The sequence below is a fragment of the Trichosurus vulpecula genome, chromosome 1 (assembly GCF_011100635.1).
Source record: "Trichosurus vulpecula isolate mTriVul1 chromosome 1, mTriVul1.pri, whole genome shotgun sequence".
NCBI classification, from domain to species: Eukaryota; Metazoa; Chordata; class Mammalia; order Diprotodontia; family Phalangeridae; genus Trichosurus; species Trichosurus vulpecula.
Window position 1 is genome coordinate 76,953,066 of NC_050573.1, and position 143,426 is coordinate 77,096,491.

At 43.0% G+C, this 143,426-nt stretch overlaps 4 protein-coding genes across 14 annotated transcripts; 2 read left to right on the top strand and 2 right to left on the bottom strand.

Annotated features, from left to right (window-relative positions):
* Window positions 1-1,180: 1,180 nt before the first annotated feature.
* On the bottom strand, window positions 1,181-13,376 carry C1H19orf38 (chromosome 1 C19orf38 homolog). Its single transcript, XM_036740781.1, has 9 exons — window positions 13,310-13,376; window positions 10,252-10,329; window positions 9,298-9,600; window positions 8,917-8,982; window positions 8,376-8,468; window positions 7,986-8,007; window positions 7,166-7,209; window positions 6,197-6,234; window positions 1,181-1,627 (listed from the first exon to the last, which is right to left on the bottom strand). The coding sequence occupies exons 1-9, from the start codon at window positions 13,374-13,376 to the stop codon at window positions 1,481-1,483; spliced, it is 858 nt and encodes a 285-aa protein (XP_036596676.1). The 3' UTR covers window positions 1,181-1,480.
* A 49-nt stretch (window positions 13,377-13,425) lies between these two features.
* Window positions 13,426-16,940, top strand: TMED1 (transmembrane p24 trafficking protein 1). Its single transcript, XM_036760798.1, has 4 exons — window positions 13,426-13,904; window positions 14,387-14,484; window positions 14,724-14,913; window positions 15,504-16,940. Exons 1-4 carry the CDS (start codon window positions 13,698-13,700, stop codon window positions 15,720-15,722), a joined length of 714 nt encoding a protein of 237 aa, XP_036616693.1. The 5' UTR covers window positions 13,426-13,697; the 3' UTR covers window positions 15,723-16,940.
* On the bottom strand, window positions 16,600-92,507 carry DNM2 (dynamin 2). 11 transcript variants are annotated; one of them, XM_036760781.1, is made up of 21 exons: window positions 92,145-92,416; window positions 60,034-60,107; window positions 45,942-46,091; window positions 45,312-45,515; window positions 44,418-44,516; window positions 43,603-43,763; window positions 42,643-42,785; window positions 41,265-41,400; window positions 40,838-40,905; window positions 38,399-38,537; window positions 37,639-37,725; window positions 37,183-37,253; window positions 34,833-34,884; window positions 34,037-34,048; window positions 29,167-29,280; window positions 23,882-23,991; window positions 22,282-22,393; window positions 21,879-22,043; window positions 21,253-21,488; window positions 20,387-20,638; window positions 16,600-17,258 (listed from the first exon to the last, which is right to left on the bottom strand). In XM_036760781.1, the coding sequence occupies exons 1-21, from the start codon at window positions 92,303-92,305 to the stop codon at window positions 17,219-17,221; spliced, it is 2,586 nt and encodes an 861-aa protein (XP_036616676.1). In that variant the 5' UTR covers window positions 92,306-92,416; the 3' UTR covers window positions 16,600-17,218. The 11 variants fall into 11 exon arrangements, with proteins under 11 accessions (XP_036616676.1, XP_036616670.1, XP_036616682.1 ...); XM_036760775.1 differs by lacking the exon at window positions 38,399-38,537 and adding an exon at window positions 39,968-40,106 and having other exon boundaries at window positions 92,145-92,414; XM_036760758.1 differs by lacking the exon at window positions 16,600-17,258 and adding an exon at window positions 18,158-19,782 and having other exon boundaries at window positions 92,145-92,415.
* A 1,652-nt stretch (window positions 92,508-94,159) lies between these two features.
* Window positions 94,160-101,574, top strand: QTRT1 (queuine tRNA-ribosyltransferase catalytic subunit 1). Its single transcript, XM_036760807.1, has 10 exons — window positions 94,160-94,486; window positions 95,906-95,974; window positions 96,463-96,601; window positions 97,559-97,637; window positions 99,006-99,121; window positions 99,316-99,454; window positions 99,772-99,847; window positions 99,942-100,051; window positions 100,126-100,213; window positions 101,178-101,574. The coding sequence occupies exons 1-10, from the start codon at window positions 94,187-94,189 to the stop codon at window positions 101,328-101,330; spliced, it is 1,269 nt and encodes a 422-aa protein (XP_036616702.1). The 5' UTR covers window positions 94,160-94,186; the 3' UTR covers window positions 101,331-101,574.
* The last annotated feature ends 41,852 nt before the right edge of the window (window positions 101,575-143,426 follow it).

Here is a 143,426-nt window from a genome sequence, read left to right on the forward strand (position 1 = left end):
CCCCCCCCCACTCCCTGCGGTTGGCCTGAGTCACTAAGTTGTAGAATAACGAAAACTGACCCCTGAACAAACAGGGGCCACCTATTTTATCATCGCTACCTGCCCCCAACCCCCATGCCCCCAACCTTCTTTTCCAACTCTAGCTGAGGTGAAAGACTCCCTCCTGCCAAGTACAGGGGGGTAAGAAAACCGGAGATGGTGAATCCAGACCTCTGCAGAAAGAGATTCTTATTGCTTTCCATACAGAAAACAACCTCCCCATCTCAGCTGGTTCTATTTTCCTGAGTAGCGATGGGGGCAGAGGAGATATCCTGTTTGCCACGTGTGTCCCAAGCAGTCATTTAAAACTCAATCACCTAGAATGTTTTGTCACATGGAATAATAAGCCCAAAGGGTTAATAACAGAAATCCAGCTACCTTTAATAACAAGACTCCACACTTTGTTCCTTACAAAAGTCTCAGTGCTAGTTGTAATTAATAACTTAGACAATCTTGCCCCCTCAATTCTGTAGTTTTCAAAGAAAAGGAATGACACACAGAACAGAAACTTAGGGTTCTAGGACCAAGCACTCTTAGACCATAGTCTGGTTCCTGTCACCAACTAGGGCTGGCTGCAAATAAGTCTCCAGAAGGCAGGAAAGCATTGGTGTTGGCTGAAGTAATTCCAAAACTGTTTTTAGTGGAGACAAGAGATGCTGTAAATCCAGATAGGAACTTTTGGTTCAGTATCTTGTCTGTGCTCTTGCATCATGTTACTCTGCTCAGAATAGGCCACTTGGATAGGGGCAGAAGAATTAACAGCTGATACTATCCCCCGAGAGAAAGAGCTTCACCTAGACTATTTTCTGCTTCCATAAATGTCAGATAGCTGTCCTCGAGGTCCTGGTTTCTGTGTATTTTCTGTTCAACGGGGCCTTATTGGGGCCCTAATACAAATGATAACTTTTAGTGGCTAAAGCTTACAACTTATGTTGCTTTGGACAAGTCACTTAACCTCTTTGGGACTCAGTTTCCTTATATGAAAAATTAAGTGCAGGGGTTCAACTAGAAGATGTCTGAGGGCTCTTTCTAGGATATCATCTATGAACCTGAGATACATAACAGGCTACTGCCAACTACTGAGCCACAGAAAAAGTGTTTCAGTTGGAATAATGAAAATCTGATTCAGGACATGAGGGTATCTCTTGGGAGGCTGTAGTTGTATTCCCCCATAGGGGCCCTGGATGAAAGATGAAGGGGTGGTGAGTCAGACATACAGGAGCCAGGCCTTCCCAGACTTCTTCAGAACCCAGCCTGGAAACTGACAAGTCTGGGGAAGAATGCAAAAGAAGGGGAAGGAAAAATGCAACCTCTTAGTCTCACAGCAGGGGACAGGTTCAATAAAAAGAACTGAAGGTGCTGAATTCAGGGAGTCCAGGAATGGAATAAGTAGCTGAGGGCTTCTTCCCGGATACAAGGGTTCTGGAGCCAGGGGATAGGTTCATTCGAAGGACCTGAAGGTGCTGAATTCGGGTAGCTCAGGAATGGAAGAAGTAGATGTGGGTCTCTTTCTGGGTACAAAGGATTCTGGAGCCACAGTTGAGCTGGTAAATGTGCCATGAGTATCCATGTCTTCTGGGGTCATTTTCTTTTTTAATAAAAGAAAATAATCAAGTAACTTCTAGGATATAGAATTGGGGCTACTCCCCTACTTTTTCTCCTCCATCCATACTAAATACTATTGTACATCATTCTTCCACTAGTCTTCAGCTCCAAACCTCTTATTTTACCCCACACTTTATATACTCTGCCCAAATTATGCTCATTTCCCCTTCTTTTCCAAGGCCGTGTAGTAGAACGAGCATGAGATTTAGATTCAGGAGATGTAGATTCAAATTAGTAGCTAGGTGGCACAATGCATAGAGTGGTAGACTTGGAACCAGGAAGACCTGAGTGAGAATCTTGTCTCAGACACTAGGTGTGTGACCCTGAGCAAGTCACTTAACTTCTCTCAGCCTTAGTTTCCTCATCTGCGAAATGGGGATAACGATAGCCCCTACCTCCCAGGCACTTTGCTGAAACAAATGCTAGATGTTATTATTGTTCAATCCCTGCCACTAGGTGATTATGAGCAAGTGACTTAACTCTTGTGAACCTTAGTTTCTTTATCTGGAACACAAAAAGCCTGCACTAACTGATTTCTAAATGCCATTATGAGTTGGCATCTCGTGAACCTTTCTCGATCTGGGCTTTTCTCATCCACTTTTGTCATCCCTAGGTTATCACGTGTACTTCCCAGGGTGGTCAAGGGATCTTAGAAGTTATCTAGTCCATTCTACATCAACAGGAATCCCCTTTATAATATTCCTGACAAGCGCTCAACAAATATCTACTTGAAGTGATGGGGAATCATGACTTCCTGGGGCAGCCTATTTAATTTTGGGGGGATAGTTCTAATTGTTTGCAAGTATTTCCTTACAATGAGCCAAAAGTCTCTGAAATTTCTACAAAGTGCTACCAAGTCTGCACCCCAAAGGCCAAATAGAACAAGCCTAATCCTCCTTCCCCGTAACAGCCCTTTAACTCCTCGAAGTCAACAACTCTCTTCTTCCTAAATCTTGTCATCTTTAGGCTAAATATTGTTTTTTTCCAATAATCACAATTTGCAGATATAGTACACTCCTACAACAACCTTGTGTTAGTATCTCCATTTTAACGATGAGGAAACAGGTTCTGGGAGGTTGTGCTCCATCCACATTGAATAATACATCTAATGTGTCTCTGGTGGGATCAAAACTCAAGTCTCTTGACTCCCTATCTACCATACCATGTTGCTTGTCTTATGGCATGGATTCTAGTCCTCTGCCTTTTTCTTTCTCCTGAAAACCCACTTCATCACCATAGCCGCCCTATCCTTTTCTTGCCAAGCTGAATCTGAGGAGGTATTAGGAACCATACTGAAGCAGTCATGACCACTATCATCTCAGTTTCTCTTCTGTGGTATAGCATTCGCTGACAGAACTCAAAAAATGCCCACTGGGACGGGTGCTAGATTTATCTTGCCCCAAATAACTTGTGTTTGGGGAAGAAGTTCTACTTGCTAAGGAGTAAAAAAAAAAATTCAACCTAAAAAAATTTCAATTTCAGCTCTAACTTTCAACCAATTACAACTTATTAAATTTCATGAAGATAGTAGTCTAGTTTCCTGATGATAGGTTCACAAAATGTCTGCCCAGATATATTTTCCAACAGCAGCCTTTTTTCTGAACTTCAGACACATTTTAAACCACTATCAGGCCCTTTTCACCTAGATTTCCAAATGGCACTTCAAAGGCAGTATGTTCAAAAGTAAACTAATTCTCTCTCCTCTGAAGTTTGTTTTCCCTCCTTTCTTCTCTTTTTATGCTAATGGAAATACCATTCTCCCAGTAATTCTTGCTCATCCTTGACTCTTTTACCTCCCTCACTCCCCCACATTTAGTAAGTCAAGAAATCTTGTTTATACTTTGTCCCTGAGCAGATGGATTTCAGAAAAACCTTGAAAGACTTACATGAACTGACACCCAATGAAGTGAGCAGAACCAGGAGAACACTGTACACAGTCAGAGCAACATTATGTGATGATCAACTATGATAGACTTAGCTCTTCTCTGCAATACAATGATCCAAGCCAAATCCAAAAGACTCATGATGAAAGATGCTATCCACATCCAGAAAATGTGAATGCAGACCGAAGCAGACTATTTCACCTTTTTTGTTTTTGGTCTGATTCTTCTTTCACAACATGAGTAATGTGGAAATATGTTTAACACGACTGCACATGTATAACCAATATGAGATTGCTTGCCATCTTAGGGAGGGATGATAGAAGGGAGGGAGGGAGAAAAATTTGTAGCTCAAAGTCTGACAAAAATGAATGTTGAAAACTATCTTTACATGTAATTGGAAAAAATAAAATACTATTAAGTGCAAAAAAAAAACTCTTTGTCTCTGATCTCTCATCTTCATTCGCATACTCACTAATCCACTCTCTATCTCCATTACTTCTTGGCTGGACTACTGCGATATCCACCTAACCAGTCCCCTTTGGACACCTAGGTGGCGAAGGGGACCTGACCTGGATTCAAGAAGACCTGAATTCAAATCCAGCCTCAGATCCTTCCTAGTTGTATGTCCTTGGGCAAGTCACTTAACCTCTGTTTGCCTCAGTTCCCTTGTCTATAAAATGGGAATAATAACAGTAGCTACCTCTTAGGGTTATTGTGATGATCAAGTGAGACAATATTTGTAAAAGCACTTAGCACAGTGCCTGGCACATCGTAGGGACCATGTAAATGTTAGCTATTATTCTTATTATTAGCCTAATACTTGTGATCCTATTGGTCCAGTGCTCCCACATCTTTGGGGCCTTGCCCACTGCTTATGGGATCAAGTCCAAACTTTCTTGTCCCTGCATTCAAGGCCCTGAACTCCTGGCTCCAGCCTCCTTCTGCAGCTTCCTCTCACCTTCCTCTCTCACCAGAACCATGTGTATCTCACATTGTCTTGTTTCTTTGCCCTGGCTAATGCCATTTCCTATCTCACAATCCCACTGCAATGATACTCCTCCTTAATGACCAGCTCCAATGCTAGCTTCTCTGTCACATCTTTCTTGACCCTCCCCAAAGCCAACCTTAAGTGATCTTTCCCTCCAGTGAATTCTCTTATCACTTTGTGTCTACTTCTCTTATTAATTGACCTCGTTCTATTTTGTATTATCATCGTCAACATCCTACATGCCTGATTACCCCCATTAGATTATAAAATAAGCCCCTTGAGGGCAGAGACCCAGGCTTGTCTTCCTATTCTTTCTTGGTCCAAATCACATATTCTTGTCTTAAAATAGGTGCTTAATGAATGCACGTTGAGTTAATGAACCTCTCCCTTGATAACTTTTCATCCTATGAGCTGATTTTAACCACATTTTAAAAGGGCATATGACTTGAAATAAGGTTTCCATGTATTTTATTAGTAGCAGGTAGTGAGATAGGTTTTCATTGAAACAATCGCCTGTCTTCTAAATTCTCTGTCTTACTTGGTTGGCCCATGTCTTTTGTCCTCACTTTCATAATGCTGCTTAGGAATAGATTATGCCACGGAAGCTAGGCAATAACGCCTTCCAGAAGCCACCAGAGACTGGATCTCCAGGGAGCTGTTCAAGTACAGCATCTGTGTTCGGGCCTGAGGACAGGTGGACACTTCTCAGTATCTCAGGACTGGTCGTTCTTTTGCAGAGGTGAAAGGGAGATGAGTGTAAAGGGGCTTAGAAATACCAAGCCAAGTGCAAGAAGGGATTCAGCATCTTTCACCCAACCAATTTAAGATCACCTCAAGGCACAACGCAGAAGTAATCAGGCTTCATGATTCTGGGTACTTATCTTGGAGCAAGAGTAACTGCTTGAATCCTTGCCTTTAGTCCTGCCAAAACACTACTCAACGTAGGCTCTTTTTAAGGTCCCAGAGATGGCAAGAGTTATGTGCGACCCTATTACCATGGTGGCTGCCTCATTAAAAGATATCTCATTCTTTTGTCTGGGACCTAGATAACAGAGTGGTTACATATCATCCAAAAAGACTGCTATCATTTCTTATGGTTAGATTTGGCTGGTCAGGTCACAGATACCAACTAGAATGACTACTAAATGCTCTTTGACATAGAAGGCTAGAAAAATTAAGGGAAAATTTGACTCTCTTCCACATTGTCAGAACTCAGGTCCTTTTTGCAGATTTATTTCTCTTCTTTGGTTCTAGGACATTTTTCCCTCCTGGACACTAGAAAAATAAGGAATTTGCTGCTTATAACCCACAATGTCCAACTTAATAGGCAAAGGACAATACAAATATACCTCAAGATATATTAATTCCCTAGAATCTGGTTGCCTAATGCTTGTTGAGTCATATCTGACTCTTTGTGACCCAATTTGCAGTTTCCTTGGCAGATACTGAGTAGTTTGCCATTTCCTTCTCCAGCCCATTTTACAGATTCAAAAACTAAGGCAAACAGAGTTAAGTGACTTGCCCAGGGTCACACAGCTAATAAGTGTCTGAGGCCAGCTTTGAACTTGGGAAGATGAATCTTCCTGACTCCAAGCCTGGCATTCCATTTAGTGAGCCGCCTCACTGGCCCAAGAATCTGGTAGGCACCTATAAGTTGTATGTTAAGAATTGAATCACTCACCATTGAAATGGAGAACAGGGAGTTATCAAAAGACATATCTGTAATGGAAGAAGAGCAAAAGACAGGCCTATAGCATTATTTAAAAAAATTCTCACCTCCCACACCTCTATAGACTCTAGGATGAGTCACATGCCTAAGTTGCTTCCTCTATCTCACAACAGGAAAGGGCAAACTCTCCTCTAGAAGGAAAAGGGAAACCTAGGAAAAGAATTTTCTCAAATATAAGGACCTAAATGTCAATTTGTCTCCTTATACCTTCATGGTAAAGTCTTCCATAATCTCCTCTTGTCATTAGCAACCTTTTCCCATATGACCTCATGTAATATTTTGTTTTATACATCTCTAATGTTAATGCATATTGAATATTATCATTTTTATTTGTGTGTCATCCTCTAAATAGCTCCATGAAGGAAGAAACTCTTTTATCTAAACTTTGTATCTCCCCTAGCACCTAGCAGTGGTTTGCATAGAGCAGGTATTTAATAAATATTTGATGAATAAATAAATATATCAAGTCAAAAACTTGACCTCTGCTTCCTATGACAAAGTCAGTATGGGCAGCTGGACAGCTCCCTTCCATCCCCTTCACTCTTAGGGCGAGCTAGGACCAAGATACAGGGGAAGAGAGGAGAAAAGAAGTGAATCCTAGATGACTGAGGGCAGTTACTTTGCCATTAGCATCTCTTCTTATAAGAATATTGTGTATATAAGTGAATATATTGTGAATATAAGATTGTGTAGCCACTGCAGCGAAGTTGGCTATAAATAAAGACTTCAGACTTGAAAAGTGAGGGTGAGATAAAGCCTTACAGTCAGCACATTCCTGAGAACCAGAACTCCAATGCTCCTAATGGGCAGTTCAAGAAGTGGGCTGAGGGGTCACTAGACCCCTCTGATCTCAGAAGAGGCTGGTTGTCTCAGACAAATGGTACAGGAAGAGACAGCCTGGAGCTAGGTAGGGATACACACCTGAAGTAGTATAGTTTATCTTGGTCCAGCAGGATTCTTGCTCTCTGCAAATGAAATAAACAAAGAATAAAAACTATTCCTCTGGTCTAAATGTTAGGCCTTTCCTATGTACTCTTCTTGTCCTATTTTTCATTATCATTATATGTGCAGATTTTAAGTGCTACAGGGCGTCCCAAAAGTCTTGATGCAGTTTGAAGCTATTAAATAGTATAAGGGTAGAAATTGTATCTTATTGATCTTTCCATATCCCTCAGCATGCAGTATACCCCCTTAAGCCCATAATTGGTGCTTAAATGTTTGTTGAACTGAATTTGTAGAATCAATTTAGCTAACAAATAAATATAAGTTGTGACGATTCTAAAGGAATGATAATGATTCTACAAGCCACAAATGAATATATTTACTTTGAATAGTTAAGTGTCACCTCACATGTAAAAAGAGCTTGAACTGAGCCAGGAAAGGAAAATGCCATATAGCCCAACACTAAGAGGGACTTTATTTTCCAGATGGGAAAATAATGGGAGACCCAGAGAAAGGCTTAAATCTTAAGTTCTCCAGAAACTCTTAGAACCCACTTCTCACTTTGAATCTGAGTGCTATAACCAAGGATTGCCTCCATGACACAGGTACCTTCCAGCCCAAAGTGGGAGATCTCATGCGCTCAGAAGGAAGCCACTCCTACTTTCTTCATCCATAATCCCTGAACCAGTTATTTTCTAAAAATGCTCTGAATCTACTCCGTTCATCCCAGGACAAAAGGTATGGAGACTGATGTTTCCTCTACCACATGCCCTCTGAAGTTCTCCTGGATCCACCTTACCTTTTTTTCTGAAGTTTGGTGACTTTAACCGGCAAAAACAAAAACAACAAACAATAAAGCAGGATCAGATTGTTCCACCAATATGTTTATGTTGCAAAGAATAATTCTCTATAGTCTTGACAATTCTAGAGTCAAACCTGGCACTTTCTGTGCCTAATCTGACTTTCTTGTTTCACTGAGGGAAACACAATCAGACAGAGATTTTATATAATCTAAGGGGGCTTGTGATCCTCACAAGAAACAATATTCTCTAAGAAATTGAGGCTTTGGGAGGGCCCCAGGTAGGATAGAATCTCCCCCTCCCCCTGGATAGCTTAAAGCACTTGGGAATACTGGTCTCCCTAAGCATAAGGTAATTTTTTTTTCCCTGGGAAAGATATATCCATGTACCTCGTCTAATCATTAGAATGCCCACAACCAGCACCACAATGAGGATGAATGCTCCAGCCAGGCCCAGGGAGAGTGGTGTGATCCAAGAAGCCACTAGAAAATAGGAAACATGAGATTGGACAGGTGAGGGAGAAAGAAGCAATAGAAAGGAAAGGGAAGGAGGTGCTCAAGCCTTTGCCTCACCACAAGGGGTAGGCTTGTTGGGCTGGGAGCACCAGAGGACTAGCTGAGGTTCCCGTTCTACTGTACTGCAAAGGCAGAGGACCTTGCTTCTGGGAGACTGCAGAGATGAGCAACTGACCAAAGGCATATTAGAATCTGATTTCCAGAAGTGGTTTCTACAAAGGATTTATTCAGTGTTCTCTACTTAAGTGGAAGTCGCTGTTTCTAGAGAGGAGCAACATTTCTTGAACTCACTTCTGTGCTGGGTCCCCTGTGACACCAAAGACATTCCCACAACAGACCTGCCTGCTTCTGAGAAATTAGTCCTGGGGATGTGAGAAGGGCAGTAGAGCCATTCAGTCCCTCCCTCCCTCCTTGCCTTTCTTTCCCCGTGGATCCACTCTACTTGGAGGAGTTGGTAGGGTTGTGGTTGGCAGCCCGTTAACTGGAAAAGAAAAATCAGAATGAGAGAGAAATTTCCCTGGGACATGGCACTGACTTCTTCCATGGCCTTTCTCCTCAGCTCTGCTATATGTTCACAGGACACAGGATACTTTGTGACAGTTTGTAGCTAGCTACTGTTATACCTTCTCACCTTGGAAGATCACTATGTAAATTCTCCAGGAGGTAAACAGCAAACAAAAGATAGTGTAGGACAGGTGACTTGGGACTAGCTCACTAAAAGCTGGAGGAGTGAGCAAGTAGAAGGGGCTGCACCTGTCCAACTTGACACAGTGTCAAAAAGCAAACAGGCCCTTACCTGGAAAGGTCACATTCACCGGCTTGCTCAAGTCTGAGAACTGCTTGGCAACCTCACCCATCACACTGTACTGACATCGGTACTGTGCTATAAGGCCTTCGCTCACGTTGGTCACTGTGAAAACCACTCCCTGCTGGGCTGCTTGTGCCTGCAGTGTCTGTACCACCTCATCTCCATGGAAGAGTGAGAACTCAGCCTCCTGGAAGCCAGGGGGGGCCACACATTGAAGGTGGATGGGATCCCCGGGGTTGCTAGGGTACGGAGGGGTCTGGGAAATGGAAGGAGCTGGTATTGCCAAAGAGCCTGAAAAACAAAGTACACAAAGAAGGGGTTTTGAATGTGGATTGAACTCTGTGGAGATAATTCATGGGGAGGCTACGTGGCAGTGTTGATGTGTGTTGGACTTGGGTTCAAATATCAGCTCTCCTACTTGCTCTAGGGCAAGTCACCAAACTTCTGGACCTCAGTCTCCTTATCTATAAAATGAAGGTGTTGGATTAGATGGCTTCTAACCTCTCTTTTATCTCTAAATCTATGACTTGATGACCAGCAAGGCAAGTCTGCCCTGGAAAGGAAGGGTTCTTCCCATGAATGTCAATGTATTCCCTCCCCCAGCAAAGAGTGCCCTGGAGCCTCCACCCTCCACACATGAATCTTTCAGGGAACATTCAGAGGCTCATGGGTTTTGGGGTAACACTCATCCTCTCAAAGGCAAAGCCAAAGGCCTGGACCTCTCTGGACCACCATTCTATGTCTTTGAAAGCAGAGTACAAAGCACATATTCCTGGGTTTAGGATCCTGAAATTGGTACAACACACACACTGAGAAATCAGTATAAAGAAGCCTCCTTTTCCTCAGGTCTAGCAAATATTGTCAAACGTTCTCAGATATTATGTTCAGCAAATTAGGAAGTAATTTCTGATGCCCAAGGTGTCATCAGATAAAGAAACTTACCGGTTACAAAAAAGAGGACTTTCCAGGGCATCTCTTCACAGAGTTCAGTTATGATTCTGACTGAAGAGAGAAACAACACTCACAACCAATTCCTTGTGAGGCAAGAAGAAAAGAGTTTACGAGGGCAGTTTCCTCACCCAGGGAGGAAGTTGCACACTCTTGAACTGAAAGGGAATCGCTGTTCTACCCTCCCCTTTTACAAATAGTATGTCAAACCAAGGAAGCTAAGTTCCATGTTTTCAGTTGAATTCTACAGATTTTATGAACTTGAGAAACAATGTTTTTGCTTTCCCCTTTTTCTTTAAAGGCAGTGGAAAAGGGGAAGGGTCACTTGGCTTCTTGAAAACCCATGCCCTCAGGTACAAACCACAACATTAAAGTTGGAATAAACATGGGCCATTTTCTTGAACTAGGACTGGCTGTTTCAACTTGAGAAGCCCTCCCATAAGGAGAACTTTATTAAAAAGAAAAAAATAACCCCAGTCCTTTACTCTTCTGCAACAGACACCTGCTCCTTGCCACAGCAATAGTTCATGATTGCTTGAGTCTCTTTGTATCTCTTCTTGAATCCATAGGTCTGGTTTGGGATCACATTTTGGGAAAAATGTGGATGGATGTGTCAGGGAGAATGCACATAGGAAGAGTGATAAGTATAAAGTACCTCCCCCTTCTCCCATTCATTCATTTTTTTTTCATACGTGCATTAAATATAAATAGCTGCTATATCAAGGACCGTGGGACTCTGCTCTCAAAAACAAGATATCACCCCTGCTTTCAAGGACCTTTTAGTCTAGTTAAATATGACTAATGCTAAGAGTAAAAACAATGGGGTTGTTTAGGTAAAGGAGAGACTGAGGGATCCATCCTGCCCATATGAGCATAACGTTGGAGGAGGGGTGATAGCTACTTAGTTCTCAAAGCTACTTTGGAAGCAATGGACTCAATTAACAACAAAGAACTTGTGAATTAATACTAAGAGCAGTATATACTCATATAAGGTTACTGGTATAGCTTCTCAGGGTGGAAACTGCCCAGAGTAGGTGTTTTAAAATAATCACTTATATTGATAGCTTTGGTTGTCCCTAGACTGCAGCACCAGATATCCAGGTGATTACTTAGAGCTCTCTTTCTGATACCTGCTTCTCTGTTCTGTCTGTACTGCATCTTTATGCAGGGATGATTTTTTTAACCTTCTAAATGAGAGCTTTTCTTGCCTCCTCCAACTGCACCCTTGTATCCAAATCCCTTAGCAAAATGACTAGCCCAAAGGTATTTAATAAATGCTAGTTGACTGAGAATTCTTTAGAGGGTGACATTAGACACCATCTGTCAGTTCCAGGCCTTTATTCAAATTGTTCTCCTAGCCTGAACACCCTCTTTTCTCTCTCAAGCCCCACCACTTTGCTTCCAGACTTCTATAAATTCCTTTTGCTAATTATAGTCTGTGTCTGACACTCTAATTCTTTTTCTAATTGTTTATTGGGCATTAGTTCATTTTCCCGACTAGATTGTAAACTCCTTGAGTCAAAGGGTATTTGTTATTCTTTATCTCACAGCACAGGACTGGGAATACAGGTATTCATTGAAGTTGGGTTTATGGATCTTGGTCCTCATCTTCAACACACCAGAATTTTCCAAGGCTGAGGGGCAGGAAAGTGGGTATCCCATGTTTAACCTGGCAATTAAGGCCCTTATTAATCTGACCCAAACTTCTCCTTTCAGCTTTATACTAAATGATATATAGTGGGAAGAACACATTGGATTTTAAGTGTCAGGAGATCTGAGTTTTAATCTTGTTTCCAGTACTTACTGTGTAACAACCTCTGTGATTTTGTTTCCTCATTTCTAAGATAGGGATACTCTTTGCACTACCTTAGTCACAGGGTTATTTTAGAAATTCGTTGCCATATCAGGATACGAACAGTGTGGTAAGCTGGTCCTCCATGCCTGTAATTCGCACCCATCTCATCTCAACCTGCTGAAACCCTCCTATCTTCAAGTCCCATCTCAGGAGTTATTACCTCAAGGAAATCTCAGATTTTCCCATCTGAAGGTGATTTCTCCCTCTGCAATATTTCCCAGAGTCCTCAACGTGTAAGCTATCATTATTTGTCCGAACTGCTCCCTTTACATACTACTTTGTTTTACACTAATGTGGATAGTCACTCCCCCTTAGATTGTAAAGGCCTTTAATCAATAACTCATTTAGGTAAGTGTTTTATCAGGTGCAAAGTACTTTTATCACAACCACCCTGTTAGAGAGCTGGTGCAATTATTAGTAAGTCATTTTATAGATGAAGAAGCGGAGGTGAAGTAACTAACCATCATCCCACAGATATTGTCTTTGATGCAGGAGGCAAAACTGGCCTCCAAGTGCTTTCCACTAAGTTATGCTTCTGGAAAGTGGAAAGAAAACAAGCCCCGGATTCAAATGCTCCACCCTCCCCCAAGAATTCAGAGAAACCTGGAAAGAACTGTGTGAACTGATGGCAAAGTGAACAGAACCAGGAGAGCGATCTCCACAGTCAGGCAAGATCGCAAAGAGAGCCAGCTTTGAAAGACTTTGATCAACACGGTGACCTGGCACAGTTCCAAAGGTTTCACGATGCTAGCTAGCCCCTTCTGTTTGGAGAACCAATTGGCGTAGCTCGAAGTCACTTTTTTCCTTTCTTTTTCTTGCTTTTTTTCCGGGGAGGAGGGAGGGACGGGACGTGACTAATGCAGAGTTTTGTTTTGCACGAGTATACATACGTGTAATAGATTTTGTTTTTCTTGCTCTCTCAATGGCTAGGGGAGAAGGGGAAGAAGAGAATTTGGAACTGAAAAAATAAATCAAATTCTTCCCCCTCCGTCCTCCCCCACCACGGCCTGCAGTCCTTTTACCCCCCAGTTTCCTCAACTGTGGAAGGGTGTGTGTGTGGGGGGGGGGGGCGGGGAACTTCGGGCTGGGGGCCACCCAAAAACCCAGGCAGTAGGAAGGAAAAGAGGTCACGGGGGAAGGGTGAGGCCAGGCCCCTCCCTGGAGAGGGCGGGCCGCGAGACCCCGACACCACCCCACGCTCAGCCGGACCACGCGAAGAGGCGGGGAAGCCGAGTAACGGCCGACGGCTCCCCGCTCGGGGCATTCTGGGAAACGGTCGCGGGGGCTCCTCCGTAAGGCCCCCTCAGCCCCTCCTACCGGCCTGGGCTTAGCTGTCTGTGCAGTTGCCTGCGGGGGACGGACCAGCCTAAGCGTTGGTTTCGTCCCACCGAGTCCCCGCGGAGGGGCTGTTTCCAGAAAGCAAGAAAACGAAGGGAAGAGCAGGGCCTCCCTCCAATCCCTGCGATGGGCAGAAGGGGTGGGACTCCTCGCCCGACAGGCAAGAGTGGGAACCAACGGTGCGGAGAGGCAGCTGGAGAGCGAAGCCAAGCCTTAAAGGGGCCGTGTCCCTGCCTCACACTGCCGGATGACCCGGATGATGGCGGCAAGGGCGGCCCTGGCCCTGGTCCTGGCGGGATGGCTGTCGCCGCTGGTGACTGGGACAGCGGCCGAGCCTGGCTCCCGGGCTCCCCCACCTCAAGACGGCGAGTTCACATTTTTGCTCCCCGCTGGCCGTAGGCAGTGTTTCTACCAGCCGGCACCGGCCAACGCCAGCCTGGAGGCTGAGTACCAGGTGGGGGCGGGGGTGAGGGTGAGGGTGGTGAAGCTGGAGGAGGGGGGGAGGGGAGCCCGAGTCAGACCGGGAATCCTGTGTGGGTGGGGCCAGAATCTTAGGTCCGCTAGGGGCGGTTCCATAGTTTGAGGACCTGACAAGGGGGCGGGGCCAGAATCAGGCATTTCGAGAAGGGGTGGGGCTAGGTCAGACGGTGGGGTTTTAGAAATTGGGTCCAACGGCAGTAGGGGTGGAGTTAGAAAAAAAGTGCCTTGGAGGGGCGGGGCCAGAGCCCTGGAGCGAGGGGAGGGGAGGGAGTGGGGGGACTATCTAGGGAATGGGAGCGAGGATGGGGTCCTGCCTTTCCCCTGCCAGTACTGTGGGCCCCTGGCTGCTGGATAGCCAGGACCCATTCGGTCCTCCTGGTAACATCCCCCGAGGCTGGTGGGGATAACCCTCCTACCTGCATTCAAGGGAGGCCCCTGTTTTGCCTCTGCCTCCAGGTCATCGGAGGTGCGGGGCTAGACGTCGACTTCTCCTTGGAGAGCCCTCGGGGTGTGCTGCTGGTTAGTGAGTACCGCAAGTCCGATGGGGTGCACACGTGAGTATACCTTCCCCTGGCCCCACGCTGTCTCCCAGTGTTCCCTCCCCTCTTTTGCCCCCCAGCCTGGCTGCCCTACTTTCGAAGGGTTTGGTTACATCTGCTAAGCCTGACCTGGCCTCAGGTTACCCACTGTTATCTGCCAGGGCTGCAGGGGCATCTCCTTGGCAGAATGGGGTGATCGGACAGGTCACCCTATCCAGCTTGAGGAGCTGCTCATTCTCTTCTCTCATCTCCAGGGTGGAGCCCACAGAACTGGGAGACTACAAGCTGTGTTTTGACAACTCCTTCAGCACCATTTCAGAGAAGCTAGTGTTCTTTGAGCTCATATTTGACAGTCTACAAGATGAGGAGGATAGTGATGGTGATGGCTGGGCTGATGTGGTGGAGCCTGAAGAAATGCTTGACATTAAGATTGAGGACATTAAGGTGGGAACTGCATTCCTACCTCCAGCCCAGCCCAGCATCTGTTCTGTTCTCCCCGACCTGGCTTGGCTCCTCAGACCTCTTTCAGTCCCTGAAGAGCAGCTCTCTAGTAAAAGGGAAATGCTAGTAAGGGTTTATATTTACATAGTAGTTTGAAGTTTGCAAAGCACTTCCCTTGTGACTCATTGAAATGCGTAGCACAAATATTATTAGTGTATTTTTAAATGAGAAAAAATGAGACTCAGGTATAGCAACTTGCCCAAGGTCATTCCCCTAGTAAGTAGGATTTAAATTTTGACCTATTCGGATTCCACTGCACCACTACCATGTACTCAGTCCTCACTGCCTACGACTGCTTTGGTCTCATTGAAAAATCTGAGTCTAACTGTGCTAAGAGGGCACCTTTGCCTGGCCACATTCCCTTACTGGGTCTTCCTTTAGAATAGTGGGAGGAATTCCTCTGCCCAGCCTATGAGGCTTGTAGAGATATTAAACCTGGGTGGGCTGTGCTTCAGGCTAAGGGGAGAGGGTTTCAGGAACCATTATGTCTAGGGCTTGTCTGAGGAGCCTGCCTTTTCCCTTCTTCCCCACAGGAGTCCATTGAGATGATGAAGACGAGGCTGGAGCGAAGTATCCAGGTGCTGACTCTGTTGAGGGCTTTTGAGGCTCGAGACCGAAACTTGCAGGAGGGCAATCTGGAGAGGGTTAACTTCTGGTCTGCTGTTAACGTGGGGCTGCTGCTATTAGTGGCTGTGCTCCAAGTGTGCACGCTCAAAGGACTCTTCCAGGACAAGCGGGCTGTCCGCACATAGCCCTCCCTAGAGAGGGGTAACTTTGGGAGGGAATTTGGGGGGTGGGTGGAAGGAGTATCTCTCCTGCCCAGGGTCTATTCATAGCCCTGTGTTTAGGAACAACTGAACTTCCTTGGGGGAAGCAGTTTAAAACTGACCAAGAAAGGGTCAGGAGAAGCCTGGGGTGCCGGCCCCGCCCCTGTCAAGGACGTAAGAAGTTAGAGGGTCTCTTGATTTTTTTTTTCTGCATAGAAAGAATGGGGCAGGTACTTAAATCAGAGGCTTCTTAGGAGGTCCTTTTATAATCTGGAGATCAGGGTATCCTCGGGATACCCCAAATCCTAAGTTGAGACAGAAATGAAGGCCTGAGCAGTGAGCTGCTGGGATGATGTGGGGACGAATTATGGGACTTGCTGCCCGGGAAGGGCTGTGCCTTATCAGAGGTGCAGATAAGGGGCTGCACGCTCCATAAGTGAAGAAGGAGGGAGAAAAGGGGTAAAATCTTTTGTTTCAAAGCTGCCCAGAGAGTAAAGGTTATTCCCTTCCCCTTGCCCCCCAGGTGCCTTAAGTATTATCCATCCTGGGGCAAACTCCCCTTTCCATCTCACCATCTTCCCTCTCTCTTGCCAGTCTAGGTGTCCCCTAGGTCAGGCTGTGGCCTCATTCTTTAGACTCCAGGCTGAATCTACTCCCAGAATGGCCACATGATCTTTCTCTTCTCCCTCCACTCCGTTATTTCAGTCCCCCAAATGCCAGCTGCTCAGAGACAAAATTAGCCCTGTGTGGGGCAGGTGCCCAGTCCCCAACAGAAACAAACTAAGAGATGGAATGGGAACAGGTTGGGACGGCCCCCTTGTACCTCACCAAGAACTTTTAATGAAACTCAGACGCTGTCACATGCTTGCCCAGGACTGTCAGTTTATTGGAGACAGGATGGGTTGTTCTCCAGCCTGGCACTGCATGCAGGATGGGGCAGATGGAGGCTTTGGCTCATGGCCTAATAAAGTTCTAAACAGCACCAGTGTGGCTGCATCACCAACCAGAGGATTTGACCCTCTCAAGTCTGTGTTCACTGAGATTATAAACTAAATGAAGGTCCTTGGGAACCAGTTGGCCAAGGGAACAAGGGCAATAGCCTTATTAGGCAGAGAGCTGTTAGCCAAGGGTAGAAAAAGGTGACTCCTGAGCCACACGGAACAAAGTACCAGCTCTGGTTCAATAAATTACTTTTGGAATTGTGGAGTGTGTGGTAACTGGGGCCTAGGCTTGGGGCACAAGTTGATTGCACCTAGGGCCTGTGCCCCTAAAAACCAGGCTATCTGGAACCAGGTTATCAAGTTTGGGCCTACAGCAACATGACCAGCAGGAGTGAAAGCCTCCATGGTGCCACTGTAGGGAGCTCAGGCCTAGCCTGAATGGGAAAATGCCCCCTCAGCTCCCAAGGCCCACAGGGCAGTGCCCTGGGCAAAGGCAGCAGGCTGGCACCTATAGAGATGGATCTCTCAACCAGACGAAACTCAGAAGAAGGGCCGGGAAGGAGCAGAAGGAGGTGGTCGCCTGAGCACAAGAGAGAAATAGAAACAATAAGTTTAATATCGTTGTGGAGAGAAGGCCATGGAGTGGTTGGATGCCTATGACATTGCCAAGTATAGGGGTCAGTCCCCTGTTAAGAGTGGGACAATTCTACCTCTCCCAAGGAATTGGATCTTGGGGTGATGTAGGCAGATTCTTCCAGGCAGAGGGTTAAACAATTTTGACCAGCTGAAAAGCCTGGGCTTCTGCTGGATTCAATCTCGCCAGGGCTACTACCTCTACAATTCTAGGAACCTTACTCTATATTTGGTGGAATCTCTGGCCTTGGTAACAGAAGGAATCCTGCAGGCAGCAGCACCTAACCCCTCTCCAGCTGGTTTATTTGCCTGTTTTTGGACCCACAGGATGAGAGCTATTACTAGAAGCCAAATTAAGGCAAGAGGAAGTGAATGCAGAACTCGCTAAGAGCATCTTGCTATCCTATTCACTTCTTTGGTGGGTGGGAAATTGTAGCACCAGTTTAAAGACCCCTGTCTCCAGGGAGTAGCTTCTCCGTATTCTAAATCTCTGACCAGATTCCCTATCCAAGCAGCTCCACATTCTTGAAGAGAGGGATAGGCTCCCACCTGGAGACTTAATAGGGCTGGGCAAGGTCTGAGGGTGGGGATGGATAGAGGAAGTTGAGGACTAGAGGCTTGGTAACTGCTTGGCTAGCTGTCCTAGGGGAACAGCAGGCATCTAAAAATGGCAGCTGATTCTGATGTGCCCAGTACCTCCACACAACTCAGACGGGACTCTCAATAGGGAGCAGGAGCAGCAGTCAGGGCTGAGCAGGGTTCTGGGGCAGCAAGGGAACCACCGAGAAGCAGATTCCCATCCCCTTTACTCCCAAGCAAAGACAGGAGGAGACAGACACCAGCCGCCAGTAGCTTCTTCCCTTTATTTTAGTTTATTAATAGGGTACAGAGCAGAGGCACTTACACTGGTCAAATTGAGTGAAGGAACAAGTTAAGTCCCACATAGAGGTGCCAGCATGACCAGAGCTGGAGCCCATTTTCCACAAAGGGTCCTAGACATGCTAGGTCTGGCAGATGGTCTGCCAGCCAGGCCAACATCAGCTCTGAGCCCTGGGCAGTCCCTCAGGCAGACATGGTCCCTGATCCAAGTGCTCCCTGGCCTGGGGTTGGGGGTGAAGGGAAGACCACTTTCCCAAGAGTCAGTTCTGCACCCCAATGGGTCCCCATCCCCACAGCAGGGGCTTAAGGCAGCTCCAGGTTTTAGGGTGGGTTTAAGGGCTGGAGATAGGTTACATCTCTGGAGGCTTAACACAGAGGCTCCAATGCAGCAGTGTCTGGGCTTGGGCTTGACATTTTAGTTAAGCCTCACTTCCAGAAGGAGTATATACAGCTGGAGGTGTGCAAATACACCAGTGGCTGGGAGTGTAGAAGGAGCAGTCCACATCAGTGGAGAGATGAGGAAGACCACCAAAACTCTGGCCACCATACCCCTCCTCCCCTTTCCATACTGGGCTAGCTACTTTCTGACTGGGCACATCTGATAACCCCAGGCCAGGCCCTGGTGCTTGCTGCTTCACCCCTGTCCATGCCATGTCCTGATTCACTGTCACTCTGAGGCTCCTGGGGTGATGAACATAAGACCCATGGTGAGAAGAGCAGTAATCCCCATTCTGGCTCAGGGATGGGGGTGGGAGGCCAAGACTCAGTAATAACTGGCCAGCAAGACTCCTCAAACAAGGTGACTTACAGAAGAGAAGCCCTGACCCCACTGAGCTCATCTAGTAGCAGCACATCCTTTAACTTGAGCACGAAGGATGTGGTAGCTCACCTGGTCTCCAGTTTACATTTGGTTTAATCACAAGTCACTCAAAGGGCCACAGACATAGAAACACAGGCTCTTGCTGTGCCCAAAGCCCAAGACTCAGCGGTCCCCCCCTCCCCCATTCGTATATTATTTATACATAAACAGTGCCTAGGGTTGATGGGCTGATCTGATAGGCCACAACATCAGTCCCATCCCTCTGCCCTAATTCAGGTCCCAGACCTCATTCACAAAGTGCAAGAACCCGACCCCACTCCAGGCTCCCCAGGACTGCTCAGTTCAGGGGTAAGTGCAAGTGTCTTGGGAGCCTGCAGAGCTGCGTCGCCAACCTGTCAGCGTGTCCCTGGGTGCTGCCTACATCTGCGTTGGGATGGGCAAGGAGGGCAGGTGTGCCACCAGGCCCACTGGTTACAAGTTCAGATGATCCCTGCCTGGCAAACATGGCCTCAGGCCTGGCTATCAGGGACTACGGGAGAAAAGGGGGAAGGGAAGGAGGCCTCAGGGCCCAGAGCCACATTTGCTTTCTACAACCTTGTGTGTCCCTCAGAGCCAACAGTGTATAGAAACCCCACCCACAATGGTACCCTGATGGTCTGGTTGCCACACCCCACTGAGTACATGGGCTTTTTCTAGAACCCAGGGTTAATCTAGCAATGATGGTTCGGCCGGGCGAATAATGGTTGGCCGGTTCGGTGCGGCAGGGGGTCTTCTGCTGTAAAGAAAATAGACACAGATGGGAAGAGAACCCAGTGAGGATGGGGAAGAGCAGCATGGGCTACAGGGCTGCTAGCCTAGCCAAGATTCTTCAGTCTCCCCTCAACCCCCTTAGACCATGGTAGAATCCAAATGCCAATGGAAGCTGGTTCAATGGGGAGGGTCTGAAGCTCAATCACTTGGCTGGGAGCCCTAGCCCATACTTTCATGGACAAAATAGCCACCTCTAAGCCAGACCCTCTCTGCCCTGACCCTGGGAATTGGATGAGCATTCTTCCTTAAGAAGCAGCAACTGACTGAAAGAGAATGTTGGCTCCCATGGCCAACAAATCCCCTGCTGCGAGTAAAGAGATAAACGTCTGTGCGCAGTAGGTCCTGAGAGGACACGGTTAGGGAGGCTGGCAGCCACGGCCATGGGTTCTACTGGGATGCAGCTGAGCCTTCCCACGGTTGATTTTCTCATGCTTAAGTGCTGTGTGAGTGAGGGATCCTCTACCTCAAAAAACTACTAAAGACAACAAGGCTGCTAAGAGATTCAGTGCTGTCCCTGACAGGGAGAAGAGGGAAAGGAACAAACAGGGGTTTAGGATGAATCTTACCTGGGCACACCAGGGGGGATGCCAGGCGGAATGCGTGCTGGCCGAGACGGGATCTGAGGTGGGGCTGAAAAGGGATCGTTGTTAGTGAAGACATTCTGAGGTCCAGGCCGAGAGGGAATGGGGGGAGCCACAAAGGAGGCAGCGATTCCTATAGGCACAGGGATCAGAGGTGGCCCCGGGGTAGGGCCCCTGACTGCAGGGGGCCTGCCTGGGGGAGGCACGCTGGCAGGAGGCCGATGCTGAGGTGTGGGACTGCAAGAGAACACAGAGAACAGAGGCTGGGACCTAGAGTTGTGGAGAGGTCAAGGATCAGGCAGGAAGCAGTAGGATGAACTAGTATGGGACCCAACTCAGCCTCACTAGAAGGGAAATCCGTTTCTTGGATTCTTGAGCTGGATCCACCTGCCAATTAATTACAGCTTCCTTTCAGCACATGGGGTTGAGGCAGCTTAACTGTTGGGCAATGGCTGTCTGCCCTCGAGTCCCTCAGGGCTGGTTATCTTAGACACTCCCTCCCTAGCCTTCGTAAGCTATCACGTCCTCCCTAGAATCATAAAATTGAAGCCTCAGAAGGGCATACAGAGATCTAGTCCAGCCTTCTACAACCTCCCCCCCAAAATGGTCCGCCAGCCTGAAACAAGCCTGATAAGAACACATTACATACATAATGATATAATATGATATACTCCCTTATACTGAACCAACCCTGCCCCATTTCTATCCACCAGTCTAATTCTGCATCTGGGACCAAGCGAAGTGAAAAATGAGGCACAAGGCTTCTTCCTTCCCCCTAAAGCTGCACTCGCTGCCTCTGTTCCAGGTCCAGACCCTTCTCCCCAGGCAGACTTGCAAACATCTGGCCAGACCTGTGCCTACTGCTAGAACTCTGGAGCCATGTGTCATCTACGGGTGGAGGCACAGGGGTGGACACAGTGCTGGTGCTGATGTCCCCAATAATGTTGAGCGCTTCCTTTAGGGCATGGTACATGCGCAGCATGTCTTCTCGACGTTGGGCCTGGTCCGCAGATTCCTCCATCAGGCTACTCTGGTCCGCAGAAGAGTAGAGATAGGCCAGTAGCTCTGAGTGGATGAAGGCCTTGGTCTGTGGTATAAGGGGAAAAGCCCTGAGATCAAATTGGGGGGAGCGGAAGGGGGTTATGCCTCTTCTCCACTGATAAGACAGTACAGGAGGCTCTTCCTCTTGACTGCAGTGGATAAAATATGGAGACCTGACTTGACCCAAAGAGACTCAAAGGAAGCCCTTCATGATGAACTTAAGCCCAGTTCCTCAGACTTTGGGGACATAGACCAACATCTCAAGGGTGACCTATTAAAAATCTAAGGCTCTTGGGTAAATATTCACATCCCAGACTTCCCAGGTCCTTAGGGATGGGGGGTGGGGAGGGGGCGTGCTAAATCACATGGGAGGTCTCTCCTCGGTCCAGCTATCCAAGTTTGAGTCGCTTCACATCCTGGGCCCTGGAATACGCACATTGTTGATCATGAGATGCATGATTGTCTTTGGCATGAGGTCACGGATAGACTTGTTGATAATCCTCACGTAGGAATCAACAAGGTTTCGGATGGTTTCCACCTGGCGTTCCAGTTGAGGGTCCATGGAGAAGGTGTTTTCTTGGGCCCCATCCTCATTCTCAGCCTGGTTCAGGTGCAAAAGAAAGCTGTGAGTGTTTCTCAAAGTCACGTCTACCCTCTCACACGATGAAGCACAAGAGAACTGATTCTGTAGGACCTGTTATTCTGCTCTAATTCCACCACTGACACTACATTGTGAATAGCCTCTGTCCACGTGGCGGTGCCTCAGGTCTGGCCCCCTCCAAAGTTCCATTCTACTCCTTTTCCTCCCCCATCCCCAGATACTTAAGACAGGTACCCACCTGGTCTTTCTCAGGATAGACCCCTGCTCGGAGGAAAGAGGCTTTCCAACTATCCACATCTTCCTGGGAGTCGCAGGCTAGCTCAATCTGCCGTAGGTCCTTATAGACATTCCTGTATGAAGTAAAGTACAAATAAGAGCTTTGCTGAGGTACTAGCCCATTCACAGACTTGTCCTTCCACCTCACTCATGGCACCTGGCAGGACGGCCCACAGTCCAGCGATTGTGGCAAGTTGTTCCTTTAAAAAATGAAGGCAGTCAATGAAGAAAACAGAACCAGAAGAACACTACATACTGCGACTACAACCATGTAGTTAAACATAACAATAGCAAACACTCCCATCATATACACAGTAAAAGTCAAAAGGAGATATAAAACGATGATATGGATACTATGTAAAACTAGACAAATCCAGCTTGTAGGGGTGGAGTCAGAATGGTAAAGGATGGTGGTCACACACTGCTGCAGTCACTTAGAATCTTTGTTGCTGCTTGTCTGTTTGTTTCTATTTTCTAATATTTTGTGTTTGTCCTTCGTTTCTGAAGAGAGGATCATGACATCAGGGAAATGACATGACTTGCAGGTGACTTGGATTTGAGTGAGGGAGGGTCACCAGCCTCACTTTCTCCTCCAGAACCACCTGAGTCCAGTGACCTGATATTCATCAGGACAACAGGAGATGACCCAGGATGCAATGGCAGACCCTGGCCCTTTTAGGCTTAGGCCTTTTATGAGTACCTGTATTTGTCAACTTGAGTCAAAATGTAGCATGAAAAAATAAAAAGGCAGCTGGTGTTTACAGTAGAATAATCTGTAGTCCGCTAGAGGCCGGTTAAAGTCCAGAGCAAATTAATAAAATAACTGTAAAACTTCTGATCGGAAAAAAGGACTATCTTAGGGCTTCCATGAAGGCCAGCATATTAACACTCATGACTTTTTCCCAGGCTGAGGAAGAAAAATAAGAGAGCACAGGGAACCTGAAAGGGCAAAGTTCAGTACTCATCTGCTTTCTTTTTCACAACTAGGAAAGTTTGGGGGGGGGGGGGGCGTGGTGCATAAGTTGCTGCTGCCACCACCTCTACACTACTGTATGAGAAAGGGCCTGAGCCCTGCTCTGCCTCAAGCCTTCTGAACAAGCCAAGAAAGATTCAGTCTCCTGGGGAGGGGTGGGGAGAAAAACACAATGTTCACCATTTGCAGTTGTTATCAAGGTATGAAAATGTATTTTCAAAATCTTGCTCTAAATTATGTCATTCTATGACTAGTAAAATGGTAATGCTTAAATAATTTAAAATTATAATTTAAAAATTAGCATGTTTTGACGTTGGTTAAGACACAAAGGCCACACTTGTCCCAAGAGGCACAACAAAATGAAACTTTGGTGCCCCAAATTCTGAACTTCAGTCCCCCTGAAACTGGCTCAAGAATCTTAAGAGGATCTAAAGCTTTTAGAGGAGGCCATCCATGGTACAGTGCAGAGCTCTATCCGAGCTCAGGCAAACACAATCAGACTGGCCAGGCCATGCTTTGGCATCAAGTCACTCAAATGGGAGCTAGCGTTCGGGGGGTGGGGGTGGGGGCACAGTAGGGATGTCCTCACCTCTGCTCTGTGTTGAAGATAGCAAAGATGTGCTTGGTGGACATGAAGCCCTTTTCCACATCTCGGATTTTGAGGTTATCCAATGGCAGCATGTACTTCTTTTCTTTTTCCTAAAATGTATAAGAGATAAAATGTATAAGATGTTAAAATTGATACAAATAACTCCATCAAGCAGGGCCACACATCTACATCTTTAGGAAATGTTGCCATTTTCATTAAGGTTACCTGACTTGCCTAACGCTGCTGCCACCACCACCATTACTACATGTTACTATATGAGAAAGGCCCTGAGCCCTGCTCTGCCTCAAGCTCTCTGGGACAGTTCCATTTTTGTATCCCCATCCTACTATGGTGCCTGTCACAAGTGTTTAATAAGAGCTGGTTGCCTAACTGCCAGCTTCTCTGTTACATGCAGGAAACACTGATTCAATTAGCTGGCTGGCAGTTTCTGGACCACAGATAGGGCAACTCAGAGCAAAAGATTCTATGGGACTCCTGCATAGGGCAGAAGGTATTGTACCCTGCTTGTCCCTGTGGCCCTCAAAGCACCCAAGCATACAGAAGACCCGGCACACAGAAGGCGCTCAATATTACCTGTTGTACATACGACAGGTAAGTGGAGGGCAAGTCTCTAGCTTCCAGATTCACACTTAAGAAAGTCTTAAGTTTGCTGGAGCTCCTGCTGACATATATGGGCAAGGAAGAAGGAAGCCAGAGAATAGAATGGGTCATGTGTGCCTCTCAAACCAAACTTTGAGAATGGTGGGGAAAAGGGAACGCAAAAGAAACTGAGGTGGAAAAAACATGTGGTCTTTTGGTGGGTCAAGGGTTTAGTCATGCCAGCTGGCCAGTTTGAACACTGACAGATGAAGAGAGCTGGAGGGCAATGATGTGTGTGATAGGCCCAGCAAAGCTGCTCCACCCAGCTGTGTACCATTTTCCAGCCCAGGTTTTCTGTCACGGGCAGATGGATGAATGGCCAAGGCTAAAGATGGTTCTTGGAAGATCTTGCAGAGTTCCTAAGCAAGCACACTGCAAAGGCTCTCTCAACTCCTTTTACTTCAGGAGAGTATAGATAGGGCTCCCCTATTCTTAGTATTGCCCGTCTGCCCGCCTCCCCCAAAGCAGCAGAAAGCTCTGCAGTTGGTGTGGATGAGCACAACTCTGCTGCTTTTGGAGGGGCCACCTCCTGAGTCATGGGCTACAGCAGCCTCAGTGAAATGCAACATCTGGAATTGTTTATAACTATGTTCCACCCAGAAAATATCTCCAGATGCTACAGGCACACACTCATCCCCACCCCCCCACCCCATGTCCCAAAAGTGACGTCCTCCTTTGTACAGAGGCCATGAACCTAAACCCTCCCTCTCCCACCCCCACCCGCCTTGCCTGCCTTAGGATTTCCTGAAAAACCACAACTTTCTCCAGACTGGGTCCTGCTGAAGACTTGCCACGTCAGAAGAGACAAAGCAGATTCTTTGAGGGAACAGCAGTTCTCTTCTCCTTGTAAAATAGGCTTTAAGAACACATCCCTTCTCAAAAGGAATGGCTTCGAAGGGGAGGAGTAGAAGAATCCCCCCGGATTCCAGCCCCACCAGCCCAGTGTTCAGACTACCTGTCCAGGAGATTGCAAATGTGTACAGTAGTCTGCACATTGGTTAGGCTGGGCTTGGAAAAGCATCGCCTCAGGAGCCAGGACCCCTGCCCCACAGCAAAGTGAAAGCCAAGGCAGTATCAGCTCCAGGTAAGTCCTTCAAGATTTGTATTTTCCTCCTTATATGCCATACACAAAGTACAGGCCCAATAAATGCTTGCTGAATTGAAATTGCCCAGCCTGTGTAGGCCAGAGATTAAAGGGAGAGGCTTAGGAGTAAAACGGGCTTTGTGCAAGGGAAGAAGGGCCCGGAGTCGAGTTCAAGACGAAAAAGCCCAACAGCCTGTGGGGCTCCCTCAGCGAATCTTCCCTTCAGTCCTGAGACAAAGGGCACATGCCTTTTGTGTTACTGAAATTTTTTTTAAGAAATATTCATATCTTTCCTCTCTTTGTTACGTTACCAAAATAAATGTATTTCAACTCTTCTTTGTTCATTCTTTTCCTTCTTTCCAGAATTATAACTGGTCCTGAGGGACGTGGGTAAGAAGGCACTGGAAGGGCTGCCATGTCTAACGGGCATATGTTAAGAGAAAGGCTGTACATTAGCAGAGCAGACCTTCTGCTTTTTGAGAAACAATGTTTTATTTCCCCCTCCTCACCTCTAGGATTCCTGCTGGCTTTGTGTCTGTAGAACACAGAGCCTTATTCACAGCGCCTGCTGGTTCTCATTACTCAACAGCAAAGGGCCAGACAGTGCTCCCACTGAGAGCCCTGCCAACAGGAAACTGCTGGCGGGGGACAGGCAAGGTTTACGGGGCGAGCTGGGGATGGCGTTCCCTAGCTCTCATCTTAGTCTAATTGGAAGGCCAAAGCTGGCAAGATCAGCTTGTCCCCCCTCTCTGATTAGGAAAAAAGACCTCATTTCTAGGTTTACTAAAAGAAGGGGGAAAAGGAACTAAAAATGTATAACCCTTAATTCAAGATCGAACTACCATCTTCTATACAGTCCTATCCCTCTCGACTGGCCAGTCCAAGTTTGCAAAGGGAATCCAATAATGGGGTTCATACTAGTCCCCATCCAACCTCAATGAATTTGCTGATGTGTCTGTGTTCTCACCAAGATGGAAGCTTGGAAACCACCAGAATATACTTGCTTAAAAGCTGACGCACCACAAAGCAGACTAGCTTCTAGACTGCGGGGGTGGAAAGTAAAAGAAAAAATAAGGGCAAAAGCCTTTTCCAAGGTACTTGGATGAGTGGTTCTGAGCCATACTGTCTCCCCGAGGAGTCTGCAGCTTGGAAAAGATGAAAGGAGCAGGCGTCTGAGAGGAAGCAGACTGGTGTTTGCCTAAATCCTTTCTCTGCATGACTGGGTCTAAGGGAGAAAAGAATGCCCCTTTGCTACCTGTTTTGCTCTAAAATCAATTCAGAGGGGGTATGGGGGAAGCCTGGCAAGGGAGACTGAAAAGAGGATCCATTTGAAGATATCTAGGTCTGGCCAATCAGGAAGCTGCTCCCTCCCTATTTCCAGGCAGCTTTGGCCCTATATCCCATTTCCCTCAGACGCTTCTACTCTTGTCTCACTATACACACAGCCCACCATTCAGGAGGCAAGTACATACAGCTGCATTTGAGCAGGAGCTATTTCAGCATATGAAACAGATATATGGACATACACCATGAGGTTCTACAGCTCCTTCTCCAACTTAGGCAGAAAAGGATTTTCTTTGGGGGAGAGGTACACCAAAATACAATACTTTCCTGCTCATAAATAAAGGGCCCTTTGGGACACCATACCTGGTCCTGTGATTCCTGAAGATCAACAAAAGAAACTAGAGGTGGCAGAACTGGGGGAGGGGACTCCAGGGTCAAAAGAAGGTTGAAAGGGCTCTCTCAGTGTAGACAGAGGCCAAACTTAGTGGGGCCCAGGCTAGGAGGCATCACAGGGAAATTGTGGGCAGCCAGTAGTCAAGACTTTCCTTTTTCAAATGAAGAATCAGGCCAGTCCAGGGCCCACAACTAATGTACACATTTCCAAAGGTCCCTTCATAGAACTTCTTTCCAGATTGCCATCCTCATAGTTTCTCTTTTGCAGGACTATGGGGAAACCAGCTAGGGCTACCTTGCATTTCCAGGGAAACTGGCAGGCCTTGATCCTAAAAAACACTTGGGACCAGAGTTAAAGACTCTGAGGAATGTGAAGACAGAATACCAGTCATAACCAGAAGTCTAAACAAGCTGTGAGGATGGAACAGAAAAAGAGGGAAGGGGTTAGAACCTGGGGCTCTCAGACAGAAATCACCACTTTGGCACAAGTGAGACAAGTGTGGCAGTGGGGAGGCCTTGTAGAGAGAATCAAGGTTATATATGGACTTGTATTTCTACCAACCAAGTTGTACAGGCCATTTTTAAGGACTATTCCTAAGAATTCTGTAAACAGGGCCTGAGCAGCTTTTCAGGGTCTCTTGACTTATTGGTAGGGAAGGAGGCCTATCAGTTTCCTTATTTAAGAAAGCCAAAGTTCTTCAGGATGACTTGGCTCTGATAAGTGCTCTGATCTCACTGTTCTTTTATCTAATAAAACCAAGGTGATAGTATCAAATACTGGAAGTAACAGAGGTTATCCTATCCAGTCTCTAATTTTATAGGAGAAAACAGATTCAGAGAGGTCACACAGAGTGACAAAGTCACACAGAAAGAGTAAAGAGCAGAGCCTGGAACCCAATCCAGGTCCACTAACTCTGAATTCAGGGCTTCCCACTCTCTATCATAGCTGCTTCTTCTATGTTCTTCAGGCTTGGTTCCAAGAAAAAGCAGAAGTGAATTCTCTAGTATTCTTCTACTATGACCTAAAGTGCTCAGGGTCGCAAGGATGGGAAGCCAAGACTCAATCTAATGCAATAATCATTGATCTAACGTTCATTCTGCATAAGGCAGTACCTGTGCTCAGTAGTAAGGAGAAAAAAAATGGCCACAGCCTACAAGGACCTTGCCTTCTACTGAGAGGATATAGCCTGTACGCAGAGTTAACATCTGAATAAAAGTATGTCCCTGAGACAGCTGGTAGCACAGTGCATAGAGCACTGGGTCTGGAGCCCTAATGCCAAACCCCAGGGGAAAAAGGGAAGTCACAGGCCCAAGGACACCCACAACTCTATAGTAATAACAACGTTTATGAGGACCTCTAATCTACTTTATGAATCCTATCCAACCTCAGCCTCCCAAGTCCTCATTCCATACATGCTCACTGGGCAAGAGAGCCTAAAGGAAGGGAATGATAAATATCAGTACACTGGGGTTGATATCTAAAGGCTGAGTGATGGCTGGTGCCTGGGGGTATCTTGCATAGCTTCCAGGTCACATATAGGCCAAATGGTCCACATGGTCTTCACCAGGTTGGCTTTCTACTTGCCTGATGCATTTTGGTCCCTCTAACTACAACAGAGATGTGATGCTTAGTCTGTATAGCTTGAGCACTTGTGTCCTCAACGTCCCTATCATCCCTGACAATAGGCTGTGGCCATAATTTTCACTGAGAGTTATAATTTACACATTACAGCTTCCCAGAAGGAACTGGATGACCAATCATAATTGGCCAGCCCAGTCTGTCTCCTTTTAACCAGCTCTCACCAGCCCACATCAGGGTAGTGTCTTTTGCCAGATTAAGCAGTCAGGTTTCCTGGATACTCACCTCCTCATCCTTGTACCACGACAAGGACTCTGCAGTGAGCACAAACCAATACTCCTTGGAACCACCTTTCATCAGGCTGATATTGTTGATGGTCAACCAGCCCTTTCGAATCACCTGGAGGAAAAAGCATGGATCAGCATGAAACCTGGGCCTTGATGAAGGTGTATAACCTAGTCAATTGCCACACACCAAGAAATTAGAGAGGCCAAACCCAGACAGAGCAGACTTTTAAAATGATTGGCAAACTCCCAGTAGAGTAGCAATCTAGCAAAGGCTGGGTCAAAACCCCAGACCCCTAGAGGCTTCTTGCCCAAACCATGCTCCTAATCCAAGCGAAAATGGGAGTGGAGTGGGGTGGACTGCTCCAGGGTTTTAGGATGCATATTAGTGCTCACTAAAGCCGAACACGACCTATCAGGTAGGTGTAAAGGAAGGCCAGTGATTCAGCCCATGGCTTAAGCTGATCCAGGACAGCCAAGAAGGGAAGAAATCCAATCCAGTCTAACTAATGGGCCATGTTGATGCTCCTCTGCATGGCCAACCATGGAGGAACCACTTGGTGAAGTATATAGCACAGTGAAATCCTGTCCTGAGGTTGCACAGGTCATTAAAGACAGAACAATGAGTTAGAAAAGTTCTGAAACTACTTAGTTCCAACATTCATTGTTCCAGGACAACCAGCAAAACTCACTCAAAATCTAAGATGGACTTCTGTCAAACAGGACATGAAAACTGCTAGTCACCAAGCTTCCCTGTCAGGTATGTTTGTGGTGACACAGTAGAGCAGCAGTTTCTTTTAGAAGAGTGGCATGGGCCTCTCTCTGGCTCCCCTAGACCACTGGCAGCCCTCCCCAAACCCCACCCTGACAATGTCACTGTGCCTGCTTTGTGGCACTCACCTGGCAGCTGAGTCAGCCTCCATGGAGGTACTAGGCTGTACCCCCTGGGAGGTAAGAAGGGTGGAGACAGGGAGAAAGGAGTCATGCATGGGAGTCCAGGGCCTGGGGGAAAGCCCCTTAACATTCCAAGCTGGGGACACAAGGGTGGGGCCAACATGAAGCAAACAGAGACTAGAACAGGACTCGAATGGATTTGGAGGCAGTGACAAACTGAAGCTGAACTGTTACCAGCAAGGACAGCAGGACGCAAGTAAGTGCTGACCCTGCCAAGGCACTTATGGGGCAGAGCTGTGGGCACTGAAAGCCAGGAAAAACAGTAGAGATCCTTTTGGATTTCTAGGCCCGACTTTCCACAGAGATCTTTATCTTCATAGCCAAAGAACCAACTCCTAGGCCAAGCTTATTAAACATTTCATCATCTTGCCAAAATGCTTTCACCAAGATGTCACCAAACCAGTGGACATGGTCTCATTCATCTCCCTAACAGAAGGAGGAGGTAAAATGACCGGCCTGGCCTTCCCATACCCCTCCAACCAACTAGCAGATGGAAGGAATCACTAGCCTGGCTCCTAGGGAAACTGGAGACACATATATTCTTCTCTCTCTGTACCAAAGGGTCAGTCAACATAACATACAGCCAACTGCTTTGGTGACTTCACTAGGACCCTAGCCCAGGGTTTAGGTCCCTGACACACAGATGACATCAATGTAGAAAGCCAAGGGGAAAGAAAGCTCTGTTAGTCATGCCATAAGGGTCCTTAAAGAAGCCAAGACTCCCAGCCAGGAGCCAGAAAACTCGTCTCTGTTGGGAGTCCAGGGGGAAGTGAGTCTAAGAGACAGCACCCAGACCTCTCCCTGTTGGCAGCAATACTGGTCCAGAGGCATGAAGTACTTTAGGGACAAAATCATCTGATGCTCTGCTAACATTTCATTACAAGCAACAGCACAGAAGCTGTGTGGCTGTGTTCTTTCTTGTTAGCTCTAATGGGCCTTGAATGAGGTCACTGCTTTGGTCACCTATTCCTACAGCATGAGGTTAAACTTCACAGGTCCCATGGGAGCCGGTGCTAACTTCCTCCTTTCCCGGGGACTGTCCGACAGAGGTAAGGCAGGAGATAATCAATACGCTGACATGATTTCCTGCAAAAGCCTGGGAGAGGTGGGGCTGGATCAGGCATCGACTGCACCTATCTCTATTCCCCTCCCAGTGGTCATAGACAGCTTTGTCTGGGGAAGGAAGAGACCTCTGAGCCTATTCTGTCTGATTTCTGCACATACCATTCATGTGGAAGAATAATTTGGAAACTTTCCAATGGGCAGTTATGCCCCCCAAATAAGAAATTCCAATACATTTATGGACTCATATACTTGGGCTTCAGAAACACATAGAAGAATTGAGAAGAGCACCCACAGTCACCCTACATAAGTGCCCTGTGGCCACTACTCTCAAGACACAGGTTAGTAATACACAGGAGTCAACAGGACAGCAAGTGGCACATTTCTCAATATCCAGGCTGGGACAGACTCAGGGTCTTCAAGAAGGTGGGTAGTCCTGGTGAGAAATGTGGGTGCCTGGGAGCTAAGGATACATGAAAAATGCTGGATCTGCCTCTGGAAAAATCAGATTGTCCTAGGGCTCAGAATAGTTTAACACTCTGCTCTGGTGGAAACAACCAAATGTTGCAGGCCTGGTCATTCAACCTCAAATCTAAACATCTAGGTGACAGGCTGGAACACAATGTTTTTGCCCACAGGACTTGAGGATGCTGGTCAGGACCACAGCCAGATGTATTCCCTTCCCAATCACAGACCAGAGCTTCCCATCCCACCCAGGAATTTTCAAGCTATCCAGGCAGCTGCCCACGTAGGAGACAACACTGAGTTAAAGACAAAAATCACTTGGCTGTACAAGCTATGGGTGATTGCAGGCTGTTACATTTAGAAGATCTTAACTCTGATAGTCTGCCTGCCAGAGGGAAGCAAGAGCCCTGACCAATAAGATGGCAAAAGGCCAATCGAGAACTGAGTAACTTCCTTTGAGGCTGGATATGCAATTTGAGGGCATATAGTAGCTCTTTAGTCCAGTTCATTTTAAAGCCAAATTTATATAGGAAAATTCATTCTCAACAAGGGGAAGCAAGAAGCTGGAGATAGGACAGGAATAGCAGCAAAACCAGAATGCAGCTGGATAAGTGTCCCAGGGTCTAGGTACAGAGGAGACAGGCATGACAGGATCCTCTGGAAATTCAGTCCCAGGTTGTAGCTTACTCAACCTAATGACCAAAAGCGGAAAGAGTCTGTTGTGCAGTTAGGGGACCAAGGAGAGCTGCCATAGGCCCATTTAGCTAGTGTGGAGCCCCCAAAGCCATGTCATAAGGGACAGAATGGCAACATGATATTTAACGAGGGAACAAGACATGGCAAAGAAGCAAAAAATTTTGATGTGCCAACGCCTTACCTGCAAAAAGGTGCCTTCAGGGGAGAGCTGGTCAACTGGTAGGGACAGGGGAATCAAGGAAGGGGGCCTAAATCTTGGAACACTCTTCCTGAATGCTGATTTTGTCTTCCTGGCCTGGAATAGCCCAGCTCATACCAATCTTAGTACAACTGTCAGGGCTCAGCAGCTTCCCATCACCGAAAAGCAGAACTTCCACATCCTAAGCCTCCCAAACAGTGATGGAGACCTTACTCAAGCAAAGCCAAGGTACTCTGGGAAACAGAGATGAGAAGTATTTCCCTCTTCCCCCAAAGAAACAGGGTCTTTGGGGAGTGAAAGGAAGCCTATTTAAACTGACAGGAAAATGGAAATCACTTACAATCTCTGTAGTATAAGGGAAACTAGCAACTGGTGCTTTAAAGCAGGGAAAATGTTGTTCCAACAGTGGCCTGACTTCCTGCTGCTTAAGGAGAGATGAGGCAGGAAGGACAAGGGACTGGTGGTGTGAAGCAGGCAAACCAGGACCAGAGTCCTTTAAGGAGAGTGCTTCTTCCTGCCCAGCCCCTTGTTCTAGGATTATACTTCAGCTGTTTCCATTTTCTTGCTCAGTCAAAGAAGACTTTTTGCCCTTGTTTCTGCACACTTGTTAGCCTCCCCATGGGGAAGATGTAACAGTTTCCAGAGCTCACCCTATTCATCATTAAGAGAGAAACTGGTACCTGGAGTTTTCAGAACTGAGTACACTTAGCAGGAAGGTCTGTGGGGCCCTGGCCAAAGAGCCCAGCAGGTCAGAATTACACCGTCATCCTAGCTAAGGGGCAGGGAAAACTGAAGATGTACGAGCACACGAGTGACAGCAAGATGAAACAAACTGAGTGCTGTGGACACAAGTGACAGGAAGCCTCCTTAGAGACTTGATTGTGTTTTAATTCTACTCTCCACTGCTTTTTCCTGCTTATATGAACGGAAAAGGGAAAAGGGGTCAGGCACCCACAGGGTGGTAGAGGGAAAAGCTCATCTTCAAGGCTTTGGGAAGGACTCCAAGAATGGGTCTAGGAGGCTGCTTGGGCAATGACCATCTAACTAAGATGAGCCCCACCAGGGAGCTGGCTTTTCTAAAGAATATGGAACACATTGTCCCAAATGAAGCCAAGAAGCTATGCCAGGCACACTACTGGGATAAGGAAGGCAGGCTCAGGTATCAAACACAGCCTTGCATTTTTACAGCCTTCAATAGGATTTCTGGTCTCACTCACCCGAGTCACATCCTTTCTTCTAGAGAGATTATAAAGCAACTTGAGGACAGAGCCAAGCCTGATACAACTTTGCATGCCCCATGCTATAACAAGGCTCCATAAATCTGTTGGATGAATCTGCACCTCGCCTGGAACAGGACAGGCTCTCACCTTAAATGTACTAAGTGTACTCAACCCCAAGTCAATGAAAACCCAGTTTCTTCGGTGTCATATTTTGGGAGTAGGTCTCCATCACTGGATCTGTCTAAAGTTTACTAACACACTATATAGGTACTTACCAGAATCTCACCCTTTAGGATCACAAAGTTAGGGTTGTAGGGTAAATAAAGGAAAAGCAGAAAGAGGGAAGCAAGGTAATAGAGAAAGGACAGGAAGCACAAAAAAAATGGTAGAAAAAGAAGAGCAGAAAAACAGCAAAAGAAAAAAAATTACATGCTATTAATTATGTTCACAGTGTTAATGTTTAATTCATTATAATCTTTCAAACAAAAAAGCAATAACATATGTATTACCTAAAGCAAGCATAAAATTCATGCAAAGGTTACATTTTTCAATCCGGGGCTTTGGTCATGCAAGCTAAATAGAGAGTAGTCCCCTTGGCCCCTCCCATGAGAGATGGGACCTCTGCAAAGACTATGTGAAGGCAGGGTTTTTTCCTAAAAACCACCAGGACTCTAGGTCTAATTTCCCCGGGGAATGCCTTCCTTCCATTTCCCAAAGGCTGGGTTGGAACACTAGTACAGCATTGCTTTCTTTATTCTCAGGACAGTTGATGGATCTCACAGAAAATGTGCCTTCCAAGGCAAAGAGAAAGCAGCTGTGGTAAGACAGCCCTGTAGTGACTACTGTCAGATTTAGATTCAACCACTTGAAAATGTTTTGAATAATGTCAAAATACGTGTAGAACTTAGGATCAAAAGGGTGGAGAATCACAATTAGACAGCAGCTCCTGAGAGAGGCATGTAAAACAGTGAGGGTTTGAGGAAACCATTTACACCAAAGCTGGTGCGCCTCCCCCGGGCACCTAAGGCAGCTCTCCCCATCTGCCCCACAAACAAAGGCATGCACACGCACCTGATTTGGAACGGCCCTTTTCTTGTTCAGCTGAGTGCTTCTCTGCTGGGCACTGAAACCAAAGCATAACACAAGGCTTATGCAGCTAGGCAGTGAGGGAGGAGCTGCACAGAGAGAAGGCAAATCAATGTTGGCTGAATGGAAATGGGCAGAAAAGAGAAGAAACAGTTATCAGAACTAGAGATGCTGGCATTAAGGTTTTTCTTTTGGAGAGTAACTATTCATCCCAGGAGAGCCATAGCAGGCTACAAACAAATGCATTGTATATAAAAACAGGAAAGCAGCTCTAGCACTCTGGAGGCTGTGGCTGAACTAGACGAATGTAAAAACCTCCAAAATGAGGGATTCTTAACCTGGGGTCCATGACATTATAAGAATATACATTTTAAAAATCATATTTCAATGTAATAGGTTTTCCTTGTAATGATATGTATTTTATTTCATTTGTTTAGAAACATGATTTTTGAGAAGAGATTCCTAGGCTTCTTCCTTAAACGACCCATCAAAAGGTTCCAGGACACAGAAAAGGTGAGAAAGCCTGCTTTAACTCCACTCCTAGACAAAGTCATTTACTCCCTGAGGGGCTCAGAGAAAGTTTGTGCAAGTCCTATTCTGCCTCATTGGCAGCATGAGCAAACCAGCCTACAGCTCCATCCTCAGGCAAAGCATCTCTTTAGATGCCCTCCTCCTGATAGCTTGAGTTGCCAAGCCCAGAATCCGAGTGGGAGGAGCCCTGGGGCTGTCCTTTCTAAGGTGATGATGGGACACCCTGACATAAAATTTCAGATGCCAGACCAGGATGGTGACAACAGTGATTAGTACCAATAAAAGTTCTATTTACCTGAGATAGGAGAGTAATAGCTATTTCAAGGTAAAAGAAGAAAAGCCACCAACTTTGTTTTCAGACTCAAATTCAGAGGGAGGGGAAGAGAGCTGAGCATAGGGCTCTGTTTGAATACCTGTCTCCATGTAGGGGCTGGCTGTTTCAAATGGCAAATTCTTAAGAGGGCAGGGGGCCATGTCGATGTAACCATAATGGTCATAATACCTGAGGGAGCCTGATAAATGGAGAAGTCTTGGGTCACAGAGTGCAAACCTGTACCACAGCACTGATGACCAGGCTTCACAACAGCAGGGCCTGGGAACATTTTTTACGACTTCTTCAGTCTGAAAATCAGAGTCAGGATTGGACTAGCTCCCTAAGCAAGTCTTACTGGTCTGGGACTTCCCACTACCTTTGTCAAAAACAGATCCAGCCCGAGGTCCCTCTAACACACTACTGAAGCAGCACTCACAGCAGGCAGATACCCACCCTGTCACAAGCTGCTCAGTATAGTAACAGCTGGGGTTATTGGGAGGGAGGCCAAGGAGTCCAGAGGGAAGAGTGAAGCGATCAAAGGAAAAACAGGAGAGATGGTGAGAAGGAGGAACTGCGAATGAAGTGTGAAAAGCAGAAACAAAATGAGGAAAAGAGCAGCCATCAAGAGGGGAAAGGGAGCCAGGGCTTTCAGCTCCACAACAGGGGCACCAAGGTGGAGACCCAGGGAGCCTCCACAGGAGGTGGCCATCCTAAATGACAGGGCACAGCAGGGAATTGAGCTCCCTGTGACCCAGCACTGTCATGGCTCACTTGTGGCCCAAGGCAGGGGAAGATCTGAAGAAGCCGTTGCTCTCTTCTCACCACCTACTGACAAGACTCTTGGGCAGACCATAAAGACTTCTCCTAAGATCATCTCCTTCTGAAGTTTGAGAAAACACCAGGCTGTGCAGGGGACACTGATTGTTCTAGTTCTCTTAAATTAAAAGGAACCAAACTTTCTTGGGAAACTAAGCACGGGCTGCTTAGGCCCATTTAATAGGGAGGGGTCAATGAGGCCCCAATGATCTGCAAGAAGGTCTAGTCTCAATTTCTTTTGATTCTTTGCACGTGACAGTCACCACTATCACACATGTGCTAAGAGGGAATGCTGATGTCATTTCAATTAGGGTAAAGGGGACAGAAGGGATGAATTTTGAAGTATTATCATCCATTGCTACATTCAGCTGAAACATTATGTCACTGTCTTAATCCACTGTCATTAAAGAAACTTGCCTGATTTTTCATAACATCCTATTTAAAGCAAGATATGCAGAGAAACCTCATTTGTTCCTTTCAAAGCATCTCTAATAGAAGAATACCTCAAAACTCAGAATGTGTCTTCTTCCGGAAATTATCCCCACCACTGCCTCCTGTTCTGAGCTAGCATCACCTGGAGCCTTGAAGCCCTTTAGGAGGGCCAGCTCTAAGACCGAAGCCCTATCTGGTGGCAGGGCTCCCATATCCAAGAAGCTGCAGGTAGAATATACATACTTTGCAAAGCCAATGAAGTCCTCGTGATTTGTGTTGATGTATGATAGCTCAATGTCGATCAGAAGAAGGATCTGAAAAGATAAGAGTATGTTTGCTACTTAAAAAGCCTTACTATTTGGTCTGCCCATCAAAGGTCCAAATACACATTTACGGCACTTGAGCACACTCCCCAAGTCCACCAGTAGAGGGGGATCTATAACTATTTTCCAACTCAGGCAAAGGGCCAGCAGGGCAGGCTACATCTGCCTGGTACCTCCAGGCTCTCAGCGCATCTATTTCACTGAATACACACGATAACGGGCACCCTAGGGCTGGATACTGCCCTTGCACATTAGAAGTTCATGTACAGAATCAATCATACGAAGTCCAGTCATTAAGGTAGCCTGGTCCTTAAGTTAGCAGTACCCAGTAAGTGTTTGCAGAATGAACACATTGTCAAAGACCCTTCAAACACACCTGGTCCTTTGTTCTCCCTTCTCGCTCCCTGATGTAAGTGGTGACAATTCTTTCTGTTTCTTCTCGTAACCTGGGATAGGAGCCAAGCTGTGGGGGAGGAAAGGGGCATGTCAGATGGCTCTACATAGCACAAAACCCACAACAATTTACATGAAGAAAGCAGAAAGCCAGGGAGAGCCAAGAAGACATGAAAGGACTTCATTGATCCCCAATTTTGTCACCACAAACACTCATTAAAGAGACAAATATGGGCAGCTTGAGTTGGCAAGACAATTAAAGAGATCAAAAAAAATTTTTTAAAAGAGAATCAAAGATGAAAAGATTTCATTCAAAGCAAGTGAAGTGTGTTTACCAGTCAAATGTCACTGATGTTCCCTCTCCCACCTCCACCCCCATGGCTGGATGACAGCATGAACTAATATATACTAAGCAACAGTAATGTAAGCCAATGAGATGGACAGCCTTCCCCATGCCCTGAAGCAGCCATTTCATAGGCATTTTGGTCTCCTGGGCAGTGGTTCAAGATAGCACCTATGGCATATGTCTCAGCAGGACCTCCAAATTTATTTCTGGGGACTGTCCACGGATGACAGGTTAACAGAATGTGGCATAGGCCAGAAATAATGCCACCAAACTTGTTTCATTTTTGGAAAGAACATGAATTAAGCCCAAGGCATTAAGTTAGGCAGGTCCTGTGGAGCCAGTATTTTTCAGATGCTCAGGTTAGACTAACAGATGGAAAAAAAATTTAGCCCATTACCTTCTCAGCACACTTTTTAATGACGGTGGCCAGCTCTGAGACCACCAGATCAACACACTTCAAACTCGGCTCTTTGAGCTTTACAATCTGTTTTTTCACAATGGCTTCAAAGGCCATGTCGGGGGTGAAGAGACCCGTCCTGCGTCATGCAGAGCACGAGAGGGAGGCAGAAAGACGAGACCCCAAAAGGCATTGCAGACCAAACACACACAGTAACAAAAAGACAGAGAGAGGGAAGAAAAGGAGAGAGGCAACCAGTTAGTAAGAGGCATAGTAAAAGCCTTGGCATTTGCCCTGGGAAGCTGCTTCGGAAGGAGAGCCATTTCAAGGGGCTTTTGGCTAGACTTGTCAATAGTGCAAGGTCATTGCTTTAGTCACCTTACACCCAATGCATCTGGTGCCCTGAATTTTCAAATACATGTTGTAGCCTCTGGAAATCTACTTCCAACCCTGCTGGGTTTGACTGAAGAAGCTTGGAAAGCAAATGCAGGCTTTTAAAAATGACACAGATCAGGAACTGCAGCACAAGCAAAAATCCCCTGACTCTTAAAGATAGCTCCAGGATGCCTATCCACACACACACACACACACACACACACACACACACACACACACACACACGCACGCACGCACACGCGCACACACACACACACACACACACACGCACACACGCACACACGCGTGCGTGCGTGCGCATACACACACGCAACCCTGGGAAAGCATTTACAAGGCTCAGCTGAAGCAGGTCACTCTGGGAAGCAGGCACTGTCAGGGTGGGGGAGCTAGGCATTTCCTGCCAAGTGTAGGAACTGACTGTGCCAATCACAATGACTGTTGAAGATGTATTTCAACTTCTGCTTGTTTAGGGGAGTCAAGTTCCCTCTGCAGAGTGCTGCCCCTCCCTGAAGGAGAACAGCAGGAGGCATGCTGCAGATGGGGGATCTCTGGCAAAGCTGCCCTGGGCTAGGTGTGGCAATGCCAGGTCTGACACGCCAGTTACCTGCCACTCTGTCACTCTTGGGGCTTCTGGCACCTGGCTTTGCAGCAGTGGGTTCATGCAAAACATAGGACCATGGGGTTATTTTTTTTTTAAAGAAGAAAAACATGATAAATGGAGGATTGGGGGTCCCAGGCTCAAGAAGGGGTACATTTCAATTTTCTGCTTCCCAGGGTGTAGCAAAGCAGCATTTTAAATCAGTCAAGACACATGCTCTGTTGGGCATCAGGATCCCAGAGTAAGCTGCCCACTCGGCTGGCCAACTCCCGAGGCCTGTTGGGCATTCTTCCCATTCTACCTCTTCCTTCCCTTACTCACTCGATTGTCTCTAGAAAGACACTGGTGACCTCACTGAAGAGTGGTGGGAAGATGATGTAAACAATTTCAATATAGTCTTACATTCCATAGTCCAGAGTCCCTTACCTGGCCTCTGGTTAGGAAGAAAACATCCTCTTGGAAGGAAAAGCAATCTGGGGAGAATGACCAGCCAGAGCAGGCAGGGCACTGCGATCCTGATACCACCCATCCCCCCGTGGCTCCCTTTTCCACAACCCTCAGGGAGGGCTCAATACCTTACTGGTACACTGCCTAACTGTATTGATTAACTCCTGAATAACCAGGTCGACACATTTCAGACAAGGCTCTTTCAGCTTCACCACCTGCTTTTTCACAATGGCCTCGAATGCCAAGTCGGGGGTGAAGAGCCCCGTCCTATGCACGTCCAACCACAAGAGCAAGGGTGAGGGAAATAATCAAAGAAAAACACAAAAAAAATCAACAATATTAATGGCAACTATTTGGTTAACTGAAGAAATAGCAATAATCACACATCTGAGGCCCAGGCCCACTCCCACTAATTAGGAATTCCAAAAACAAGCCTCATTTCTGCAACACAAGGTCTACTCTTTCCTGGCAACATTCAGTTTGACCAACATGAAATTCATCTCTCTCTCATGCTGGTTGGCCTTAGATCTGGGCCCATTCTTACCCCCTATCATAGTCTTTGTTTTAAAGGCCCTTACCAGGGCAGGTGGCTGATATAGAGCCTCATATTACATCATGACCATAACAAGACAGGGGTGGGAGTAGGGGTAGCATTTGTGGTCACAACTACAAACAGTGTAGCAATTTATATCATGTCCTACCTTACAGGCCTCAAATTAGACAGATGTAAATTTTTGCCCTCAAGTGTCAAAATATTGAAGGGCAACTGACTTGTCCTGGGAGACACCAGGGAAGAGCACACCAGACTGACTGCCTCTTTTCACCCCACCATCCAAGGCACCGGGCTCTATCCCTGAGAGTGTCAGTCCCTGGCCAACATGGTCTCCTCCCAACCTAGATATCAGAGGCCGGGAGCACAGACATTCCAGAGGCCTGGCTGAGACAATAACATGTTGACAGAAGGAAGTTAACCCTCCTCCCCCACCCTTAATACTTGCCTGACTCCATGGATGTTTTTAATTGCATAACTAATTTCTCGTCTCAAATCCTTCTCATCAAATTCCATCTAAAAAAACCAAAATATACAGAGGTAGGTATTAAGGAAGTGAGTTACAATTAAGTATCTCCCTGATAATATGTACCTTTATAAGAAAGCCTCAAGTTAATAGTTGGCTATCTGAATCCTATTAGCTCTGAAGAATGACCATCTATGTGATGCCTGCTTCAACTCCCAAGCTAGAGTATGTGATTCCCTTCAAAAACAAGCAGGGTCAATGTATGAGTTTCTTTATGAGTATGAAGGCATGCCTCACTGTCTTTATCAGTTCAAAAAGCATTTGGTAAGTGCCTGTTCTCCACGGACCCTTAGAGGGGAAGGCTAACTATCCTTTGGTAGAAGATGAGGAGAAGCATAGAATGTGTCACCTTCACAAGCTCAAATGGAAACCTCTCGTGAAAGATGCGATTAATCCTTGCACCACCAGAAAGTTCCAATGTGTCCACCTGGTCTCCTGAGCCTTCAATTCTCTTTTCAAAGTCCACACCAAACTGCTGGACCATCCTAAAATAGCGAGAGCAAAGAAGGTGCTTCAATATCTTAACATCAGTTCTGCAATCACAGATTAGCAAACAAGCTGTCTATGTAATGAGGTGAACTATTCCCTCAATAAAGCGGTTCATGATGCGCACAATTTTTCTTTCAAGAAAAACACAAAAGCTAATATGAATCCAGCACTCTGAACAGAGCTCTCAAAACAGTTCTAACTTAGAGGAATAAGAAACAAAAGAGACAAGGAATAATATCACTGAAAAGCATATCCCTGTGATATAATTATGCTTAGAAACCAAATGGAAAATGGAGGTGATTCAGAAAATGTGAATAGTCAACATGCGCAAGACCAGTTCTCCCAGGCCTACCAGAAAGACTAAAGCTTAACTTGCACCTCCCATCAATTATAAAGCCCAGACCTATTTTCCACTGTTTGTAATAGTATTATCAAGATAAAAACGCATTTCCTTTGGACTAACAATTAGAAAAGATTCACAGTTGGGAGTCCATCAACTTCTTGAAGCAAATTCCAAGCGCACAGGAAAACCTGAGGGCTTGACTCAAAAGGTTCCCATTTCACTCTTATCTAGAGGCACAAAAATCCACCTGCCAAATGATATCTAACCACACAATCTCAGTACCAGTCCAAACTGGGAAAGGAGAGGCAGCCAGCACACAATTGGGATTTTGATGCTTCCTATGTGAAATTCTCCTTTTAAATGTCCAGAGCAATTCAATGTCACCCCCCCAAAGCTTCCTCTCTGGCCAGAAGCTTAGGTAACCTCCTGTAGGGGGCTGTGTAATACGTGTACTCGCCAAGGCAGGAGGCCAGAGTTTTTACTCTGTGCCCCATCCCCTTCCCCAGGCTCAATAAGCCAGTGGCTAGTCTAGTACCTAAATAGAAGGAAAGCAAGTTATGTTGTTGTTCAGTGGTTTCAGTCGTGTCTGATTCTTTGTGACCCCATTTGGGATTTTCTTGGCAAAGAAAACGGAGTGGTTTGCCATTTCCTTCTTCAGCTCAATTTTACGATGAGACTGAGGCAAACAGTGTTAAGTGACTTGTCCAGGGTCACACAGCTAGTTAGTGTCTGAGGCCAGATTTGAACTTGAAGATGAGTCTTCCTGACTTCGGGCCTCGAACTCTATCCACTGTATCACCTAGATGCCCAAATTATCTTTAGTCAGGGAACAAAGAGAAGAGCTCCACCCTGAGACACCAGGCCATGCATCAGGCCAGAGAGCAAACACACTTACTGCAGCAGGGCTTTGGTTTTCCGGGTGGGATCATCAGGCCGGAAGTTCTTATATTCTTCCACCTCCTTTTCCAAGGACAGCAGCTGGCTCTGGAGCTTGCTGCGCAGTGCAGGCAGAGACTCTCGGATGTGATTGGTCAGTTGCTACAATGAAAAGGTCAGAGGTAAGACCAGCATCGGTCGCCAACAGGATTAGAGGCTCTTCCTAAAGGTTACAAAGACTGCGCATTGCTTCAAATTCCTGCTTCAGGTGAGCCAGTTGAAGAGCTGAGCCAGGGCACATTGCAATGGAGGAAGAGCAAAGGGATTCTGCTACTTTGGACGGCAACAGGAACCACTTAAACCCATAAGACTTAGTAGGGTTCTGGGATTCCCAATGCCCCAGGGCTCCCCAACTCCTGGCCAGCTCTTGCTGCAGCAACTCAAGGGAATGGGCACTTCTTGGGCCTAACAACCCTTCTAGGTCTTCATGGCACCCAAAGTCTCTGAATTCATGCAGTCTCGCTAACTCGTCCTGAAACCTTTCATCCCCCTCTCCTCCATAGAGCAGTTCTTCATTTCCTGGGCTGGAAGTCACTTCCACTGAATCTTTGCTCTCTTCCTCTCCCATCTTCTCTGAGAAGCAGGGCTGTTTCTGTTCTAATTCTAGCCTGTGCCAGTCCTGAAACCTGTTGCCCTCTCCACAGCCCACAATATGACCATTTGCAGATGCAAGTGCACACCCATCTACCCACTCACACACACACACACACACAAACAGGAGTAACTCAGGGTTTCCAGACCTATGGAACCAGCTTCTTGACTCTCCAAGCACTGGTAGACTGATATTCAAGTGACCACAGAACACCAACATTAACAAAAGTCCAACAATCCCTCTAATAAGCCTTCAGGAAGTCCTACCCTACACTTCACAGGGGTGTGTGTGGGGGGACCCTAAAACTCTTTATGGGCTATCTTATACCTGGTTCAGGGTCTTCTGTAAGTGGGGCGTGCCCATTCGATCTGCCATGTGTCGATATGCTGGGTGAGAGAGGAAGAACTTCCTCTCCGCCCCGAGCGCTGCACGGATATCCTTCTTCCCATCGATGTCTTTTTGGCTCCGATTGACCACACCAATATAACCTGAGGGAGATCACTCACTTGAGCCTGTGGCACTTTTTAACCAATAAGGTAATTCAGAAGAGACTCAAACCTTTTATTCTGATGCTAAGAAGGTGCTACTTTAAGTTGGGGGAAGCCTTTGCAGAAAGATGCCAACTAAATCCCACTTACTGAATATGACTCAGCTTCTGAGCTTTTTGGAGGAATTGTTTTAAAAAATGATCTTCAGACTTCAAATCACAAGTGATCAAGTCTCATCTAACAGATGTGGAAATGGGAGCCCAGAGAAGGGAAATGACTTGTTTAAGGCCACCCAGAAAGTCAAAGGAAAATCTAGGACCTTCGCTCAATCAAAACACCTCATTATTTTTTATCTGTAGAACACTGTGCTAGACCCTGGAAAAGATATAAAAGACAATGAAAACATGAGTCATGACTTCCTCTAGGACACTTAGAATCTAGCTCAGTGCTCCTTCCACGACACCATGTTATCTCCATTTACCTGGTGGCTGCAAGGAAATGGAGTTGACCAGCATGTCTTTGGCTAGAGAGCACTGACAAAAAACCAGGAAGTGCTGCTCCTTGCCCAGCATTTTCTCTTCATCTTGGCTCTCAAACACACTAAAGAAGTTGTTCATCACTAGTGCTTCCCAAGGATCTGGATTACAGTCATACCTCTTCTCAATGGGAGCAACTTGTTCTCAAGCACATCTCTGGCATCTGTGCCTTCATCCATCAGGTCAAGCTTGGTTATAACACCAATTGTCCGTAAGCCTGAAAAAGTCACAAGGTAGTCACATAAAGAACATCTAAAGGAATCACCAGGAGGATCCTCCACTGGGACAATACGGAGAACACTGCAAGAATGCCTACCCTACCTAGCAAGGATGTGACAAGCAGGGATATAACCTGTGACTTTAATGTCATGATTCCAAGGCTACTGGCACCAGCCTTAATCTAAAATACTCTATAGGAGATACATCATTGTTACCAGAGTCAACTCTTGCCTCTCTGTGCTCTCAATGCAATTATTCATGACTGTGCATTAGTCAGAATCTCACCTCTTTCTACCTCCCTAAGCCTTGGTGTTAATCTCATGCTGAAACAAGGAAATCCTCCAGTAACAAAGTATCTCACCTGCTAATTACCCATTGCATCCAGTCATCTGCTGGACAGCCATTAAGTTAATGGAGAACAGATAATGAGAGATTCACCAAGGCACAAGTATAGAAATAGCAGTTAAGCTGTTAAACCCTGAGTGTGTGCTTCAGGTTACTGTAGAGGCTTATTCCTGGAGAGGGTCTTTGTATCGATTATCAATAATTGTGCTAAAATCCATATATCAAGTCTTTTTCTCAAAGCACAGCCTGGCCCAATGATCCTTCCCCAGCTATTTCAGATAATGATAGGAAATCCAGGGATTTAGAACCAATTTCATCCAATGAGAGAATATTTGTAAATCTCTCAGCACTATGCCTGGCACCTAACTAGCCCTATATAAATGCTTTCCCCCTTCCCATCGAACTTCACGGCTATTTCTGGCTGGTACCTGGGGGTTCCAGGACTTACCCTGAGGATCAACTTCCTTGGCCATCTTGAGGGCATCTGAATTTGCTAGATCCATGTTGGCTGGCGTGACTGCAAGAATCAAGCTGCTCTCTTTGCTAATGAACTGCAGGATCATGTCCCTGATCTGGTATTCAATATCCATAGGCTGATCACCAACAGGTACCTTGGTGATGCCCGGAAGGTCAATTAAGGTTAAATTCAATACTAGAAGGAAAAACCAAAGTTGAAGGAAAGTCAGTCTCAAAGCCTGGGAAAGATATAAAATCGACAGCTCACCAACAATTCACCTGGTGATTTGTCTGATGATACCTGTACACTGCTCACAATTCCTAGAATGAGGCTCACACCAGAAAATATTTCAGGATAGGTTCCCTGCCCTCAGGACTTTACCAACTATCCATTTACACTCTTGCTGGCTAATCAATTAATCTGATTTTAAAAATGCTTATTGTGTCTTGTGTCCCAAAAGAATAGGGGCAGCTGAAGAGAGAAGCTAAAGGTCACTGCTATCTGGTCTTGGTGTCTTCAAGAGTTATCACCCTGAAAATATTAGTATAATTTGAAGAAAAGATCAAAATGTCAACTTCCAACATTCACAATGAACAAATAATTATGTCATATGCCACTTACCATGTGGTGAATACACTCGTAAGTTAATGGGGATAGGAGAAATGCCTTTATTGGTCCCCGTGACCCTGTCGGTCTCTGCTTCAATCTCTTGGCGAACTTCATCAAAGTCCGTAAACTTCTTGGACTTACAGTGCAAAAATTCCGCATACTCTGGAGGAGGAAATGAGTGCCACTAGGTTAGAGAGCAGCAGTGGCAATGTCTGTTTCTGATCTGTTTCTTTGGGCCAAAGCCCAGAGAATCAACATCCCAACCCCCAAGCCTACTTAGGTTTATCACCAACAGTGATGGGCGAGGAGTCATGGGGAAGAGAATAAACGATTTTGTGCAAGAGGCCAACCTCATAATCAAAGCATCAAACTCACTGGCTTGTAAACATTTATAATGGCAGAGAAAGACTAGGTCAGACACTAGTGCTTGGTTTTAAAGTGCTCCTGAATGGTTTTATTTGGCCCCTATAGCAATCCTGGGTGGTAAGAAAGGCGGGTACTACCTTCCCAATATAGATAAGGAAATTCAAGTCCAGAGATAACTTGATTACTCACAGTCACATAGCAGTTAACTCTGCCTCATTAGCTACCTGTTCTCTACAAGGTCAGGCATATAACCACACTCTATGTGGGTTGCTGTCTCTTGTGGGGGATACTGTACTAGCCCCTTTTGCCTTCAGGTAACATTATAGGCAGCATGATGCAGTGAAAACAGCACTGATTTGCAGGAAAAGGAGGGCACAGTTTCAAATCTTTGCTCTGCCACTTCCTCCTGGGCTGACCCGCATCCTTTCCTCTCTGAGCCTCAGTTTCCTCACATGTAAAATAAGGGTATTTAATCAGATGGTATCTAAAGCCCCTTGGCGCTTTTAATCCTCTAAGTCTCCAGATCTTCTGGGACAGAACTCTCCAGTGTCCCTGAAAAACTCATAATCTAGCAACAAGATGCATATAAACACATGCTACATTCCAGCCCGACTGGATCACTAACTGTTCCCCAATCTCTTCAAGTGCTTTCTTGCCTCTATGTCTTGATACAGTGTGTTCTGTGTTCCTGAAAGGTCCCCTGCCTGTAGAAATCTTTACTTCCTTCAATGCTCAGTTCAGATGCCACTTTGCATTCTCCCAACTAGAAGGTCACTATGTTATCACTTTTTCCTAGAGTATTTTGTAAGGATTTCTCCTTTGACCCCCATTGCACTCGACTTAACATTTTTACTTAGTTGTATACATGCCACATCCCCGGTACACTAGACTGTAAGCTTTCTGATGGCAAGGACAGAATTTTTTTCATCATTGTACCACAAGCACAGTGTCTTACACTCAATGGTTACTTAACTTTATTGAATTTGAATAAATTTTTGGGGGAAGAAAACTAACTACAGAGAAGACTCTCTCTTCCCCTTCTACTTTCCAGGGGGATATGAGGAAATATTTGGGCTTCATTTCTTCCAGGAACCATTGGAGAAGGCCCTTTACAAACGTATTCTTCTTGTTGCCACATCCCCAATAGCACCTCCATATCTGGAAGTGTAAGCACATTTTAGAAGTAGAAACCAAATGACTAAAGAAAGAACTTGGTACTGAGAAAGGGAATTGATTGAAGAATTGCAAGATGGGATTGTGAGAATATATATATGTTCAGAGTTAAAAGAATATATGCTTTCCTCTGTCTTGACCAAAGAGCAGCCCTAATCCTACAAGGCCCTTGAATAAACACACCTGGAAGAAATGCGACATCTAGACAGTGGCCAGGGTCATTTTTCACTCAGAAACACTTTGAGACATTTCTAACGACCCAGAAGAGAGCTTTCAAATCTCTGGATATGAATTATATATGTGTGGCAGCCATGCTTAAGGGGAAAAGATGAAAAAAAAATTAAGTTTATCTACCAAGTATGTGACCTTTTCATAGGGTTTCAAATTCCAAGCTGAAAAAGAAAACTTAAAAGGCAATGTTGTATGGGTCGCCACAAAGACTGAGGAGCCTGTATTTCCCACAGTGAGACCACTGAAGGCCCCCATCTGGCAGGTGATGTGCTTTCAAATTCATTTTTTGCTTTTGTTTTTCCAAATTCAATTCATCACATCTGATCTACAATTGTGTGATGGCCCAGAGCCCTAAGTTCCAGGGCTTTTCTTCCCATGAGCAAGCTGTCCTCTGTAAGCCATGTTAACTGAACAGAGTAATGATGATGATGAGCCCCTGTCTAAAAGCTACCGCTCCTTTACACAGGGGCATCGTAGCATAAGACTCGGTAGAATCCCACCTCTGAGAATGCCTGTCCCTTATATGCCTACGCCAGGACCCAGAGCAAGGTAAACACAAACACTGGAATGTTAAAGACTATATACAAATAGAGAATATTACAATAATACACGTCATAATACAATAATACATATCACATGTGTATATTGTAACATTCTCTACTTGTACACACACAGAGTCTTATAATATTCTCTACTCGTCTCTCCAACTATCTCCCCAACAACATAACCTGGCATCAGACTGGGCATGGAGTAGATGGCATGAGATTTGTTGGTACAGTCCACTGTGCTCGATAAGTGTTAATTTGTACTAGCTCAGTGACAAGTGCCTTGTCCTAGTGGCTGGAGATGATAAACACAGAGGTCCACACTGACAGTACAGAGGCATGCAAGACTTACACAGCATCAGGAACAACCATTTGAGTAAACTGATGCCCAGCAGGTTGCAGGGGGTTCCAAGTAGAAGGAGCTCAGTGTTATTGCTTAAGAGCTCTTTTCAGTTGGAAGCAAAGAAAAACAAAGGTACGTGAAGGGTCTAGGCACTGGCCTGAACAGAGCAGAACCCCCATCATTATACGGGCAAACAAACATTCGCTTTCCTTAAGAGAGCCCTTTCATAGGTCCTAGGCCCAGTATAAGATGGAGTATTGTCTCTGCCTCCCAGGATAGCAGATTCACCTGATTTAGTACCAGCCCAGAGGCCCTGAACTTTTAATAACCTTGTAGAGCCTGGGCCAGGCTCCCATTTCTTCTTTCCCCTCTCCACCCCCTCATCCCAGAAGCTGAAAAACTTGCCTGGTTGTAACATGAGATACAAAACAAATCAAAAGTTTACAAACATTGCACTTCCCTGTCTGGAAGTGACAGAAGCAGCTTTGACTATAGTTTAACCTGTACCTACCTAATTCAAGAGCCTTCTTACTAACCCCCCTCCCACCCTCGCTTTTCCTTTGGGTAACCTGTAAACCAACAGGGCAGCATGTTTGATGTACTTTGTCTCTCGGTGAGTGAGAGCACCTTGAGAGCTGGGGCTGTCTCAGTTTTTTATTTGTATCCCCCATGATTAGCACATAACAAAGTGCTCAATAAAGGTTTTTCCATTCCATTCCATTCCATTTAGTGGGCTAGGACCTCAAGTTACTAGAGAGGATTTGCTTTTCATTAAAGTACTGGACTTTGAAGTATTAAAAAAAAAAAAAAACCAAAACCAAACCCATCCCAAACAACTAGATTCAGGCATCATGTGGTTTTTTAGACCCTGAAAGCAAACAATGTTGTATCCATCCAAATCTCACTCCCATCCTTCAAGACCTAATGCCACGTCTCCTCCACCTAATTTCCTTTTGTCTCCCACCAGAAAGTGCTTCATTCTCTATCTCCTTGAAGCCAGGTGGTATTTTGTTTGTGCCTATCATGGCTTTTTTCACACATGAGTCAGAAGACCTAGGTTCAAGGCCATTTCCTAATTATAATCTCTGTGATCAATCCATAAGCATTTTTAAATTAAATGTCAGCTCTATGCCTAGTAGTCTGTGTACTAGGTGCTAAAAACATAAATATAATGAATGAAGTTGTTCTTATCACCAGAAAATTATGTTAGAAATACTACCAGTTAGGTGCTACAGTGGATAGAGTGCTGGGCTTGGAATTAGGAAGACCAAGTTCAAATCTGGCCTTTGACACTTACCAGCTGGGGAATCCTGGGCACTCGATCTCTGTGCTACAATTTCCTCATGTGTAAAATGGGGATAAAAAACACCTACCTTACAGGATTATTGTGAGGATCATATAAGACACGCGCTTTGCAAACCTTAAAGCATGCTCTAAAGCTAGCTATTACTATTGTTTTTGCTATTATTAAGCGTAGCAGTAACCTCATGGAGCTGTGGTGAGGACTAAATAAAATAAACAACCATAAATGCAAGTGGTTATTATTGATTTTTACAGTCCTACCAGATCTTCATCTCCCTGAGGACAAGGACTATCAGTCCTCTTTCTAGCTTCTGCACCCATAGACCCAGCATGTAGGTGTTCAGTATTTGGTGAATCTGTTGAAATGAACACTAGGAGCACAGGATTCAAGTTTGGTATGACTAGAGAGTACCACGGCTTGAGAGCTGGAAGGCACTGGAGATCAATTATTCCAACAGTTTTATTTTACAGCTGAGGAAACTGAAGCCCAAAAAATCAAGGAACTTGCCTAACAGTACACAGGGAGTGAGTGGAAGAGCTGAGTATTAAACTCAGGTCCTCTTGATCCCATATCTCAAGCCATTTTCACTGTACCACACCGCCTTTCCTTGTGCATTTGGCTAAAGAAAGGGTTCTGAATCTTTTATGTGTCTTGGACCCCTTTGGCAACCTGGTGAAATCTATGGATTCCTTCTTGGAATGTTTTTAAATATGCAAAACAAAGTACATAAGATGACAAAGGAAACTAAGTGTTCTGAAATACAAATACAAAAATATTGAAATGTTATTTCAAAAAACCCCCCAAAATAACCCAAAAAATCCCACACAAGTTCTTAGACCCCGGTTAAGAACTCCTGAGCTAGAGAGACATTTAGCTCCATGACCAAAGCCGGTCTTCTCTGAGAGAATGAAACTTCCCCAGACAACTTTCTGTCTGAGACAGGCCTTGATAGCTCTCTCTCCCACCTGAAAGACAAGCCAGGAACCACTAACCATTCCAGGGAGACAGAAGTAGCTAGAAGGTAGGAGTTAATTTTCTAAGTATGTAAGAATTACAAAAATGTCAAAATTCTGAGAAGACCACCCTCCACTTTCAAACCTTATGTTTCAGAAAATGAAAACCAGATACTGACTTATAATTTTACAAAACTGCCTTAAGGAGATACCCATGACTTTACAGTTTAAAAAGTATTTTCACATAAATTATCTCATTTGATCATCCTGTGAGTTGGGTAAGGAAAGTCTCACCCTCATGAGCCTCAAAGTAACCTGCCCAAGGTCACCCAGCTAGCAAAGTGCAGAACCAGCCAAGTCAATTCTAGCTCCAGAGCTCTTTCTACTCTAACGGTTCAAAACTGTGTGTGCAGCAGAAAAGGAGAAAAAAGACCCATACAAACTTTAATTCTACTGATTTTGCTATTTTCAAAGATGAAGGCCTATCTCAAGCAGGTCATTCTGAAGTTTCACCAAGAACCAGGCTCAAATTACTTTCATGAGCCACCAAGACCCAGGAAGGGGGAAGACTTCAGACAAGTAAGTACGGGTTGAGATAACTATAGAGGTAAGAACAATTCATTCATTTACTAGAATGACCTCAAAGTGACCTTTTTCCTTTTAGTCTTTAGCCTTAATCACCGAATGGGCATTGCCTCAGTCAAACTGAGACCTGTTAAAGGCCAAGGTCTCTCATCGTATCTGGGCCATCTCTAGTCACCCTGATCTATATCTCATCATTGGACCAGAAGGCTCTGGAGGACAAAGTAAAGGCTACTGACTTTACGCAACCCTCCCTCACTTAAATCCAATTCAATTGCATGTCATGGCATCGCCTCCCTGATGTCATGGTCCTTTTTGAGAATGGACAAACAACAATAACAACCCTACCACACAGGCACACATACCTACACATATATATTACCTACAAAGTGAGGGCTAGAAAACATTGTTATGTGTGACAACTTGTTTTGTAACCCTTTAGGTTAAAAAAATAAAAGTGGATTTTATGTGATTAGCTTGGGAATACCTTGGCATAGATTACAACTCACTGTCAGAAAAGACCCCTTAGTGATGTTCCTGCTACGCCTTTGAGCTCTGACTGCTCTGCCATCTGCCCTGATACCATTCCTCCTTTTCCACTCCAGCTGACTTCCTGATGTCAGGTTTTCTACATGGCAAACCCATCAGTTGTCTCCCTCCCCTCCTTAATTCTGGTAAGGCTATCTGTGGCCTTCTAGGACTTTGGGCATATCCTACCTATCTACAGAGCATATGCTACTATGGACAACTTTTTTGTTTTATTTTTCAAGGCAGGGCAATCAGTGGACATGCTGGAGTGTTGAATCCATATTGAATCCAACACTTAGGCTACATAACTACGGGAAAGTCACTTAAGCCTCTCTGGGCTTCAGTGTCTTCATCTGTCAAAATGCAGATGACACAGTACCTACTACTTCAGAGTTAGTATGAGGATCAAATGAGACAGTTATGTAAAGTGCTTGGAAAACCTTAAAGTACCATGTCAATTTATTATTACTGTTGTGTCATTTCTTTTAGGTATTCATCATTCCCCAATCAGACTATTAGCACCTCATCTCAGATGACCCAATTCAAATCCCTCTTTCTCCACAAAGCTTCCTCAGAAGGCTGGCATCACAGTCTTTCCCATGTATTTGAGAATTATTTGTTTACTGCCTTGTACACAGCAGGCAACAGATACTTAATTTTAACTGTACTACTATATTCAACCTTTATACTGTTACTACATTTTCCTATTTTTATCCCATTTTCTCAACTATATTGCAAGGTCCTCAAAGAGTGGGCCTATTTATTGTATTTATACCTTGCCTCCCTCACACACTTCTTAGCATCTGCTAAGTAAATGGAATAAAGTAACTGGAGGTCTTTTAATTTCTGCCCTGCCTTCTGAGGCCAAGAAAAATGCCAAGTCTAAACTCTTTTTCACATGAGGGCCCTGTAAATACTTAAGATAGCTACCATGTCCCTTCTAAGACTTTTTTTTTTTTTCCGAGGCTGATCATTTCTGATTCACCTTAAATCCATTATGTTGGCAAGAATAGTAATGGAAAGAAAGTCAATGTTGGAAGGGCTGTGGGAAGATAGGGCTATTCATGCCTTGTTGGGCCTGGGAATTGCTCCTTTTGTTCAGGAAAAGAATTTGGAATTAAGAATAAATTTATTAAATCATGCATTTTGATCTGGTGATACTACTACCGAGTATAGCCTCAAGGAAGTCAAAGATATAAAGAATGGCCCCATATATGCCAAAATATTCACAATAGCACTTTTGTGATACAAAAAATTGGATTCAAAATGATTTCTCATTGATTAGGGGAATGGATAAAGAAGTCATGGTCATTCAATGTGTTTCTCTATCACCTCTAGTATTACATATACAATCTTGTTTGGTGTTCAAAGTCCTTCATAACCTGGGCTTCTTCTTCTCTTACCTTTCTAGTCTTCTTATAGTCCACTTCTTCCCTGATCCCCTCCAAATATTATGCAATCCAGGGACAATGGCCTCCTTGCTCTTCCTCAAACAGGATACTCCATTGCTCAACCCTGTGGTGTTTTCATTGGCTGTCCTCCATGCCTAAAATTCTCTTCCTCCTCATCTCTACCTCCTGCCCTCCCTTGGCTTCCTTCAAATCGGGCTAAAATGTTGCCTTCTACAAGAAGTCTTTCTTGAACCCTTGTAATGTTAGTGCCTCCCCTCTGTTGATTACTCCCCATTTATCCTCTATACATAAAGCTTGGTTGTCCATAGCTGTTTGCATGCTGTCTCCTCCATTGTTTTTGCCTTTTTTTCTATCTCCAACACTTGGCACAGTGCCTGGCACATTAACAGGCAGTTAGTACTTGTTGATTGACTCAATGTAATGGAATTTTTTTTAACAGGGAAGATATTTAGAGAAATATGGGAAGACTTGTATCAACTGATGCATGGCAAATGAAGCAAAACAGGAGAATAATATACATAATAACATCAATGATTAATTTAGATAAAAGCATTAAAATATATTAGAAATCGGAATCAATGTAATGACTAACCCTGGTTTCAAAAAGCTGATGATGAAACTTCCTTCCCTTTTCTCAGTAGACCATGGGTATGGTATGTTGCACAGCTGTCACACATAGTCACTATAGCATTTAGTTTTAATTAACTGTTTTTATCATAAGGGAGGGTTGTTGGGGGATGGTATTCCCTGAGAAGTAATTGGTATAAAAATAAATCAAAAGAATATTAAAAATAAAATACCCCGTTCCCCATGCTTTTCAGCCCAATAAAGACCCATACTGATTTCTTATTTTCCATGAAGGAAACAGAAGGCACCAAGATCTGGTTATTAGATCTTGAGAGGTGTCAGGTGAGCCAGAGTTTCTCTCAATCTGATAAAATCCTGTTTAGAGTCTTTTAAAGTAAAGGAAATAAATGTTTGCTGATGGATTGTATTTGCTTTTCTTTCAATCAATGTGCTATGAACAGTCTTCCTGACCAGTTTAGCTCACAGGCTTCAGAGCTTGCACTACAAACTCTTACCCCTAGGAGGAAGGAATTTCAGGTAGGCCAGGCAACTTTCTTTATGGTAAAGACTTTGGGTAATTTTTAAATAAAGAAGGCTGAAATTAATAATTACCAGGGTTGGTTTGAAGAACAAGAAAATATTCTCTAAAGAAGCAAAACTCAATCAATATTTGAAAGTCATCCGAAACAAAACACATTCAGAAAACAGATTTGTGATTCATTAAATCCAGTATGGTTCTCAGGAGTATCATACACTCAAATTCCCATCTTGAAAGTTACAGGGAGTGGCTTTAACCACCGTGAAGAGCCTGCATTTCATCTAACAGTCAAAATTCTCAGGGAGTTAGTAGGTAAAACAATCCTAGGCATTAGGCCCTCCCAAATCAAGTTTATTGTGGAAAAGCCAACCATTTAGCTGTATGAACAACCTCTCTCAAAAGAACAAATGTCGGAGGCTATGTCACTGCTTACTGAATATAATCAAATATTTATTAATTCTTACTACGTGCCAGGTACTGTCCTAGGTGATAGGGATAAAAAAGACAAAAAGCAGGAAAGCCCATGCCCTCAAGGGGCTTATATTAGACTGGGGGATATAACTTGTTTACAGATGAACATACAAAACAAACACGTAGGTTTTTTGTTTGGGTTTTTAAGGAGAGGATCATCAACAAAGTCCAGCAGCAAGAGATAGAGAAATTCCATTTAAAATAACTGTGGACAATATAAAATGTTTGGGAAGTCTATCTGCCAAGACAAACCCAGGAACTACATGAATACAACTACAAAACACTTTTCACACAAATAAAGTCAGATCTAAACAATTGGAAAAACAATTGCAATGAGCAGACCAAGCCTATAATAAAAATGACAATTTTACCTAAATTAATCTGTTCAGTGCCATACCACTCAAACTATCAAAAAATTATTTTATAGAGCTAAAAAAAATAACAAAATTCATCTAGAAGAACAAAAGCTCAAGGATACCAAGGGAATCAACGGAAAAAAATGTGAAAGCAGGGTTGTCTAATGGTGCCAGATCTCAAACTGTATTATAAAGTGGTAATTATAAAGATTAGGTACAAATTATATAACAAATGACCATAGTAATCTCGTATGTGATAAACCCAAAGACCCAAGCTTTCGGAACAAAAACTCATTACTGACAAAAACTGCTGGGAAAACTGGAAAAGAGTACACCAAAATAATGTCAAAATGGGTACATGATTGACACCTAAAGGTGATACCATAAGCAAATTAAGAGAACATGGAATAGCTCATCTGTGAGATTCATGGATAAGGGAAGAATTTAGGACCAAAGAAGATATAGAGAGCATTACAAAATGTAAAATAGATAATTTTGATTATATAAAATTTAAAAAGTTTTTGCGCAAATAAAACAAGGGAAACCAAAGTTACAAGGAAAGAAGAAAACAGAAAAAATTTTTGCAACAATTATCTCTGATAAAGACCCTATTTTTCAAATACATAGAGAACTGAGTCAAAAATACAAGTCATTCCCTGACTGATAAACGGTCAAAGGATGTAAACAAGCAGTTTTCAGACAAAGAAATCAAAACTATCTATAGTCATATGAAAAAATGCTCTAAATCACTATTGGTGACTGGTGAGGTACCATACCTCACACCTATCAGATTGGCTAATATGACAAAAAAGGAAAAGTGTTGGATGTTGGAGGGGATGTGGGAAAATTGGGACACCAATGTAATATTGGGGGAGCTGTGAACTGATCCAACCATTCTGGACAGCAATTTGGAACTATGCCCGAAGAGTTATAAAACTGTGTATACCCTTTGATCCAGCAATACCACACCTAGGTCTATATCCCAAAGACATCCAAAAAAAAAAAAAAAAAAAGAAAAAGGATATATCTGTACAAAGATATTTATAGCAGCTCTTTTTTGTGGTGGCTAAGAATCAGAAATCGAAGGAATGCTCATCGATTCGGGAATGACTAAACAAGCTGTTGTATTTGATTGTAATGGAATATTATTGTTCTACAAGAAATGACAAGCAGGATGATTCAGAAAAAACTGGAAAGACTTACATGAACTGATGCACAGTGAACAGAAGCAGGACATTGTACATGGTAACAGCAATACTGTCCGATGAAGGAAGAACTGTGAATAACTTAGCTATTCTCAGAAACACAATGATCTAAGATAATCCCAAAGGCCTAATAATGAAGCATACTATCCACCTCCAGAGAAAGAACTGATACTGTTTGAATACATACTGAAGCATGCTATTTTTTACTTTCATTTTTTTCGTTTATTTGAGTCTTCATGTGCAGAATGACTAATACGGAAATGTTTTACATAATTGCACATGTATAACTTGTATCTGATTGTTTATCATCTCAGGGAGGTGGGAGGAAATAGAGGGAAGGAGGGATAGAATTTGGAAGTCAAAATTTTAAATAAAAAAAGAGAGGCACCAAACTGGGGGAATTAGGCAAGGCCACTTTTTAAAAATGCACTGTCCTCCCAGCTTCCCCATCACATCCATGAACAATAAAAAAACCTCTAAAAAATGAAACCCTTGTAACAAATCTGCATTATCAAGTAAAACAAATTCCCCCACTGGCCACATCCCAAAAATGTATGTCTTAAACTGCCTTTAAAATCCATCTCTGGCCAGGTGGTGGGTATCGTGTTTTATCTCTAGTCCTCTAGATTCAGAGTTTATTTATCACTGCCATGGTCTAAGTCTTCAAATCTTTCAAAGTCATTCTTCTCTATAATGCTGCTGTCACCGTATAAATATTCTTCCAGTTTTTACTGATTTCACTCTGCACTATTTCCAAGAAGTTCCCACTTTTCTCTGAAACTGTTTCTTTTTTTTATGACACAATTATATTCCATTATATTCATGTGCCATAATTTCTTTATTCATTCCCCAATTGGTTTGGCCATTTCCAGTTTTTGGCTACTACAAAGAGAGCTGCTACAAATATTTTTTGCATACAGGTTCTCTTCTTCTTTCTTTGACATCTTTGGGTATAGGCTTAATGGGAGCATAGCTGGGTCAAAGGATATGATCAGTTTATTATGGGGGGGGTGGCGCGCACATTTCCAAATTGTGGAAAAGGCCACTTACTACGAGGTATTGTAATGTCTTGGGTACCCCTATTTCAGGTAGGCCCCACTTCACAATGTCAGTAGATTTCAGCAAAGTATAATGTTAGGCAAAACAGCATGTATATGGGGCAGTTGGTTCCACTGGACATATTATAAATGCATGGGTTTCATGACTTTTACAATGTACTAATGATGCTGTATGTGGGAATTCCATTCAATTTGATTCTACTGTCATGAAATTAGAAAATTAGGGAGTAGATATGACACATGGTCCAGATGTGTTTTTCCCTGGAACCACATGCAAAAGCTGCATGCCTCTTGCCACAGTTACAGCAAGATGCAACAATCAGTATACAACTTGCCTGCTCTTCTTGTACTACCAGAGAGAACAGGGTGGAGATCAGCCTTTTACCAAGCCCAAATGGACCTTGAATCTCTTACTGTTCCCAACTTATGTGGGTCATAGGCCTATATCCAAAATTTTACAAACACCAGCCAATGAAAAAAAGCATGGTATGATGAGCTTGGAGCCAGAAGCTATGGGTCTGACTTCTGGCTCTGCAGTCCAGTGTGTAACTTTGGGCAATGGAATTCCCCTCTTTGGGCCTATTTCCTAGTTTGTAAAATAAAAGGGTTGGCAGAGATAATTGCTAAGGTCCCTCCAATGATAACATTCCATGAAATATGAAAATATGGTTCCCTTGACATCTCTGTCATAAAATGGGGCAATCAATGATCATTTACTAAGCACCTACACTGTGCCAGGTTCTGTGCTGGGTGATGGGGATAGAGGACACCTACAAACCAGTGCCTGCCTTCTAGGACCTTCCATTCTATATAGAGAGATAACTTTCTTAGCTGTATGTACAAAAAAAATATATACCTTATTGGTGAAGTTGTGAACTGATCCAGCTATTTTGGAGAGCAATTTGGAACTATGCCCAAAAGGCTATAAAAATTGCATACCCTTTGACCCAGCAATACCACTTCTAGGGCTGTATCCCAAAGAGATCACACGAGTGGGAAATGGACCCGTACGTACAAAAATATTTATAGCAGATATTTTTGTGGTGGCAAAGAATTGGAAATCAAGGGGATGCCCACCAATTGGGGAATGGCCAAACAAGTTGTGGTATATGAATGGAATGGAATACTATTGTGTTATAAGAAATGAGGAGCACATGGACTTCATAATAACCTGTAAAGACTTACATGATGCTGGGTGAGAGGAGCAGAACCAGGAGAACATTATATACATGATTACAGACACATGGTATCTGTGATGACAAACTTTGATAGACTTGGCTCTTCTCAGCAATACAAGTTTCTAAGACAGCTCCAAAAGACTCATGATGGAAAAAGCTATCCACATTCACAGAAAGAAGTACGGAGTCTGAATGCAGAGTGAGGTAAAAATTTGCTCTTTTTTTTTCTTCTTTTTTGTCATGGTTCATTCCATTGGTCATAATTCTTCTTTACAACTTGACTATTGTGTAAATAAGTTTAATGTGAAGGTATATGTAGAACCTATATTGGATAACATGACATCTTGGGGGGGGAGGGGGAGAAAATTTGGAACTCAAAAACTTGTGGAACTGAGTGTTGTAAACTAAAAATAAAAAATAAATTTTAAAAAATGTACCAAATAAAAATAAAGTAAGTTTGGGGGAGGAGGAGGAAGGCCCTTGAGGATAGGAGGGATCCAGAAAGGCTTCATGGAGGAGGTGGTACTACAGTAGAGTTTTGAAGAAAAAAGGATTCTAAGAAGTGGAAAGTGGGGAGAGAGGGTTTTCTATGTGTGAGAGAGTGCAAAGGTATAGAAAAAAGAGGTAATATGTCAGGTGAAATTGGCCAGACGAGAATGCATCAAGGGAATTAATGCATAGTAAGTTTGGAAAGGTTGTCTGAAGCCAGGTTGTGAAGGGCTTTAAAAGCCCTATTTGATACTACATGCAATAGATCCACTGGATCTTACCGAAGAGGAGTGATGTGGTCAGATCTATACTTCAGGAAAAAACTGCATGGAGGATGCACTGGAGTTGAGAGAACCTTGAGGTACGGAGACCAATAAGGACATGACTGCAAAAGTCCAAGCAAGAGGTGATCAGGACCTGAACCAAGTGGGTAGTTGACATATGGCTAGAAAGAAGTGGGCAGAGGAAAGAAGAGTAGTGAAGGGAGAAACCATCTAGCAACGATGTACGTGGGATGATGGAAAATGAGGAGTCACGAGGAGGTGATTTGAAAGATGGTGGTCTCAACAGAAATGGGGAAGTTCAGAAGAAGGGAACATTAGCCAAAATTTCATATGAAAAGCAGAAATGAGAAACACATAAACAAAGAATAAAAAAATTAGTAAAACTCTGAATTCAAAATTCAAACTACATCTTCCATTTCCTCTAAGACAATAGGGCTGAAGGCTTCCCTCTGAACACAAGTAGCTTTTGTCCTTCCTCCTACTGGCTCCTCTCAAACTATTCTTTAGGCAGTCCCAACATACCTGTTTTTGAGAAAATGAGTTGAAGAATAAGGGGACGTCTGGTGACGATTCCTGATCCACGAGGAAGGAAATCCCTGTAAAAGTTGAAATGAAGAGAATTACTCACACATCCGGCTCCTGCTGCAGGATGTTTGACGTCAGGTTATGTAGCCAGTCTCTGAAACTAAGAGATTTCAGCAAGACTGTCAACTCCAGCTGGGGAAGGGGAAAAAAACCAGTAGAGACTTTGGCCTTAGAGGAGCAGTACACTGCTGAAGGCAGGGCAATTGGACTTGGCTACTGACAGCAAATATAAGATGAATTCCATTTTGGTTGATGGAACTGACCCATGAAGGTGGCTCCTAGGAGTAATTTAGGACCTAGTAAATGACTCAGTTACAGCATGAACAAGCCCCAGTGCATTCCACAGTTTCTCTCACAGAACACTCTAGAAGAAGCCCTTATCTAACTAAGCAGAATGAGTACATTAGCAGCTCCACCAAGCAAAGCACGAGGAAACAGACAACCAGGAGCTAGGTGTTGGCCATAGCTACAGTATAAAAGAGCTTCCCCAAGCAGAGCAACGGAGGCCAGTCATACCAAAAGAGGTCAGGCATCACCCATTCTCAGCTTAAAGAATGAGTCTGTGTACACTCCAATTACAATCCAGTTCCACTGAACAGCTAGTGACATACTCTTTTTATAGAAAAGGCACGATTAGTAAGCAACAGCAAAGAATACTCTTCATGTTTTCAACTCTTTCTTCTTTCAGGCTCAACAGCCAAAAGGGAATACCACCCAGGTCTGTATCTCCACAAGTGTTTCCCTCCTTTTGGCCCCAGCCTGGCTTTTCACCTGAGTACACGTGGCTGACAGGCACACAGGTAGCACCACAGGAACACCTGCAGGTAAGGAATCTGATGTTCAAGTACGCAAGTACTGAGACCAGAAGAGGTTACTGTGTTTCTTTGGTGGTGGTAGTGATGATGATGATGATGTCCTTTTCAGCCTGTTAACTTCTGAGCCAATGCCACCCAGTGCAGGCACCAAAGAAAACCAGCTCAGATATCTAATCAAGCACTGATGGGCAAAATGCTAGTCAATGTAGCACCTTTTTTTTTTTTTTTAAATTAAGCAGTCACTACAGATGAACCGTTCCTGATTGGTAAGCTATCTCCAATCACACACAAAAAATCTCAAGAGTGTGAGCAGCTCAACAAGGTGAGCAAGGGCCTGCACTGCACCCCATGAGCAGGGTTTACTAGTGATGATGCAAACGCTAGTAAAAAGGCAATCCTTGTGGATCTTCCAGAAGGGAAGGAAATCACTTTAGATGTTTATTCAAAAAAGGAAGCATTTTCTCTGATCTATTCAGACAAGGCCACTGGACATCAAAACAATTCCCCATGTTCCAAGAAAAATCTGCTAAAAACAACAACAAAAGCACCTCCACCCATTCAGAGCAGTTCTAAAGGGGGGTTTTAAAGACTGAGAAATAGAAGGAGCTTCAGAAAAATAGTGCCTTGTGTATTGTGCTCCAACAGCATCCTATTTGATTGAACATGGGAGGCAAAGTCTGGCCACATCACATTAAACACATCTACTCCCCAACTCCCATCTTTTTGATATTAAAATCATTTCTCAATCTGCCTCCTGATCCTACCCCAATCAGATCCTCCCTTAAAACAAAGAACAAGCTAAAGGAAACACAAAAAAAGCAACTTCATCTGACAGTGTACGCACCATTCTGTGGGGCATCCATTTTCCACAAGAGTGTCTAAGGCCATAGCAGTTCTGGGCAGGCACTGATCAACATACTTGTTTAGGGATAACACTCCTTCTACCTACCTCACAGGGTTGTTGAGAGGAATCAAAAGTAACTGTGGATGTGAAACTAGAAAAGTACTGTATGGGATTACTTACTTTTGCCAAATGGGACAATCAGAAAATATAAAGGAAATTATAAGAACAAAATGCCTTACGAGTCAGTACTTTTAGGAGAAGCTAAAAAGAGTAATTATCTTATACAAATGAGGGGTTTGAGAGGAAGAACCAACACAGAGGAATTAGATGGGGGAAGAGGACTGTCAGTTCTACAAACCTATTTCATCAGGAATGGGTTCAAGAAGAATTGTATATATATATATATGTAAAAGAGTATAAAAGTCTTCTAAATTCAGAAAGAAATAAAATGCTAGAGATAGGGAGGGAGGAGAGGATAAGGGAGGGATCTTTAGATGGGAGGGTGAGGGAATAGGTTACAGTGGGGTATTGAAGTGTGTTTAGATTAATGGGAATGGGAGGATAAGGGAGGGATCCTGGAGGGGTAGGTTAAACAGTAGGAGGGCAAGGTAGCATGTAGAAGTAAAGTACAAGAGTCAGGAAGGATAGTAAATAAGAGATAGGCACAAACATAAAATAAAGATCAGGAGTAGAGTTTGTTAGGGAAAAAGGAGCAGGGGTGGTAATCATGATCTCGGACAAAGTTAAGGCTAAAATAGATTTAATCAAAAGAGAAAAACAGGGAAACTATACTATGCGATAGCCATATTTATCAACGTTGTTTTGGACTATTTAAAACAACTAGACAGTATAAGGTGGGAATGCTGCTGTGGTGTAGGAAATGACAAGTTGGTGGATTTGGAAGAATATGAAAAGACTTGGACTTACAAAGGAAGAGGTTATCCACCCTCAGGGAAACAAAGGATAAATAAGTATAGTACAGTTTTACATAGATGCATATGAACATATATGTTTATATATGACTACTGATATCTAAGAATATGTATGTGTAAGTGAATATGTATATCGGTATATGTGTGCATATTTCTATATATGCACGTATGTATATGTGTGCATGTGTATATATCTATATGTGTACATATCTATACATCTCCACACTTAATTGTAGACTGGGGGGGGAAGGGAGGAAGGGAGGGAAAAAAGTAAAACGTGCAGAGCAGAAAATGAAAGAAAACTTATAAGGAAGCAAAGAAAAAGATGGACAGGTCTCAATGCAACATTTAGTATTTATTATATAGGTTTCCTTGAAATGGAAACTTATTGCAGTATATTTTGAATCATCTCTCACATTCCGCTGTGCACATAGCAATGCTTTTTTTCTTTTCTTATCCTGTATTATTTTAGTTTTAGTATTTAAGTTGTTTCTTTTTTCCTTTTCTTTGTATTTAAGTTTTAAAATAAAAAAATTACAAGACAAAAGAATCAGTACTCTTGGTAAAGGAGTTAAAATTACATATATTTCCTGTGAGACAGGAAAAGCCAGAAAAGGTCTAGTTACTGTGTTTTTGGTTGAGAAAGCTACTATGCACTAGGATGTCTCTTTAAATATATGGTTTACTCCATAAAGAGGATTGGGGGAAAAGTACTGTATCTCAGCTATACAAAAGCACATTTCCAGTCCCGAAAAGAAATGTCAACAGAACTATTTCTAAATACGTTGTGCCTCATTCATTCTGAACAAACTCCTAGAGCTTAGGATTTACTGGTAGTTAGGATACCAGAGAACCTAGGGGAAGTAAGCAGCTTGACAGAATTGCTAACTTCCATAAGTGTCTACATTTTCAAGAAGTTTAAAGCACCTGCATATAAGCAGAACAGAAAAATGATCAACTCAACTCCAAAGCATCCAGAGAACCACAAATACATTGAGGGAAGAGGTCATGTTTAGATTAGAACTGAGATCACTGGTGAAAAAAAAAGCCATCATATCATTTTAAAAAATGCACAGAAGAGAACAGAAAGGCGTTTGGAAGGCAGCACAGATAAGCAGGATAGTTTTGAAAGTAATGTATAAAATTTGTTATGTATTTTAAGAAATCTGAAGGGTATGAACTGGATATTCATTATTTACTGAGGGTTCCTCTTACAGTATTCTGCTTTGTGTGTGTAAATTCTCTTTTTGAATGTTTAAGTTCAAAATTAAAAAAAAAAAAAAGAAAATATTGACATCACTGGCCAAAGTCCTTGTCCACATCCTGATACCAAGGAATGTATCTATTTCCTGTAGTTTAAAAAACTGCAGAAAGCTGTTTGGTTTGTAATTCTCAAAAGGGCAAAATGTTTTTATTGAATAGGAGCAGAAATAAAAATGAGGGAGATATTCTTTGGAAGAAAGAGCAAATAGATAAGCTGTGGCCAATAAAGCTTATGCCAGAGAATGACTCAGCCTTACACACAGGCAGACACCCAGCCCTGGAGAACAACCCTCTTTACCAAACTGTGTGGCAGCAAATGGTTTCTTTTATCATGATCATGCTACTTCTTGAGAAGTTGGTCAGTTGTCTCATTCCTGTGCAGCCAGGACAGCACAGAGGCTGTCTTGGAGGGGAACTAGAATTCCCATGGGCCATTGGCAATGGCAAAATATGGTTCCTATCCTAAGATCCATTGCAGGTTTGTGTGTTTTATGTTGTGTTTGTTAACCTTGAAAGCAGGCAGGTTTGAGATTTGGAAGTTATTCATATCTGAAGAGGAAACTTAGAAGACACCCTTAACAAGGTCTCACCAAGCCTCCACTTAAGTAAGCAATGAGGAGCTGATTAAGTGTTATCGGAAGCAGGAGTGATAAGACCAGACTTATGGATCCTTTCTAATGGATGGACTGATGAGAATGGAAATGGAGAAACCAGTTAAAGGCTATTTTAACAATCTAAGCAAGAGGGGATGAGGAGAGGAAAGAGGATAGCAGAGTTTAGGGTAGGGAATAGGACTTGACACCTGATTAAATGTAGAAGAGTAAAGGAAGAGAAAAAGATGTATGGATCAAGAATTTCAAGCCCGGATGACAAAGGATGGTTATGTCATCAACAGAGTAAAAAATGAGAGAACAGAAATGAGTTCAGTTTTAGATGTAGTAAGTTCGAGGTGTCAGTAGTACATGTAGGTAGATGTCTATAAGCAGGCAATCAGATATGCAAGACTGGAGCTCAGAAGAAAGGTCAGGGGAAGCCAGAGAAGTGAGGTCATCCTGAATGTATATAGAGAACTCTAATGACAGAAGTCTTGCAGGATGCTACACTTAGGGGGTTAAAAGAGACTGAAAGACAGTGAGAAAGGGGGGAGAACTAGAAGGATGGGATGGTCAAGAGTACCAAATGAAGCACAAAAGTGAAAAAGCATGAAGATCAAGAAAAGGATCATTTATGACCTAGGAAAGAGCAGTTTTGATAGAGTGATGGGGATGAAGTCAGACTGCCTGGGGCTGAGGAATGGGCGGTGATGAAGTGGAAGCGGTGAGTATGGACTACTGATTTTTAAAAGTTGGTATGTAAACGGGAAGAGATTAGATGATATCTTGAAGGGGTACAGCCTCGAGTAAAGACTTTATTTTATTTATTAAGCACAGGGAGACCTGAATTCTAGAGACTGATAAGAACGGTGACTGATAAATGGAATGGATGTTATGAGAGTCTAGGCTCCAGGAGCTGGAAGGGACCTGAAATCATCTAGTCCCACCTCATTTTATAGATAAGGAAACTGAAACACAGAGAGAAGTGACTTGCCTAAGGTTAACACAGGTAGTAGAGAGGGGATAAGCTCAAAAGGCACAGGATTTCAGGCATCACCTGATCCAATACCCTCATTTGAGAGGACAGAAGAGGAGAAGAACAGACTGGATTATTGACTTGCCCAAGGTCACACACGGAGTTAGTGACAGAGCTGGGACCAGAATCCTAGTTTTCCCATCTCTAACCATAATTGCATCATTTAAGGCTGGAATGGACCAACTCCCTTCCTCATTTTACGTGAAAACTGAGGCCCAAAGAAGTGAAATGTCTTGCCAAAGGAAACATTATAAATCTTTTTTGGGGGGGAGGGGCGGTGGAGGAGGAGGGGAGAGGATTGGTTCTTCCTGTCTTGCTCAGGCTGGAAGTATAGCAGATAATCACTAACTATCCCACTACTGGTGGAACTGGAGCTCTGACCGGCTCCTTTCTGACTCAGGCCAGTTCACTCCTACTTAGGGGTGGGGGGCCCCTCATCATATTAGTACTAGACTTAGTACTGATCAGCTTTAGCCCCCTGTAGCTCAGAGAATTCTCCAGTTTTTTGCTTCTCCAGAAGGGGTATTACAGACCTAATTCAAACATCTTCTTCCTTTGTGATCACCTCAGCACACACAAATTTCTCTTTCTGAACTCCCAGAGTACTTGGTCTGTTCTATCATTCTGCACTGAATTCAAGGTACCATGTGTTTTCATTTCATGGGTATCTTGACAATTAGCAAGTTAGTTTCAGGGCAGGAGTGTAATCATGTTTCCCAAATCTACCCTTAACTTTTAATCACTGCTCCTCTGGAGCCCAAGCAGGAAGGTCTAATCCCTCTAATACGTGAGAGTCTTTCCAATACTTTAACACAGCTATTATATACTACCCCCACACTTCTTCTCCAGGCTAAAACAGATTATTATTTCCTCAACATCCTGGCCCTCTTTCCCTGCACATACTCTTGTTTGATGTCCTTCCCAAGAACTGTCCTGCCCAGAACTGAATACTCCAGTGTGGTTTGCCCATGGGAGTATATCAGGAACTACTGTTTCCCTAGTTCTGACCACTATGTTACTATTAATGAAGCCTTTATTTAAATTGTTTTAAACAATTTCTGGTGATGCTATAGGTCCTAGGCATGGAAAACCACAGTCTCCAGAGAATTAAAGTTAACGGTCACCCCAAGGGCAATGGAGAGGCACATGGTAGACGAGCTGGCTTCAGCACATTACAGATATTGAATTGCTCAGGAAAAGCAGGGCAATGTGTGTCATCACAGATGGATAACTGGAAAAAAGATCAATAGCGTAGCAAGAGTGAAAATGGGTATGTTTCACAAAATGTCAAGACATTTGGAGGAAGGTTCGCCAGCATGGTGGATGGACCCCCTTTTGGGGGTGAAACATGGACAGGAGCCAAGCAGAATGGATAAAGATCTGTTTTGTGGGAGAGAGTATTTACACTGATGAGCTGGAGAGGAAGTCATATAATGGACTCTATACTGAATTTAGAGCCCACTAAAACCCTAAGGTCTTTTTCACATCAACTTTTTTTGCTATGTCTCCAACAGTCCCGTACTTTTACGGAACCTATGCTGTCATCTTAAAAATTCAAATTTATTTTCAATTCTTTCCCCTCTTCCTTCCCCTCCTCCACCCAATGAGAAAAACAAAACCCATTACGAATTGGTAGTTGAGCAAAACAAATTCCCATATTAGACTAAAGCCTCCCTTAATCTACCCTCCACTCCTCTTCCCTCCAAACTGACAGTAATCCACTGACCTTGACTCTGATGTTCCAAATCTACCTAAGTATAAGAGCTACTTCCTTACTTTATTAAAATATCTCCCTGAAATTGAATCAGACTGATTCCACTCTGAGCTTCTGTGGGAGGAGTGCAAGAGAAGACTTTGGCAGAATAAGGAGGAAATTTTGTTGCTAAATTGAATGATTAATGAAGTAGGTCAGAGGTTGAATTTGGAGAGGAAAAAATTGGTAGCATTTGGGAGAAATTAAGGAAAATTGAAGAACAATATTGGTTCAAATAAAAATCAAAGTATTAGAATCAAAGCAAAGGCAGTTGGTAAGAAAAGGCAAGGTGAGAGAACAGTTTAGAGAGTTAAGCAAATTAATACAACAGTTTCCTAAGTGGGGCAAACTGCTGAAATTGGAGGTTGGTAAAAGGCTTATGGGGAGTTGGCTGTGGCTATGGCACTGCTGAGAAAAAAGAAAGGAATGAATGCAGTTGTCAAGTTATTAAGATTTTGTTAACTGGCAGTAAAAGTTTTAACCAGTCACTTAGGGTTGGGGTGGTTGTGGTTTATCTTTTGTTCTCAAAGAGGACAGTGACATCAGGAAAGTGATGCCATGACTTGCAAGGGAATTGGATTTAAGTGAGGGACTGCTGTGCAAAGTCACCAGCTTCCCTTTCTTCTTGGGAGTCATCTAGGTCCAGCGGCAAGATAGAGATCAGGACAACTGAAGATGGCCTCATAGGGTTGGGGTATATTTGCCCACAAGTAGTCCAAAAATCACAACCGGTAATGAGAGCAGTACTGAGTGTTCGAATGTTTGTCCTTATGCCCCAGTTGAGTGACTGTTATTTGTGTTCTACGTATAGGCTGAGCTCCCTCCTGGCGAAGCTCGAGGGAATTAAAGAACACTTCTCCACAAAGTAAACAGAAGGGGTAGCTAGTTGGTGCAGTGAATAGAGCACTGGGTTTAGAATCAGGAAGCCTCATCTTCATGAGTTCAAATCCAGCCCAATACTTAACAGTTGTGTGACCCTGGGTAAGTCACTTAATGCTGTTCGCTTCATAAAATGAGGAAATGGCAAATTACTGGTATCTCTGCCAAGAAAACCCCAAAATGGGGTTACAGAAAGTCAGACACACCTGAAACAACTCAACAACAACAAAAGAAACAGCAGGTTTTAAGGGGGAAAAGGGAGTGTCAGAAGTGGAGGGGAGATGACCTTTCTCAGGATGATGCATGATGGAAGAACGTTCCACAGAAGAGAAAGGGAAAGGGCATAGTGAGAACTTTAGCTACATTTGAGGGCTCTTCCCTCAAAATTCCTGATTTTAGGTAAATGAGTATTCTAAGGTAACTGATGAGGTTACTTCTGAGAGCAGGATAGTAGCCAAAGCCACTGGGGGCATTACACAGAACAGCCTGAGGAGAGCAGAAGCTTCAGGGGTCTTCAATCAGCACAATGCAGAAAGGCATCAATGAATCTGGCCCAGAGAGCAACCCTGAAGGGCCTTGTGGACACAAGTATCTTTGACCCATGAGCCTCACTCCCACTCTACTTTAAGTTTGAGCCCAAGTCTTCCAAGGGGAAAGTGTGCCCTTGGGGTGAGGGGAATTTTTAAACTACTGTCATTACTAGATCATCTCAGTGAGTGAGTCCTCTTTTCTAAAAGCTAAAAAGAAACACATTGATGGTGTTCCTTAAGAAGAGTGTTGGATACGCTGAGGAAGAAGTAACTTCTCATTCAAAGAATAATGCAGGAGAGCCACAGAAGCTATCACCAATAAAGTCACAGAGGCACCGGTTGGGTAAACTAATTTGGGAGGTTAACAGTTGGTTAACAGGGTGGTATCCGGGAGGGGGATTTGGATTTCTGGTACAGTGCCTATAATGTAAAGATGACAGTTTCCTAGTCAGAGATGAAGTACATCTAACAAAGACTGGTAAGAATATATTTGCCATATGTCTTACAAACCAAATAGAGAAGGCTTCAAGCAAAAAAGAATGAAAGAAAAGAATGCCTATGTATACTAACCCCAAGAAGGAAGACAAAGAGCAGCTGAGACACCCAAAAATTCACAAGAGATAAAATTTCCCCTAAAAGTTAGTACTGAGAAACTCACATAACTACACAGAAAACCCTAAGTTTAGACAACAAGAGAAAATAACACAAGGAGGCAAATTTAACATCTCGGGAATCACTGAGACTTGGTGGAATGAAACTCATGACCCGACCATGACTCTGGATGGATATACTTTATTTAAAAGAAACAGTATAAGTGAAATGGGGATGTGGGGAGGGAGAAGCACTTTATATCAGGAAGGTAGAGTCATGTGAGGAAATCCAGGAACCAGAGAAGTATGACAGAGAATATTTGGGTGAAAGTCAAAGGAAGAAGACACAGAAGATAAAAGGGAGAAGGAGGAAACAGATCACAAGTCTGTTACGAAAGCATGAAATATAAATAATGAGGAATTTCAATTATTAAGACACAATAATAATGATGACGATAGCTAGCAATTACGCAGTGCTTTTAAGGTTTGTACTGCACTTAACAAATGTTATCTCACTGGGAGGCAGGTGCTATTATTACCCCCATTTTACAGATGAGGAAACAGGCCAATTTGCTCAGGGTCACACAGCTAATGAAATCTTCAGGCTGAATTTGAACTGAGGTCTTCTTGACTCCTGGTCCAGCACTTTATCCACTGTGATACCAAGCTCCAACCATCTGCTGAAAACCCAGTTTCTGCCAAATACAAAACAGCTAATAACTTCCTGACTTGCCTTAGTTATAAAGTCATCCTTCAAACAGTAAGAGGAACCATCAAGGGGAAATTCTATTCTCAATCTAATTCTTTCTTACTAACAGAGAGAAACCGGTTGCTGGGATGGGAATGATGGGAACCCTGGGGCAGATGACCATTCCATTTTTGAGTTTTGATTAGACAAGTGAACATTTGGACACAGTCTGACATGAATGCAAGGTTTTGGGAAAACAGACTTCACAAATTTCAGAGGAAAGACAGACAGGAAACCAATAAAATAAAATGCTTCAGGTAAAGCCAAAGGGAGCCCAGGAGGGATGACACTCAAGAATGAAATTCTGAAGACATGAAACAATTCCAGTGAGGAAGAAAAATAGGATTTGTCTAAAGAGACCAAGGTGGATATGCCTGCCAACTTAGGTTCTTTTAATTTAATTATTTTGGGTTACATTTTAAATTCTGAATTGTCTCCCTCCTCCCTCCCCACCCCACACTAGAGAAAAAAAACTCAGGTTTTAAAAAGAGATGTACAAAAGACAGAACATCAGCCAGGTAATAGAAAATGAATATGAGCATGGAATTCTCCTGTAAAAATGGTACCCAGAAATGGGAAAGGCTGCTGAAGGAAGCTGTGGAAAAACAAAAAGGTGTGGGTCTTTTCAAAGCTATATACAGAGAGAAAAAGGATGATCAGAAAGAAAACAGAACAGCTGAAATGCTCATTTGTTTCTGTTTTCCAGTGTAAAGGACAGTATCCTTTACTCTGGAAATCAGAGAACAAAATTTGACTCCCAGGGAGCTGATACCCAAGGTAAGTAAGGAGATGGTTAAAGGGCACCTGTATCTGCCTTTGGTGAATTCAAGCTACCAGGCCAAGATAAACTATATCCTGAGATCCTGAAAGACCTGGCAGCTGCAACTGCTGAGCCACTCTCAGTGATGGGAAACGGGAGAGGTGTGACAAGGCAGGAGAAGGGGAAATCTTATCCCGGTTTTCAAAAAAAATGGAAGAGAAGTCTTCCAAACTGTGCAACAGGGAGCTTGCTCTAGAAGAGATGATTAAAGACCTAGTTGGCAAACATCTAGAGAGGGAAGTGGTGATTACAAAGAGCCAGCTGGTTTCAACCAGAACAGGTCATGCCTGACTAACCTCAATGACTTTTCTGACAGAATTACTAAACAAATAGATAAGGAGAATGTTGTAGATACAGTTTATCTAGATTTTAGAAGAGTATATTACAAAGTATTGCACAGTATTCTTTAAAAAAAAGTTTTAATTGATATATTTTTTATATCACTAGCTTCCTCCAGGATCCTTTCCTTTCTCCTCCCAGGGAGCCCTCCTATAACAAATATTATTTTTTAAAGACAAAAGAAAACATATCGGTATAATGGACCAACGCATTGAAAAAAATCTGAAGATATAGACAATGCAGACCCTTATGGAACATGCACGTCTTCTTTTGACCTATATACTTGTTCTTTATAATTTTGCAACATTCACTTTTGATTTTTTTGGTGGTTGTTTTGTTTATGCTTTTATCATCATTATGTATGTTCTGTCCTTGGCTCTGCTTATGTCACTCTGCATCAATTCATGGAGATCTTTCCAAGCTTCTCTGTATGTCACATGCCATCATTTCTTACAGCATAGTAATATAGCCATTCCCTAAACAATGGGCACCTACTTTGTTTCCAACTCTTTGCTGTCACAAAAAGTGCTGCTCTAAATATTTTAGTGTATGTGAGAAATTTCTTCCTATTAATGTTCTCCTTAAGGCAAAAACCCAGTAATGGAATCGCTGGGTCAAAGGGTATGAATATTTTAGTCATTTTATTTGCATAATTCCAAACTGCTTTCCAAATCAGTTGCACTGAGATACTCCACAAAGAATTCACCAGCATGCCTATGTTCTCACAAACCCTACAGTATTGACTATTCCTATCTTTTGTCATCTCTGGCAATTTGCAAGGTGTGAGAGGAAACCTTTTCTCTTATTATTAGTGATTTGGAAATTTTTTTCATGTGGATTTTAATAGTTGGCAATTCTTTTGAGAACTGTTTGATCATATCCTTTTACCACTTATCTGTCGAGGAATGGTTTTTTGCATACACACACACACACTCCCCTACATATATATAGTTTATATCTTGGACAGCAAACCCTTATCAGAGAAATTTGATACAAAGATTTTTTTTTCCCCTTTGACCTCTTCCTTTCTTATCCTGAGTACATTAATTTTATTTGTGCAGAGGCTTTTCAGTTTCATAATCAAAGTTATATATCTATCTTTTGTAATTGCCTTTATCCTTTGTTTGGTTAAGAATACATCTCCCAGGCACAGCTGTGAGAAGGACATAATCTGCTTCTCTTCTAATTTTTAGTAGTATGATGTTTAAGATTAAGTGACATATCTATAATATTCTTGTGGAGAAGATGGAGAGTTATGGATTAGACAATAAATACAACTGGATTTGGAACTGGTTCAACAGGGAGTGTCAAGAAATAGGTGTTAATATTTCAATGCCAAGGTGACAGGAATCATCCAGTGGAGTATCCCAGGGAATCGTCCACATTTAGAATTTTTATCAATAATTGGGGATTTGGGAGGAGAAGGGTACCTATTTGGAGGCATGATGGAGAAATCCAGAGAGTCAGGAGCAGAGTTGGGACAAGAAAGAGGAAAGCCAGCAGGCTTAAATGTTAGGCTAAATCTATTAAGATGAAACTCAACACTTGCAGTTGGACATGGAAAAAAAAAAACGAACTTGACAAATGAGACAGAGGAGGCATGATTAGACAGCAGTTTGTCTGAAAAAGATCTGCTGGTTTCAGTGGACTGTAAGCTCAATGAGTCTGCAGAATGATGTAGCAGTCAAAAAAGCTCATGGGGTTCCATGGATAGGAGTATAGCTTCCAGGAAAAAGGGATCTGAGAGAAGGGAGCTGTCTGAGGTAGACGCTGAACTGACAGAAGGAAATGGGTATATTAAGCTTGGAAAAAGAGAAGACTCCAGGGGACATGCTAGTTCAAAGAACTGTCAGATGGAGGAGGGATTGGACTTATTCTCTCTGGCTCCTGAGGGCAGAGAAAGAACAAAGGGTGGAAGTTGCAAAGAGACAATTTAAATGTGATGTCAGAGAAAACTTCCTAACAATTGGAGTGGATCCACAGAGGAATAGGTGGCCTCAAGAAGTGATGTATTCCCCCTCCTTGGATGTCTTCAAGTAGAGGCAGGATTACCATTTATCCAAGGGTTATAACAAGGGTTCCTTTTGTTTTTGGACTGGCTAGATGGCTGCTGAAGTTTCTCCCAACTCTCTAATTCTGTGATCCCAAGATCATGGCACAGTCAAGTTAGAAACCAAGCTCATGTATGTTCAGACCCTTTAAGCCACACCCAGGAGAACTTAGAAGCCCAAACAGCATTTTTCTGAATCTATATAGTCACTGTCTCAGATATGAGAGCCCATGTAAGAAGAGGAAGTGGGTGCAGAGGAGGAAGTGGGAGCCTAGTAATATGTTTGCTGACAATGGATGTCATCCCTACTGTTTCCTCCCACTGAGTAATGGCTCAGGATCATCTCCTAACCAGATGTTTCAGAACAGCTATTTCCCCACTTTCAAAATATTCGGAATGATGACATTTTAAACCGATAACAAGTGTCTACATCCCTAACGTTTTACTCGCAAAGCTAAGACACCTTCCTTCCCCATAAGATCATAGATCAAGAGTAGGAAGAGGCTTTAGAGGTCATCTAGGTCAAATCCCTTAAAATGTACCTCACGACATCAAACCCCCCCCCATTTTACACATGAAGAAACAGGCCCAGAGAAGTTAAGCGATTTGCCCAAGTTCACACAAGTAGTGAGTAATCAAAGATGATCTGAACCCAGGTCCTCTGCCACCAAAATCAATGCCTTTTCCAATGTACCATAATGCTTCAAAAGCTGTAGTAAAGGCTCAAGTCAGGGTTGACTTGTTCCAAAGGCCTCAGAAAGCTTGTCTGGTGCTAGAGCACCCTCCCAACTCCCACTCTATCCTCCCCCCACCCCCACCCCACATGGCACAAAGTGGTCAAGTCAGCCATGTGGTGCTCTGATCCCAGACACAAGGGCCTTTGTGTGACTAATGTACTGAGCTCTTTTCTTCTAGGACCTTGTCCCTTGTGAAACCATTTGGCTTGGAAACTGACTATTCCTTACTTAGTGCTGCACCCAGAGTAGATCAAGGCATACCTCAGACAGCTCCCTTCTCTCAGATCCCTAAATTAGATGGATCAAATGAAATAATATTTATAAAATGCTTTACACAGAGCCTGCCATATAGTAGGTGCCTTCCTCCCTTCCCTTCATTCTTTCTGTGGGACTCTGGTCATGTCATTTCCTTTCTCGGAGCCCCAGTTCCTCATCTGTAAAGTGGGAGTGGGGTGGGATTGGATCCACTGATCTCTAAGGTCTTCTGTTTACAGTAAGTCATTCTTGGTTCACAGGCCATCTCATATTACAACACTATTAAAAAAAAAAGTCAAATCAAATGCAAAGGTAGTAGAACTGTAGATGGGACTGGAAAGGGACACAGAGCAAGTAGCAAGGAGCTATTGATTCTTTATTTTGTACATTTGTTTTTGTTGATGTTTATTAAGTTCCTAATCTAACATTCCTTCCTCTTGTCCCTTGTGAAAACTCACTTGCTACTTGTGTGACTGTGGATGAACCACTTAACTTCTCTCTCCTTTGGTGTCTGTATCTATAAAATGGGCTAGTGCCCACAAAAGAAACCCATGTCCTAGCCGTGACTCATTTCAATAAATAAGAATATACGTAAAGCACTGAATAAGCTTTAAAGTACCACATAGATGGCAGGTGTTATGACAAATATCTTTTTTGTGGGAAAAAAATGCAAAAATATAGTCTGAAAAGTTTAATTAAGTATAACTAAGAAAAGACTCCAGTTAATTTTGGGAGTCCTCTAGGTCTGGGTGAATCATGCAGATTTCTGTGACAGAAACTATTTACCTGTTTGTATCTTAGAAAGATGAAAGGGATTTCCTTTGGGCACCCACCTGCCTCGCCAGAATAATTAATAATAATAATGGCTAGCATCTATAAGGTTTTGTTGAAGAAAAATAGAAATACTGTACTCTGTGTTTTAGGCATGTATCTGCTAGGAACTTTTATTAATTTAACGTTATTCTAAATCCAAAGCATCTCTAGCTTAGAGAGCTGTCATAGTTCTGCACCCCCACTCGCCCCAAGGCAATACGAGGAATTCTGAGCAAGGAAATGTCATAAGGTAATAAAACTCAGTTTCGAATTAACATTCTCCTTCAGTAAACAGAAGAGTCACTCAGTAACTCTTCAATTCCTTCTCTGACCATCCATCTCAAGTGTCACCTGGCAAAATCAAAGGAGGACACCCTGTGATGATTATCGTAATTAATTATTTTTGAACAGAAGACCACTGCCCTTCAGTAGGTCACAGCCTAAAGTCTAGTTTCTATCTTTAATATATTTTCCTTAGGAATGGCTTTTTTGTTTTTGATCTTACGCATTATTTTCCTAAAGGGAAAAGTCTAGAAAGGATTTCAGGCTGGAGAAAAAACCTCTTCATATTTTTAGTGGAACAGAAGGGAGATTTCTGATATCCTTCTACAAATGCAAAGCACTTCACATATCTTATCTCATTTTATTCAAACAACAACACTGGGGAGTAAAAATGATGATCATAGCTAACACTTACAAAGTGCTTACTATGTGCCAGGCACAATTTACAATTATCACCTCATCTGATCCTTGAAACAACCCTAGGAGGCAGGTGCTACTGTTATTCCCATTTTTCAGATGAGGAAATAGAGGCAGACAAAGGTTAAGTGACTTGTCCAGGGTCACATGGCTAGTAGGTGTCTGAGGACTGATTGGAACTCAGGTCTTCCTGACTCCATGGTGAGCATTCAATCCACTGTGCCACCTAATCATCAGGAAGCTCTGAGAACTGGCTGGGATTTCAGGACCAAGAAGTAGGATTAATTCCAAGTGGACAGTAGAATTCTAAAATTGGAGTTGTCTAGGAATCAATCAAGAAGCATTTAAGTACTTATCATATTCCAGTTACTGTGCAAAGCCACCACTACCTCTAGTCTAGAACTATGATTTATAGAGGCAGGCATGAGGAAGTAACTGAGAAAAATACTTTAGGAAGTTTAGGACATTTAATCTGAGAGAAGCCTTATTTGCTAGTACTTCTAACGACCTATTCCTAGTGTACTATTTCTAAATTTGTAGATTCTTTTTTCCCTTATAACTCAACTCTAGAAGTGCACTTAAAATCTGGAGTAGAGGTAGTAGTAAAAAGGGAAGAGGGAAATGGGGCCTGCACATGGACACCAAGATCAAGGAGACAAGGGAGAGTTCATCTGGGAAAATCACTCAACTCAGGAAACAAAAAGACAGGTGGGGAAGTGGCAGGATGGCAGGCGCAGGTGGCAAGGCATTATGATGTCTTGGGCTGGGGTTTAGAAAACAGTGAAAATCTTACCAGAATCAAAGGATTAGACTTATAGCTGGAAGGGACTAGGAGATTATCTAATTTATCTCTTCCTCTAACAGGTAAGGAAATTGAGGCACGGAGAAGTTTAAGTGACTTGTCCGAGGTTACAGTGATTGGCACAGCCAGGATCCAAACCTAAGATCAATGACCCCAGATATAGTACCAGGTTAAGTCAGCTAAGAAAAAGAGAAGCTGGTGTTCTAAGAAGCTGACATTTGACTAGGCCTAAACCTTGATAATGTGAGATTTTATAATTTTAGTTTCAGACACCAATTAATATATTTTTTCCTGAAGAGGAGACACAATCTGTTGGGGTTCCTCCTTCATCAAGGACATAGTAGACAACAGTTTAAAAGAAAAAAGGGACTGAAGAAATCAACCTGAACTTCCACCTTTCCTAGCCAGGTACATCAGCTAAAAGATACCACACCCACAGCTATGGCATTCTAATGATACCTAGTTTTTGTAAGGTATGTAAATACAGTGAGGTCACACCCTAAACCAGTCAGGTTTTCCTTGTGTTCTCATCAGCAGCTTCCAAAGACTAAATTGCCAAATTTTCTTTTACAGTCAGTCAACAAACATTTATTAAGCACCTAGTATGTGCCAAGCACTATGCTAAGCACAGGGGACACAAAAGAACAGTCCCGGCCCTCAAGGAGTTCACAGTCTGAAGAGGGACATAACAAACAAAGAAATAAACAGAAACAGACTATGTACACACAGGATAAACAGGAAATAATAAAAGGAGGGAAGGCACTGGAAGGAAGAGAGAGAGAGAGTGAGAGAGAGAGAGACTGATTCAGACCTGTACTTTAGGAGTGGAGATCAGGCTCCTGCAATAGTCCAGGTGATGAGGGCCTGCACTAGGCGGTGTCAGAAAAGAGAAGTTTGAAAGGTCAATTAGATAGGCCTTGGCAACAGCCTGGATATGGAGAGTGAGAGATAGTGAGGAAGTCCAGGATAACTCCTAAGCTGTGAACCTGAGGGACTGGGAAGATGGTGTAGCCCTCTATAGCAATAGGGAAGGTGGGGAAAGTTGGGGAGGCTTTAAGGGGAAAGATGTCTGAAAGGCAGGGGGAGATGAAAACTGGAAGTCAGCAGAGAGGTTAGGGAGGTATTTGGTAGCTCTGAGACTTTGTGCAGAGATGATAATTGAATCCAAGGGAGCTGATGAGATCACCCAAGTGAAGTAGTATAGAGCAAGACCTGAAAAGGGCCCAGGACAAAACCCTGTGGGACATACTTGCTAGTGGGTGTGACCTGGACAAAGATCTAACAAAGGAGACTGAGACTTCATTCAGCTTTCTGGAAAGGCCCCACTTTAACAGTAAGGAAGTCATACTAAGTTGTCAATCTTCTTTTGTGGGTGACTTTGTAAGTTGAGTCAAGAAACAGCTATTAAGCAACTAAAATGTGCCAAGCACTACGTTAAGTGCCAGGGATACAAAGAAAGGCAAAAACAGTCCCTGTTCTCGAGGACAGCACATCATCTAACGGGGGAGACAACATGCAAATAAGGTACAAATAGGATCTACTGGAGCTTTATCCAGAGGAAAGGCTTCTTGTAGAAGATAGGATTTTGGCCAAGATTTGAAGGATGCCAGGAAGTCGGGTGGCAGAGAAGAGTAGAGTGAGAGAATTTCAGCCATGGGGGACAATGAGTGAGAATGCACAGAATGCGTGGACTGTCTTGTTTGAAAAACAACAACGGAGACCCAAGTCACTACATAGAGTACTTTTTGGCAAACGGGTTTAAGAAGGCTGGAGGTTGAAAGGGGACAGTTAATGAAGGGATTTTAAAGCCAAAGAGGGAATTTGATCCTGGAGGAGATGGGGAACCACTAGAGTTTATGGACAGAGAGGGCAGTCATACTTGTGCTTTAGGGAAGATAGCTTGGATAGCTGAATGGAGAGTAAAGGGTGACTTGAGGCAGGAAGTCCAAGCAGAAGGCTACTGCCAGTAGGCATGAAGTAATGAAGGCCTGGACCAGAGTGGTGCCAGTGTCAGGGAAGAAAGGGCGAATGTGGGAGAGATGTTGCCAAGATAGAACTGACAGGACTGTCAAGAGACTGGATTATAGGGGCGGAAGAGGTGAGTAAGAAGCTGAAGCTAATACCCAAGTTGGAGCCAGAGTGACTGGGGAGGATGGTGGAATCCTCAACAGCAAAAGGAAAATGCAGAAGAGGGGAAGGCTTTGTGGGGAAAGATAATGAATTCAGTTTTGGACATGGTTAGTTTATGAGATATCCACTTAGAGATACATGTGCAAAAAGCAGTTGGAGATTCAAGACCAAGGTCAAGAGAAAGGTTAGGGCTGGATAAACAGATCTATAAATCATCTGCATAAAGATAATTCTCTATAAACATTTTTAGGGTCCTAAGTCAAAGACTAAGGGGCAACTAGGTGGCAAAGTAGACAAGGTGCCAGGCCTGGAATCAGGAAGACATCTTCCTGAGTTCAAATCTGGCTTCAGACACTTAGCAGCTGTGTGACTCTGGACAAGTCACTTAACTCTGTTTGCCTCAGTTTCCTCATCTGCAAAAATGAGCTAGAGAAGGAAAATGCAAACCACTCAAGTATCTATGGCAAGAAAACCCCAAATGGGTTCAACAAGGAGTTACAGCTAGTAACCAGTGGGAAAAAGTCTTTTTTTTTTTTGGCCCAGACTAGCCTAAAAACTTACTTATCTAAGCAGTTACCCAAAATCAGCCTTAAATCGTGCCACTTTTGTACCTAATCACAGTAAATAAGACCAAACACCCATGGTCTACAGTGAAACTAGCCCATGACTGTCAAAGTAAATACAGCTAATGTGGAATTATTTACATAAAATGACTAAAATTTTCTTATCTTTTAACCCAGAGATTCCATTTGATGCTAAGCACATACCCCAAGGAGGTCAACAATAAAAAGAAAGGCCTCAAATACACACACACACACACACATATATATGTGTGTGTATGTGTGTGTGTGTGTGTGTGTACATATATATATGTATATACATATTTGTGTGCACTTTTTGCAGTAGTAAAAAAACTAGGACAAAGTAGATCCCCATCAACTGGGGAATGGCTATACAAATAGCTCATGGATGTAATGGAATATTACTATGCTTTAAGAAACAGTGAACATGATGAACACAGATTTACAAGAACTGATGTAAAGTAAGAAGAACCATGAAAACAAACAAACAAATAACTGTAACAAAACAATCAAAACTGAATTCTAAGCAGAATTTTAACCATTAAGTTTGGCTCCAAAGAAGTATGAGAAGATACCTCTCCCCAAATTCCCTTGCGTAAATGGGGATCGTGGGACACTGTACATGTCAGACTCTTTTTTACACAACGATTTCTTTGTTACATTTTTCAAACTTTCTTGCAATGTATTGTTCTCCAAGAGGGTAGGGAGAAAATAAAGTAGGGAAAAACAGGTGATGTGAAAAAAAAAAGCTATTAAAATATTTATTTTTTAAAGTTAAAATAGCTAGGTTTAATCCCCTTCCTTCTGTATGAATTTGTGAAAAGCAATGGCAAAATTGAAACTTACAGAAATGCAGAAATAATCTCAGATACTGATTAAAGTCAAGTTTGTATTTAATGACAAACCCTTAATTTTTCTTTACATTTGTATTTGTGCCCCTCCTCACACCCAAATAAAAGAACTTCAGTTATTAACCATGTGGCATTTGGCCTTCTTTCTGCAAGTTTTGTGGCCCCATATTGAAGCCAGTGTCCAGACACTTAAAAATTTTACTGAGGCAGAGAACCAATCTCCTGTTGGGCACACTGGTAGGATTCTCTTTCCCACAGTATGAAGGGCTCCTTAAGGAGGTGACATTCAAAGATGGTCAGTCATTTAACTCCGAAGGGCTCTTATCAGGGAAAATATATGCCTAGGGGAATGATCAGATTCTTCACGGTGCTTACATTTCTTCCATACACTCTGCCACCTAATAAACTGTCCCCCACAAAGACAGAAAAGCAAGCAGTTCCGGAGGCTTCTGATCTTTTGGAATTCCCCAGCATACACCCGTCCACCATGGCCTAATCTAAGAAAGCCACAACCAGCAGCTGAATCACTCAGATTTATCAGTGTTCCTCCGGGAAGAGAATAGAATGGTACTCTTTACCTGTCTTGGGGACCAGGGATCTGGCATCAGACCTTATGGCTTGCCACTTGCTTCTCATGAGTTTTCCCTTAGGATCTTGCTAACCCAGGGCTCAACTTCCAAATACAAGTTCCCTCCCTATTTCTCAAGGGCAGGCTTCCATAGCACTGCAGTATAAATGTCAACTGTACCACCATCCCCAGGATGCTGAGCACAAGGTAAAAAAGTAATCTCTGCAAGGCTTAGAGAGAGAGAGAGAGAGAGAGAGAGAGAGAGAAAGAGAGAAAGAGAGAGAGAGAGAGAGAGAGAGAGAGAAAGAGAGAGAGAGAGAGAGAGAGAGAGAGAGAGAGAGAGAGATAGAGAGAGAGAGAGATAGATGCATTTAGAGCTCTCCCCAACCATATTCCCACCTACCTTTCTAGACTTATTTCTGGCTTCACCTCTAACAGGAAGCCCCTGTGGGTTCTCCCATTAGCACCTGCCTTCCTCACCTGTCATGTCCTATTTTATCATGCTAGTGGAATCCCTTCCCTTGCATGAGTGCTTAATAAATGTTTGTGGAATTAAATTTCTGTTGACTGCCAAAGTATGTTTTCCATACGCTTGCCAGCATAGCTGGGCTTGGATGAAAAATCCTATTTGGATTAGTCTCTTATCCTATAGTATATTTCATTCCAATTTTCATGCTCACTCCTTGACCCTGCCACCTGACCTGCTTCCCCAAAAGCCTTCCCCTCCTTCTAACTTCCTTATTACTTTCAAGGGCACCACCAGCCTTCCCAGTCACCCAGACTTAAAACCCACGGGTCCTGTTTGATTCCTCACTCTCTTCCACTCCCAAATCTGCTGCCAAAGCTTGCTGATTTTAGCTCCTTAACACCTCTTTTATACTCCCCTTCTCTCATTTAACAATGCCACTACCCTAGTCCTCCTCCCCCTACCCCAATCACCTCACAACCTGGACTACTGTAATAGCCTGCTGGTCAGTGTAAAAGTCTCCTTCAATCAGCTGTCAAAGACCGCATCACCCCTTCACTCAGTAAACTCCAGCGGCTCCCTATAATCTTCAAGATGAAACAGAAAATCCTCTGGCATTCAAAGTTCTTCATAACGTGTCCCTCCCCAAGCCTTTCCAGTCTTTTTGGACCGTACATCTACCGATGTACTCTTCCATCCAGTGACACCACTGTCCCTGATGTTCTTCAGAAAAAAAATATTCCATCTCTGAACTCTTGGCATATTCACTGACCTTCTCTAATGCCTGGCATGCTCTTCCTCTTCATCTCTGCTTCCTGGCTTCCTTCAAGTTGGCTAAAATCCTCCTTCTACAGGAAGTCTCTCCTGATTTGAGTGCCTCTCTCTGTTGATTATTTCTAATATATCCTGTTTATAGCTATCTGCATATAGTACCCCTCTTCCAACTGTGAGCTCCTTGTGTGCAAGGACTGTCCTCTGCTTTCCCTTGTATCCCCATATCTTTTTAGATTTAATTTATTTATTTAACATATTTAGTTTTCAGCACTGGTTTTCACAAGAGTTTGAATTACAAAATTTCTCCCCATTTCTACCCTCCCCCCCACTCCAAGATGGCGTATATTCTGGTTGCCCTGTTCCCCAGTTGGCCCTCCCTTCTGTCACCCCACTCCCCTCCCATTCCCTTTTCCCTTCCTTTCTTGTAGGGCAAGATAAATTTCTACACCCCATTGCCTGTGTATCTTATTTTCTAGTTGCATGCAAAAACTTTTTTTTGTTGTCTTTTTTGAACATCTGTTTTTAAAACTTTGAGTTCCAAATTCTCCCCCCTCCTCCCTTCCCACCCACCCTCCCTAAGAAGTCAAGCAATTCAACACAGGCCACATGTGTATCATTATGTATAACCCTTCCACAATACTCATATTGTGAAAGACTCACTGTATTTTGCTCCTTCCCAACCCATCCCCCTTTATTGAATTTTCTCCCTTGACCCTGTCCCCCTCCAAAAGTGTTTGTTTTTGATTACCTCCACCCCCATCTGCCCTCCCCTCCATCATCCCCCCCCCCTTTTTTTATCTTCTTCCCTCTTCTTTCCTGTGGGGTAAGATACCCAATTGAGTATGTATGGTATTCCCTCCTCAGGCCAAATCTGATGAGAGCAAGATTCACTCATTCCCCCCTCACCTGCCCTCTCCCCTCCTCCCCCAGAACTGCTTCCTCTTGCCACTTTTATGCAAGATAATCCACCCCATTCTATCTCTCCCTATCTCCCTCCCTCAATATATTCCTCTCTCATCCCTTAATTTGATTTTATTTCTTTTAGGTATCTTCCCTTCATCTTCAACTCACCCTGTGTCCTCTCTCTCTCCATACATATATACATACATACACACTCACTTATATATATATATATGTGCATATATATATATAAGTATATATATACACACACACATACATAAACATATATATGTGTGTGTATATATATGTGTGTGTATATGTGTGTATATATATGTATATATATGTATATATTCCCTTCAGCTACCCTAATACTGAGGTCTCATGAATCATATACATCATCTTTCCATGTAGGAATGTAAACAAAACAGTTCAACTTCAGTAAGTCCCTTGCAATTTCTTTTTCTTGTTCTTTTTCTTGATTACCTTTTCATGCTTCTCTTGATTCTTGTGTCTGAAAGTCAAATTTTCTATTCAGTTCTGGTCTTTTCACTGAGAAAGCTTGAAAGTCCTCTATTTTATTGAAAATCCATATTTTGCCTCGGAGCATGATACTCAGTTTTGCTGGGTAGGTGATTCTAGGTTTTAATCCTAGCTCCACTGACCTCCAGAATATCGTATTCCAAGCCCTTCAATCTCTTAATGTAGAAGCTGCCAGATCTTGGATTATTCTGATTGTGTTTCCACAATACTCAAATTGTTTCTTTCTGGCTGCTTGCAGTATTTTCTCCTTGATCTGGGAGCTTTGGAATTTGGCGACAATATTCCTAGGAGATTTCTTTTTGGGATCTATTTGAAGAGGCGATCGATGGATTCTTTCAATTTCTATTTTGCCCTGTGGCTCTAGAATATGAGGGCAGTTCTCCTTGATTATTTCTTGAAAGATGATATCTAGGCTCTTTTTTTGATCATGGCTTTCAGGTAGTCCAATAATTTTTAAATTGTCTCTCCTGGATCTATTTTCCAGGTCAGTGGTTTTTTCCAATGAGATATTTCACATTGTCTTCCATTTTTTCATTCCTTTGGTTCTGTTTTATAGTATCTTGATTTCTCATCAAGTCACTAGCTTCCACTTGCTCCAATCTAATTTTTAAGGTAGTATTTATTTTCTTCAGTGGTCTTTTGGACTTCCTTTTCCATTTGGCTAATTTTGCCTTTCAGGGCATTCTTCTCCTCATTGGCTTTTTGGAGCTCTTTTGCCATTTGAGTGAGTCTATTTTTTAAGGTGTTGTTTTCTTCAGTGTATTTTTCAGTATTTTTTTGGGTCTCCTTTAGCAAGGCACTGACTTGTTTTTCATAGTTTTCTCGCATCCTTCTCATTTCTCTTTCCAATTTTTCCTCTACTTCTCTAACTTGCTTTTCCAAATCCTTTTTGAGCTCTTCCATCGCCTGGGACCAATTCATGTTTTTCTTGGAGGCTTCTGTTGTAGGCTCTTTGACTTTGTTAACTTCTTCTGTCTGTATGTTTTGGTCTTCTTTGTCACCAAAGAAAGAATCCAAAGTCTGAGACTGCATCTGGGTGCGTTTTTGCTGCCTGGCCATATTCCCAACCAACTAACTTGACCCTTGAGTTTTTCAGCGGGGTATGACTGCTTGTAGACTAGAGAGTTCTATGTTCCACGTTTGGGGGGGGATGTGCCACCTCTGCCATACCAGCACTACTCCTTCCCCAAGAACCCCCAACCTGGACTGGGCTTAAATCTTCAGCAGGCTGTGAACTCCTGCTCTGATGCCACTGAATTCCTCCCACCAGGTGGGCCTGGGGCCGGAAGCAACTGCAGCTTTAGCTGCCCCACCTCAGCTGCCCCCGGGGCCGGTAGCCGAACCAGGAACTTCTTCCACTCCCACAGCTTTTCCCACTAACCTTCTCCGCTGTCTTTGGTGTTTGTGGGTTGAGAAGTCTGGTAACTGCTGCAGCTCATTGATTCAGGGTGGTAGGGCACATTCTGCCCGGCTCCTAGTTTGGTTGGTCCTCGCTGCTCATGCTGGGCTCGGCTCTGCTCTGCTCCCAGCTCCATGTTCGATAGACCTCACCCAGAGACCATGAGGCTGTCCAGGCTGGGCTAGAGTCCTGCTTCCCTCTGCTGTTTTGTGGGTTCTGCAGTTCTAGAATTAGTTCAGAGCCATTTTTTTATAGGTTTTTGAAGGGACTCGGCAGGGGAGCTCACGCTAGTCCCTACTTTCCTGCCGCCATCTTGGCTCCGCCCCCTGAAGCATCTTGTATCCCCATATCTTAGCACAGAGTAGGAGCTTAATATATGTCTACTGGCTGACTATAGCTTTAATAGCCATTAGACATACAAGAGCCTGCCTCAAAGCTAGGAAGACCTGAATTCAAATCCTGCCTCTGACAGACTGGTCAAGTGACCCTGGGCAAGTCACTTAACCCTCAGTGCTCTAGGCACTCAATTAAGACTTTAAAGTAGCAGAGAAGGAGGTAGAGGTCTGCAGAGGGAGTTTCCTCATGAGGGACTGTTGTATACTGAAGAAATCCCAGGTCCAGCTGGGATCTGCAACCACACCTATCCCTAACCTTTCTACCCAATCTTTCTAGGCAAACAGGGGAGTGGCAGGGACTACTCTAATGGCTTCTTCAGATTATCCTACTTCAGTAAGGTCTAGAAACTATGGGAGGCCAAAAAAAGGCAACTCAGCAGACCTCAAATGCAATCCAACGAGCATTGAGTGCCAATATAGTACAAGGTTTGATGCTCACATTTTACTTTACGTTTAATTTTAAAAGGTTATTAATTGACATTTAAATATGTTTTAAGGTTTAAAAACCATTTAACACAGATTACTTTTTGTCACCTTCCTGACTGGTTTGTGAGGTAAGCATTATAAATATCATCATCCCTATTTTAGAGAGAAATTGTGGGTAAGAAAGGTTAAATAAGTGATCTGTGCTTGAACCTGGGCCCTTGTTTACTTTTTTAGTTCAGGTGTCTTTCCATGGTCACAGACAATGATTTTACCAAAGCAAAAGCTCACATGCCCAGTCATGTTCAGCAACGTGGAAATGTACACAAAAAGCACCAGAATCAACTGAGAAGAGAAAAATATAGACCTCATTTCTAACCAGTTAATAAACTCGGCGACCATTCTTAAATGACTTGATAGTCTTGCAAAAAATCACCAGCGACAGCTACTGGTCTATACGGTCTGACTTCCTTGAGAACCAAGGGCCTCTACTGCCATGGTCAGGTTTACAGCCCCAGGGTATATTATCTAAATCAGGATGAGATTCCCTCAGTCCCACATCCTGATGGCCCACAGTAGTCAACCCGAAAAGCCCTAGAAAAATCCACTATGCCTTGAGGATAGGCTTTTTGAACAGCAGCAGCTTTTTGGAACCAGGGAATGTGGCCAAATAAGTGGAGTAAGCTGGAAGCTGGGAGTGGAGTATAACTGGAAGTTACTCATCAAATGCTGTCCAGGGGAATCCGGTTCCTGCACTGGTAACTGGCAAACTACAACTGTTCTAATGTCCAAGTTTTAGCTAGAACGAGGTAGATACTGAGCAGGAATCTTGACCCCAGGTAAGCATCATTGGCAATCATTAACAGTAACAAAAAAACAAAGGAAGGGAATGCTACAGGAAGAAGCATAGTTTTTTAAAAATTACAGTCTGACATTTACTTAACACTAAGGTTTGCAGAATACTTTACACATGATCTGTGAACCTTACTACATCCCTGGGAAGTAGGTAGGAAAGGTACAATTATCCCAACTCTGCAAGGAGGAAACAAGCTCAGCGAGGTCAAGTCTTTAATTTCGTGTGCAAATTTGATACGGTCATTAGAAAAATCCTAAAGATTGTGGGCAATACCCTATAAACATTTCTTAAGAAAGGTTTTATTTTCTAAAGCTTTCACACTAAATAGGCTTAATTATAGTAGAGCTTTTCAGAACCACTATAAATGAAGGGTTAGTAGAGGTTTCCATTTTTAAACCCCTTGAAATGCCTACAATTTTGTCAGTTTAATTCAAAGTTGTGCTAATACTAGGCAACTCAACGAAACCCAGATGCAAATTGCTTTCAAAGTATGATTCTATTTGATAAATTGCCTCCTCAACCCGTCTTTCAAAAAAAAAAATCCAGATTGCTACATACAAGTTTTTCACTCTCCTCTACAAGAACCATACTTTGTTAGAGAACTAAATCTATATTTACTAAGGAGTAACATTAACAGTCCCTGATCAAATAAATTTTGAACGTGGACCTGAAGCTATTGTAGAGTCTAATTTTAGAATCCTAAGGGATCTAACCTTAGGAAGGTCGGCATTACTGTAACAGAAGCAGGAATCCTTCTCTGCTGGGTCCCCAATCAATCTGGAGACTTCATAACCACGCCCCCTACCTGAAGTCACAAACAGTGGGCACAAGGTAGTAGCATAGCCAGCAGACTTCAGGCACCTTAAGTCCCTTGTGACCAACCATTCAGAAAATGTTACCTTGGCATGAAAAATCTTGACATTCAGAACAAGGGTCAAATCTTTATAAAGTTGGGGAGGGACATGAAGGTAGAAGCATTTATTTTACTGAATAATCCTAGGCACTCAACTTAGCTCTAAAAAAATCTGTTTTTTTAAACTAATATTTCATTACTGAAAAAAAAATCTTTATGTATGCTTTCTTATACCAGGCTAGCAGAAGCATAAGATAAGCTTCAATTTTTAACTAAAGAGCAAAAAGTCAGCTCCATTTCCAGCTAACTTTTTAAAATTACAGCCACACTGTTAAAGGGCCAAAGCAAAGGCGAGCAAGGCAGCTATATACATCCTGAGAATCCTAAGGTTATAGGCACACATGAAGAACACACACAGCAGCCAGTGGGATTTTCTTCAAGTATAGGGCTGACCCTGGCACTCCCCTATTCAAACTGGATCCAATAGAAATTCTTCTGTTTGACATTTAAAGTGCTCACAATTTGGCCCTTGTGTCCCTTTTATTACACATGCCTCCCTTTCACAAAAGGTATGGTCCAATAAGGCCTTCTTATGATTCCTTGGACTTTATTTCCTAATGATGCAGTCCCTCCTCATTTCTGCCTCTGTGAATCCCTCTTTTCCTTCAAAATTCAGTCTAAGCGCCAAATTTCTACATTAAGTTGGAAGCATTTTTCTGATCCCCTTAGCTACTAAGGCCACCCCCAAATCTCCTGACATTTGTAGGTATCAGTCCATGTGCCACAAGTCTTCCCTGAGAGAATGCAAGCTTCACAGGACCAGGGGCTGTATTTTGTTTCTTTGTTTCCATAGGACCTACACAAAGTAGGTGCTTACTAAATGCTTGATGAGTTGCCAATCTGCAAGATTATGTGGACCCCCCCATACACAAATAACTAGAAAAACGAAGTGAGAGTAGTGGTTGGTCTAGAAGAGGTCAACTGAGCAGATGCTTTTCATTGAAAGAAAAATTACTATTTAAAAAAGCCAATTGTGCTTGGGAGAGTCCATGGTTGAAAAAATCAATTAAACTTCAATTGATCAAATGGTTCAACAAGTAGTGTCCCTGTACTGTGCTGGTCACTGATTTTCAACACTGGCCTTTGCCTTCAAGTAGGATGTGTGCATGTGTGTGTATGGGGGGGACTGACACACATACAGAGCTATGTCAGATCCTAAAAGAGATCTCAGATACTGTAACGGGAGAACAGACAGGTTTAGTGACTTGCTTAAAGTAACCTAGCTCATTAGCAGCAGAAGAGAAAACCTAGGCCTCCAAACTCAAGTGTCTCACAGACAAAGCACAAGCACTTTGAACAAATAAACTTTCATTCCCCTCTGGGGATAAACAAATAATATGCTGAGTTTATTACAAAGGTACAAACAAAATATTATGTGGGCCTCAAGAGGTGTGGGGGGCATCAGGAAAGGATTCTTGGAACATCATCTGACCCGAATGGGCAAGAATTCCAAGGGAGGGGGGCCAGGAAGTGAATTCTTGGTGTAGGGAAAAGGCACAGAAGCTGGAAATCAAATGAGACCGAGTCTGGTTTGGTTTGGTTGTACTGGGGAAAAGGCACGGGAGTCTAGGGACCTGAGTTCAAATCCCCCAAACCTGTGTGACCTTGACAAGTGATCTAGCATTCTTGGGCTTTAGACTCCTGACCTATACAAGGGAACTAGACCAGATGATCTCCAGGGTTCCTTCCAGGTTAGTTCCTAAGATAGATTGCAAGGAGAGCACGTAGTACGAGCTAAGGCTGGAAAGGTCAACATCATATATTGAAGACCTTGAATATCTGGCTAAAGAATGTGAACTCTACCCAGCAGACCATAGGGAACCAATGGAGGCTACTGGGCAGAGGTTATGATGTACACATAATGAAGAGAAGTTTGACATAGCATGTAAATGACTGATTGGAAAAGAAAGACAGAATAGGCGAAAAGACCTATTGGGAGGTTGTAACAAAAGTGAGAACTAGGCAAAACTAGTCAAACTAGTACTGAATGAAATATGGTTAGCTAGGTGACACAGTAGATATAAAGTGTGGAGTGTGAAGTCAGGAAGACTCACCTTGAGTTCAAATCTGGTCTCAGAAATTTACTTAGCTGTGTGACTTGGTCAAGTCACTTAATCCTGTTTGCCTCAGTTTCCCCATCTAAAATAAACTGGAGAAGGAAATGGCAAACTGCTTTAGCACCTTTGCTGTGAAACCCCAAATGGGGTCATGAAGAGTCAGACTCAACAGAAGAACAATTGAATGAAAGCCTGTATCCAGGTGATGATTTTGGATGCAGATGATACCGATGAGGTGGTGTTTATAGGACTGGATATGAAGATGACCAAAACGGAGAGCTTAGCTATTTTGCTTTAAAAATGAAGAAATAACGTGAGAACCATGGTGTAATGAATGCAGTCACCCCAACTAAGGCAAAGAGCCCTCAAAGGAGGCGGGGCTGAGAGGAAGTGAACACAGACTGGGTTTGGAAGGAGGGGAGTAAACCTCTTTTACCTAGCACTACATACTGCCCCTCCCATCTAGTGAAGGAATTTGAAAACCACCCAAGTCAGTCCATTCACTGTCACCCTCCTGTCACTGACTCGAAAACACGCTACCAGTTAAATGTCTCTATGCCAGGGCCAAAAGAAATTTTGGAAGACAAACCACCACCTGTATGCAACTGTGTCTGACTGTACAGCATTTTTATAAGACTGACTAGCTTGGTTAATTCTTTAAAAACTCTCAATATTATCTGTCTGCAGTGTAGGGTACCTGTGAATTTTAAAAATTTCAGCTGTTTTCAAACCTGAGTTAGTTTTATTTTTTAGCTTTCCAAAGAAGAAAGGCAATATAGCTAAATGAATGCTTTTTATGGTCAACAAACAGTACAGTACCATGAAAAGTGCCCTGGATTTGAGACTGGAGATAGTTGGGTTCAGATCCTACTTTGTTTATTAGCTATCAGTCAATGGCCTAGTCACTTTACCTTTTGGGCCTATTTCCTCATCTTTAAAATGAATTAATATAGTGTCTGTAGTATATACTTCAGAGGCAGCTAGGTAGTTCATTGGATAGAGTTCTGGGCCAGGAGTGAAGAAGACCAGAGTTCAAATCCAGCCTTGTGTGACCCTAGGCAAGTCACCTTAATCAGAGGAGAAGGAAATGACAAACCAATCCAGCATCTTTTGCCAAGAAAACTCCACAGACAGCACTGGTGTGATATGATCACTGAAGAGTAGGACAACAGTATATATACCACAGGCTGCTTTGAGGATCAAATGAAATGACAGATAAAGCAACTACTGTTATTACTAATACAAAAGACTCCCCAAATTTTATCAAATGTCAAATATTTGCTTACCAAAAAAGATTTATAACCACAAAAACAAACAAAAAACCCTAACACTTTGAGTAAAGAAATTAGTTCCAGCCGGGACTGTCTGAAAGTGTTCTGCAAAGATCTAAAAGTACAATATCAACTATCTAACTTGGGTTTCTAGATTGCTGGCACAGATGCTTTCTCTGTAAACTTAGACATGTAGATAGTGAGTCTCCAGAAAGATGCTGGCCACACTAAGGGCCTGTGCCTCGGTAAGTACAGATGGAGGAGAGGACACACAAGACCACACTCAGGTTGCCCTCACAAAATAGGGAAGTTAAACATGACTCAAGAGTCCTTTTCTAAGTAAAGAAGATATACGTGCTCGAACTTCTCTTTGACAAGGGAAAGGAGGGATTGGGGGGAGGGGTGCAGCGCTCTACTAGGCTCAACTGCATTGAAAGTCCACTTTGAAACTAGGCCCCGAACCACTAAGCTTATCTAAAGTTTTCCTGCAAAGAAGGGAAGAAACCTGTGCTCTTCACCATCGCTGGGCGGATGAGGGGGTTGAGATGGTTCTGCACCTGGAGCTGTCACGTCTATAAAGCATATGCTCTAAGGGACAACCTAATTATGAATCCCTGGATCCAGTCTCTCAGCACTGTCCTTTCCTTCACAGCTCAAATACCCAGAGTTAAGATAACTCTCAGAGTTGCAGTTAACTCTAATCAAGCCCGGTTGTTTGCACAGGACAAAAAAAAACAAGCTAGAGCACCGGCCAAACCTAATGGGACAATGGCAATAAAGGCTGGCAATAAAGGCTCCAGGCTGGTGGCTTTTCCCCCCCAGGGGCTTCAGCTGGCTGGGCGACCCCCCACCCGGCACAAACACACCCTGATAATGCCAGGGGAGCCTACAGTGACCTTGCCACTACACTTAACCGCCCTGGGCCTCGGTTTCCTCATCTGTAAAGTGAAATGACTGACCTAGATGCCCTCCAGCCGTACGTCTACGGAGGCCCGCTCCAGGCCGGCACCAAGTAGACCCGGGCAGGGCTGTCAGACGCCTGCCGGTCACCTGCCGGCCGGACACCCAGACCGGCACACGCAGTCCTCCCCAGGGTAAGGAGGGGGGAAGGGCGACGCTCGCCGCTATGGATCTCCCAGGGTTCAGAGACTGGGACCGCGTGAGGTCCGAGTGACCCCCGGATGACCCCCCTGGGTGAGGGGGCCTAGGCCGGGGCCCATCCCCGGGCCCCCTTTACGCCGTCCACGCGCGCCCGCCAGCGGCGCTCGCTCCACTCGCGGCTCTGCCCTAGGCTTACGCAAGCGGCGCAGCCAGGCGCGTCCACGGCCCATTCCTCAAGTCGCTTGCGCCCGGGCGGAGCGAGCAGGGCCCGCGGGGAGGGGGAGCGCCCATCTTCCGCCGCCGGCGCAGTCTGCCCAACACTCACCGGCCGACGAAGTTCTCGAGCACCGAGCTCTTGCCGGCGCTCTGGCCGCCCACCACGGCGATCTGCGGCAGGTCTAGGTGGCAGCTCTGTCCGATGGAGCTGAACGCGTCCTGCAGCTTGTTGACCAGCGGGATCAACTCCTCCATCCCCCGGTTCCCCATGGTGGCGGCGGCGGCGACTCCCCCCTCGCGGCCCGCGAGACCTCCCCAGCCTCCTAACGACCCTGCCCCGCGCGCCGGCGGTTGCTCCCCCCGGACTCAGCCCAACTCCCGACTCCAAACTTCGTCTCACAGTCGCCGCCTCATCCGGTTCTCAGGCGACACCCGACCCAAGCGACCTCCCGCCCCATACGCAGCCGGGGCTGGCCCTCCCAGCCGATACTTAGCCCCAAACCCTTCAGACCACTGCCTACTGGCCTCCAGTTCTGTCACTCTCGGTCAAAAACCAATGGAGTAGAGGTACGAGCTTACTGATGATGGTTACGGGCGAAAATGTCCTAACCCCCTTTTCCTTTCTCGAGAAGTCATTGGATAAGGGAACTGTCACTATTCTCCAGACCCAATAGATTGAGGAACCCGGTTGTCAGTGCCGGGGGCGGTGTTTCGGGAAATCGCATGCTAGTTCCGCCTATTCTAAGACATCTTCGCATTCTCATTGATGAACCTACCTGTCTGTCGGATTAGCAAACCAGTGATGTTAGCGGACTCCGCCCACCAAATCAAATGTGATTGGTAAATAATCGTTAATACGTCACAGTAGCCCGATTCCTTCAGTTATGCTATTGGCCAAGAAAGCTGTCACTCTATCAGTTAACTAGAGCAAGGAATGGGGCGGTGCTTCCCGTCTAAATATTGGCTGTGATTGAGAAATTCATCTGTCTATCAACTTAGCTTTTGCTCTTATTTGTTAACGCTCCGGCTCCTCGAAACAACGATCACATCTTGATTTAGGAGGGCTCCCTGAGAAAATGAGTGCTCCCTGAGAAAATGAGTGCCCCCTGCTGGCGGGAATCAAGATTTCCTGCCAATGCTGCTTAATTAGTAATTAAGACACAGACATCTTCAGATTAGAACGGATAAAGATAAAGCTTTATAGTTCAACTCATACCTGAACAAGGATCCCTGATTTTTGAGAGGTGATCATTTTCCACCTTGCTGCAACTGCTTTGGACATCATGACCCCAGCAACCTTATTGCCCTGCAAGATCAATTTAGCCTTGGTACTTAGCCTGGGACTCCTCTGAATGGAGGGTGGGTGGAGAGCTCCTCCCAAAACCTCCATAGAAGGTTCCCAGGCCAGTCATCTCTCAATTTCCAACCAAGCTGCTCTCCTTTGGATTTCTTCATCACGCCCCATGTAAGTCACCTTTCCTTCCACAACTCCCCTCCACCCTTTTCATCTTCCTTTTTAGATTGTAAGCTCCTTGAGGGCAGGTATTTTTCGTATTTGTATCCCCAGTGGTTCGCCTGCATACAGTAGGCGCTTAATAAATACAACTGACTGGCTACCCAGTTTCTGGCTAACAGCAGCAGTGAAAAGGAACCCATCGATTTCCAGGACAATCTATCGTTCTCTTTTAGTTAAATATTTGTAATTACGTTGTGCATGATTAATGTTACATATTAGAAACATATCTATGGATGCCTTATACCTAAGGATCCCCTGACTTAGGGTTTTCAACGATCACATTCTTCACACTCCTGCCTCCGCTTGTCACGGCAGAAAACTACAATTCCCAGCACAGCGCACGTCGATGACGCAACGGTGCTATGTAAAACACACTGGCCTAGCCGACTTCCCCATTTGACCCAGAATAGCATTCGCAGGAAGGGCGGAGTCGGAGCGTAAATTATGGCCACGTAATTTTCAGAATTCAAACGCGGATGTTCCAATGATTTTACATGTGTTAATTTGTCGACTGTAGTTCCGGTGCCTCAAAAAAAAAAAAAAAAGCGGGCCTACCTCCGAATTCCCGGAAACCCGTTGCCATGGCTCCGAGACGCCTTCCGCCTTCTACGCCTGCCACGTGACCAAGCAGTAATATGGCGGCTCCCAGGGAGCCCCAGTCCACGAGGTGTCCAGAACCGATGGCCACAGTAACTGCTTCTGCAGCCGGCCCAGGGACTCGGGCCCCGGCAGCCTTAGCCCTGCGGGTGGTGGCCGAGTGCGGCCGCAGCAAGGCGCGGGCATGCGAGCTGCGCCTGCCGCACGGCACCGTAGCCACGCCGGTGTTTATGCCCGTGGGGACGCAAGGGACCATGAAGGGAGTCACGGCTGCGCAGCTGGATAGCCTGGGCTGCCGCATCTGTCTGGGCAACACGTACCACCTGGGCATGAGGCCGGTGAGTGCGCTGCTGGGGGAGATCCTCCGGGGGATGTCCTAGAGGCGCGGGCTGGTGAGCAGAAGTGGGGAGGTGCCCCGGACCCCTGCACTGGGGCCCCAGGGAGGCGGTGTAGGAAAGTGGCAGCCAGAGGCAGCGAAGTGGCCGGAGCTTTTGGAGAGCTCCGCATCTCAAGTGAGGAAGACCCGAGTTCAAAATCGGGCGCAGACATTAGTAACTGTAGGTCCCTGGGCAAGTCACTCTGTATGCCAGTTTCCTCTTTACCGCCGGGAAGATGGGGATAATAATAACCTCTGCCTCCCAGGGTTGTGGGGAGGATCAGATAAGATATTTGTAAAGCAAATGTTTTAGCAGCGTTCAATCGTGTCCGACTCTTCCCGACTTCCTTTGGGATTTTCTTGGCAGAGATGCTGGAGTGGTTTGCCATTTCCTTCTCCAGTTCATTTTACAGTTGAGGAAACTGAGGAAAACAGGGTTAACTGACCTGCCGAGGGTCACACAGCCAGTAAGTGTCTGAAGCTGGATTTGAACTCAGGAAGATGAGTGTCCTTGACTCCAGGGCAGATATTCTATCTGCTTCACCCCCTAGCTGCCCAGATGAGTGCTAGACAGTCATGAGGGGCAGTGGATAGTGTCTGGCCTGGAGTCAGAAAGACCTGAGTTCCAAATTTAGCTTCAGACACTAGCTCTGTAACCCTGAACAAGTCATTTAACCCAGTTTGCCTCAGTTTCCTCCTCTGTAAAAGGAACTGGAGAAGGAAATGGAAAACCACTCCAGTATCTCTGCCAAGAAAGCTCCAAATGGGGTTGGAAAGAAATGGATACCACTGAAGGACAACAAATTCTTATTAGTGGAGTTAAAAAGTCAGGACCTCTGGATTTGAATCTGAAGCCTCTGGTAGTTCCCTGCTTTGAGCCTTAGTTTCCCTGGTGGTAAAACATGGGGGTTGGACTATATTATTTTTAAACCCCCTTTCATCTCTAAATCCTGTGAGGGCATCAAGGGCTCCCCACTTTTGGGGCCAGCGTTTGCAGATGGGAATGGTAGTGCATTTCTGGAAGCATGACCAGGATAGGTCTATGTAAGAGGTAGGTTGAGGGGACAACCCCCAGGTCAGGCTTGGCCAGGGGTGGGAAACCTGCAGTCTCAAGGCCACATGTGGCTCTCTAGGTCCTCAAGTGCGGCCCTTTGACTGAATCCAAACCTTACAGAATAAATCCCCTTAATAAGAGGATTTGTTTTGTAAAACTTGGACTCAGTCAAAAGGCCCTACCCAAGGACCTAGAAGGCTATGTGTGGCCTCAAGGCTGTAGGTTCCCCACCCCTGGTGCTGGTCCTTCTGTTGGTACTTTTTCTGTAAGAGTATAGGAGGCTCCGTCCTGGTCTCTCACTTGTAGTGACTGAGTCTTTTTCCCCAGGGTCCTGAGCTCATACAGAAGGCAGGTGGGCTGCATGGCTTTATGAACTGGAACCAAAACCTGCTCACGGTGGGTCTGGAAGCCTTGATGGTGGGGAGGTGGGCCATTGGGAGAAGCAGTGTGTTTTAATGGAAAGGGCCCCAAACTTAGAGTGAGGAAGCCTAGCTGGGCTCCTAGCTGCTGTTTGAGCCTCTTAAAGGCTCACTTTCTTTATAATGTAAAAACAGGGAAAAATTATCTTCGCATTCTCTGCCTCCCTGGGTTGTCTTGGAGAAAGCATTTTGTCAACTTCAAAGCACTTTAGAAATAGGAGCTGAGGTTATTATTAGTATTCCAGGAGCTGAGCACAGTGAGATGGAAAGAGCCCTGGATGGGGGGTTAGATAACCTTCAACAAATCACACTCTTTCTGTTGCTCATTCCCTCCCCACACCCCATAGAATGAGGGGATTAGCTTTGATCATCTCCCAGGTTCTAACTCCGTCAACTTACTTTCTCAATGGGAGGGTGGCAGATGCTTATTGAGGACCGGAGGTCAATAGGGAGTGTCATCCACAGGACAGTGGTGGCTTCCAAATGGTGTCACTGCTGGCGCTGTCCGAGGTGACCGAGGAAGGAGTGCGATTCCGTTCCCCATACGATGGTGCCGAGATCCTGCTGAGCCCAGAGAAGTCAGTGGAGATTCAGAATGCGCTGGGTGAGCCCTGGCTGGTGAAGAGGAGCCAGAGGCTAGTGCTGCTGGCTTTTCTCCCCAGGAAGCTGACAGGGGGTGGGGCAGGGGGGGGGGGCGGCGGCGCTGGGGAGCAGAAGGTGGTTTGTAACAAGAAGAATAACTAGACTTTGAAAGGGGATACCCTGTTTCAAATCTCAGCTCTGACATTTTCTAGCTGTGTGACTGTGGTCAAGTCTTTTCTCCTCCTGTCTGGTTAGCTAATTTGTAAAGTGGAGAGCACAATTCTTTCATTATTAATGGGCCTTTTCAAAGTGAAGTGCTTCGTAAGTCTTGATGGCAGCTAGGTGGCAGTTTATAGAGCACCCGGCCTGGAGTCAGCAAGATCTGAGTACAAATCCCAGCTCAGACTCTAGCTGTGTGACCCTGGGTAAGTCACTTAACCTCAGTTTGCCTCAGTTGCCTTATCTGTATAATGGGGATAATATAATAGCACCCACCTTGAAGGGTTGTTGTGAGGAACAAATGGGATAATATGTGCCTGGCACGCAGTGCTATATCAAAGCTTATCCTGGCCCCTCCCCCCTCGTGTAAACGTTTGTGAGACACTCAAAAAATGTTTATTAATCAGAGGGCTAAACTCTAGGAACAAAAGGACAAAAAAAAAGGTACAATCCCTGCCTTCCAGAAGCTTACTGGGAGATATGATGTGTAAAAAAAGGTACATATGATACAAGGAAGGGTGGAAAATACTGACAAAGCATCCTAGGAAAATTTGAGGATAAAATCACTTTCAGAGGAGAGCAGAGACTGGAGAAGGCATCAGAAAGCAGACTTTTTATTTGTTTTCCCCCTTTCTGGATCCTTTTTTCTAGATCTCACCATGTTCTAAGAAGCGGGTCATCCCGGTTGCGCTCTCCCCCAACTGTCCCTCCTCTCAAGCAGAGATTCTCTGACCTTCCCTCTCCCTCACCCCCTCTCCAGGCTCAGACATCATGATGCAGCTGGACGATGTGGTTAGCAGCACTCTGACGGGCTCTCGAGTGGCTGAAGCCATGCACAGGTCAGGAGCGGTTTGTAAACCTTCATGGACTGTAGAAATGTGCATTCTTCTTGTCTTCTCAGCTGTGGTTCTCTCTTCTCCCCACCCCCATCCCCATCTAGCTCCTCGACCTCACCACAGCCTTTGACCCTGCAGCCCACCCTCTCCTCTCAAGGGTTTCCTGACATTGTTCTCTCTTGATTCTCCTCTTCCCCATCTGACTTCTCAGTCACTGCTAACTGTGGGAATCCCCTGAGGCTCCGTCCTGGGCTGTCTTCTCTTTTTCCTCTCGCCTTTCCCTCTTGGTGGGCTCATCAGTCTCCCTGGGTTCGATGATCCTCGTTCTGCAGATGATTTCCAAGTTTATGTATCCAGTGCTAGTCCCTCCCCTGAGCTCCAGTCTCATGTCACAAGCTGCCTGTTAGACCTTTAGATGTCCTGGAAGCGTCTCAGCCTTAACATGTTCAAACCAGAACTTACTGCTCTCCCCAAACCATCCTGCTGACTGTCAAGGGCACCACCATCTTTCCGTCTCCCTCAGTTTGTGAGCTTGGTGCCTTCTTTTATTCTCCCTCACCCCGCGCATCCAATCCACTGCTAAATCTTGTCTCAGTCCCCACATAATATGTCCCCTTCTCTTGTCTCAGATGCCACCCTAGTCCAGGCCTCATCACGTCCTGCCTGGCTATCACACGCACCTCCTAACTGCTTGTCCTGCCCCAGGTTTCCCCCTTCTGCATTTCCATCCTTTCTATATTTTCCAAAGGGTGGTTCTGAGCCCTCCCTCTCCACTCCATAAGCTCCTCTTTCTGGCATTTAAAGGTCTTCTTTGCAAGCCGGCCTCTCCTTACCTTTCTTACTCTTCCACTTCACTCCTCTCTGTGCGTTTTACTGGTTTCCTTGCTGTTGCTCACACATGATGCTCCATCTCCCCACACTGATGCTTTTTCTCTGGTCACCCCCCATGCCTGGAATGGTTTCCTCCCTCACTCTTGCCCCTTGGAATCCCTGGTTTCTATCAGGATTCAACCCAAGCGAATCTTTCTTCATGAAGCCTTTGCTTGGTCCCTCCATTTGCTACCTTGTATTGTTTTTGTATGTATCCTATATATACTTGCTTCTATACATATTGTCCACCCCATTAGAATGTAAGCCCCTTGAGGGCAGGGGCTATTTTGCATTTGTCTCTGTGGCCTCTTAGCATAGTGTCTGGGACATAGTAGTCACTTAATAAATGCTTGTTGATTGATTTCATATAGCTGATAAGTATTTGTTGAATGACTAGCAGCAGAGATGTTACTTGTGCCCCCACCCCTATAGAGGGTTTTGGTCATCTGCTTGGGGCCCCTCAGGGCTGAGGAGAGGCTATAATCAGAGTGCTCATTGCAGGTCCATCCGCTGGCTAGACCGATGCATCGCGGCCAATCGACGACCCGACCAACAAAACCTATTTGCCATCATCCAGGGTGGCCTGGACCCTGTTTTGCGGAGCAAGTGCCTTGAAGGTAAGTGCCCCAGTGTCCTGGGCAGGGAAGGGGAAGCATGTGGGATGAAAGCTTCTTTCCCAGCCCATGAAGAGCTTGTGTCTCCCAAGGATATTTGGGAGTAATGGGACAGAGCAGGGGCTCCACCTGCTGCCTTCCAGAGGCAGGCTGGAGGGATGGTGACATGGCCGTTTCTCTGTTCCCTCTCTTCCCAGAGATGACCAAGAGGGATGTGCCAGGCTTTGCCATAGGGGGACTGAGTGGAGGCGAGAGTAAAGAGCAATTCTGGAAGATGGTGACACTGAGCACAGACCGGCTGCCTCGGGAGAAGCCGCGCTATCTTATGGGCGTTGGGTAAGGGAGTGTCTGCTGAAGTAGACCCAGAGCCCTTGGAGCTTCTGGTCTGGCACAGAGATGCGGCCCTTGTCTTTAGGGGGCACCCCCCGCCCCCATCTCCAGAGCAGAGGGAGGATTGGGAGTAGTCTTGGGTTATGTGGGAGAGGGAAGGTCCTTGGCCTCTCTTAGACACCTCTCTCTTTCCCCTGCCCTTGGGGGCCCTCCAGTTCCAGAACAGGAGCTGGGAATGGGAGCAGAGAGGGCATATCCGGGGTGTGGGTAGGGAGGGTTGGCTTCTGTCTGATGCTTCTTTTCTTCCCACCGTCCCCCAACAGCTATGCTACTGATCTGGTGGTCTGTGTTGCCCTGGGCTGTGACATGTTTGACTGTGTCTTCCCCACACGCACTGCGGTGAGGCCTGGTGGGTGGGTTCGACCGGGTCAGAGATGGCTTGGGGGGTTGTGGTTCAGGGCCAGGACCAGCTCCCTCTTTGCCCTCCCTCCAGCGCTTTGGGTCTGCGCTTGTTCCCACGGGGAACCTCCAGCTGAAGAAGAAGCAGTTTGCCAAGGATTTCCGGCCCATTGATGAGGCTTGTACATGCCCTACCTGTCAGAGGTATCTTGGACCTGGGGAAGGGGGTGGGAGCAGGGTCCTCTGGGCAGGTGCTGATGCCCCCTCCTGTCCTTCAGGTACACCCGGGCCTTCCTCCATGCTTTACTACACAGCAACAACACAGCTGCCTTGCATCACGTCACCGTGCACAACATCGCCTACCAGGTATGGGGACCCTTGGTTCATGACACCACAGGATCATAGGTTTTCGTCTGTTCTGAACCCTTCGTTTCATAGTTGGGGAAACTGAGGCTCAGAAAGAGACAAGGATTTGCTGAAAGTCACACAACTGGGGGAATCTCTGGCAGTGTAGATGGGGAGGGGCAGTCATAGGATCAGAGGATTTAGAGTTGGAAGAGAGCTTAGAGGTCCAACCTCCTCCCCCCATTTTACATTTGAGGACACTGAGGCCTAAGAATAGCTCACAGCTCTTTAGAGTTTTAAGGTTGCCAAGATAGTTCTCCTCCTAACAATACTGAGAGCTAACGAGGGCAGGGATTGCTGTGCCCATCTTACAGATGAGGGAACTGGAGCTTATAGAGGCGAGGCCATTCCACAGTTAAGGTTCAGAGGCAGGATGTGAGTCCAGGTATCTGGATCTCCAGAAAATTAAGCACTTTTCTAGAGGGAGGGAGGGAGCCTGAGAAACATCTTGAAATGACAGAGTGCTTAGAGGGGACTGAGGAGACTTACATTTGAATCCTGGCTGTGTGAGCCTGGGCAAGTTTCTTCTCTCTGAACTATGGTGTTCTCATTGGCCAAGAGTTTTAATGACCTTTGCACAGGGTTGGGGGTGATGTGCTCTGGCAGTCTTCAGAGCACTGTAGAGATGCCAGCTGTTGCTCATGGATCATAAATCCTAGGGCCCATTTCTAGTCCAAACCTCTAGTCCAACCCCCCCCCCGCCCCACCCCGTTTTACAGATGAAGCAGCTGAAGCTAAGGACTTACCCAAGGTCACACAGGTAGTTAGGTACTAGTTGTGGCATTGGAACTCATGTCCCCAGACTCCAGGTGTCCCCACATATGGGCTGGGGGCTGTTTTGGGGGACTGTGACTAATGTCTCCCTGTTTTCTGTCTCCCTCCCCTTCTTACACACACACACACACACACACACGCACACACCCAGCTGCGGCTGATGGATGCCATCCGGACGAGCATTGTGGAGCACCGTTTCCCTGACTTTGTTCGGGACTTCATGAAGACCATGTATGGAGAGCTTGGACGCTGCCCAGCCTGGGTTGTGGAGGCCCTGGAGTCAGTTGGCATCCCTTTAAATTGACCAGCTATCCCAGTCTCCAAGCAGAGCCTTGCCCCTGATCTGGGGGTGCTCCAGGGACAGGAACATTGCCTCCAGGAACTAAAGCCAAGGCTGTGTGTGAAGAGGGAACCTCTGTGGGTTGGCCCAGGCCCCAGAGTAAAGACTGAAGTGTTTTCTTTTTTATAGAATCCCTCTAAGGGGAGATAGACCTGGGTGTGTTCCTCCCACCCACAGCCACCCTGCAAGAAAGCTATGTTTTACATGACTTCACATGCATAATTGATGTCATATTGCTTCCCTTCTCAACGCCTGGGGAAGGGGCGGGAGAGAGAATTTGAAATTCAAAACTTAAAAAAAAAAAGGAATGTTCAAAATAAATAAATTTGGAGGTAGAGAAGAAAATAGGAAAAATGGAGAATGGTTGATGGAACAAGAAGTAAGGTCCTAGTGGAGAAAGGAGGAGTTGAGATTAAGGTGAAGGGCTTTGAGACCTGAGGGCACAAGGAGAGGAAGGGGCAAAGACAGGTGGGGATGCCAGGGTGCTCACATCTGCTGCCATCAGGCTCCATGGTAAGGTAGGGAGAAAAAAGTTTTGAACAGCTGTGGGGGACATGATTGAGGTCAAGGAGAGATGCACAGAAGGTGTGCGGTGCAGCATCGGGAAATGGGCCAGCATGACTGTACAGTTGGGCCATTCGATGGGGCTTTGTGATCCTCCAGCAACACTGAGCAGTTTAGGAGGTTAAGTGGAGGTGGATGGATCGTGGGGTAACCCAGGCTACAGATTAGCCGGGTAGGGATGATAATAATGGTGATCTCTAGTGTTTTAAGGTTTGCAAACGCCTTACAAATAACTCATCTGATCCTCGCAACAACCCTGGGAGGTGGGTGGTTTTATCCCCATTTTTTAAAGCTGAGGAAGGAGATGGAGAAGTGACTCAGAGTCACACAGCTAGGAAGGTGTGAAGTAGGATTCAAATGCAGGTCTTTCTGACTCTAGGTCCAGTGCTCTCTGCACCGTGCTACATAGGATAGTGAGATGTGGGACCCAAAGGTGGAAGATTGATATAATCTTCAAAAGTGTATTAAATGTGGCAGCCAAAACTTCAGGCTGCATTTCATGCTATAGTGTACAGGTACAGAGAGGTGATAATTCTGTCATCACGTTATATCCTGGTCACACCACTGTCTGGGGGTATTGTGTTTGTTGCTGGATGCTACATTTTGCGGAGTCTCAGCAAGCACCAGCTATATGTGCCAGGCATTGTGCTAAGCCCTGGGGATACATAGACAAAAACACATCTCTGCTTTGAAAAGGTTCTTGATCTGGAGCAGCTAGATGGCACAGTGAAAAGACCACCGGCCCTGGAGTCAGGAGGACCTGAGTTCAAATCCAGCCTCACACACTTGACGCTAGCTGTGTGACAGTGGGCAAGTCACTTAACCCCAACTGTCTTGCCTTCCCCCCTCCAAAAACAAAAAAAACCGGTTCTTGGTCTAATGGGGGAGGCAACGTGCAAACAACAATCTTCATTCAAGGTAGAGATTGCAAATGGAAGGTAACCTCACAGAAAAGATGCTAGCAGTAAAGGGAGGCACTAGAAAGGCCTCTTGCAGAAGGTTCAATTTAAGCTGAGTCTTCAGGGACGTTAGAAGGCAGAGGTGAATAGGGAGACTTTGTATGCAGAGGGACAGCTAGAGTAGGCATGGCTTTGGGAGACGTGTAACATGTAAGGAAAAGCAAGAATGGTGTTGCTAGATTGACAAGTACATGGAGGGGAGACTAGATACTAGAAAGGAAAGCAAGTTGATAAAGCATTTTGCTGAGTACTTGGGATACAAAGAAAGTTTAAAAAACTTTCTGCTGTAATGGGAGGAGACAGCATAAAAGTAACTACTGTATTTCCCCATGTATAAGATGCTCCTGTGTGTAAGACGCACCTTAATTATGGGGCCCGAAATTTGAAAAAAGAATGTATTACATAAAGTTATTGAACTCAAGTTTTATTCATCATAAAATGCATACAATAATACGATGAAATTCAAGGGCCTTCTGCTCATAGCTTTCGGGCATCTTTTGGGCAAGTCTGGTGTGTGTATGCGTGCTTAGTCCATTCCGTTTCATGAACCTGAAGCACCAATTGTTTCCTCCTTTGAATTCAGTAACTTCTTTTTCATCAGCAATTCTTGCCTCATGCTGAACCATCTTTGTGGACACAGGAATTCCAATTGCCTTTTGTTCTTCAATCCATATCTTCCATTCCCTCTCTAAATCAGGCCATTTTGCTGACTTGCCTCTCATGGCCTTCTTCTGCCATGGTGTTTTCAGTAGGGTTTCTTCCTCCCATAGCCAGTCTTGGATTGTTTTCTCAGTTGGAGGAGGATCAAACTTACGTTCAGCAGCACTATTTCCATTCACTTTTGCAAACTGGATCACTTTTAACTTGAATTCAGCACTGTACAAAAATCATTTCTGCCATTTCTGGGCAGAACATGGCAAAATGTAACCTAATATACTGGTAACATACAAAACAATGAGCGCAAAGACAAGTGCAAAAAAGCAGGAAATGCAAGTAAAAAAATCTACAACCACTGTATAAGACACACCCAGTTTTTAGACCCCAAATTTTTTGAAAAAGGGTGCATCTTATACATGGGGAAATATGGTATATACAAACAAAATGCATACACAAAATGCTAATCCTAGATGGAAGGTCTAGCATTAATAGGACCTGGGAAAGGCCTTAGATTAAAAGGCCAAGGCATCCCATTTCATCTGAGGCCATCTCCAATCATCTTGATATGTATCTTGCCATTGAACCCAGATGGCTCTGGAAGAGAGTAAGGCTGGTGACTTTGCACGGCCCTATCTCACTTAAATCTAATTCACTTACAAGTCATGATGTCACCTTCCTGATGTCATGGTCCTCTTCCAGAACAAAGGACAACAATGAATGAGCATTAATGGGGACTGGGAAAGGATTTTTCAGAAAGTGAGATTTTTATCTGGAACCTGAAGGAAGCCAAGAGATGAAGAGAGAAAAATCCAAGTTTAGAACACAGCAAATTCCACAGAATCAGGACTGTCTGAAAACGAAAGTCTGTTATTGGATTGGAGTTTGTGGGGTGAGGATGGGGAAGAGTAAGGTATAAGAAGACTGGAAAAGTAGGAGAGAGAAAAGTGCTGAAGGGCTTTAAAAACCAAACAGTGAATTTAATATTTGTCCTGGAAGTAAGAGGTAGCCGCTGGAGCTTTCGTTCATTCGTTCTTCGAATGAATGAAGGAAACCTCCAGCGGCTACCTCTTATTGAGAGGGGGGAATGACATGGTGAAATCTGGGCATTAAGGAAGATCACTACTAGCTGAGTAGAAGATGGACTGGAATAGAGAAAGACATGAAGCAGGGAGACCAACCAGCAGGCTATTGCAATGGTCCAGGCATGAAGGGATGAGGGCCACTGTACGAATGGAGAAAAAGGAGTGTATATGAGAGATGTGAAAGTTGGAACAAGGCTTGGCAACAGATTAGATAAGCTGTTTGTCTTTTGTTTTCAGAGGACTAATGAAATATCTTAGCTCATGCATGAATTGATATAAGTGAGGCAGGGTTGCATAAAGTTGTCGGCCTCACTTCATCTTCCTGAGTCATCAGAGTCCAGTGGCAAGACAAAAATCAAAATGACTGGTGATGGCTGGGATGCAGTGGATGACCTTGGTGTCTGATTCCCGACCAAGCTCTAAGTGCTCCACAGTGACTGCTTCAGCCACCTGCATGGCTGTAAGAATAAATTGTGCTCATCTGCCCTCTCTGTCCGGGGGAAGTCTTTATGTGTTTGGGGTTAGACACCCCCTCACCCCAACTTATGGGCAGGTTTGAGGCCAGTTAACCTCAACCTGCTTTAGCTCATCTGCTGAGACAGTTTACTGAGGGTTGACCGCTGTTCATGCTACAGCATCCTGGAGCTACAGGTGAACTGGGTAAAGGTGGACACTGAAGGTGGGTGAATAGCCCTGAAAAGGCTTGGCATATCTTCATACCAGAGGGGCTAGTTCTTCTTACACATTCTATAAACCCTAATTAGATAAGCAAGAGAGGAGTTAAGGATGATGGCTATGTTGTGAGCCTGGGAAAATGGGAGGTTGGTGGTAGCCTCAGTTAGTAACAGGGAAGTTTGGAAGAGGGAAGGGAAAGAATATTGGTTCATCTTTAACATGTTGATTTTGAGTTGTCTGTGATATATCCAGTTCAAGATATCCAAAAGGCAGTGGGATATTTGAGACAAAGTGATGAGAGAGGTTAGTTAGGACTGGATATATTGATCTGGGGAATCATCTGCATAGGGATGATAATTGAACCCATGAAAGTTGATGACATCACCAGAGATAATTCAGAGGGAAAAGAGAAGAGGACCCAGGACTGAGTCTTGGGGGACACCTACTGTTATAGGGTGTGATCTGGAGGAAGATGCAGCAAAGAAACTAAGAGCAGTCAGACAGGTAGGAGGAAAAAGTAATATCATGAAAACCTAGAGTAATGGATCCAGAAGAGGACAGTTGGCAATGTCAGAGGCAGTGGAGAGATTGAGAAAGGTGAGGACTGAGAAAAGACCATTGGATTTGTCAATTAAGAGACCACTGGTAACTTTGGAGAAGGCATTTTCCTTAGAAAGATGAGGTTGGAAGCCAGACTGCAGAGGCAAATGAGAAAAGAAAGGAAGTAGTAGCACCTAGTGTAGGGGCCTTCATCATCTGGAGAACATACAGAAGACGACATATATAAATTCCATGTCATGAGGGTTGATTGAAGGAACTGGAATATTTAGCCCTTCAAAGGGTGGTGGTGATGGTTTCAGGTGTCTTTAAGTATTTTAAGAGTTGTGATTAGAAGGATATGATTAGAATTGTTTTGCTTGTCTCAGAGGCCAATAAGTCAATCAATCGAATCAACCAACATTTATTAAGCACCTACTGTGTTCCAGGCACTGTGTTAAGCACTAAGGATACAAAAAGAAGCAAAAGACAGCCTCTGCCCTCAGTTACAGTCTAATGAGAGAGATGACATTCAAACAAGGCAAGCTATGTACAGGATAAATAATTAACAGAAGGAAGAAACTAGAAATAAGAGGGGTTGGAAAAGCATTCCTGTGAAAGATGAAATTTTAGCTGGGACTCATGGAAAGCCAGAGAAGCCTTTAGGCAGAATTGAGGAGGGAGAACATTCCAGGCATGGGGGCCTGGAGCTGAGAGATGGGCTATGTTGTTCATAGAAAAATCAGTAGGCTAGAGTCACTGGATCCAGCAGAGCTAGGAGCAGTGGGTGAAAATTTCAGAGAGACAAGGGAAGGAAAACCTTCCTTAAAAAAATAACCACGATGATACCTTACCATTACATGGCTTACTTTAAGGTTTACAAAGTACGTTTTCTATATTAGCTCATTTATTCCTTAAAACATTCCTATGAGGTAAGTGGTATTATGCCCATTTTTCAATTGAAGAAATGCAGGCTCAGGTAGACTCTAGTAATTAAAATTTTCCAAAAGGGGAGGTTGCTTCAGGAGGTAGTGAGTTCCCTCTCCTTGGAGATGTTTGAGCAAAGGCTGTAGGGCCATCTGTAAGAGATGTTTTAGCAAGGATCATTGATGGAGTACAGGTTAGACTGGATGGCCTGTGGGATATTCTCCAACTCACATCCTGTTATTCTTTGGAACAGTCATGCAGGGAGGGAAGTGAAGGCTGGACAAGGGTGATGGAATAAGGAGATGGGGAGTCAAGATGAAAATCTTGACAAAGTTCATGAATGAGGGTGTGGTGGAAGAACCAGTCTTTGCATGATTTTCGAGGTTGTGTTTTTGGTTTTTGAAGCGATGAGATTGTAGGGTACAGAAGTTCTTCCTCTTGACCAGAGCAGGTACACCTGATGTGGTCACTAAGAGAAGAATGACAAGGCCAGTGGGTAGCCTATACCTCTATGTCTCCTTCCAACAAGATACTAGATGCTGTCTGAGCTTAAGCTGTTGCAGTTTTTACCTCTCAGAGGGACCCCACCCTCCAAGTCTGTTCATACCCTGGCGGGGAGATCCTTTGCAAATATACTGGTTTACCAAGGATTAACTACTTAGATCTTGGAGAATAAGGCACTTAGAATGTCAGGAAAGATGTGCTTTGGCTGATACTCCTTCCCTCCCTCCATCTGTACTACACACCCTGAGGCGATAATTCTGCATCTTCTTTCTTCCCTTGAGTTCCTTCTCAGAAGCCTGAATAGATCAATCAACATTTATTAAGCACCTACTAGGTTCCTATCATTGCATTTCATGGACTTCATTCTTCTAAAACAGGCAAAAGAAGATTGAATTGATCCATATGTTCTATTCATGCTTCCCCATCCTCACTGTACTTTTGTGATGGTGAACATATGAAATGACTGAGGAAACAAAGGTTTAGACTTCCAAGCAATGCATTGCCAATTGCATAACAAGCTGAGATCAGGCCTTATCAGCTTGGCACTGGACCCTGAAACAGCTTTTTATGCATTAAAAGCAAACAATTAACGGGAAATAAACCATGATACAAGATTAGGTAATCTGACTTCTAATTGGAGGAAAGATTAGGACCTTTCCATGTTGGGAGGGGAAGAGAGAGTAGGTACAGTTCCCTGAAATCAGAAAAAAGGTGTCCTACTCCTCCCCTCCCAGTGTCTATATTTAATCGAAAGAATAAGGAAACATTAACTGATTGACCAGTATAGGGCCAGTTTTCAGATAAGACATATGGGTTGCTTAAGATGTATAATTGTGAGAAAACTCCTTGCATCAGTCTTTGAATCTGATCGAGTTTCTGCTCAGTTTAACCTGTTGTTGTTGTTGGTCCTTCATTCTCGAAGACAACCAATGATACCACAGGGTGATGTCTTGGCTTACTTATGATGAGTTGGATTTGTGAGGCAGGATTGCACAGTCTTCAGCTTTACTCTTTCTTCTAGAGTCATCAAAGCCCAGTGGCAAGATAAAAATCAAGATGACTGGTGTTGGCTGGGGTGCAGTGGGTGACCTTGGTGTCTTTGATTTCTGGCCAAGCTCTCAAGTGCTCCATAGTGCCTACTTTAGCCACCTTCATGGCTGTAGGAACAAATTGTTCTCATCAGCCCGTTCCACCAGGGAAGTCTTCACACGCTTGAGGTAGACATCCCCCCAACTCATGGACAGGTTAGAGGCCTGTTGGTTACCCTCAACCTGGTTTAGCCCATCTGCCAAGATGATTTTACCAGATTTACCAGATTTTACCAGTTGCCGCTGTTCATGCTACAGCTTCTTGGAGCCACAGGTGAGAGTTGAGTGACAAGTGGAAACCAAAGGTGGATGATCCCTGAAATGGACTAAGCAAGCCCTCATACCAGAGGTGCTAGTCCTCCCTGGATAACCCCTCCAACCCCAGTATAACCTAGAACTTAGTTAAGGGTCTCTAAGCAGCAGGCAGAGGTTGTCCAGCTTCCCAGCCATGAAGGGCCAGGTGCAAACATGCAATAAAGTTTTCTCACAAAACAAAAATTGTACTAGACCCATAATCTAATAAAAAGGGAACTGAGCTAGACCCAGAATTGAGTCACAAGGTGGAGTCAGTGTGGTTCACTCAGTTCCCATAATCCCCACCCTATACACATGAAGTAGATGGTATAGAAATACCTTAATGTTATTTAGGGAAAGAGGGGTAGGAAGAGGGATATAGTTGAACTGGGGGAGGAACTGGAAAGGAAAGCAAACTAACTGTAAGACCCAATGATCTGTGTCTAGACTGGACAAAAGGAAGATGGGAAGAGGAGCTGGAGGACCTAATTTTAGATTAAAAGCAATAATAAGAAAAATAGCGGCAACAGTAACATAACTTTAAGGTTTGGAAAGTTCTTTACATGTGTGATCTCATTTGAGCCTCATAATAACATTTTGAGTTTCATGTTAATTACAATCCTCATTTTATAGAATATTAGTGTTAATCTCATTCCTTTTTTTCATACTTTCTTTTTCTTTGTACAAAATTAAGTAGGTAGTAAAGAGAGATAACATCATAATATGATTTGTTCCCCATGAAAAATACAGAACATAGATCATTAGAACTGGAAAGTACCTTAAGTCATGTAATAGCAAGAGAAGGGATCTTTGAGCAAAGAACTTAGAAACCCTTCATTGTTCCCTGGATTTTTTTTAAATGGTTGCATCAGAATTGGAATATGAACATGTAAACCAAGCCCATTTTGTATAGCTCTCCTTATTGGTAGTCAAAATCAGTTACTTAAGGCTCTGTGCCAGCATGAGGGGTAGAGCGGATGAGAGCTCAGAAGAAAGGAGATCCTGGTCTTTTCACTTCTCCAGAGAGAAGATACTTGGTTCCAGGTTCTTTTTTAGGGAAGATGTCCCTGAAGGAAGAGAAAGACTCTGGGAAGAAGCTAACACATAGAGGATCTGGTGCCTCAAGCATATCCTTACCCTAGTTTAGTACGTTAGAGACTTCTGAGGAGTCTGGAAACACACTTTCTTGTTTCAGCTGAGCTATCTCACTCCTAGTGGGAAAGTCCCACAAAAATGTCAAAAGTCTTTCCAATTCACTGGGGACAGCACATAATTAATGAGGAAAGACTGCAAAGGAAGTATCTCAATTTCCAATTCTTGGCTACCACAAAAAGAGTTGTTTGCATTTGTTTCTATAAGAGCGTGGGTGTGGAGGCACATGGGAAGTTTTTGCCAACGTATGCTTGCTCAATTATATCTTCACTGATACACATTTTGGTTTGATTAAATCAGTAAGCATTTATCAGGGACCTGTTACGTGTCAGGCATTGTCCTAAGCACTAGGGATACAAAGAAAGGCAAAAAAATATCCTGCCATTGAAGTGTTCTCACAATCTAACAGGGGAGAGAACATGCTAACAGCTATGTACAAACAAGATATATTCAGAATAAATTGGAGACAATCAACAGAGAGAAGGCACTAGCATTAAGTGGGATCAGGAAAGGCTCCTGGTAGAAGGTGGGATTTTAGCTAGACTTGGAAGAAGCCAGGGCAGCCAGGAGGTAGAGATGATGTGGGAGAGTTCCACTCATGGGAGAAAGGAAGGACAGCTTCTTTTGTCCCAATAAATTTCAAAATGCTAGAGGTCCTCTGTTCAGTCATTCTCTGACTCTGTGTGTTTGTTTATTTGTGTGTGTGTGTGTGTGTGTGTGTGTGTGTGTGTGTGAGAGAGAGAGAGAGAGAGAGAGAAAGAGAGAGAGAGAGAGAGAGAGGGAGAGGGAGATAGAGAGTTAGTTCATGGGATTGACCTGTGGGGTGGAAAGAGATAAAGTTTCCTTAAAAGAAATTCCAAACGAACATGACAAGAATGAGAGCCAACAGTTCCTTACAATCTGGGCAATTAAATTTTTTGGGGGGGGGCAGAGCAGTTGGGGTTAGGTGACTTGCCTAAGGTCACACAGTTAGTACATGTCTCAAGTGTCTGAGGCCGGATTTGAACTCAAGTCCTCCTGACTCCAGGGCCAGTGCTCTACTCACTGCGCCACCTAGGTGCCCGGCAATTAATTTTTTATGTAGTTTAATAGAACCATTTCCTTAGTTTGCACATGAGGTCTTGCTCCCAGATTAGTTGTAATAAAGTTAAGACCAAATTTGTAGATTAGTATGTGAGCCTGTGGCAAGAATGTTTTTGCATACAGAGGAAACCTCGAGGGCATTTGAATCCCCCTTTCTATCTTTTTCAAATTCCCTTAAATTTGATTGATTCAAATGGCAATGGGACAATAGCAAGAAAACATTTGTATCTCCTTATAGGAGGAGAGACGTATTAGTTTAATACATTAAAATAATGTAATGGGGATGGTGACATGGAGAGCCTATTTGGGAGCAGGAATTTTCTGAAATCACATAATAAATAGGATGTTTGGATGGCAGACCTGGATTTTTTTTTTCTCTGACCTCATTGTCCTGGGTTAAGTATTTTTGGCTGGGGAGATAAAAGTCCCATTTAATGTGTGACTAGGAGAAGGGTCACACCCATGATTAAGAATCCTGACCAGTGGGATAGGAGGAGCCAAATTGAGAAGCTCAGGTTATAGAATGGATTATTCTACAGGATAAATGGTTCAGGCTGCCCAGCCAGCTGATACACCCTTGGAGAAGAGAATTGAACAAGCATTTATTAAGCACCTACCAAATGCCAGGCACTGTGCTATGCACTTTACAAATATGGTTTCATTTGATCTTCACAATAGCCCTCTGAGGTAGGTGCTTTGTTATTTTATAATTTATACTATTTTATAATTGAGTAAACTGAGACAGACAATGGCCAAGTGGCTTGCCCAGGGTCACATAGCTAGTAAGACCCGCCAATCCCAGCTCCCTATTCACTGTGCCACCTAGCTGCTCCCAGGGAACAGAATGCCCAACTTAAGCACAGCTTGAAGGTTATTGGGGATATTTTGGGATTGCCAGAGACAACAGACCTCTCACAAAAGATCAGAAGAGATTGGATTTTAGGAGAGGAAGCAAAGGGGTGGGAAGTCCTGCTAATTGACAGCTATTGTTTAGGTTAAGGAGCTAGTGAAGTATCTCCAAAGAGACAATTGGGACCCACAGTGCCAATTTACCCACATCTACCTTCTAGAATTTGATTTTGCAGCATGATATGACCTGGCATGTCACAGCTTCTTTACCTCTCTCACCTGAAATCTGAAGGAAACATAGCAGTGGGCATGATTTGATGGCATCTTGAGTGTTAAAATGATGTTCTAGACTCTCCACAAAGGGAACAGGCCACAATTAACCCCATATTGAGGGCAGGATTAAAGTATACCTGGACATAAACTAGAGGGAAACTATGGACATGTTGGGAATCTGGTCTTGATATCCATAATGGGTTATACTACACCACCATTCTATGGCCCTCATACACAAGATAGCAAGACTGGAAATAGATATGCCAGTGGTTTGGGCTGCTGTACAGAGGTGTCCTAGGTGATACTTGAAGTATTAAAGTTGCAATAGCAGCCTTCACCTGGCTTTAGCCTGTTTTCTTCAAGCCTACCGAGAAGATGACTGTCACTTAATGAACAAACTACGGAGGGCATATAATATGTGATCTGTCCACTAGGTGGCATTACACTCAACTCACGAGTTAAGTGGTTTCATCAGAGAGCAACCAGAGTACACTCTTTCAGGCTTCCCCAAATGGCTTTTCCCACTACATAAGGGATTTGGCTGCTCTTGGGTTGGATTGACCAGATCACTTGGCCACTGGAAGTTACTGTCAGACTGGGATAGGTTGCTTCTGGATAGGGCTAAGCAAGACACTTTTGTTGCTGGATTGCTGCTACCTGGGCTGAATTGTGCAAATTGCTTAGCTTCTGGACTTTTCTCAGAGTATGTCAGCCTGATGGGTCAATCTGCTAGTCTCCTTGGCGTGCTTGTCAACAGGCAGCTGCAGTCTTCTATCACCTATAGCCACTGGCTGGGCTATGTGGTGCTGTGATCTTTTCAGCTGGAGTGTTTACTGTACTCTTCTAGATGGGGCAATGATTCTCAGCCTGGTCCTCTTTGTCTTAAATCCTCAACTCTGAGGTTTATCACTTCCAGGTAGGAAGTGGGAAAAGTTTAGCTTCTCATGTTAGACAACTTGGTTATGGTGTATACTCTTTTAAAAAATATGTTGACCTATCTTCTTCCCTAAAATTTTATTCAATTTTTATATCAATGTTTATTTAAAATATTAGTCCGTACTTTTCTTTCTCTGTCTTGTCTCTCCCTGCTTTAGGTATGAGGCCAATATTTGTCTCAGAGGAATTCAATAGCATCTTTTCTTTCCCTATTTTTGCAAATAATTAATGCAACTTTGGAATTAATTGTTCTTTGAATGTTTGATAGAATTAACTTGTAAATCCATATGGTGCTGTACTGTTTTTCTTTGAGATTTCCTTTGTAATTGGTTCAATTTCTTTTTCTGATTTGGGGTCATTTAAATTTACTATTCCTTGTTCCATTAATCTGAATGTTTTGTATTTTTATTAATAGTCATCCGTCATGCTTATACTATAATTTTTGTTGGCATATAATGGAGCAAAATAGTTTCTAGTGATTTCCTTTATTTCCTCTTCATTTGCTGTGAGTTCTTTTCATTTTTTTTAATATTAGCAACTTGATTTCTCTTATTATCTAACAGTTTGTTTGTGGCACAATGGATAGAGTTTGGGGCCTGGAGTCAGGAAGACTCATCTTCCTGAGTTCAAATCTGGCCTCAGATTGGTATTAACTGTGTGACCCTGGGCATGTCATTTAGCCCTATTTGGCTCAGTTTTCTCATCTGTTAAAATGTGCTGCAGAAGAATGTGGCAAGCCACTCCAAGAAAACCTTAAATGGGAGTCAGGAAGAGTTGGACACAACTCAAAAAAAACTGAACAACAGCAAACCATTTAAGTTATAAAAACAAAACAAAACGAAACAAAAAACTCCTGGTATTGTTTATCAATTTAATGAGTTTTTTTTTTGTTTTCAGTTTTGTTTAGATGGTCTTGGATTTTCAGGATTTCTGTTTTTTGTTTGTGATTAGAGTTTTTGTTTTGTTGCTTTTCCTAGTTTTTTAAGTTATATACCTAGTTCATGGATCTGTTCTTTTTCTCTTTTGATGATGAACTAAGAAACATTTTCCCCTGAGGATTGCTTTAGTTGCATCTCCCAAGGTATGTCATCTTATTTTTATTTTCTTCTATGAGATTATCTATTGTTTCTATAATTTTTAATCTCTTACCCATGAATTCTTTAGGAATGAGTTGTTTAATCTCCATTTAAGTTTGAATTCTTTATTAAAATTTTCATTGCACTGTGTTTAACATTTCTGCTTTTCAGCATTTGTATATGAAGCTTTTATGCCCTAGCTCATGACCCATTGTTGTAAAAGTGCTATTTGAAAGCCCTTTACTCTTTTGTTTTGAGATGATATAGTTCTTTTTAGCTAACTTATTATGTATTTAATATTTCCTGTTATTTCTTGGAATCATTAAGTCCTGATTATTCCATTGCATTTTTTTAGGTAGTCCATTACTTGGATAAGCTTTTCTACATTCTATTCTATTATTTATTTCCCCTTCCATTTTCCCTCCAGAGCTCTTATTTTCAATTCTGCTTTCATTTTTTTTTCTGGAGGCAATTGGGTTAAGGGACTTGCCCAGGGTCACACAGCTAGTAAGTGTCTGAGGCTGGATTTGAACTCAGGTCCTCCTGTCTCCAGGGCTAGTGGTCCATCCATTGTACTACCTAACTGCCTCTAATTCTACTTCCATTTTTTAAAAAAAAAAGTTTTGTTTCATTTCTTCCAACCATTATTGTTGTTCCTGTTGTCAAGCCATTTGCCCCCCTCTATAGCTCCATTTAGGGTTATGTGTAATTACACTTTTCATCAGGGATCACCTTTTGGGTTTCCTCTTAATCCATAGTAATTCTTCATTCTTCATTCTTTTTTTAAATTCATATTGTCTCTGGCATAGCTCCTTGTTCAATGCTCCTGGTGTTTTAGGTCCACATGCCATGCCTCATGCTGGTTTTCCTGGTGCAAATTCTTTTCCAGCCTCAGCTGAGCTCTGGATGTGACTTTTTATCTAATTCTTAACTGGGTGGAGGATCCTGCTTCTGTTACTCCTTAGTCTTCTTTTTTTTAAATCATTATTTATTTACTTAATATTTTTAGTTTTCAGCATTAATTTTCACAAGAGTTTGAATTACAAATTTTCTCCCCATTTCCACCCTCCCCCCCACTCCAAGATGGCATATATTCTGATTGCCCCATTCCCCAGTCAACCCTCTCTTCTGTCACCCCACTCCCCCCCATCCCCTTTTCCCTTACTTTCTTATAGGGCAAGATAGATTTTTATGACCCATTGCCTGTATATCTTATTTCCTAGTTGCATGCAAAAACTTTTTTTTTGAACATCTGCTTTTAAAACTTTGAGTTCCAAATTCTCTCCCCTCTTTCCTTCCCACCCACCCTCCCTAAGAAGGCAAACAATTCAACATAGGCCACATGTGTCTCATTATGCAAAATCCTTCCACAATACTCATGTTGTGAAAGACTAACTATATTTTGCTCCTTCCTAACCCGTCCCCCTTTACTGAATTTTCTCCCTTGACCCTGTCCCTTTTCAAAAGTGTTTGCTTTTGATTATCTCCTCCCGCTATCTGCCCTCCCTTCTATCATCCCCCCTTTTTTATCTCCTTCCTCCTTCTTTCCTGTGGGGTAAGATACCCAATTGAGTGTGTATGTTATTCCCTCCTCAGGTTAAATCCAATGAGAGCAAGATTCACTCATTCCCCCTCACCTGCCCGCTCTTCCCTCCCAACAGAACTGCTTTTTCTTGCCACTTTTATGTGACATAATTTACCCCATTCTATCTCTCCCTTTCTCCCTCTCTCAATATATTCCTCTCTCATCCCTTAATTTGATTTTTTTTTTTAGATATCATCCCTTCATATGCAACTCACCCTGTGCCCTTTGTCTATATATATATATATATATATATATATATATATATATATATATATATATATATATATATATGTATGTATATATTCCCTTCAGCTACCTTAATACTGAGGTCTCATGAATTATACACATCATCTTTCCATGTAGGAATATAAACAAAACAGTTCAACTTTAGTAAGTCCCTTATGATTCCTCTTTCTTGTTTGCCTTTTCATGCTTCTCTTGATTCTTGTGTTTGAAAGTCAAATTTTCTATTCAGCTCTGGTCTTTTCACTGAGAAAGCTTGAAAGTCCTCTATTTTATTGAAAGTCTATATTTTGCCTTGAAGCATGATACTCAGTTTTGTTGGGTAGGTGATTCTTGGTTTTAATCCTAGCTCCATTGACCTCCGGAATATCGCATTCCAAGCCCTTCTATCTCTTAATGTAGAAGCTACTAGATCTTGTGTTATTCTGATTGTGTTTCCACAATACTCAAATTGTTTCTTTCTGGCTGCTTGCAGTATTTTCTCCTTGATCTGGGAGCTCTGGAATTTGGCAACAATATTCCTAGGAGTTTTCTTTTTGGGATCTTTTTCAGAAGCAATCTGTGGATTCTTTCAATTTCCGTTTTTCCCTGTGGCTCTAGAATATGAGGGCAGTTCTCCTTGATAATTCCTTGAAAGATGATATCTAGGCTCTTTTTTGGATCATGGCTTTCAGGTAGTCCAATAATTTTTAAATTCTCTCTCCTGGATCTATTTTCCAGGTCAGTGGTTTTTCCAATGAGATATTTCACATTGTCTTCCATTTTTTCATTCCTTTGTTTCTGTTTTATAATATCTTGATTTCTCATCAAGTCACTAGCTTCCACTTGCTCCAATCTCATTTTTAAGGTAGTATTTTCTTCAGTGGTCTTTTGGACCTCCTTTTCCATTTAGCTAATTCTGCCTTTCAAGGCATTCTTCTCCTCATTGACTTTTTGGAGCTCTTTTGACATTTGAGTTAGTCTATTTTTTAAGGTGTTATTTTCTTCAGTATTTTTTGGGGTCTCCTTTAGAAAGTCATTGACTTGTTTTTCATGGTTTTCTCACACCACTCTCATTTCTCTTTCCAATTTTTCCTCTACTTCTCTAACTTGCTTTTCCAAATCCTTTTTGAGCTCTTCCATGGCCTGAGACCAGTTCATGTTTTTCTTAGAGGATTTTGATGTAGGTTCTTTGACTTTGTTGACTTTTTCTGTCTGTATGTTTTGGTCTTCTTTGCCACCAAAGAAAGATTCCAAAGTCTGAGTCTGAATCTGAGTCTGTTTTCGTTGCCTGGCCATGTTCCCAGCCAACTACTTGATCCTTGAATTTTTTGTCGGGATATGACTGCTTGTAGAATAGAGAGTACTTTGTCCCAAGCTTGAGGGGCTGCGCTGTTGTTTTCTTGCTGATAAACAGCAAACTCTGCCACACCAGTGCTCCTCCTCCCCCAAGAACAGCCAACCCAGATTGTGACTCAGATCTTAAGCAGGCTCTGCACTTCCCTCTGATCCGCTACTTAATTCCTCCCACCAGGTGGGCCTGGGGCTTGAAGCAACTACAGCTGTAGTTCTGTCCTCAGAGCTGCACCACCTCCGCTGTCCCTGGGGTGGTGGCTGAACTGCGAACTCCTTTCACTTTGTCCCAGTAGTTTTTCCCACTAACCTTCCCTGTTGCCTTTGGTGTTTGTGTTGAGAAGTCTGGTAACTGACACAGCTCACTGATTCAGAGCACTAGGGCCTATTCCGCCTGGCTCTGGGTCTGGTTGGTCCTGGCACAGCCCATGCTGGGCTCTGCTCTGTTCTGTTCCTAGCTCCGTGTGATAGACCCTTCCCCATGACCATCCGGGCTTTCATGGGCTGGAGCCCTGCTTCCCTCTGTTATTTTGTGGGTTCTGCAGCTCTAGAATTTGTTCAGAGCCATTTTTACAGGTTTTTGGAGGGCCCTTGGTGGGGAACTCAAGCAAATCTCGTCTTTCCAGCTGCCATCTTGGCTCTGCCCCCCCCCCCCCCCCCACCGCCTGAGTCTTCTTTTGTTAGCATTGGGGTAGGAGAACTGGGTTTCCATACAACCTAAATGTTGTCATCTTAACCACACATATGAGATGAGTGCATAGGAAGTGGTCTAATTAGCCCCAATTGCATCATGTCTGGTACTACCTCAGTGGCGTATGGGTGAGGAAGGATAGGAGTAGGAAGTGGTTTCATTCTAGCTGCTAGTCTGGTCTCTTCTGTAACACTGGTCACACATGACAATTGCCACCACAATACTTGAGTCCCATTTCTACTCCTGATCTCCATCTCTGCCATCATACATCACCACAATCTGTCTCAGATCCTTTGTCGCCATGGACAGCTATCTTGGGCAGAGAGCTGCAATGGCAGCTCAAAATGGTCCTGGAATATAGCATTTAGATACTGTTTATTTGTGCATTTCTGAGAGCACAATCGTTCTCAGACTGTTTTGCTAGCTCTGAGGTTTTGGGTCTGTAGAGATTGGAAGTCTTTCAGTTTTGCCATTGTAAAAAATTTTACCCTGCCTTTCTACATTCTGCCTGAGCTATTCTCCTCAGAGGACCCATGGCTTCATGGAGATTTCCCACTATCTTTTCTGCTTCTTAAAGTCTCCCATTCATTTTTCTTTATCAGTCTGATTTCTCATTTTAGAGGTGTGAGATCTTCCTTTATATCTATCTCATTATAACTCTAAGCTATTCTGGAGGTTCGTGTTGTAGCCCATTCTCTCTTAGGTATAGTTATTTTCATAAGTATAGTTGTTGGTACAGTCTTCTTTGGTCTTTCTGAAAAATTTTTTTCTCATGTTATCTTGCATTATAGCTTTTAGTCCTTATTTTGGAAGGACCTCCCCCTCCCATACCTTTTTTCTTGCTCATTTCTTAAGTTTTTGTGTTAATTTTCTTATGAGATTTTTTTCTGCTTGAGAATTTTTTCTTTTTTCATCTTTTCTTTGTTGTTCTTTTATTTTATTTGGTGCATTTGTCCTTGCTTTGATATGGTACAGGGAAGGAGGATGGACTGAGTCATTGTTGAAAACCCAAAAAGAGTCTTTTACAAAGAATTCTCTCCAGCAGACCATAACTTTATAATCACATAGCTGAGAAATGTGCAGAGAATGCAAGATCCTGCTGTGTTTCCTGTTTACTGATTGCATTTGGTTCAGTAGAGCAAAACATTGTCTTAAAGGCTCCCTTTCAGAAAGGAATCTTATACATATGTTAAGATCATATGAGTTTTTTTTCCTCTTACTGTTTGGATTTTTTTATGGTTATTCATTTAATTTTTTTTGTAAATATTTTTTATTCATTTTAAACTTAAATGAAAAATGAGAAAGAAAAAAAGAACATTGCTGTGTATACAGCAGAACAAAAGAGAGGATTCAATATAAAATAAATTTCTGTTTCAAGAAAACTTATATAATAAATACTACACATTGTTTTTCAAGCTACCCAGGTGTTTTTTTGTTCTCTGCTGTGTACTTTTTACTTTATTTTTTCCCCTTCCTCCCCCCCATCCTCCACTCCACCTTAAAGAAGGCTACAATTAAACATATATATGCATATACATAAATATCTATAAACATACATACATGTATACACATACACTCATACACATATAGGTAAGACCATATTATGTATATTTCCACTTGTGATCTCTTCTGAAGGTGGATAGCACCTTCTTTTATAGGTCCAAGTCTTTCCATGTTTTTCAAAATCAACCAGCTAATTTCCTACACCACAGCAATATTCCAACAAAATTATATCCTATTTGAGAGATTGTCTATGAAAAATTCCCCCCACCAATCTTCTGAATTCCTTCTATTCTTGTCTACATTGGTTTTATCTATACAAGAAAATTTTGACTTAAAATAATCGAAATTATCCATTTTACACTTCAACAATGCTCTCATCTTATAGTTTTAAGGTCTGATACTGCTGAATGTCTTTTCTTTACATCTTTTCCCCGCACCTGGTTTCTTTGAAATTCCTGACCTTTTGTTCTTTTTTTAATATTTAATTATTTGTTTTCACTTTTCATCATTCATTTCCATAAGCTTTAATTTTTCTCCCCTTCCCTCTCCCCTCCCCCCCAAGATGACATGCAATCTGATATGGCCTCTACACGTACATTCCTATTAAACACATTTTCACATTAGTTATGTTGCATAGAAGAATTATAATGAATGGGAGAAACCATGAGAAACAAAACAAAACAAAAGAGAAAATAGTTTGCTTCACTCTGCATTTTGTCTCATAGTTCTTTCTCTGGATATGGATGACATTTTCCATCATGAGTCCTGACCTTTTATTCTTCCAAATGATCTTTACTATTACTTTTTCTAACTCAGTAAGATAATTTTTTAGTAATTTAATTGGGATGGCATTAGATAATATGTTAGGCAAAATTGTCATTTTTTATTATATTGGCTTTACCTACCCATGAACAATAAATATTACTCCGATGATTAAATCTGACCTTATTTGTATAACAAGTGTTTTATGTTTATGTTCATATAGTTCCTGTGTCTGTCTTGGCAGGTATATGCTCAGTTATCTTATACTATCTAGTTATTTTAAATGGTCTAAAACAATACTGAATAACACTGCTAGCACACAGTGTAATTTTCCTATTTTTCTCTTTGAATTAAGTCCATTTTGGCTTTAACTTTGAGATCATCATTACTAACTCTGGTTTTTTTAACATAATAAATTCTATTCCTTTATTTTATCCTTGTGTGTATCTCTCATTTTTATTGTGTTCCCTGAAAGCAACATATTGTTGAATTCAAAATTTTAATCTGCTATCCATTTCTGTTATATGGGTAAATCCATCCCATCTACATTCTAAGCTACAATTGTATATTTTCCTCCTTCCTATTTTTCCTCACTATTCTTCTTGCTTTGTTTATCCTATCCCTCCTCACTCCTCCTCTTTACTTCTACCTGCTACCTTGTTCTCCTATTCTTTTTTTTTTGGAGGGAGGAAGGCTGGGCAATTGGGGTTAAGTGACTTGCCCCACAGCTAGTAAGTGTATCAAGTGTCTGAGTCTGGATTTGAACTCAGGTCCTTCTGACTCCAGGGCTGGTGCTCTACTCACTTCACCACCTAGCTGCCCCATTGTCCTCCTATTCTTAATCTTAATCCACCCACCCCTCTAAGAGTCCTTCCCTTATCCTCTCCCCCAACCCAATTCCCTTGCCTTCTTATTTCTTTGTGAATTTAGAAGACTTTTATATCCTTCTAGATGTATATATATTGTTCCCTCTTTAACCCATTCCCAATGAGAGTAAGGTTCTAGCACTACTCACCCTCTCCCCTACTAGCTTCTGCATCAATTCTTCCTTTAATGCTTCATTTGCATGAGATTCGCTTTTATCTCTCCCTACATAATTATTTTTCTTTTTAGAATTACCCCATCATACACAGCTCAGCCCAAGTTTTTCACTCAAACTGCCGAAATAATGATAACAGTCATAAGAGTACTGGTAACATTTTTATATATAAGAAGTAAACAATTTGACCTTATTGAGTCCCTTATAACTGATCTTTGATGTTTATCTTATATTTCTCTTGGATCTTATATGTTAAATTTTCCATTTAGTTCTGATGATTTGGCACAAATGACTGGAAGTCTTTCAGTCCATTAAATGTCCATTTTTCCCCATTCAGTATTATGCTTAATTTTTCTGGGTAAATTGCTATTGGTCATAACCCCAGCTTTTTGCTCTATGAAATAAAGTATTCCAAGACCTATAGTCCTTCAACATAGTAGCTGTCTTGTGTGATCCTTGTTGTAGCTCCATGTTATTTTAATTTTTTTCTTGTTGCTTGCAATATTTTGTCCTTCACCTGGGAGCTTTGAAATTTGGCTATGATAGTCCTGTAAGTTCTCCTCCTGGGATCTCTTTCAGGTGGTGATCAGTTGACTTTTTTCCCCTATTTCTGCTTTGCCATCTTGTTCTAGAACTTTAGGGCAATTTTGAAAATTTCTTGTAATATTATATCAAGATTCTTTTTTAATCATAATTTTCAGGTAATCTGGCTATTCTTATATTATTTCTCGTTAATCTGTATCAGTTGTTTTTATGATGAGATGTTTCACATTCTCTTCTATTTTTTCATTGTTTAGATTTTTTTTATTATTTCTTGATGTCTTAGAACATCATTAGCTTCCCCTTGTTCAATTCTAGTTTTCAAGGAATTATTTTCTTCCTTAAATTTTTGATTCTCTGTTTCAAGTTGGTTGAGTTTCTTTTCATAATTTTTATTTCATTTTCTTGGATTGCTTTTTTTTTCCTAATTTTTCCTCAATCTCGCTTATTTGATTTTTAAAGTCCTTTTTAAGTTCTTCCAAGGACTCTTTTTGTGCTTGGGACCATTTGATGTTTGTCATTGGAAAAGGCATAGCTGTTTTAGCTCCATTATCTTCCTCTGAATATGAACCCTGATTTTCTATGATTGGTTTCTTTCTCCTTTGCTTGCTTATTTTTATTTTTTATTTTGCTTTTAGCAGCTATTGATATAATCAAGTTCTGGTCCTAAGGTTTGGGGATCGATGCCACAAGAATCAACTGTTATTTTCTGAGATCTGTCTTGGGACCCAACCTTAGGCTCTCCTCTCCACTCCTAAGCCATGGCTAGGGCCCCAGCTACACTGTCCCGCAAATTGTCTTGTGCATTCCACTCAATCCTTCCTCTTCTCTTCAACCCTCTGAAGACCCCTCACACCATTATTGATAAACTTCCTTTACTCCCCTATTCTCTTTCTCATCTGAATTCTTCCCCTTATCCATCACCCATTTAAGTAAATATGGGAAGGATTGATTGACACATTGACAAATCAAAGGGGTAGTCCCCTTTATAAATACTGATACAGAGACCCAAAAGAAAACAATAATGCAATTGTCCCTTTAAGACTCAAAAAGTCTTTTGCTATACAGCTGTCTGGCAGGGAACATTGTCAATTAAGTCCTCTGCAGCCATCTCCAGCACAGAATCTCAGTATCTTCTTCTTGTCTTCTTTTGGGAACCAGCTTTTTGTCCATTCTCCTACAAAAGTGACCTTAGCACAATTTTAAACTACAATTTCTAATCCTCATAACCCTGATCATTTTTATAAACTCAAAATTGGAACCATGGCCGATTGTCATGTTTAGGAAATTCACATCAGAACCCAATGTCTTACACTTTACATTAAGCCATTATTTATTTCCTCACCAGGAGGATGAGATTGCACTTAAGGAATTAGTAACAGGCTCCAGTACATACATAAATATATTAAATAACCAATTTTTAACACAGTACCTATAAAATCTTAAACTTTTAGTCATGCCATATTTCTTTTGATGGCATTTACAAAATAAACCACAGGCCATTCTTCTTTCGTAGCCTTATTAATTGTAACAAAACTTTAGATAAACATGATATTAATCAAATAACAAAATAACATTCTCACAAGCCCTTGACCTAATTATCTCCATAACATTAACAAGAATTAAAGGACCCTAACTCATACAGGAACACACACAGGAACATTAGTCCCAGTCTTACAGTAACCTAAAATGTTCCATAATCAATTATTTGAGTAAATTTGTTACTGTGCTTACAAAACCTTCCGATTATAGAAATTTGCCACCAAGAGATTAGAGACTTATCAGTTATCAGTCCCATTAGGTCTTTGAAGAGCAAATTCCAATAATCAATTTAGGATATGACTATAGTCTCCAAAGAGAGCCCTAACTAGTTCTCATGCATTTCCACCCTTGTTCATAAGGCCTTACTAAGTTGGTGCAAAAGTCTTTAAGTAACACGAATTCCAGAGTATTATCAAGAAATTAAATTCCTAGTTATCACAGAATCCCTAAATATCACAAAGTTCCTTAGTCAAAAGGTGTTGTAATAGAATCTCACATTGGTAACAGTAAGAGACTGATTGCAGGAAAAATACTACTGCTTTTAGAATCCTTTTAAACAAAGGGAACATCTTAAGGTGAGTCAAGTAGTTTGCATAAATTTCTGCACATGTTCTAGTTCTAGATAAAAATATTATTAGATTTCCCAGTAAGATAACACAAAAGAGCTCATATCTTATACTGACTACTTGCTTTGATCATAGAAACTTACTGTAGAAGGAAAAAGAGCAGGGATATGTGACATACCAAATATGACAGGATAAAACATCCTTAGCTTTGTTTAAATTAAGATAGAGTCACAATTCTCCAATCATGCAGTGTCTGTTTCTCCTCATAGCCAGACTCAGGAATAGTCAGGTGGGAAACATTCCTTTCCAAAGGAACACAATGGGGAAACTGAGCCAGGAGGATCCCATTCTAGATTGAAGCTAAGATTGTCCCCTTGGCTTTTCCAAATGCAAACCTCCACCTGTTAACAGTACAGGATCACATTCCATCTGAGAGCTTATCTTGGGCATTTCTCTCGGATACTGATTTAATGCAGTCAACAATACCCAAATTCAAACTCAAAACAAATTAGTTATGGTCCCAAGCGCCTTTCACCTGAAACAGCAAGTCTCACTAATCACAGCTTAGAGCCAGGTACAGTTGCTTTTACTTTCATGGAGTTGCAATAAACAGTAAAGATTTACTAGTACTCACATATATAAGAGATTCCATTAAACATTTTTCCCTTCTTAAATTTAAACTTGTCCTGGTGTAAAAGCCAATTGTTAGAATCCTTTCTATCTATTGTGCATAAACCTGTGACTTCTCAGCAAGCTAAGTTCATTGTTTAGGAACTACATAAATCAAATGAGTTCTTTTCCTGGGACTGATTACCTTGCCTATACAGATAGTTTCCAGGGGCCTTGGCAATTTCACAAAATAAGGAGAATTAACATGGTCCCCTGGAAGGGGTTAATACTGGTACCTCTTGCCTGCTGACTCCCAAGCATACAGGAAGACTGTTCTGAATGGGAAGAACCAAATTGATAAGGCTTTACACAATCCCCTTCTTTCCACACATGGTAATCAATTAACCATTTTTGGTTTTAGCATTAAAACAATAATGAACAAAATAACCAAACTGCTCTTAGCTGTAATAAAAACACTAAATTTCAATGACATAAAATACATTTCTAGATCATTAAAAAAATAATAATTATTTATAAAAGGATGGGCTCTCTTACCCTAAGTATAGACACTGACTGGCAGGCTTCTCTACCTTAGGCCTCTTCCTCTACTTCCTACTTTCTTCTACCAGAATGGCACTAGCTGCCACTGCCTGTACACATTCTGGCCAGCCATGTGACACTGAGTCTAATACTATGGGGAGGAACACCACTGGCTTACATCATCCCCCCCTTATTCTTTTTTTTATTTTCATCCTTTTGCCAGGTGAGAGAAAATAAATCTTTCTCTCTCTAATCTGATCTGGGATGAGAGGGGTTAACAGAAAGCCTTGGGCCTGTTTGCCATCCTTTGCTATTTCTCTGAGCACACTTATTCAAGGTCAATCCAAAGACACAACAAACCTAGGAATGAAACTTAAAAAAAATTTAAAAAATTCCCAGTAGGTTTGGACATAATTGTCATCAATATCAAATTGCTGCAACACATTAGCTTATAAATAGAAATTTAGTAGGCCTTCTAAAAATCATGCAAAAGATTTTACAAAACATTTCTTCATAAAAATATTTCCCTTTCTCAAAAACAGCTTACAGTTTATCCTGATATTATTATTAATTCCTAAGTACTAAACAATTCTTAAATTTGATCACCAAACCTTTTTCACATAATTGAAAAGAAAAAAAGAATACTAAACATACTTTTGTAAATACTTGATTTAAGCAATAATCCCAATAGCTTAGTGAACAATCTCATAAATTTCCTAAATGATAGCAAAACAATTTTAACTGAAAATCCCTTTAAATAAAGACAAATTTTGGTAATTTATGATTTCTTAAATTACAATACTTCAAAATATTATAATACATGGTCAAATAGAATGACTTAAAAGTTTCCTAACTCATTCACCATTTTTACAGTACAACTCTTAACCTAACAACATTTAGATTATAAGAGAAATTGCTTTTCTGACAACACAGATGATACAGTTGTTTACCAAATTATGCAAAAAAGGAAAATTTTAGAAATACAACAATACCATAAATAGTTATCATCTATTTAAACTTTAAAACCAAAACCAATTAATTACCAATTTGGGTTGGATATATTTCCAGATTCATCTCATCACCATTGATGTAAATTTCACATCTAAGAAAATCCACATAAAGATAACAAATATGAAGCAATTATATTTAACTTAAACAGTCTACATTCAGATAGCATTGTTTTATGCCAACCATTGTGCCAAGCACTTTTACAATCATGTGATCTTTGTGATATCCCTGGGAATGAATTCCACCACCATCCCCTTACTGAACAGTAAACTAAAGTAAATGGAACTTTCTTGGGGCTATATAGTTAATAAATTTCTCAATGCCAAATAACAATATGTACTTTTAAAATTATACAAATATACATTTCTAAGTTCAATACCCTTGGCCCTTTATAGAGGAATATTATCCACAAATTCATATATTTCTTCAATATTTCAGATCTCCATTCACATTCATATTTTTCTTGGGAAAGTTTTACAAACAATTTGCGATCACCTATTATAAACAGGTCAGTTTAAAATGTGCTGGGCCAGTATACTAACTACTTCTTTCGGCCAAGGTGAAAAGGAAGCTTAAGGAATTTGAATCATTGCTGACAAGGTATAGTCAGTTTCCCCTCCAGGCAGAGGAGTTTGATAATTAATTGAACAGTAATAATAATAACTCACAATAACCAATATCTTTACCATAGCCAATATCCATATTAGATTTAATAGAACCCGCCCATGGATCTAGCCCAAAAGGTGTGTGGACAAAATTCCTTTTATCTTTCCAGAACTTTATCTATTGGTTTTTAAATTAGGCTATCAGCCTTTCACTCTAAGCTGCCTGCTTAGATTTTTGTTTACTAATCTTACTTTAGTGCCAAATAGTAAAATAAATTCAAACCTATCTTAAGCATTAAACTAGGAGTGACACATTATGCTTTTCATATTTTTTAATAAGACTAGAATGAATTCATTTTTTTTGTTGTTGGGTCCTATTACACAAAAATTTTTATCTTTTAGGTAAGGCAGGGAATGGTTAAAGGCTTATTTAGCTTGCCTCCCTTTGATCTGAGGGGAAAAGATTCACCCTCCTTTCCTCCTTATCTTTCTCTTTTCTACATTCAACAACTTGGCCAAAGTTGGAATGTAGGAGAGAGGAAGAGAATATTTTCCAACAATTCTTCAAGTTTCCAAACCTTTTTACTTTCAAAACCTCTACTAAAATAGATTATACTTTCCTCACACTTTCTACACATGCTCTTCTCCTACATGGTTGAAATTTCCTGTGTTTCCTACTTATCCCTTCTGGTGGAGTTTGATTAAAGTCCCCTTAAAACTGCACATATCTTATTTCCCTCTTCAATTTGCCTTTTTCCATCATATAATCTAAACAATAAAATGCTTTTCTCTTGCCTGCCCACCCACTCCTCAGAAGAGACTAGAGTCAGGGAGAGAAAGACAGAGATAGTACACCTTGCAGGGTGTCAGATTACACACTCACTCCATATGGAGACACAGAACAGATATAGACAGAAAATGATGGAGAGCTCAGAGAGGAGTTTTAGAAATCCAGTGCACAAATTAGATACAGCCAGCATTTTTCTTTTCTCTTGTCTTTCCCTTTGTACTTTGGTAACTCCCAATTTGCTAGTCTGTCCCCTAGTGGGTTATTGCCACCCATTGGGCTGAGGCTCCCAAGTTTTTGCTTTCTGAAAGAAAGCTCACTGATCTTGCCCCACCCATCTCAGACTGAGTTGTTCCCCCCATGGCTCACAAGGTCTTGCTCTTCTTTTCCAAAAGTGAGGGCTCACCAATCTTGCCAAGGGGAGAAGGCTGAGGCTCACAAGTTCTTGCTTTCTAAAAGCTCATCAATCTTGCCCCAACCCTGGGCTGAGGCTCACAAGTCCTTGATCTCCTTTTCCCCAAAGGAGAGTCACTGATCCTGCCACAACCCCAAGTCACTCTGGAATTGCTCACTGGTCTTGCCCTCTAGGGGACTCATGGATCTTGCTCACCTGGGATCGTGAGCACAACTTATGTGACCAGATCGATTTGGCCATTCCTCAGGGTGGACTTCCCTAACACTATCAGGAGCTCCATTCCACTTTCATTTTTGCCTCCTGAGGTAGTCTCTCTTAGGCTCCTTATCTAATCAGGAAGGAGGTTTCACAGACTGTCCTCAGCCACTGGCAATTTACCAATGGGTGCCTGCCCTGGGATTTGGTATGTGAAGACCCCTCCCAAAAAGGGGGTTCCTGGCCAATGCACCCAAACTGTGTGGGTCTGAGACCACTACTCACATTAAAAATAAACAGAGACTGTTCTTGAGAAAAGGCAAAAAGGAATTTATTTCTTTCTTACGAGAAAGGACACACCCCAGTGTGGCCCAAGATGATGCCAGCTCTGTGTGTGTGTGTGTGTGTGTGTGTGTTGCATACAGCTCAAAGCAAGTCATGTAGACACTAATACAGAGTTCCCCCCACCCTCCCCACTGGCTCTTCTTCCCATTGACTGGGTTTGGAGTTCACATTCTAAATGTGGAATCTTTTCTCAGCAACAGAGAACAAAGAACAAAAAGACAGGCATGAAACCAGGGACTAGTATTCAGCAAAAAGGGAGTAAAAGCTAGATAAACAGGACCTTGCCGGTGTCTGTTTACTGGTGTAATTTCTTATCTCTACTTTCTCAGCAGAGCAGTTTCCAAAAATATAGAAGTGGTGCAGGGTGGGGGTGGATGGTAGGAGAGGTAAGGTCTTGTCCCGTACTGAGGGGGCTTCACTATTTTAGCATTCCACTCAGTATCTTCAGAAATTATAGATGTTTTCATATCTTCAGAAAACTTGAATGCTTTTCACCTCAATAGGTTCAATAGTATTCAGCATTTTGGGTTCAGATGCTGGGCAAGATCTCATTTCTTTAGGACTATGACTCCTGAAGGACACAGGCAGGCCCAGGGCCCCTGAGGCTTCCTGGGATCCTGCACTATCGTCTGTGATCCACAGCACTGCACCTCCATTCTGCCTTATGAACCTCTGCAGTGAGAAAGAAAGTGATCTTCTGGTGATTAATTTCAATTAAGACATAAAACAAGGACATGTATACTTAGCAAAGATGCTCCCTAATGTCATGGATGATATCTTTCACAGAGTCCAAACACCTATTGATGGTGAATCCCCCCTCCCCACCATGCTCTTGTTTGCAGATGGTACTGTGCAGATTGCACCAAGCCAGAGCATTATAGGGCCTCCTCAATGGAGGCCATGATTATTTCAAAGATATTGGCTTAACAATCTAACTAAGAAAAACCAAGTGGATGAAAAATATCTATTGTCCAGTCTATGATGTATAGTTGGATGGTCAGTCCGTTGATTTAGTATGAGTATACATACATATATGTATATATGTGTGCATGAATGTGTTTGAGTATATGCATATATACATATGTATGTATGTATATCAGGCATTTTTCAGTCCTGTCCAACTCTTCATGACCCCATTTGGGGTTTTCTTGGCAAAGATACTAGTATTTTGCCATTTCCTTCTCCAACTCATTTTACCAATGAGGAACCAAGGCAAACAGAATTGACTGACTTGCCCAGGATCACACAGCTAGTAAGTGTCTGAGGCTAGATTTGAACTCATGAAAATGAGTCTTCCTGACTCTATTCACTACACCACCTAGCTGCCCATACTCCATGATATCCATATAACAACATGAGAACTAGGGGAAGGGCCCTAGGCATTTTGTGTGGACTCCCTATGGAGGATCTGTGGGAGGATATGGATAAGATAAGAAGACCTAGATGGGTTGTGATCATCTCTGCTGGAGGGAGTTCCTGTGTTGAAGAGATTATAGTTCTATGGAAGCCTGGAAAGAGCTGCTAGAGTTTGTGCTCCACTAGTATTCTCTTCAAGATCCCAGGGTTACTCCATACCATAGAAAGTAGGAATTTAATGAAGGGCTGATCACCAGGTTACTGTAAAATTGCAGGCACCTACTAATTTAGCTGCAACCTGTGCCCATGCTGTGCCCTAATCTGTGCCTATGCCATGCTCTCTTTATTATCTAGTTGAATTATTATTGTTTTTTCCTTCCAGATGATGTTGATGATATTTCAAGGGAATCAAAAGTTAATGTCATTTTTGGTGATTACTATTTTTCTTTCTAGGAGAATGTATGCTTTCAAAGATTAAGGAGCCATGTGAGAAGATTAGAGGACTGGGAGGTATCCATGGGTAAGTGGAATTTGCTTTTTTCTCCTTTAGGGACAGACTTTCTTGTTTCCATGCTGGGAGCTGGGAGTGAGCTGCTGTGATCAAGAGGCTTCCTGTTCACCTGGGTAGGTGAATACCAGCTGACTTTAAGATTGGGAACTGCCAAGAAATGGCTGTGGCTGCCATGGCCTGATACTCTATCTGTAGTGACCAGGACCATAGCAGGAAGAACTATGGCTAACCACCACCACCTCCACCCCAGCAGCGAGCCATTTTCCATGAGCTACACTGCTTTTGGACTTCTTTGAAACTCTCTGAGTTATGTTCCCCCATTAGACTATAAGCTTCTTGGGAGCAGGGACTATCTTTGTTTTTATTTGTATTTATATCCCCACACTTAGCACAGTGCTAATAAATGTTTATTGATTGACCTAGACCCTAGAGTAGAATAATTATTATTATCATAACTAACATTTATATAGCACTTACTATGTTCCAGGCACTGAATTAAGCATTTTACAATTATTATCCATTTAATCCTCACAGCAACCTTGGGAGATAGGTGCTATTATCCCCATTTTTGCAGATGAGGAAACTGAAGCAAACAGAGGTTTAGTGACCTGCCCAGGATCATATCTAGTATTTAGGAAGTGTCTGAGGCAATTTAATTGGTAATTTAATTGGGACGATATTGAATAAGTAGATTAGCTTAGATATAACTGTCATTTTTGTTTCACTGGCTCTGCCCAAACAGGAACAATCAATGTTTATTTAGTTATTTAAATCTGACTTTATTTGTATAAAAATATTTTATAATTATGTTCATGTACTTTCTTGGCTTGTCTTATACATTCTACAATTATTTTAAATGGGGTATCTCTTACTGTTTCTTTTGCAGTGTTTTGTTGGTGATATATAGAAATACTGATGACTTATGTGGGTTTACTTTGCTAAACTTAGAATTTCAGCAATTGAACCTTGAGGATTTTTCAAGTATATCACCATATCATTTGCAAAAAAGATAGTTTTATTACCTCATTGCCCATTCTGATTCCTTTAATTTCTTTTTCTTCTCTTTTGCTAATGCTAGCATTTCTAATACAATATTGAACAATATTGGTGACAATGGGCATCTTTGTTTTACTCCTGATCTTCTTGGGAAGGATTCTAGTTTATCCCCATTACAAATAATGCTTGCTGATGGTTTTAGGTAGATGCTTCTTATCATTTTAAGGAAAAAACCATTTATACCTATACTTTCAAGTGTTGTATTTTGCCAAAAGCTTTTTCTGCATCTATTGATATAATCATGTGATTTTTGTTTCTTTTTTCATTGATATAATCAATTATGTTAATAGCATTCCTTATGTAAAACCACCCCTGTATTCCTGATATAAATCCTTATTTCTTGTCTGTTAACTTCGTGGTAAAGTCAGACCCTAGTTCTGTGGTATGGGGATAATATCTAAGGCATCAGGTTTTTCATGCTGTTATTTTCTGAGTGCTATCAGGGGCGTGACTTCAGGTACTCCTCTCTACCCCTGAGCCATGATGTGGACCCCCAGCATTGCTGTAATCAAAAATGCTCTTGCTCCCTGTGGTCTCTCCTGTGACTACAATCTTTAGCTCACCCCTCTTCCCTGGAACCAAAACCAGGGACTCTGCTCTCCTGTCAGTGACCACAACAACTGGGCTCCTGCCTCTCTACTATTGCACTCACCCATGTGTGCTCACTCTTCCCCACTCATAGCCACAGTCCAGGATCATGTCTGGTCATGGCACCTGGTCCCAGTGTCCAGAGCCAGTGGAGTGCCCTGCAATCTTCCCCTGATCAGCTGTTTGACCCTCACACTGTCTATGAGGTGAAAGTTCCTAAAGCTGAGGCTGCCACTCAACAGAGCTGCCACCAGCCTTTGTTGTTTGTTGATTCAGCAGTATCTTCCTTGAGATATTTGCACTTCAATAAGGTCAAACCACCATGGGTCTTTCCTAACATCCTCCCAAATTGTCTTAGGGGGACAACAGCTTTACCCTGACTTTAATTATTTCTACCCCTCAAAGTTCACTTTGAGGTGTTATTTTATATCATTTCTGGGGGGAATTTCAGAAAGCCAGATAATTTTCTGCCTTATTCGACTATCTTTCCAGAATTCTCTTGTAAGGTCAAACAAAATGGGACTTTCAGTTGTCTTTTGTTTTGGAGTACTCCTCAGCATTGGGGCAATCAAATGCCTTTGATTGAGTCTTGCCTTTGTTTGTAGGAAGGCCCAAACCCTTTTGCTAGTTAGGTCATGAGAGGTATGAAGCCCTCAAGATGTGTGAAGCCCTTGAGAGGTTTGAAGAACTCTGACCCTAAATGGTATACTCTGAGGTTAGCTTTTTGTTTGGGGGCTTACTCATTGGAAGAGTGTTGGTATGGAGACTCTGGGTAGCTGTTAAGGAGCCCCCTGGCTTTGAAAACCCAGCTGTTGGTGCTTCTCTCTCTGGTAACTACGAATGTAATGTCTTGGTCAGATAGCTAGAAGCCCTGTCTGTTGATTTGTGCTTATTTGCTCTGTTTATATGGTTTCTGCTTGTAATTTCTGTTTGTGTTTTCTCTGAAGTTCAGGGTCCTGACTTTCCCTCCTGAACTAAGTGAATGATATATATGTATGTTTGATTAGTTGCTTTCCTTAGAAAAGCAGATCTAAGAACCTGTGCTAGTAGCCCTCCTGTGTGCTGGTGTTCTTGGTCTTTCACTCCCACAACAGCTGCTAGCAACATTGTTTTTATACCACTCCACCCCACGACTCTTCAACATGTTCCAATTCTGGCAGAACCAAGAGCAGGCATAAAGGCATGGTTACTTGGCTACTTGGCTCTACCAATATTCCCTTCAGCCCTTCAGCCCTTGCTGTACTTCTGGAGGCAACTTGATTCCTTCTCAAAGGAAGTAAAGAGCACTTCAGATCTGCTTTCTGGTTAAGGAAACATGGTTCTTAAAAGAGCACTGTAGATTTCACCAGACTGCCAAAGGGGCCTACAGTGAAGCAAGTGGAGTTTCCAGGCTGCATCACTGCCTGGATGACATGCCCTTTTACTTCCTTTGTGCTTGTTCCACTTCAGCAAATGGCCTTCTCTTTCTTTGAGCCAATGGGTACCAAGAAGGAGATGCTCTGGAGAGCTAACATGGTGAACACTAAAAATGTTTATTCTCCTATTATAAATGAATAAATTAATGTTCTATTTGGTTTTTTAAATGAGCTTGGTTGAGAACAAGTAATTGATGTCAGATGTGAAAAGGGGCATTTGAAATTGGATCCAAATGTGGTGAGGAAATTCCTAGAGTCATTTATGAATATCAGGCTCAGGTTGTGCGGAATTTCCTTATTAGGACACGAAATTGGGTAAAGGTTTGGGTTGGCTATTGGGTGAGGGTTTACACAAGATAGCAAGAAAGGAGTGGCACACAAGCCTCTTTAGCTGCCCAGGAGTCTTATCTAATCAGAAGCTGTGTTTATTAACTGTTTGACATGAGGTCAGAATGGGTCAAGCCAGTGGAAAAGTACAGACTTATATGTTTGTACTTACATGTTTTATGGGCATTAGGACTATTTGGCTTAAGTGACTCCATATTGGACACCTATCGTTATAACTACAACATCAAACAATATGTTTCAAAAAATCACAATTATCATATACTCCCTTTCAGATTACTTTCCATATACTCTAAATACATTATATACATATACCTAGTTATTTGTAAGGCAGCTAAATGGTACAGTGGATAGAGTCTGGGACCTGGAGTCAGGAAGACTCATCTTCCTGAGTTTAAATCAGGCCTTAGACACTTACTAACTGTGTGACCCCAGGCAAGTCACTCCGCCCTGTTTGCCTTCAATTCCTCATCTGTAAAATGATCTGGAGAAGGAAACTGCAAATCACTACAGTACCTTTGCCAAGAAAATCCCAGATGGAGTCATGAAGAGTCAGACATGACTGAAATGACTGAACAACAAGTTATTTTTGTATGGTGTCTCCTCCATTGTAATATCTATTCCTTCGGGGCAGGGATGGTCTTTTGCCTTCCTTTGTCACTTGACATAGAACCTGGAACATCATGAGCCCTTAATAAATGCTTGCTGACTAGCAGTATTTTGAATGGCAGTGTCCTAAAATCATGGGAGATTATTTCAGACTGACAGAGAAGGTTCCAGATTCAAGGGGATTCACTTAAATCGCAGATTTTCTTTTTTTGCTGTCATGAACAATATAACCACATATAACCTATATAAATATATAACAATATAACCAATATAACTATAACTATGGGTGGGTTTAATCTGCTCAGAGATGCCACTTGTAGCTATGTACCATGGTGTTTGGAATGAGTCTAGGTGTTTATTGCCTGAATTCCCTCTGGTTGAAAAAAACAATATTATAGCCTTTTGGGAAACTAGCCTATACATGTGCCAGAGAAACTATGGCAAGATAATTTGATTGGTGGCTCAAGTAGGATATCACTTGGGCAAATCAAATATTGACGTCTTGCTGTATGATGGCTATAGGAACACACTCACTTAGCAGTTTTTTTAAACAAAACAGAAACATGTTTTATTTCAATCTTGTAGGGATGAAAAAATTCAAAATGAGGTATTCTTTGCATACATGGAATCAAAACCAACTTGCAAGGAATAATACCCATCTTTTCCCTGCCTCTTATCCATATAGGTCCAAGGCTGGTTGGAGAGGGAAAATGGGGCAAGAGTTAAGACACTATTGACATAGTAACATGGTCAAAGTACCAAGACAAGAGAGCAGACAATTACCCAGGGAGGAAGCCCTGGGTTTCAATTGGTTCCTTAGCAGAGGTGGGGTGAAAAACCTTTGGCTCAGAAAGAGTAAAGTTAGCAGAGATCAGGTGCCCTCATGGGCCTCTTCTCCTTATAGATGACAGGCCATATGGGGTCAGATAGCTCATGTAGTGTGTGATGCCTTTGGCTTTCTCAAATCCTTTTCCCCTCAAGTTTGGATTATGCACAGCAGGGTTCCTTCTCTCCCTTCCGGAAAGCAGCTGAGCTAGCGAGTATACAGAATCCAGCTCCAGATCTGGTATGATGTCTAACCAACCTACAGTCTGACAGTTGTGGTTATATTGGTTCTGAAGAGGCAGAGGCCAACCAATGAGATTGGCTTTGTGGTTTTAAGGAAGACAACACATAAGCTAATTTGAACTATTTCCAGTGAAGTGCCTCAGTTGTCATGTGTGTACACATAAAATTGACATTGCCATCAATAGGGGCCAAAGAGCCAAGAAAGCTCCCTAGAAAGGCACACAGGCTGAGTACAAAGAATAAATAAGACAGTTCAGCTAGAATGTACAATAGGTAAGGGAGCAATGTGAAATAAGTTTGGAAAATTAAGCTGGAGCAAGATTGTGAAGGACTTTAAGCACCAATTAAAGAAGGACATATTTTATTTTAGAAGCCATAGGGAGCCATGGAAGCTTCTTGAGAAAGGTAGTGATATGGTTAAAAGTGTACTTTAAGAATTCTATTTTGGCTGCTATGTGGCCACAGACTAGGATGGATGTAGAGAAGGGGATGAATATGAAAGATGTAGAATAGAATTTGAAAAAAAAAAGAATAGAATTCAGGAAATTTGACAATTGACTCAATATGGGGGAGGTGAGGAAGAGTGAAGTATTGAGGAGGTTGAAAACCTGAAGGGCTAGGAAGAATAGTTATATCCTTAATGGATATAGAGAAACTGAGAGCAATGGGTTGCTAGTTTTCTCACCCTCCCTCAGGAAGCAATAGAAGCTTGATCCCAGATCCAAGTTTGGGGGTAATGAAAGGTTATGACATAAATTTTCTCACCCTTCCCCTAGTTTAAACTTTGGTTCTGGGCTGGCTCCAGGTAAGTAGAGACCTAATATCGAGATACATTAAGGCTAGATATTTAGTTTTGTGAGTCACTGGTCCTGACTTGTCATAGTCCAATAGTCAAAATCAGTTTCAAGTCAAAAAGCAAACTCAGCTTAGGAGTGGCACCTCAGATACAAAAATTCCAAAGAGAGTCACCCTAAAGGCTTCTGACGAGGGTCTGATTCACAAAAGAGCTAAAATGACCCCTGGAGCTATGGGCTCATATCTGAGATGGATCTGTGCTCCATCTTCCAGGAGTGAAGTTGAAAAACAAGGTAATTCAGGTCAGAAGTAGGAATTTCAGAGTTCAGGACCTTGGAGGTAGACCAGTGAAATCTGCTATGTGATCACCTCTGTGGATGGCAGATCATGGAGTGGAGGTTAAGAAAATTATGATGATAATCAGTAAATGTATTGAAGTTACTAAAGATGATGTCTGAGTCTAGAAGGACAGGGAAATCAGAGGAAGTAACCTATATCTCTCTCTTCTTTTCTCTCCCTGTGGTTGTTCCTTAATTTACCTCTCAATCTAGCACCCAGAACTCAAATCCTGTCCCCTGGTTATGGGAACCCTTACTGCTTTCAATCCTGATGTGACTTCTCCTCACCCTTAGAAACACAACCCTTGGATAGCATTTCCCCACGGAGGGTGGCAGTGGTGGAAAATTCTTCTGCCCTGAAGTTCCATGCCAATTTAGGAACCCTCTTTCCCAGAACCCACGGTTTTTTCTCCCTCCATTCTCCCCCCACAAATCCCATCTGTTAATAATATACAGTGTAAAAAAAATTGCTCCAGATTGCTTTCTATAGTGGGCCAGAAAGAAGAGATGCCATTCTATTCTTTTTCAAAACAGTTTCTCCAGCCCTTTCCCTCTCTATTATTTCCTCTTCCTTGAAGACACAAAGACACCTTTGTGCCCTCAAAGATACCTTTATGCCTTGTCCCAACTCCACCCAGCCCTGTGCAGGTCCCATTTTGCCTCAGGGTTATTTGTTCCACTGGCCGCAACACCTGATATTGTAGTCACCAGATCCTTCTCAGTTGGTCCCCATCCCAACTACAAGGGAGGAGAGAGACCTGCTTTGGCTTTTGACTTTCTGGGTTCCCTTGCCAAAAGCAGACTACGCTGATCTCTGTTTAGAGGCCTGCTGCTCCTAGACCACTGTCCACTATTCTCATCGTCCACCAGATTCTCCTGAGCCCAAGCACTTGCTAGTTTCCAGACTTGACAAGACCTCAGTGTTTCTCAGAACCCACTAACCTCTAGAACTTAGACCGAGATTCTGCCTTGGGATACTCTGTCTATTTCTTCCTTACCTGTCCATTTTCACTGTTTTGCCTTACTTCCCTAAATTGCTGGGAAGATTTCCAGTTTCCAAAATTGTGAGAAGCTAAATTCAGCCCAAGGAAAGTAGTTTTCTTCGTGACACCCTAATTCCTATAGATAGCAGATTTCCAAAACCTAATAAGGATGAGCTCTTTGATCCCACTCTTAACCTCCCATTCAGTCAATTGTTGTCCAAGAATAGATAGCATTTATATAATTTTAAGCTTTGCAAAACACTACATTTGTTATTTCTTTTGATCCTCACAACAGCCCTATGAGGTAGGGACTTGTATTATGCCCATGTCATAAATGAGGAAACAGAGATTCAGAAAGACTAAATGATTTGCCTAGAGTTAAATAGCCGGTAAGTGTTTGAGGTAGATCCAAGTTCAACTTTATCCAGGGGTAATCCTTAGGGGTTGGGGGTTTCTATTATTAGAGCTATGAGTCTCCATTTGATGTATTCCTCTCAATATCAAGTGACCAGTTATTATTTCCCCACATTAATTAATGGATTAGTGCCAATTTATCTGAATTAATGGATTAATTAATGGATTAATTCTAATTAGCTTTTACTAAGGGATATTCCCTGAAAAGGTGCTCACATTCATTTTTAGAACCCCCTGCACCTTAGGTGTGCCTTCCTCCCTCTGGTTGGAAAGTGTGGAGGGTAGATACTGGAGAAGTCTTCCCAGATGCTCAACTACTTAAGAAGGAGGACCAAGGAAGACACTTCTTTACACTTTCCACCTGATTGAAGGACTTCAGTGCTCCTCCTCTCTTGCCAAGTACTTTCTTTCCCCCTTTAATTTTTTTTTTATGTATTATCTCCCCTTCCTTTCCCTCCCCCCATTAGACTGTGAGGTCCTTGAGGGCAGCCACTGTCTTTTGCCTTCCTTTGTATTTGCTATCTATCTATCACTAGGACTGTGGTACAACTCTTTACCCCTCAACTGGGTGTGTACTCTCTCTTCTCTATATCAGTGTCTGAGGAGAGGGAACTGAAAGTCACCTTCTCAACATAGGGGATGGATGGTACATTCTTTGCAGTCTTTTTCTCCCTTCCAAAAGTCCTCATCAAACTTACTTCTGGGTGTGGCATAATTGATGAATGAGTTGCCCTCCTCCTTGCAGGACATGGTGTCTTAGCTGCCAGGTCAATTCACTGCTAGCCTCCGTTAGGCAGGTCACTCTTCAGGGCTGGCACCTCACAAGAATTGGCTACTGCTGCCTGCCGAGGTCTCCAGCTGCTGAAGGGGACTTTGATGCCCTCGAGACCTTTAGAATGTCACAGGGTTGTAACCTGGTATACTTCGTCTCCAGGGTGGGGGGCAGGGAAGGAAAGAGAAAAGTATTTTTGAAGTCCCTGCTATGTGTCAGGTACTCTACTAAGCACTTTATGAACATTATCTCAATATACATTTACTACAATGCAGAAATTATAAAGCTAAAAACCTAGGAATTACTATTATGCATAAGCGTAGGTTTTGGCCTCCGAGAAACAAATAGCCTTGACAATTATTAGGAGTCTGAAAAAGCTTCTCCCAGGCAAAATTATATCAGAGTGACAGAGAAAGAATTTTTCTTTTTTCTTTGTCCATCCCCTGCTTCCATGGGGAAAGATGAAAGGGAGAGAAAAATAAATGCTTACTAATTGAAAAAACCCAAAATCTTTAAAAAAAAAAAAAAGACATTGCCTACCACAGAATATCATTTTTGAAGGTCTGTTTGTTCCCTTGACTCTGGACAAGTTACTTACCCTCTGTCTGCCTCAGTTTTCTCAACTGTAAAGTGGGGATGACGATAATAGCACCTACCTCTCAGGGTTGTTGTGAGGATCGAACGAAATAGTATTTGTAAAATACTTAGCACGGTGCCTGGCATATATTAGGCACTAAATAAAGGCTTATCCTCTCCCCTCCCTCTATATCTTTATCCAGGATCTCCCAAGTACATGTATATATTTATTTTCATAAAAGTTTTGTATGATTGGGAAAGCAGGCTTGAGTGAACTTGATTTTTTTTTCTCCAAGTCAGTGATCTGGTTGTGCATAAATCCCCCACCAGCATTTAGTCTGTTAAAAAAAATCAGCTTCATTTCTTCTGATGTTATCTATGTTTGCCACTTTGTGGCAAGGCCAATAAAACTTTTACTGTAAATAATATCTGGTCTCTGTAGTTATTTACAGTACAGTGAGAAAATGTTTACTTTTGACTGTTTTTATAACTGCAAATGCTAGCCGCCTTCTGTGAGTATAAATGAATTGATATTGATCTCTAGAGAACACATACGTGCATGCTATTGTAAAGTGGGTTTTGCTTTGGCCCCAGTTTGAGTGTCAGGACTGTTACATCCTCTCTTAGCACTCCCTGCCTTCTCCAGTATCTCCCCTCAGGAATTGGAAGGAGTCTGTTCTACCATTGGCTTGATCCCGCACTGTTTTCCCTTTATTTTTAGGGGGCTAGTCACTAGCACCCAAATCCCATTTAGCCACTTAACATTGGCTTTGCTTTTACAAAGGAATATTTACTTTAAAGAAATAGCAAGAACAAACACATACACATTTCTTTCCAATATCTTCAGGGCATAATTCCCCCTACAGAACCTCAGTCTATTAAGGAGAAGAGGGGGATTAGGTTTACAATTTAATTGAGTTCCTTCATGGTGTTAGTCCCAGTATGTTGAAGTTCAAGCCCTCCCCCTCTTCTTTCTCCCCCAACCCCTCCCCCCCAGTCCCAGGACACTGACTTTTCAAGGCTTCTCTGCTAGGCTGTCTGTAACACCCAGCCTGGAATCCTTGGTTCTAAAATCCACATAGCTCAAGGTCCCTAGTTGGGGATTCCTCCCAGTCTAGAACTGAAAAGGACCAAGGAAGCAAGATCCAAACCCAAGCCCATTTCTTGGAGTCCACGTGTCTTAAGGGAGAGGAGAGGAGAGGGGAGGGCCCTCCCCCCCTTATCAGACTGCATCAACTGTAATGAGTGAATGAGTCCTTCACCCATAAACATGAATGCAGTAGAGAGAGATTGTGTTTAGTGAGGTAATTTAAAAGATACACAGAGTTCCGGTTCCAGCTAAGCACTCAGTGGAAAAGGGTTACTCCCAAACTCACAATAGGCTGATGCAGAATGTCTATAAATGCGCCAGTTGCCCTGTACCTAAGGAGCACATCTCAAGTGTCTCCCATATGGAGGCTACCATTTTTGGTGACCTGAGTAGGTGTCAAAACCCATTATACTAGATTTCCCCAACTAGAGAATCCTTACAAAGTCCCCTCCCTCCCACCCCATTTGATTAGCATTCTTATGTAAACCCAAGAGGAAAACTATAATCCTTGGAAGCAAAGGCTTTGTTGTTCTCCCTCAGAGGAGCAAGCCTTGAGGCCATTGCCTTTGGCATTGGTCAAGTCATTTAGAGACCACCCCAAATATGCCTTAGGATACTCTGATGGTCTATTTCTTCCTTACCTACGCATTTTCACTGTTTTGCCTTACATCCTTAAATTGCCAGGAGGAAGACTTTCAGTTTCTAAAACTGAGAGAAGCTCAATTCAGGCCAAGGAAAGTAGTTTTCTTTGTGACACCCTAATTCCTATAGATAGCAGATTTCCATATCGTAATAAGGATGAGCTCTTTGATCCCACTCTTAACCTCCCATTCAGTCAATTGTTGTCCAAGAATAGATAGCATTTATGTAATTTTAAGTTTTGCAAAACATCACATTTGTTATCTCATTTGATCTTCACAACAGCCCTATGAGGTGGGTACTTGTATTATACCCATTTTACAAATGAGGAAACAAAGATTCAGAAAGACTAAGTGACTTGCCCGGAGTTAACAAGTCCAACTTTATTCACGATGTCACCTCATTGTTTGAAATTCTTGGGAATTGGAAAACGGAAACATCTTTGTGTACCTTTTTGTACAAAAAGGAAAAACTTGTGAACCATTGTTTTGTGGGGAGGGGGTAGGGGAGTGAGGAGGGGATGTTGAGCTACTAATCCCACCAATTAACATTGGTGGTGGAAATCTCTTCTCTAACTTTTCTAGTTGGAGACATCACGCCTGTGTGTTGCCCAGGTGGCTGGTGAAAAGCCATTTCTGATGCTGCAACCTTCCCTGAGACCCCTGGGGAACATTCCCCATTAGCTTTTTAGGAAGCTGTTGCCCTTTCCCTCAGTCCAACTGTGCCCTTTCTACCCCTTGCGACTGTTCCATCTTGTGGTCTTGAATAGCTGGAAGAGACCCCTATTCCAGACACAGGGCTGATGGGTCATTTATCATCTCTCTAACAATAAAGTTCATTATAAAATTTGTAAGTTTGATGTGCATGGTCTATTTCTTCCATGAGTTTGGTATTTTGTCACAAAACCACTCATTTAAAGGACAGTCACTGATAAATCTGGGAAGTCTTTGGCCTCTCTTGCTTGTTAGTCCTTAGTCATGTTTTCCAACACGTGTATCATTGTATCCTCCGATACTCACCTTTACAGTAAAGTCATTAAGTATTTGTGGAAGAAAAATTCAGTACTTTTTGGCATGTGTGTTAGAAATAAATTTATTAATTAGCTAAATGTAAGTATCTTCGGGTGGGGGTGGGAGACAGAGAGAGAGAGAGAGAGAGATTCAAAAGGACATAAATCTCTCCTGCTTTAGAAAATCTGGCTGCTACAACCATTTTTACTTACAATTTTATAATAACCATGAAACGAAGACAAAATCCCCATAGTAAGATAAAATTACAAAAGCAGAATTACAAAATTTGGTTTTAGGAATTTAATTGAATGCTACTAAAGAAAATTTAATGTTAGCAGATAAGATTTTCACCAGAAAAAATACTATAAAATTTTTAATAATAGGAGGTACTCCTTGGAGATGATGTCTTTTTGGAAAACCAAAGCCTGGTCCAGGGGATTCTAAAACAAAGGGATGCCTCCATTGGTTACCATAGGGAAATTCCCTCTATCTAATCTTTGAGGTTTTGGGGAATCTCATCTTCTCCCAGAACTTAGTTAAGGGAGGGGTGATGATTTAGTAAATCGGTCAAGTTACTCCAACCCACTGAAAATAAGTCAGAAGATGTCCAGCTACCTTAACGAGATGAGAATAACCAACCAATCAATGAAATACTTTAGATTAAGTGTGGAAAAATCCTTGGAAGAACTGGAGTGAGGCTGACGAGAAGACTGTTCAGATTTACTGAGTAAAGTCACGCCCTGTGGGTCTTCTATAAAATAGCAAATCGATGCAAAATTGGGAGACTGAGGAATCTAGAGAGATTACTGTCAGTCTGGGAGCAATTAGCAAAAAGGGAAAGAGCTTTCTGGAAAGAAAAGAAAAATCTCCAAAATGTTAGAGAATATTAGAACCATAGAACTTTGGAACTTATCCACATTAATGGGCTGATCTCAGGAAGGAGGTAGCACGAATGTAAGTCATATAGAGGTGGCAACTGATCACTTTGCAAGGTATGCACAGGCATATATACCCAACCAGGAACCTTAAGACTTCCAGGGTGGCTAAAATATTGTGGGAGAAGCATTTCTCAGTGTATGGATCCATCTGGCTCAAGGCAGAGACTTTGAAAATATGCTGCTCAAAGAAATGTTAGTTTTGGCTGACTTTAAGAAGCCTAGGACAATGCTTTACTGCCTTCAAAGGAACGTACAACCTGAACACTTCAACAGCATTTAATGAACATATAAGGAACAATGAGGCCAGAATAACAATCTCAATGGGGTCAGCATGTGGTTTTCCTAGTACATGCACGCAACTCCACCAACAGTTATGCTGCTTCCTTTATGCACTACTTGACTATACCCTATTTTGTGATGCTTGGGCATGACACATACCTACCTATGGATTTCCGTTTTGGGTCTCTGACACTGGAGAGACTATAGACACTCACAACCAGTATTTCTGCCAGCTGAGAAAGAAGATAAAGGAAGCTTACTACCCAACTATAACTTCAGCCCAGGAGAAACAAACAACTGAATGATATCCAAGTT

Bases quoted from the DNA above. Each gene is read 5' to 3' on its own strand.
- C1H19orf38 (XM_036740781.1), bottom strand. From the start codon at position 13,376: ATGCCCCGAGCGGGGAGCCGTCGGCCGTTACTCGGCTTCCCCGCCTCT. The intron at 9,601-10,251 runs GTAAGTTTCTTT...TTTGTTTTTCAG, and splicing joins AGTCCTCTTTTTTGTAACCG to GCTCTTTGGCAATACCAGCT. The intron at 8,983-9,297 runs GTAAGGGCCTGT...TTTCTTTTCCAG, and splicing joins GGTGAATGTGACCTTTCCAG to TTAACGGGCTGCCAACCACA.
- DNM2 (XM_036760748.1), bottom strand. From the start codon at position 92,305: ATGGGGAACCGGGGGATGGAGGAGTTGATCCCGCTGGTCAACAAGCTG. The intron at 44,517-45,311 runs GTAAGTCCTGGA...TGACTTTTTCAG, and splicing joins CAAGGAAGTTGATCCTCAGG to GCTTACGGACAATTGGTGTT. The intron at 37,726-38,398 runs GTAATGGGCTAA...CCTCCCCCACAG, and splicing joins TTAAAAAGTGTGCTGAGAAG to CTTGGCTCCTATCCCAGGTT.
- TMED1 (XM_036760798.1), top strand. From the start codon at position 13,698: ATGACCCGGATGATGGCGGCAAGGGCGGCCCTGGCCCTGGTCCTGGCG. The intron at 13,905-14,386 runs GTGGGGGCGGGG...CTCTGCCTCCAG, and splicing joins GCCTGGAGGCTGAGTACCAG to GTCATCGGAGGTGCGGGGCT. The intron at 14,485-14,723 runs GTGAGTATACCT...TCTCATCTCCAG, and splicing joins AAGTCCGATGGGGTGCACAC to GGTGGAGCCCACAGAACTGG.
- QTRT1 (XM_036760807.1), top strand. From the start codon at position 94,187: ATGGCGGCTCCCAGGGAGCCCCAGTCCACGAGGTGTCCAGAACCGATG. The intron at 99,848-99,941 runs GTGAGGCCTGGT...CCCTCCCTCCAG, and splicing joins TCTTCCCCACACGCACTGCG to CGCTTTGGGTCTGCGCTTGT. The intron at 100,052-100,125 runs GTATCTTGGACC...CCTGTCCTTCAG, and splicing joins ACATGCCCTACCTGTCAGAG to GTACACCCGGGCCTTCCTCC.